The sequence below is a fragment of the Puma concolor genome, chromosome F2 (assembly GCF_028749965.1).
Source record: "Puma concolor isolate L17-30 chromosome F2, mPumCon1.1.hap2, whole genome shotgun sequence".
Classification (NCBI taxonomy): Eukaryota; Metazoa; Chordata; class Mammalia; order Carnivora; family Felidae; genus Puma; species Puma concolor.
The window spans coordinates 40849569-40992921 of record NC_141684.1 but is presented as its reverse complement, the minus strand read 5'-3'; the positions used below and the strand labels follow the sequence as shown (position 1 = coordinate 40992921).

Genomic DNA, 143353 nt, shown 5'->3' with positions numbered 1-143353 from the left:
CAGTATCCAACGTGCCAAGAATATCACTTTAGGAGTGTAACTCAATAATACCTGAAAGTATAATTTTAATGCTAAAGGTCTTTTCAATAGGCATTTTGGCTTCTCCTGGCATTCAAGGCCTGCTACGTTGAGCCTTAACTTTGTCTTCCATCACTCCTGAGCACACGCCTGGCAGTCGTGTTGACACATGGCTGGTTTCTTCTGATTCTTCTGAACCTGCCTGTGTTTTCTCGCCACCTACTTCCTGCTCACAGATGTGTCCCATCGGGAAGGCTGGCCTGACTGCCTTCTTAACTGTACTTCTCTACTTCTTAACTGTAACAGACATCTTTGATGGTGCCTGCCTCGACCACAGCTCCTGATGTGTCCTGCAGGGGAAAGGCTGTAGTGTATGTGGATATGAAGGATAAAGAAAAAACCTCCTTGGGTGATTTTATCAACTTTCCTGCCTTCCATGTTCTCTGACCACCTCCACACATACACACAACCTGTTTCTAGAGTAAGAAACATTGCTTGGAGTTTGTCTGACAGATGTAAGACATATATTCTCTTTTTTTTTTTTTTAATTTTTTTTTCAACGTTTTTATTTATTTTTGGGACAGAGAGAGACAGAGCATGAACGGGGGAGGGGCAGAGAGAGAGGGAGACACAGAATCGGAAACAGGCTCCAGGCTCCGAGCCATCCGCCCAGAGCCTGACGCGGAGCTCGAACTCAACGGACCGCGAGATCGTGACCTGGCTGAAGTCGGACGCCTAACCGACTGCGCCACCCAGGCGCCCCAAGACATATATTCTCTAAGGTCATATATCACAGAACTTTTCCTGAAGACCGACAGGGACAATATTTCCGTGAGACTCACTTTTGAGAAACTCCGAATTACCATGACAAGGAGAATCACAGAAACTCATATTTGAGAAAGGCCTAGGAGACCACCCAGCTTAACTGGCCCCAAACAGGTAGTGTAGAATAATGCTATGGGCTGCCCAGGCACAAATCCTGGCTCTGCCATTGTAGGTCTGCAGCCTTCGCCTGTCTCCTAACCTTTCCAGGTCTTTACTTTTCGCTATAACGTGGGATCAACATAGCCTCAAACTCACAGCTTTGCGGTACGATTAAGTGAATTAGTTTATGTAAAACACTTAGAATAGTGAGTGGTGCATAGAAATACTTTAGCTGTTAATAGTACTATTATTTGACAGATGAAAGAAATGAGGGTGAGTTGGACCCTGTCCAGGTCTCACAGTTGGTGACAGAGTGGGGACAAGAGCTGGGCTGAAAAACCTTGTCTTCCTGACCCCCATTCAACCAAGTAAGAGAAGGGCGGATGCCCCTTCATGAAGGTCATAGTGATTTTATTTAAGGATGATTAAATAGAGCAGGAAAAGGACTGACCAAAGAGCAGAGATTCCTACTAATGCCTTCTTCTAATCATTTATCTGCCATGCAGTATTAAAAAACAAATTGACAGCTTTACTGTTGTGACCTAATGCCAAATGGTCTAGATCGCAGTATTTTATAAACTGTGGGTTGTGACATCAGAGCAATAGATAATGATCAGCAGTTTTTTTAAGCAAAAGAAAGGAATGGAGCAGAACAGAACAGATCAGAATTCCTGTGCATAGTATAAATATTCTAATGGAAAAGTTTTATTTGAAGGGTGTGTGTGTGTATGTGTGTGGGAGTGTGTGTGTGGGGGGGCTATGTGTTGTGGGTTGCCCCCATAAAATTCTAAGGGATGCGGTTGACATAAAAAAAAAAAACCACTTCTGTCAAAAGATTCTCTAACACTTTTTAGCATTGCATATAGCTACAAAATAGGAAACCAATGAGGAAAAACCTCCCTAATTTTTTTGGAATACATGGCTCCGCCAGCAGAGGCCCTTTCTGTTAATTCCTTTGCCTGTGTGCTCACCTACTGTAATGATGTCAGTCATTCCAGGCAAAAGAACCTGGAGAAAAGAAGAGTAAAGGAACAGTGGGCTGCGGGAGGCGACCGCTCATCGCTCCCATTCTCTGGAAACCCATCCCGTGGGCCAGCCAGGCCCAGAGCCCTGACCATAGCCTTCCAGCTTTCACCAGGACACGTTGCACTGGCCACATAATTGATGCCTGAAAAAATATTAAAGGCATCAGCTCAAATGGAAGGAGGATTAAAAGCTGAAGTCCGTGTATCCAATGACAGAGCTCACCCAAGGAACTTGTTAAACAAGCTGATGCTCCCTTAGAAGTTGTCTGCAAAATGTGCAAAGTGACAAAATGTTTACAGAACCCCTAGTACCACCAGCTAGGTTTACCTTTAACAAATCGCTCTGATTACTCTATAATTACCACAGTCCTGTGGTTATCTTTCTCACACGGCTGGAGATTAAAAAAAAGAAAAAAATAGGCCAATTAATTCAAGCTGCCATTCTCTTCCACAAAGAGACCTTCGCAGCAACCGTTCAGTGTGGTTATTTCATTCAAGACTCTCTTTTATTAAACTCAAATACATAGAAGGCAGACTTAACCCAGTTATTCCTCACCCTCTTCCTCGCTCCCGTCAAATCACTGTGTCTGCAATTTTTTAATGTAGAAAAACTCCATCCATGCTATTTATTCTCATGGGATGCTAACATGCTTCAGAACCAGGTGGCTGAATACCTATAAGGAAATGAATTAAGAGCCTGTGGGAAAATCTTAGGAGAGAGTCTGAAAGGTGGTGTAATTCACAGGCCAGCCAGCTGCGTGCTGGTGCACCTTGCTGCCATGTGGGGGCATCCTTTCTTTAATAATTAACCTTAAAATATCCAGAATCTACGTCTTACATAGGAAAACCAGCATCTTTTCTGTTCCTGATATTTCTGGGGGTTCTTGGAGACGTGTGTTTCTCCCAGATCCCTCTTATTCCAATGCCTTATTTATATTGAATTCTCACTGTTTTCTGCCCTCCTAGGACTGTTTCTTCTTGCCGTCTTGCCTTGAAAGTTGTCCTTTTGACCTCTGCTTCCCCACAGCACACAAGGATGCCACATATGGCATGCTGGTACTGAAGGCGTGGAGAAGTTAGATTGTCACACAGCCCAGAAGACAACATAAAAGGCAATATCAGATGTCTTTGTTCTTTAACGATCCTCATGTGGGCTCACCTCTGAGACCTTCCCACTGGCCATCTCTACTCGCCATCCCCCTGGCTTCTGCCATGTTTCCTCATCCATCCCCCTCCGCCTTTCCCCACAGATTGTCCTGGGAATCTCAGAATCCTACTTTACTATATAAATCAAAACACCTCCTGTTTCTTTCCTTACTGGTGCTCAAACGACATGAGGCCCATTACAATGCTTTGCAAAAAGACCAAGTCAACCATGATGGTCAGCCTCCATTCATCACATAGAAGAGCCTGCCGACATTGGGGAAACTGATGTTTATTTTTTCTTTGAATCAGGCTAAATTCTTGGATGAGGCATCCTTACCTTGATCTGAAATGTGCTGCCCAGTCTTTAAAAGCAGAAACGATACAGATTTTACAAAACTCGGTTTCTAATAGCATTTTCCGTCTCCTCATTATTATGGATATTTAATAAATTTTCTTCACTCAGAAACTGATTGTTAAAACATGTGAGGGGCACCTGGGTGGCTCAGTCAGTTAAGCGTCCGACTCTTGACTTCGGCTCATATCATGATCTCATGGTTCGTGTGATCGAGCCCGGGGTTGGGCTTTGCACTGAGCTTGGGATTCTCTCTCTCCCTCTCTCTCTGCTCCTCCTTTGTTCTCTCTCTCTCTCTCTCTCTCTCTCTCTCTAAAAATGAAAAAAATATATATGTTTTTAAAAAGGAAAAAAAAACCAAACATGTGACACTTAGAGTTTGCACAAACCAACCACGTTGAAGGAATTCTCTGAGCAAGGAGACATGTGCTCAAACTTCCAGGCTTTTCCATGCAGCATTCTGTTGCTCCTGTTGGTAATCCATACCAGCCAGTGCATGCCAGCCCACGTGGGCAGGAAGAGCCTCCCAGAAATTTCTTCTCACTGTGGGCCCCATCCCGCACGTGAGCCTTGGCTGGTTAGTTCTAAGAGCTTTTAGAGCCCCAGTTGCGCCAGGCAATTCTGACCTTACCGTGGATCCTTTTGCACACGCCTACAATTGGAGTGTGCTCACTGCCTCACAACCCTACGTGATAATATGTGTGGAAAGAATGAGTGCACAATTAGGTATGAAATTATTGAAAGAGAAAGCCACCTTTAACCCTCAATAGGTTTGTTTCCTTTGTCGGGAATACTGTTTACAGTCTCTACCCATTGTACAACAATGACCTTCTACATGTAGTTATCTCCCACAAGACAGCACACAGCCCCAGGGCAAAGGGCCACACTGAAGTCATCTCCCAAGGAGGCATCTTCAGGACCCAGTGGTAAATAGCCAGTAATTAACTGAATGATAAATGAATAAACAGAGTCTGAATTATGATTTTTTTCTTTTTTTTTAAGTTTTTATTTTAATTCCAGTTAGTTAACATACAGTGTTATGTTAGTTTCAGGTGTACAATATAGTGATTCAACAATCCCCTGCATCACCCGGTGCTCATCATGACAAGTGCACTTCTTATAATTTACAAATTTTTAAAAATGTGTTTTTGTTATGTTCAAAACCATAACCACTACCAGTGTTTTGAGGTGAATACTCTGCTGAGACCAGCTTTCAAGGCCCCAGGAGACTCATTTGTAAGTTCAATCTATTTACACATAACAACAACGAAAAAGCCGTGGAATGGACCAAAAGCTTTGATCAGACACACATCCCCGAAATCTTCTTTGTGGTTTTCATTTGCTGACCAAGCGTTTTCTCCATAAGTCTACTCTGGCTCAGGCCAGATTCGCAAAAATGCCAAACTCCCAGTGAAGACCCGGCCGCATGTTGTCCTTTATGATGGGCCGGTTGTCAGGGGAGCTCTGGGAAGAATACTCGGTAAGGGGAGGCCTGACAGCAGCTGTGGCTCTACAGAGCGAGAAAGAGGATCCACTGCTTGGTTTTGAGATGAGTAACGTGCAGAACCTGGAAACACTTCTCACTGAAATTATTTAAAAGACTCCCTCTTATGCTGAACAACTTCAACTTATACAGTGCTGTATGTCAATTACATCTTAATAAAACTGAAAAACAGCCTTCCTCATCCTTCATAGAAGGTCCGATGCTTCTCATGCCCAGAATCACTATTTCTTGCCCCTAGGCCTGGAATTATCAGTCTCTTGGAAACCATTGAAACCAGCCTCATAGTTACTTATTTACATTGAGATTGGGCAGAAAGGAATCAAGGAGGTTCTGCCCTACTTTATTGTCGGTAACCTTAATTCACAGCAAAGGGCCAACTACTGGCTCTAAAATGGATCTAAAATATTGCAGTTTGTTTAACGGCCTCACACCTGTCTGGTTCTTACAGGGACAAGAATCCAGAAACTAAGCTAATGGCGCCCTCTGGTGTTCAGATGGCAACACAAGCCACTTTAATGCTGGGAGCTCGGGGCGGGAGCACCAGCAGGGGACGTAATTTAAAGCCTCCAGGAGAGCAACAGTCTTTGATATACCTTGATCGTTCTGTTCTTGCCTGGTGTGGGGAGAGTTCGCCACTGCTGCCCTGGAAACAGCGTGGTAGCCCAGTATCATCCTGGCGATTTGCCGGCTGTGAGGAGTTTGGTCAAATCCAGCCTCCTTTTGTTTAAAAATATAGACTGTCACCTTCCTCCTCCTATCTGGGAGAACAGTGCCCCGCTGTCCCACAGTCTGTGTGTCCCTCATATGCAGACTGAGAAGAGGCTGAAGAAAATGTGTCAGGTGTGCGCCACTCTGTTGGGTATAAGATGGTTGAGCGTGTGGACCCTGGGGCCAGGGCAGGGTGGGGCCGGGGAGAGCAGAATGCACAGTGGAGGGCCCAGCATTGTGTTCTGGCCTCCGTGAGCCTGTGCGACCTGACTTCCTTCCACCTAGAGGTGATTCTACCCATCGGATGGATCTAAAATATTCTGCTTTCACCTCAGTGTGGCCCAGCTAGCTACAAATGCAGCACAGGGCTTGGCCTGGAGGGAGTGGGTGTCACCAGGGGAATTGCCCACCTCAGCGAGGGCCCAGGCATATGGATAATGGGCATCTCGATGGCAACCACCGGGGAGCCCTCCCCAGAGAACGGATGCCATCCCCTCAATTTTTCTGAAAATTATGCCTCCTGGACTCTCATGGTACAAGAAATGAGAAAGGAGCCATGATAAGTAACTGACACTGAACTTCTCACTGACATCGGGGAATGGGACCCAGAACAGGTTTTCATTTAGAAAAGTAAGGAAATGAAAAGTTTCTTTCACCTTTTGGCATGGATCAATTCACATCTGTTTTATGTATTTATTGATATCCCTCTATCCCCCTTCATTCCACAAAGGTTTTGAAGTATATAAGAAAAAAACCCTTCCAAATAAAAATAAACTCTGGTGAATAGTTATTTTGCAGGGCAGCGGGGAGGGCTGTCTAATATCTGAAGCCCTTTCACATGTTTGAGGAATCCCCTCCTGTTTGAGTCTGGCAGGGAGGGAGGGCCATCTCTCATACAGATGCCTAGAAGGCCAGATTCCCCTGTTGCACTCTCCCCTGGCTGTGAGGGTCTGACCAGTCTTCTCCCAGCAGATGCTCCTATTCAGGACTACACCTGCAGTGACGGAGACCCGTGTCCACAGGCTGTGGCAGCAGTGTCCTCGCCAGGTTCTCCCCCTGTTATGATTAAGCTGTAGTTTTGATAGGCCAGCCTCATTGGTACCTACCCTTTTCTAAGCCACATTTTTTTTAATCTTCTCAGACATTAAGCATACTGAGGATGAATATAAAGCAAGAAGTAAAGACTGAGGAAAAAGAGAAGTGCAAATATGCAGGCCAATAAGTCTCACATAGCTACTATCTATAAAGGAGTTAAACATTTGGCCCTGAGCTTCCTAGCAGCTGACGTGAAAAGAGAAATACAGTCTGCTACTCAACTCTTGAAGATGAAATACATACTAGCTCCTCAAAGAAGTGAATATTTTGCTAAGGGTTGAAATTTGAAAGGAATTTCTTACAGTGGGGTTTCTCATAGTGGCTCCTAGGGCTGTAATGTACTGTCTTCCTGGTACTATTCCAATAACAAAGGATTCTTAAGGTAGTTTTTCATAGCATCCTTCAGTGAAAGCCCAGGGCAGAGCACAGAAATTTAACTCAGTTGAAGCCACCCTTTGAAAGGGGCAAGTTTATGGTTTTCCTGCTGATGTAGCATCCGGAATATTTAGAAAAATGACAGGGGTGCCTGGGTAGCTCAGTCAGTTAAGCATCTGACTTCAGCTCAGATCATGATCTTGAGGTTTATGAATTTGAGCCCTGCATCAGGCTCTGTGCTGACAGCTGAGAGCCTGGAAACTACTTCAGATTCTGTGTCTCCCTCCCTTTCTGCCCCTCTGCTCACACTCTGTCTGTCTCTCTCTCTCTCTCAAAAATATAAATAAACATTAAAGAAAATGAAAAGAAAATAAAAGTGACAGAACAGCATGCCTCTATAGATATTTTCACCAAAGATGGGTTTTCATAAGTAGTACATAAAGTTATTGTCCATGATAAAAGCCTAGAGAATTCTGATTTTCAGAAATAGATGGGCATATGCAGTGAGTATGTATTTGTGGAACTTAACCTTCTAATCAGGGGAGACAGATGATAACCACGTAAATAAACAAGGGTTAAACAATAGAATCAAGTCATGTGATACAAGTGCCAGGGGATGGCTGTTTTTGATCAGGTGGTGAGGAAAACAAAGCCCATTTGAGGAAAAGATGTTTGCTCTGAGGCCTAAATGATGAAAAGAAAGTAGTGACAGGAGTCTGGGGGGAGAGCCTTCTGGGCAGAGAGAACAGTGGGAGCAGAGTCCCCAGGGCGGGAACAAGCTTTGCCTAAGTAAGGGAAAGAAGGCTATTACTTCATGAACCCTGAAAAACACTCTTGACAAATTGATCTTCTCATCTTACAGATAAGGAAAAGCTTGCATGGCTAAGTGAGTAGGCCCAGATCCTGCAGCTCTAGACAGAGCTAGGATCCCCCACCCCCACCCGCCCAGGGCTTCCCCAGTTTCCCCAGAGGAGGCCAGCCCTCCTGTGGGTGGCCCTGCTGTTCAACATGGAAGAGGGTCAAGGGGATATCAGGGACAGGAGGGATGTCCTGATGCCCCCAGCTTTCCATTTGCCTGGTTTCTTCTCTCTTTTGCCAAATGATTACCTTCTCTCTCGCGGTTCTGGATCTCTGGCTCCTGTCTGCAAACCCAGGGCGGCTCCGGCTCCGGGACACTGAGAAGCAAGCCTACATTTATTTTGCAAAGCAGTTGTGATGAATGGCCTGAAAGACAGGTCTCTGTGTGAGGCAGCTATGGAAATCTGATGTGTCCTTTTTAGAAAAAGTTTTTAGGGTAAGAGGAGATCGCCTAGTCCATCCCTCTGCCTCCGAGCAGAAGTGCAGTTTATCAGCTGCAGGCAGATAAAGGGCTGGTCCAGTGCAAGGAGTAGGTGCTTCCTGTCTCTCCAGCGATGGAAGTGGTACAGGTGAATATCTATGCACGCAGAAAATGGTTAGCAAATAAACACGTCCGAAGTGAACTTCAACTAGAAATGCAACAGAGCAAGACTCATGTTCAAGTAGATTCACTGGAACAGGGAAAATGTCCTTCCCATCCACTCCTTTACTTTTCCCCCTGAGTTTTTCCCTGGGCTCCGGGGCATCTGTTACAATACTAACAGTCACAGTGAACCTAACTGAGGGTTTGTTATATTCCAGACACTACCCTAAATACTTCGTTCATAATAAATACTCACAATAAATCTTGAAGTAGGTGCAAGTATTATCACTTTACACATTTCAACCAATAAACGCTTATTTAGCACTTCCTGTGTACCTGATACCATGCCAGTGCTTTCCATTTAATCCTCAGAGCCGTCCTATGTGGTAGGCATTCTCATTAACCCCATTTTATGGATGTGAAAACTGAGGCCAAAGGAGACTGAGGTTAAGTCACTTGCCTGGGTCACAGGGCTAGTAACTAAGAAAAGCAGATTTGGGGCACCTGGGTGGCTCTGTGGTTAAGCATCCAACTCTTGGTTTTGGCTCAGGTCATGATCTCATGGTTCGTGGGTTTAAGCCCCACATCGGGCTCTGTGCTGACAGTGCAGAGCCTGCTTGGGATTCTCTCTCTCTCGCCCTCTCTCTCTGCCCCTCCACCCCGTGTTTCTCTCACTCTCAAGATAAATAAATAAAACTTTTAAAAAAGAGAGAGAGAGAAGCAGATTTAAGTCCAGGCCACTCCTCAAGCCCTCATTCTCCGTCTGCCTACAGCCACGATGAGAAGTTTCCCATTCAAGAGACTGCACGGGTAGGGGAGTGGGGGGCAGGGGCAGCAGGGTTGAGTGGGGAGGAGTCCTTTGCAATGAGTCTTGTCTGCCGCTCCTGTGGCCTGCAGCAGTCTGCCACAAACAGGTGTGGGCTGGTGGCCGGAGCCTCACTCCAACCCTCGCACCTGCCCCCAGCTCTGGCAGCAATAGTTTGGGCCCAGGGTTCTCCCAGCCTAGGGGGTTGTCGGCAGCCCTGCCTTGGGCTCCCTGGACCACTCCTATTCGTCTTACACTTTGCACACGAATATGAGCTTTTTTCACACTCATTATTTCGTTGGACCTTCCCACACCCCTGTTACCTGTCTCCCTTCCTCAGCCCAACCTTCATGACCCTGCCAGAAACCTTTTCCTGGTACAACCCTCCAACACTTTCACCGCCATGACTGGCTTCCCTGAGGCTCTCGACGGAGCCCACACCCCTCCGAGCACCCCTGGGGCCTGCCAAGGTCTGGCCCCCACTGGCCTCCGCAGGTTGGTTCCCCACGCTCCTCCCACATGTCCCAGGTCCCTGACCTCTGCTGTGCCCATTAGTCCCCAGGCACATCATTCTCTTTTTGTACTTCTGCCTTCCCTCCATCTATGCCTAGAATGCCGCCCCAGTCTCTTTTCCCGGAAATCCCCCGTCTTGATCATTTGTTCAATAAATAAAAGGTAAAAGCTGGCAACCATTCTGACCATTTCACCTGTATTATCTTACTTCTCATCTATGGGGTATATATGTTATCATCCCCACGTTTCAGATAATGTTCCAGTGTTACACAGCTAGTGAGGAGCAGAGCCTTGATTTGAGCTGGCTCTATGACTCCACAAAGCTCATGGCTCCAACCGCCCCGTGCACTGTCCCCAGTACCGGACATTCGGGGCATTCTGCAGCCCAGGTGAGCACAAAGCTCCCCTTCGGCAGGCTTCCCCAACACCCCCTGCAGAGTTCATACATTTCCTTGAGTCTCCTCTATGCCTGGTGCGTAGGGCTAGAAAAGCCTTGTGGCAGGGATTCACCTTCCTCAGTAAATGCTCTCTCCTTGCCCCCCTGGGCTTAGCTAGTACTGCGCTGGAACTTAGAAGGTATTCTTTAAGTGCTGGCTAAGCTAACTTTCTTTCTTTCTTTCTTGATCTATTTGTTGATTTATTTACTTTGAAAGAGAAAGAGAGAGAGAGAGGGAGGGGCAGAGAGAGGGAGAGAGACAGAGAGAGAGAGAATGCCAAGCAGGCCCAGTGCTGGCTGTATGGAGCTTCAACGGGACAGAGGAGGGGTGGTATGCAGGGCTGGAACCCACAAACTGTGAGATCATGACCTGAGCCAAAATCAAGATTGCTTAACCCGCTGAGCCACCTGGGGGCCCCAGAGCTAACTTTTCCAATGAAGATGCAAGGCCTGGGAAGCTCAGGCTGATTGCCTGGATCCCACACTGCTAGTGCCTGAGTGTGAGCCCAGACCCAGGTCTGCCCAGCTGATTCTATATAGTGTGCCTTTCCCTCCTCCCTACCCCACTGGCTCATCACACCTGGATGTCTGTGTATACTTGCACATGGGGAAGATCGTTCTTGTCTCAGGGGCCTAGGGAGTGCCTGTGTTAAGTTTTTAAATTCTCAAAAATCCTCAAAAATCTTTAATCATCTGTCACTGGTCTAATGACAGATACCTGAAATTGTATTTAAAAAAATTTTTTAACGTTTATTTATTATTGAGAGACAGAGAGAGACAGAACATGAGCGTGGGAGGGGCAGAGAGAAGAGGAGACACAGAATCCGAAGCAGGCCCCAGGTTCTGAGCTGTCAGCACAGAGCCCGATACAGGGCTCGAACTCACAAACCACGAGATGATGACCTGAGCTGAAGTTGGATGCTCAACCGACTGAGCCACCCAGGTATCCCCTGAAATTCTTTTTTAAAATCCCTTTCGCAGGGCGTCTGAGGGCTCCATCAGTTAAGCACCCGAATTCAGCTCAGGTCATGATCTTGTGGTTCGTGGATTCTAGCCGGTCTTCAGGTTCTGTGCTCACAGCTCAGAGCCTGGAGCCTGTTCGGATTCTGTGTCTCCCTCTCTCTCTGTCCCTCTCCTGCTTGCATGCTCTCTCTCTCTCTCGCTCAAAAATAAACATTAAAAAATCAACAAAAATAAAATTCCTTTCCCTATAGTATACTTCCCCCAACATACACACAAAATGCAAATATCCTAAAGAGGAACATACTAAGCTCTTTTAAGTTAGTCACACTGCAGTATAAGTTAGTTTATCCACTCTTTCCAACAGGAAACCTTGCTGACTTCTTGTACTTAACAGGCTGGGGGAGGGAGCAGAGAGTCTTGAACAAGGGCCCAGAGTGAACATGGCAGTCCCTGGTCATGGGCCCTGAGCAGGGCAAGGACAAGAGGAGCTCGTCAGAGGAAGGCACACTGGGAAGGAAGAGAGGCAGGCTTGACTCGGGAGGTAGTAACTAAAGGAAGGTTGGAGAGGACTCCAGAAGGGTCAAATGTCCATGGACAAGACCCCATAGTGGCCTAAAAGAGATTAGTGGGTTGATAAAATCACTAGCTTCAGCCACCTGAAGCATTCAGGGTTCCAAGAGGCAAAATAATTTACAATAGATACATAGACAATGATAATTGTCCACTTTACTCTGGTCCCTGCTTCCCTTACAAATGAAGGGGACTACTTATCAGAACTGCTCCAAGACGCTTCCTGTTTCTCTAGCTCCTCTAACCCCCATCCCCTGCCCTTCTGGTATCACAATACCTTTTTTGGACTCCACACCTTGATTCTTGCTCTAGAACCCTGGCCTGGATTTGCTGCCCCAGATTCAACTCCCCACTCCTTAAACACATGCTGAATCTCTTTTCCCCAAGCTTGACACATCACTTGGGGACATCTGCTCAAGCTTGTGAGGTCTGGTCAAGCCAGGCTGACCCTGCTCCAGTGTGTACCTCCAGGTACAGAGGGGATCATGTATTGACAAATAATGGCCATGAATCCTGAAGTGGACTTGACCAGCCCTCTTAAACAGAAGGCCATTAGCTAGGTGTGCAATATGGTGGCACCTGGTGGCTCAGAACAAACTCAAGGTTCTCTCAAGATCATGGTCATCTTCCTATTCAATATTCAGCTGATTTGTGTTGAATATAATTAAATACAGGGGAATGTAAAATTGATTGTAATGATCCCACTCTTCTATATACATCCATGCAAGCACACACACACATTTTGAGATTCTCATGACTATTCCAGGATAACATGCTTTTAAACATGTGCGGGCCTACATGCAGGTACACACTTTGCTTATGGGTTAGCTGACAGCTGGGTGCAGGGAGAGGCACCCACAGAGACTACAGGGCAGGTGGTCCCAAGTGGAGAGGTAGTCAGCTGCTACTTTCCTTTCCAGGTGTCCAGCAAGGTGAACTGAGCTCACATCCTCTCAACCTCATAACAGCAGGTAATTTGGGGGCCAGGGAATGAAACTTCTCTGCTGGCCTTCCTCTATGGGGGCACCAGAGCCTGATTTTGTCTTGACCATTGTCACAGAAGAGCAAGCTGTAAGAGGTGTCCCTAAACCGGTGGTTCTCAACCCAGGCTGTACATTAGAATTATCAGGAAGAGGTATTTAAAAATCCCATCACCCAGGCTGCACTCCAAACCATTTAAATCAGAATCTTTGGGAGTGAAATCCAGGTATTTTCTAAGCTACCCAGATGATTCCGATTTGTGACCTAGGTTGAGAACCACTAGTCTAAAGAAAGCTGTGGTTCAAGCGGTTACCGTCATTACTAACATCATCATCATCATCATCTCCACCCTCGTTGTTGAACTTATTGCCCAATCTTTTCCCAAAGCTACATATTTTGACACAATACAAAAATCACTTGGCTGGAAATAAGGCAACTAGGGATTTTTAAGATTCCATCACTAACTAGCTGTGTGATCTTACCGAATACCACAATTACTAATGTTACAGAGGATGATGGTGATAATGATGACGATGATGACGATGTAGCAGCTTATATTTATTGCACCCTTGCTTTGTGCCAGAAACTGAGCTTTATATACTTTATTTCCCTTAATGATCACAACCACCCAGTTAAGTAAAGCATTAGTTTACAGAAGAAGAGACGGAGATTCAGGGAGGTAAAGTCAGTTGTCCAAGATCATAGCATAAGTAGCAGAAACAAGATTTAAACTCAAGCCACCTGACCTAGAAGCCCATCTTCTTCTCTGCTCTTCAATACCACCTCTCTCAATAACTTGCCTTGATTGTAGTATTGGTGGAGGAGAGAGTACAAGATTCCCTTCCATGTCTGCCCAACATCAAAGCTCACCCTAGTAAGCTGTATTGCCCTTGTCATCGACATAGAAGTTAAGTTGGTGTCTCTCCTTCTGACCTAGTCACTTTCTGGAAAGAAATCTGGGTGAGCGTGAAAAAAATTTTCACGGCTAGAGGGACTTAAACAATTTAATCTCGTGAAAAGGGTCTCTGCGTTGAACTACAATTCAAGGGACAAGTCAGTGAGTCCTCTATTTAAATGTTCAGGGATTTCCATTTGTTAGAAGAAAAACACAATTCATAGGTAAGATTTAAGACCAGGAACTGCAGGTTTGCAGGCTGGTAAATTTTTCTCGCACTATATTCCATATGGCAATAGCAAATGGAGTCTCTCATTTCTTCCATTTCTTTAGAGACCATAAAAAAAGTATACATTTGCAAAATCAATGTGTTTCCTTTTCTGCCATTTCATGTGATAGACAAACACAAGCCCAGTCCCATAATAGAAATTACACTGTGCTTTGAGATTGCCCCAGAAATACGTACATAGCCAGACAGTTTAATTTCCAAATGCTCTGGTGTCCTGGGCTGGTCTCATGGGAATGTACATTCAGATGGTACCTGGGAAGCTTCGAGGACATCTAAGGCAATGCCTGAAATTGATTAGAGCAATATATTCCGGGAGAAATGTTCTGCTGCATGAGCGGGGGAGGAGACTGTCATCACACTCGGATGAGACCTGTGAGCCCACAGTAACTCAGACCTGACAGCAGGACCTGGTAGGCAGGAATGGGTGAGAGGCCCACAGTCATCTCAGCAGCATGGGACCAAGTGATACGACCAGGTGAAGAAAGCACCTTCAAAGGCTGTGTGCCTAGAAAATTGCATTAGACTTGCGCTAAGCAGGGCAGAGAGAGACAAGAGGTAGGAGGGGGTCCCTCTGGAGATTTACCTCCTCAGGGTCCTGGACCCTGTCAGCCATTAGGAATGTGAAAAGTGTGAAACAGAACAAGCGAGGGAAAGAGAGAGGGGTGGGGCAGGAACGCAGGAGAAAGAAAGAGATGCCTGTTATCTTCGGGCGCTTCACTACCACTATCAGGTAGAAAGGTAGCCTGAAGTAATGAAAAAGAAACGTTCAAGCTGTGCTCCGTTTAAGCCAAGACTCAAACTTGGGCTCTGTTATTTATTCATGTACTCATTTACACATTCAACAAATACGGAGTCTCTACTTTGGAGATACAGGAGTAAACAAAAGGCCTCTGTGAAGTTTACAATCTAATGAAGGAGAGAAACAATAAGCCAAATAACCAAATAGACATATAATGTCAGGCGGTGATAGGTATCACACATCACAACAAATGGAGAAGGAGACAGGGCTCCGAGTGTGGGCACCAGCAGGGCGTGCCTTCTGAGGACACGACTTCCCAGCAGAGCCCTGAACCAAACGGGGGTGAGACCTGCTCTGGCAGCCAGAGCTGTTGATGCAGAGGGAACTGTGATCGCAACAGCTTTGAGACAAGTATGTGCCTGGCTTGCTGAGGAACGCAAGAAACGTGGAAGCAAATCACTCCGGTCAGGAATTCACAGGACCAGCTCACAAAAGCTGTGTCACCTGAAGCTGATACCCGGGTTCCACTTACATAACTTCTTACTACCCCATCGGTACCATATTGCTATACTAACCACAGCTTACGTGAGGACTCTGTGTCACAAAAACATGATTGACTTGTAATCAGGAAGTGAGGAATCACCTGCCGATGTGCACAATCAGAATGTGGTTTTTCAACAGCATGTACTATCTATGTATTTGCTGTGTGTGTATATATGTATATATATATACACAGCACAAATATACATACAGTATATATAGTATATAACACTGTGTGTACATTAAAAAAGTACAAGGCTTGTTTTTTATTGGATGCAAATTTAAGGTGACTAAATAAAATGTTGAATTTTAAAGTTAAATTAAAAATTAACCTATTGGGGCGCCTGGGTGGCTCAGTCGGTTGAGCATCTGACTTCAGCTCAGGTCACGACCTCACAGTTTGTGGGTTCGAGCCCTGCATCAGGCTCTGTGCTGACAGCTCAGAGCCTGGACCCTGCTTTGGATTCTGTGTCTCCCTCTCTCTCTGGCCCTCCCCTGCTCTTGCTCTGTCTCTGTCTCTGTCTCTCTCTCAAAAATAAATAAACGTTGAAAAAAATTAAAAATCTATTAATATTTGACATACCTACTTGCTGAATGACTTTTAATGTCATTTACTTAACTAAATTGTAACATAAAAAATCACATATGTGAATCAGTGACTTATATAAATATATAATAATAGTAGCAATGTAATCAAATTTTTAAAAAATGTATTCAATTATTCAAGATTCAAGAAAATTATTTTCCAGCAAAAGTAAAACAATTGGGAAATTAAATTAATTTCTTAAAAATTATTTTCAGGAAGCTTAACTTTTCACTTTAATTCCATATGAGAAAATAATCTTTGCTTTAACGAGTTGCTGTATATCCAATTGATACTGTGGATATTTTTTCTCTTTCCAGCACTTGACATAATTATTGGTGGAATAACTTTGGTAGAGTTTAACAGTAAACACACTTTTATTCAATTAATTATTTATTAATTAACTATTTTTATTTAATTCTCAAAGACAAGGGCTCTGAGGAGCAAATACAAACAACATTCACAAGGCAGCTAATGCTGGCCAGAAGGCACACATAGGCCACTTCTGGAGACAGGACTTGAAGATTGCACAATCAGTTGAGAGAAAGACCTCTAATTGCACCTATTCACCATAGTTTGTGGCATTTTGTGTCTTTTCCATGAATTCAATGTCAGTGAAATGACAGATAATGACAAAATACAGTGTAAGATGGTGCGAGTAGGTGGCTAACAAGGCTACAGGAAAAGGTCACTAGAATTGATGAAGTCAAGGGAGTGAGGCCAGAGTGTTTGGTGAATCGCTGTATAGATGCTGAAACCCCCAAAGTGGTGACAGGAGTAAAGACTCACCACCTTCAGAGCTGATCTGAGCCATCTTTGTCTCCCCGAAGCCTGTTTATGCCTCAGGACTTTGTGATTCCTGTGATAGTCAGTCTTTATTACAGGAATCCCCATATCTGGAGCTGCACAGAGGAAGTTTCCATTCTTTGTACCCAGAAAGCCACAGAGTTCACCAGGAATTCCCCCTATTTTCTATTAAAAAGTCAAGTTTCGGGGGCGCCTGGGTGGCGCAGTCGGTTAAGCGTCCGACTTCAGCCAGGTCGCGATCTCGCGGTCCGTGAGTTCGAGCCCCGCGTCGGGCTCTGGGCTGATGTCTCAGAGCCTGGAGCCTGTTTCCGATTCCGTGTCTCCCTCTCTCTCTGCCCCTCCCCCGTTCATGCTCTGTCTCTCTTTGTCCCAAAAATAAATAAAAGTTGAAAAAAAATTAAAAAAAAAAAGTCAAGTTTCTATTTTATTTCCTCTGAATTTTGGCGAAAGAGGTTGGGAGCTAGAATGAGACTGGGTCCCGGGGTGGATAAAAGGAGGGAAGACTACGTACACGTCCGTTGGTTTATTTTTCACAGTACACTGGCCAGGTTGCTCTAAAATTGCCCTAGACTTTGCTGTTACAAGACATATGAAATCCCCTTCTTTGAACATTCTAGCCATGGTGGGTACAGAGCGTGCTCTACACATGCAGGCCAGCCACATTGTGCTTTGTGAATTTTGCTTTTAAACTTTGATTGCTGTCCCAGGTTCCTAAACACCATCTTTTTGCAGAGAAACCACAAAAACTTCCAGTCAGATCATGCATTTTACTGGAGTCTCTTAACTCTGAGACAAGATTTATGGTGAGTTAAAATTCAGTTGAATCACCTAGAAAGATTCATTTTCAAAAGAAAGAGAAAGAAAGAAAGAAAGAAAGAAAGAAAGAAAGAAAGAAGAAAGAAAGAGAGGAAGGAAGGAAGAGAGGAAGAAAGGAAGGGAGGGAGGAAGGAAGGAAGGAAGAAGTGGGGGAGGAGAAAGGAACAAATGAAAAAATGTACACAGTGACATCATTGGACAGATCCTGCTTTACTAAAACTCACTGGCGCATCATCGAAGGTGACTGAAATTTTCAACAACTCCTGAGTTTGGGCTGCCTTCAATCAAATATAACTCGCAGGGAGTTACAGCTGTAGCTGTCCTTCTAAAATGAAGAAAAATCATTCTCAGAAATGAGACCCTAAAATGTGTTTAATATGTGGCAGATGTGCCCCACAAGCTAGACCATCATCAGAATGCTGGTCTTTTCCTTGTCTCTGCAGGAAAACCATGTAACACAAATGGATTTATCAGGTGTATTGCCACTAATGTTCTCTAGATGCTTAAGTGTCCCTGTGGATTCGCCCAGATAACTTAAAAACAGCTGCTGCCTAACAATTGGGACACATGGAACAGATGAACGAGTATAGCACATCACAAGAAAGAAACAAAATCCTAACGGAATCCCCACCTGCCCCCACCCCATCATGATCATCAAAAGGCACTTGGCATATGGAATTCTTACTTCCCTGCCCAGTGACAGCAGCAACATTTGGGAGAGGGATGAGAACCTGAGGCTCCTGTGAATTTGTCTGCCTTTTTCTCACCAAGGAACCATAAGGGATTCTGGACACAAGCCAGAAAACTTGCCTATGGATTTCTATGTCCTCAGACTAGCCATGCCCTAACCTACAGCTCTGTGAGCCACAGCACCACCAGCTGTGGCCCAGTGCGAATCCGGGCATGAGGAAGTTTTGTTCGTTTGGTGGTTTGGTGAGTTATTTCCAGAATGTGTGTGCTTAATGCCTCACCACACGTGTGTGTGTGTGTGTGTGTGTGTGTGTGTGTGTGTGTGTGTAGTTAAGTTATATTAGGTCCTGAGACTTTCTATGGAGAAGGGAAGGAGAGCAAGAAAACTAGCCTCATTTCCTAGGTGAGAAACTAAGACAGATACAGATACAATACAGATACAGATACAATACAAATACAGATAGAAATTTCTATCTGTATTTATCGGAAGAAAGGTAGCACTTGGTGGAGAGTTCCTTAAAGATGCAAACTGTCTCTTACTCATCTTTGAATCTTTAGCGTTTGAAGATTAAGAAATAGTATATGACTTGAATGCAAATTTGCATGTTTGAGCAATGTTTGTTGGAATTAAACGTGTTATGCCCACAGTGCTCCAGGCACATATATTATCTCATGTGATCCTGGAAACTACTCTATCAGATAGATGTTATTACCCCCAATTCACAGATAGGAAAACGAACTTTGAGAGGTTCAGTAACTTTGTCACGGTCACACATAGTTCATAATACAGTGTGTAAAGTCAAGACTTGGCTTTCCAGCTTATGATAGATCATGCCATCTGGCCTCCTTTTCGATTGCAAATTAGTGGCCTCACCACCACCTTGCTTGAATTCAGAACCTGAATTTCATGAGGGCAGGGACCACTCTTAGGCCATACTGGTAAAGGAAAACACTCTACTCTGGAGCTGGTGTCTTGTTTGGTTTTTTTCTTATCCTTAGTGTCTGGCTCAAGGCTTGGCACATTGTAGGTAATAATGAAAGAAGAAAAACTGAGTAAATCAGTAAGTAAATTGATTGTCAGTCTAAACTAATCTACACAAAAACCAAACCCTTGCTCTGAATCATGTTCAGGAGCTTCACTTCCATTGTTTAATGACTCTGTGAGTCTTACTGTGAAAATTATTTCTCGGTGATTCATTCTTCCAGTCCTCCAACAATGTATTGTTATGTAGCCATGACTATAAGGAAGCATATTTTCTTTTGGGTCCTTGTCAACCTCTTCAGCCCCATCTCCCCAACTGCTTGCCACCTACTTTGCCATTTCAGGTGCCCCAAAGGACCTGTAGCGTTCCACCCCCTCACCCTACAACACCATTATCCTATCTCGTACCTCTTTACTTTTGCTCATATTTTCCCTGGATTCCTTCTCCCCACTCCTCCCTCTGCCTACCTGCCCTACAACTTCTACTTGTATCTTATGACTCAATTTAGATGCCACCTTTTTTTTGGAGGTCTTCTGGGATTTCCTCCCGGGCTGGCACATATATCTTTATTTGGAGATTCCATGTGTCTCCTGATCACCACATTTCCATCTCCCACTGGTCTGGAAGTTTCTTAAGGACAAAAATTGTGTTATTCATTTTTGTGTCAGCATTTCCATGGGAGCTTAGAAAAGAGGGAAAAAGGAGGTAGAGAGAGGTTTTCCATAGATGGTGAGTTTGGGATGGCGAAATGTAAGGAAAGAGGGTAGTGGTTCCCAAAATTGGGGGACAGCTTGAGGAAAGACTAAGTTGGATGAAACATTTAAAAATATTGGAGAAAAAGATATAATTATAACAGGGCCAACACAGTGGAGAAGCAGTGGAGAACATAATGAACTTCCTTGGTATTCGCTGCCCATAGCAAGGGAACAGGTAACAGCAGAAGCAACCTGATTCTCTAGGTATATAGGCATTGCTGGGGTTTCTAATCTCACTACGTAAGCGATCCTTACAGTACGTGCTGGACTTGTATAAGCTTATATGGCAGGGCCAACTTTGCATAGTGCACACATTCAGTGGAAATGGATTTATGCTGAGTTAGTTGGACAAATACACAACTTGTTGAAGTTTCTTTCCACAAAAGCTATCATACTGAAAGAAAAGTCGAATCCACATTATAATGGGACTTGCTGAATGTTCATCCCAGGCTGTGCCAATGTGGGACTAGTAGGAAAGTCATTCTGTGTCTATTAGGTGGTTAAAAAGCAGTTGCATAAAATCATCACCAAGTATCATTTTCATAGGGCCCCAATTCGCTCTCACCAAGTAATTCTAGAGTTAGGAACCTTTCCAAAGAATTCCTGCAGAGCTATACCGGGATAAAATCTGGCCCATTGTGAATATAAAATGGCAATTTTATTTAAACAGTTGTAGCTCCTTGGGTCTCTTCTGGCTGACTCGAATATTGCTCCTTGTCTATATACTTTGGACAAATTTTCACTTTCCTCTAAAAAGAGTTTTACTGCTTAATCATCTTCCTCATGCCACCTCTCCCTTTTAGTGAATTCTGTGTTGGAACAATGGAATGATTTTTGCTCGGCAGTCTGTTGATGAATTTCGTAGGAAAGTTATCGCTAATAATCCTCAATACGTGTCTCTAAATCTGGCACAGTGACCAAGCCACTTAACCTTGCCATGCCATCATCTTTCCAGCTGTAAAGCTCAGCTGAGACGTCCTAATGCCGCCAGGTTCTCAGCTGCAAAGGATTGCACGGTCTTCCTACCATTCCTTTGCCAGCGTGAGTAATGGCTTCCAATTAAAAAGGCTGACTTCAATTATTGTCCCACCTGTGTCACTTTCCCAGCACACAGGGGCTAGTAAAATGGATGTGACCTGGAAAAGCGTTAGTAGTGTTTTGCAAGGTATTTCTAGTTTAGGGCCATAAAATTGAATTGACGATGCATTGGCCAAGTAGTCTCATCATCAGACTTAGCCAGCAGGGTGCCTTTGAGTTTTACCCGATAACAGATTATGATTTAATGTTTGCTTAGAGGAAAACATAGATTGATCTATGCAGCCAAGAAGTAATTATTTGCTATGTATTATGTGCCAGGCGTGGTGAAGAATGGTGAGGGGGTTGGTTGGTTTTTTTCCCCAGTGGCGGAACGCCCTAACCAAAGGGTAAAAGTCAAATGCTTAGGGACTATGCTAAACCAGTTTGCATGGCAATAGGTGTTGACAAATTTCATCAGTGCTTGACAGGGTCTGAGCAAGGGTTCTGTCCTTGTTTCGCTCTTCTGGTACTACCTCAGCATGGCCATGACTTTATGCTTTTCCCTTATCCACCCCTTGGCCAGAGTAAAGGACCAAACCCGCCTCTGTGGGAGTGAATGACATCCTTGTAGGACACGTCATATCAGCTGCATCAGCCTAGATTTGCACCCTTCCGTAAAATCTATCCTAAAAATTCCCAAGTTATTATCCAGTTTTCCTTCCTTTTGCAACCAAATGTCTTGAAACAGAAACCTATCTTTGCTGCCTTATTTTTTTTTCAATGCCACTCACGTTAAAGATCCAATCACTTTACCGGTCAAACAGCTTTTTTGGCTCCCGTGTGTCTGTTGTATTAAGTTCATTTCTACCTTTAATAAGATGTTTTGCAATGAGAAAAATAGCTAACCTTTATTGGAACATATGTGCCAGACATTGTGCTAAATGCCTATTAACTCATTTTGTCCCCAAAAGAGTGTGAAATTGATGCGATCATAGCCCAGTTTACAGATGAGCAAATAAAGTCCAAAGAGGTTTAGCAATGGGCCCAAAGTAGTTTCTGAGGATGGAACAGGAAACCAGACCTAGATCCTCCTGATTAATCTTGAGCCATCAATACCTGAGGCTCCATTTTTCACAACTTTCCTGAGGTCCATTTAAGTGAGCCCTTCCTCCTCCCCAGGTCCCATCTGAACAGGATGGCCCGGTGCAAGAGGACATGTGGTCATCCCCTGAGACAATGATGTCCCTTCCTTATATTTCCTTATCCTTCTTGGTGTGGACTGAGGCCTCCTGACCAGCCTCCCAGCTGGAGGCCAAAACCACATGGGAACACAACTGCATCAGAGAAGAGTAAACCCTGTGTTTCTGAAAGACACCAACAGCTACACTCAGCCACACCCCTGTGACAAGACATGCCCTGTGTATATGTGTCATGTTGGCAAAGACCTCCTTTGGACAGAGGAGAGGAAGTGTGTCCTTGAATTAATTTCAGCAGATTCCTATATTTTTTACTCCACTATGTCCTTTCTCCATCTTCAACGTCACTGACTATGAGGTCCAATGACATTACTGTTCTAAGAGCTTTCCTGGCTCCCATGGGTCCGCTCAGTGTGGTGACCTCATGCCTTACGCTCACCGCACATCACCGATCTCTTCTTCGGTGGGGGTCCACTGCACCCTGTGCAGACTTTTTCAGGTCAAGTATTTTCCTGTCTACATGTTTTTATTTGAGTATAGTTGACACACAGTGTTACATTAGTTTCAGGTGTACAACATAGTGGTTCGACAAGCGCATGCTTTATGCTGTGCTCACCACAAGCCCAGCTACCATCTGTCCCCATCAAGTCAAGTATATTGCTTCCTAATCTCAGTAGACTGTAAACCCCTTAAGGACAAATACCTTGTCTTGTCTTTGCCCCCGGCATTTAGCAGAGCTAAGCCTGTGTTGAGTGGCTCAGCTCCATTTCCAGTTCCCTGAGAAGCCTTCCCTCACACCAACCCCCATGCAGTGTCTCGTTCCCAAGCAGGATTAACAGAATCTTCTGCATCCCAGGCCACCACATATGCACCAGCAGAGCACGTGTGTTACAGAGTGGCATGGCTCTCTGTTCCCTGCCACGTGACCCCTGGCTATCTCTCCTCTCCGCCCTCACTTCCCCTTGTTTGTCCTGCTCCATCCACACTGGCCCCTCACCCATTTCTCAACCACGCACATTCCCACATTCCCCCCTCAGAGCTTTGTACTTTCTGAGTACTGGAACTGAGTACTTTCTGAACTCTGGAACTCTCTCGCCCCAGAGACACATGGCTCGCTCCCTGGCTTCCTTCCGGTTTCTTTTCAAGCCTCCTCAGAGAGACTGTCCCCCAAACATGCTACCAAAATACCAACCCTACCGTCACTGTCTGCCCCACTTTCTTCAGACCTCCAACCCCAACCAGGCTGATATTATCTATTCTTCGTTTGTGTGATTACTGTCGCCTACAGTAAAATCTAAGCTCCTTGAAGACATGGACTTTGTCTATTCTCTCTTAGAGCAGAGCCTGGAACATAATAAGCCCTTCAGGACTGTCTGCTGAATGAATAACTAAATTCCCTAAGGGACTGTGAGACCCTCAGGAGCCAGGATTGTGTCATTCTTTTTTTTTTAATATTTATTTATTTTTGAGAGAGAGAGAGAGACAGAGTGCAAGCGGGGGGGGGGGGGGGGTGGTTGCTGGTTGAGAGAGACAGAGGGAGACACAGAATCTGAAACAGGCTTCAGGCTCTGAGCTGTCAGCACAGAGCCCGACGCAGGGCTCAAACTCGGGATCAGTGAGATCATGACCTGAGCCAAAATCAGATGCTTAACCGACTGAGCCACCCAGGCGCCCCCAGGATTGTGTCATTCTTCAACCTCCAGCATCTGGGCATGGTGGGCCTAGGACAAAACATGAGCTTGCTGCTTGATTTATGATGCAAATTAGACGTGTGTGCAGAAAAGCAGCTGCAGAGTGCCCCCCCCCCCGCCCCCTGCAGTGACAGGTCTCTGTGGGAGCAGGTATGTGCTGTGGTTCCTCTGCACAGCTTTGCGAGGTAGTTGCTATGACCCCACTTAAGAGGGGAGGAGACTCAGTGTCAGAGAGCTCAGGTGACCTGTCCCAAGTCATAGCTACTGAAGGTCAGATGGGGATTTGAATCTTGTTCTCACGCCAACGGCGATTTCTTCCCTCCTCCTCCTTGTTGCCTCTTCTGAGACCCCAGCTACATTTAAGCAAATGGGTATTTGGATCCAGTAAAGTCCTGTAATCAGTGAAGTAAATCAAAGTAGAAAATTTAGAAAAATCTTTTTTTTTCTAAGTAATCTAGTTTACTTTCTGTGATTTTAAAATTATTTTTCCCCTAGGCCAGTGCTATTTTCATCCTCCCTTTCAAGAGGAAATAGAATGGAAGTGGTTAATGGTAATACACACAACCGTCATTGAAACCGGGTGTGAATATAAAGTGTTTTAGAAAGCACAACAATTATGAGGCTAAAGTCTTTGCTGCCCCTTGCAAATCTTTGTCAGAAAAATGAATTAACTCATTCCTGCAGTTCTTTCAATTCAACCTAAAGAAATTCATAAATTTAGCATTTAAAAAAACCACGGGATTTGCACATTTACACATTTCCTGGGTCTCAGTGAAAGACTTCCTTTTCTTACAGGTGTGCTGTTTGAGATGTGCCCTCCTGGGGGAACACAGCACTTGACAGAGCTGTTTGCTCAAACTGTGTTCAGGGAGGACTGTGTGGAGAATGGGGGGTATTTTGCAAGAGAACTGAAGCTTGGACTGATTTTATAAAATTACCGATTTTCAAATATTTTGCATTTTCCTAAGTCTGAAGTGAGTACCTTTGCCAAATGACGCCGTTATCCCGGTGGTTGTGGTCCATGCGCTCAGAGTCAATTAAGGACACATCAAGAGCCAGCCGTGATGAGTTCAGACATCTAGAGGCAGCTGTTTGTGCTGATTCGGCTCAGGAACGGTTTTGCCGTGTGGCGGTCCTGTCAGTTACAACAAAATAACACAAAATGGAACGGACGCTTGCTCCCACTTTAAGAGCTAACATGCCTTGGCTTTGAATACAACCTGTGTGCGGTCAGTGCCCAGATTGACAGTGCCAGCCTAAACCCTCAGGCACACTCGGTGCCCATGCACCAGCCCCTAGTCAGTGCCTTCGCTTGTGTGTCTAATAGGCGTCTCGGAGGTAGCATGTGCCAAACTGAGCACTCAACTGGCCCTTCCTCTCACCCTCCAACACCAGGTCCTACAGCCAGGTGCCCCATCTCAGCAGCGGCAACTCTGCTCTTAGATCCTGCTGGCTTTACCTTAACGTATTCCGAATCTGACCCTTCTCACCACCTTCACTGGCCCACCTGGTCCTAGCCACCACCTTTGCTCACTTGGACTCCAGCAATTGTCTCCTAACTGACGCCCCTGCTTCTGCCCCTTGTGTCCCACACCCTAACATAGTCCCCAAGCAGATTTAAAAAAAAAAAAAAATTCAGATCATGTTGTTCCACGACTCAAAACCCTCCAATGGTCCCTGTATCACTCAGGATAAGTCACATTTCTCAGGGTGACCTCCCAGGCTTCAGTATGACCTTTCTTAGGCCTTGTGTAACAAATTACCACAATCTTAGTGGCTGAAAACAACGGAAGTGTATTCTCTCGCCATTCTGGAGGTCAGAAGTCTGAGGGTGTTGACAGGGCTGCTCTCCCTCCAAAGCTCTAGGAGAGAATGCCTTCCTTGATTCTTCCAGCTTCTGGTGCCTGTTGGCGCTCTTTGGCTTGTGGTACATCTCTCTGCTCTGTTTTCCCATTACTTCTCTGTGTGTCTATCTTATTTTTTTTTTTTTTAACATTTATTCATTTTTGAGAATGAGACAGAGCATGAGCGGGGGAGGGGCAGAGAAAGAGGGAGACACAGAATCCGAAGCAGGCTCCAGGCTCCGACCTGTCAGCACAGAGCCCGACACGGGGCTTGAACTCACGGACTGCGAGATCATGACCTGAGCCAAAGTCAGATGCTCAACCGACTGAGCCACCCAGGCGCCCCTCTGTGTGTCTATCTTATAAGGACACGTGTGATTGCATTTAGAAACCACCTGGAGAATCCTAGATAAGCTCCACCCCACCTCTCAAGATCCTTAACCATATTTTTGGCAGATAAAGTAATATTCATCACTTGCCATGTAAGAGAACATTCACAGGTCCCAGGGATTAGGGGATACAATTCAATCACTAAGGCCCCTACATGATCTGTCCCTGTCACCTCTCTGGCCTCGTCTCCTGCTCCTTTTACCCTTGTTCTCTTCATACTCACTGGCTTCCTTGCTGTACCTTATGTAAACCAAACTCATTCCTGCCACAGGGCCTTTGCATTTGCTATTTACTCTGCTAGAATTCCGGCTCCTTCACTTCCTTGAGGTCTTAACTCAAAAATTGCCTACTCAGTGAGGTTTTCCCTGGTCACCTTATCTAAAACTTCAATACCCCCTAGCATTTCATTTATTCCTTCCTTGCTTTACTTTTCTCCTTAGCACTTATATTATAGACTTTACCATTTCATCTTATAACAGATTTCATATAATTGCTTATTATCTGTCTTCCCCCACCAGAATAAAGCTACCAGAGGGCAGGGTTTTTTGTCTAATTCACTGATATGTCCCCAGCACCTAGAAAAATGCCTAGCACATAGTCTTTCAGTATTTGTTGAAGGCATAAAGGCACTGGAACACTTAACTCTTTGCTAGACACTGTGCTGAGGGTCTTACATGCATTGCTTCACTTTAATCCTTACAACAGTATGAGTGAAAACTGTTATTCCTGTTTTGCAGAGGGGTAAACTGAGGCTTCCAGGTTTATTAAATCACCCAAGATCACACAGCCAGGAAGAAGCCCAGCCAGGATTCAAACCCACATTGCCTGACCCGAAAGCTTGTACACACAATGATTACAAATACCCGTTGTATTCGTTAACTAGAGCTGTCCTAACAAAGCGCCACTGACTGGGGGCTTAAACAATAGAAATTTGTTTTTTCATGCTTCTGAAGGCTAGATGCCAGATGCGTTGGTTTCTTCTGGGGACTCTCTCCTTGTCTTGTGGATGGCTGTCTTCTTGCTCATCTTCACATGGTCTTCCTTATGTGCAGGCCTGTGTCCTAACCTTTGCCTATCATGACGCCAGTCGTGTTGAATTAGGGCCCACCCATATGACCTCATTTTACCTTACTTGCCTCTTTAAAGCCCATGTCTCCACACACTGTCACGTTCTGGGGTAGTAGGGATTAGGGCTTCAACACAGGGCGTCACACAAAAGAAGGAGAGGGCCCCTATTCTTAAATCTTTGGTTCATAGTTCATCTTTTTATCATTTTTTTTTTGAAAAATTTTTAATGTTTAGTTTTGAAAGAGAGAGACGGAGCGTGAGCAGGGGAGGGGCAGAGAGAGAGGGAGACACAGAATCCAAAGCAGGCTCCAGGCACTGAGTTGTCAGCACAGAGAGGGACGTGGCACTCGAACCCACGAATGGTGAGATCATGACCTGAGCCAAGGTTGGTAGCTCAACTGACTGAGCCACCCAGGTGCCCCTCATCTTTCCATCTTCAGTGGCTCCTCCTCTTCAGCCCACAAATACACATAAATATACCCAATTAAAAACAATTCATCTGTTTCCATCCCCTTCAGTGAGTATGCCCTCTCCTTCCCTTTGCTTCCAAACTCAACAGAGCTTCTTTTGGTCTTCTTTCATCGCTTGAAATCATCATTCTCCTCCCAGTGTCCATCAGTACCACTTTTCCAGAAGTCACAAAGCCCAGGCCTGTGGCTTCTTCCCAATCTTCATCATCTCTCCGCTCTCCATTGCACACCATCCCCCACGCCTTTGGGTTTCACTCCACACCATATGTTTATCTCTAACCTGTGATGCTCTTGGCTTGGCAAAGGGGAAAAGGAGGTCGGAGGGTAGTTTTTGGTGGTTGGTGTAAGAACAGAGATGTCTGTTTAGGGCTTAGTATTTAGGGTTGCCAGATAAAATACACATTACTGTGCACTAGTTGGGACATACTTATACTAAAAAGTCCTCATTGTTTATTTGAAATTCAAATTTAATTGAGAGTCTTCTACTTGCTAAATCTAGCAACCCTGCTGGTATTCAGTTCAGGGGAATGGATTCTCCTTGCCCTGAACCTTCAGTAAAGTCTGCTACTCCCAACCAGTCATAATTTGCGGAGTAAGGGAACCAAGGGAGTGTTCTAAAGAAGCAAGAGTTTGAGGAAGGAAGAACACTCACAAGAAACTAAATTCAGAGACAGAAGGACAGATATAAGCCCAGAGAGCCCCTCAGATCTAGAAAAGGTATATTGGGTACCCAGCTTATAGGAAAAAAAATGTTCAAGCCAATTGATTTCAACATTAAAGGAAACAATCATTCACATATTGTCTGTAATGTAATTTAGAATACTGCAGCATAGGAAGAGTGATATGTATGTAATCTACACCCTAGGAATATCCTATCAGAAATATAGTTACCATTGGAAGACCCCCATTAGGCATCCACACTCTAGAAACAGCTACTACAAGAGTTTTAATGTTATAATTGGTTCTGTAAACTAGCATTAAGAATGTTATAAAAATATCTTACAGTGGAAATGAGTGGTGCTGAAGATATGGGGATTGGCTAGAAACATTGTAGAGGCATTTTGCATGAAGAGGATATCAGATCTGGTGAATCCAAGACTTAATGCCTTTGGAGGGGATTATTTTAATCACCTCCTATTCACCCCATTGGTGAAGGAGGCATCCCTGTCCTAGGGTTATGGAGATGACCAAGTGTGTGATACTCGACACTGGACAACATTTTATAAGTCATGTACACTCATAGCCTGAGGAAGGAGGACACAGAATGTCCCACAGGGGTTGTATACCGGAACAGAGTAGACAACCAGGGACTGTAGGAGGCAGGCTTTGTAGTAACAAGAGGGGGAAGTGGCCCATGGCTCTTTTTTCTTTTTTTAATGTTTATTTATTCTTGAGAGAGAGAGAGAGACAGAGAGAGAGAGTGAGCAGGGGAGGAGCAGAGCGACAGAGGGACACAGAATCCGAAGCAGGCTCCAGGCTCTGAGCTGTCAGCACAGAGCCCTGCATGGGGCTCAAACTCACGAGCCATGAGAGCATGACCTGAGCCGAAGTCAGATGCTTAACCAACTGACCCATCCAGGCATCCCACCCTTGGCTCTTTTGACAGGATGTGCTTGGCTTGTTTGAATAATTCCACGGACTGGCAGGGAACAGAAGACTGCTACTGGGAGGCAGGAACAGTGCCTGGTCCTTGTGATAAGGTTTGTTTGGCCAGAGGACCTTATCTGCAGGAGTAGAGTGGGGAGTGGAATTTGTGGCTAGGCCATTTGTGGCCTTCCTGATTTTACAAGATGTCAAGGCAGCATAAACTATTGGGCCTTGATGTTAGTCCACATGGCCCTTGGCTTTCAAGCTCCACTTGGTCGTATGTGTCCTTACTTCAGGGAGGATTCATCCCATCAGCCTAGAAGAAAAGATGATCCCACCACTGTTCTCACATCTGCTGCAGAATCAGACCTATAAATACAGACAACAAACCGATGGTTGCCAGAGTGGGGGGCGAGGGTGGGAAATATACAAAATGGGTGAAGATCAATGGGCAGTACAGGCTTCTAGTTATGAAATGAATAAGTCATGGGAGTAAAAGGCACAGCATAAAGAATACAGTCAGTGATAATTGTAATAGCATTGCAGGTGACAGACAGTAGCTCCAATCACGATGTTGTATACCTGAAACTAATGCCATATTGTATGTCAACTATACTTAAATAAAAAAAATTTTTTTCTAAAAAGAGAACATTACATGCAAAGTATTGTTGGAGAGCTAGGACTTCACCAAACCTGAAAGAAAAGGTTGGGTGAATGTCTTTCGCTGCGACTGCTGATAAATGTGTGTGGTCTAATTCCTCCAAGACTTGCTTTTTCCATTGCAACATACCTCCTGATGGAGACATTTTGTAGGAGAGACCATATATTTCTCATGTATGTCTAAATCCTCAGATTTCTCTTCAAACCAGCCTGGCATTTGTGAAAGGCCAACAGGGGCCCTGGGGGTCTGGAAGGCTGGGGGACGCCTAGGGGATGACACAAATGTGTGTTCAGTACCTTCTCTTCTCACTCATACCCTCCAATGTATCCACTCCCAGGGCTTTAATTATAATCTCTGCAGGTTTTCCTGGGACGTTAGATCCTGGCCTCCTCTGGAACACCGGATCTACTTTCCCAACAGTATGGTGGACATCTCCACGGGCTGCCATCCATTCATTGGTTCATTGATTCATTTACAGACAGTTACTGGTAGTAAGTGTTGTAGATACAAACACACAGTAGGTCTTGCTGTCTTCCTGGGGTTTATGGTTGGGTAGAGGATGTCATGCAGACCCATAAACTCAACACATCCAAATTATTGTTACCATCTTCTATCCCTAAATCGACTCCTTTTTCAGTTAAAGACATGGCCACCTCACCACCTGCTAAAATTTACAACTCAAGTCATGCCTGTTTCCTGTCTCCCTCTCTCATCCCCACGATTCCCTGTTACCTTTCTGCCCGTGACCCCACTCACTTACCATTTGCTAGGCAAGCTCATAGCAATATAATCGCAATAAAGGTTTGTTGGGTCGAGCCTGAACCTTCACCTTCAAAGTCGCCACTTTAATATTTTACTAAGTTACCATCCTTCGGGTCCCCCTTAACACCAATTGTCACCTACAAAGGGTAGGGCTTTGTACTTTAACATCTGCCTCACATCTTTAACACATATTTTAAAATCAAGGTTCTCATTATTTTTAAGGTAAAATTTCTAAGACTTCAAGACGTCTGAAAACTCCATTGTCTGCAAGACCAAAACAAGCCAGTGGCCACGGTCTGGTTTTTTAAGGCCAGAGCTGAGGTAGGGAAAGCAACATCTTTGCTGTTTAGAAACATGCTGATGGTGCTATTCAAAAAAGGACCCCAAGGGTTCCAGTTTTAAACAGACTCTAATAACAGAACACTTTCAGCCAAAAGAGAAAGCTGATCTCCCGACACAAAAGGTGCCAGCAGTAGCTCCTTCCTCCCTCCACGAGGCTGCTGACGCGCGGTGACGCATCCTCTACCCCATTTGTGGGAGAGCCAATCAGTTGTCTTTGAATGAAATCTTTATTCCACTGTTTAAACACTCCTGGGGGAAGGAAGGGAGAGGACAAGGGAAGCATTTCAGAAACAAATGGAGACCCAAACGCCAAGTTTCTGTTCTTGTTACTGTTCGGGTTTTGGCCCCGTAAAGACGGTCTCAATTCCATGTTTTTCGTTAAGCTGGTTTGTTTGGCAAAATTCACTGATAAATACAGAACTCTGAGGTCAGTCTCACCTTACTCGGAAAGCTCGAGCTGGGGAGTTCAGCTTTCTGTGGTCGGGGAAACTTTGGAAGCCGCTGATCTGCTGTTTTGACAAGGGCAGGCAAAGATATGGGCCAGATAATTTTTTTCTTTACAAATGTATGAATCTGGGACTTTTCCCTCTCAAAGACCCAACATACAAGCAACCCTTTGTTGATAGTTCAGTGCTAGTTGCCGGGTCGGGGAGGAGGAGGCAGGGTGGATGTTCAGGTGGAGGGAACACGTGGAATTCACAGATAGGCCAGGGCCTGTGCCTCTTCCCCCATTTTCCTTGTCCTCAGCTACTCATAGGCAATCACACCCCAAAAAGGGCAAGACATTGAGGGTAGATGGGAGGGAGCAGGGGCCTGGGTATTGAGAGACCAGATGGTCAATCTTCAAGAAGCGATGCTGATTTCTAGGACCCAGATCTGCTTCCCTGGCATTTCCCTCCAGGTTATGTGTCCCCAGAGCAGCTTTCCTCCAGGTCAGTTAAATAAGCCCTTTTTAAATTCCTGCCCTGTCAGCTCCTCTCCCTTAAAAACAGAGTCTAAACCTGAATCTGTTCTAGTGCAGGAAATAGGAACACCAAGGTGAACGTTGAGTTTCGTTCAAACCTATGAAATCCTAATGGGCAACAGGTACTGAGTGCTTACTAAGTGCCAGGCACTGTTCTTCGTGCTTACCTACTTAATCAAGCAATCTTATGAGATGAGTAATATCATCATCCCGTTTTTTTACAGATGAGGAGACAGAGGCACAGAGAGACTAGGTAACTGGCCTAAGGTCCCACAGCTGGGATTTGAACCCAGGCAGTCTGACTTCAGAGCCCTTGCTCTTAACCTCTACCCCACCCCCACACAGACCTGACCTGTCCCCTAAGTAAGGGTATGTGACCAATGGCCAAGTGGGCAGACAACACTTCTCTCCTGCATTTATTTCCATGGGTAAAGGGCAGCAAATGAAGGCAGCTGGGAAGGGCAGAGAGAAGGAGAGGGCAGCTGCATTGGTGACTCCTTGGACCAGGTCCTGCTAAGAGTACAGATCTCATTGTGCTGAGCCTGGCATGGGGCTCCTATGTGCCAGCGTGCCAACCTACCAAGCAGAGAGTGTTGCAGGATTTTTTAACCTCAATACCTAGGATTCATGGTCTTGTTGCTTCAAAGAATGGACAGGTGGACACAAAATGAGCAGCAGGCATTAGTTAATTAGAGTAGAAGATTAGAAAGTAAGAGTAGTAGGAAAGATCTCTTTGCAGAGAGGGGGCGTTCGAAAGTGAATGTCTGAGGACTATAGGCAAGGGTCCTTGTTTTATAAAGTTCTGGTTGCCCGCCCCCACCCTTCCCCCTGGTTCCTTCTCAGGTTCTACCCTTATTGGTTGGATAACTCTAGGTGCTGGGTTGTCCATTCCTGACTGGTTCGTTTCCATCGTACGAGGGTCTGTGGCCACACCGTTCCTTGTGGGTCATAAGGTTTTATGGTCTACTACTAATTTTAGTCAGGCCTTTTGTGAAATTCCTGAGGGAAACCTGAGGGGGAGTAGGTGGGGTCTGTTACCAGAAGATTCTCATGAGGAATCTTATTCCTGAGGGGGTTTGCTGTGGTCAGACACTCCCAGTATTGTTCCAAAATACTTGTTTTTTTTCCGCACCCAGGGACCTCAGGTCCTAACCTTTCCCTCTCTGCCTATTTCATCCTATCTTTTCCTATTATAAGAGGACTAAGAGGTGCTTTCACGCTGCATTGTTGTTGGTGGGTGCCCACCCTGACGGGACAGAAAACAAAGCTAGCACACTGGCCTCAAATGTGGATGATATTGAAGGGCCAGTGCTGGGCATTTTATATGTACACACACACACACACACACACACACACACACACACGTATTATTATATTATATCTTATCTTATCTTATCTTATCTTATCTTATCTTATCTTATCTTATCTTATACTATATTGTATTAGTCATTCAGTGACCCACTGAAGACATGAAACTTGGGTTCAGTTTGTGGACCAGAAAATAAACACCTTGATGATCATAATACAACCAAAAGATCTCTTAGCTGTTACCTTAGTCACTTTGGGTGACTATCACAGAATACCATAACACAGACTCTGTGCCTTAAACAACAAACATGTATTTCCCTCAGTTCTAAAGGATGGGATGTCCAAGATCAAGGGGCCAGCAGGATGGTGTTTGATGAGGGATGACTTCCTGGTTTATGGGCAGTTGTTTTCTCATATCCTGAGCAGAGGAAGAGGAAGCAAGCTCTCTCCTGTATTTTCTTACAAGGTCCCAAACCCACCGTGATGGCTCCACCCTCATTACACAATTACCTTCCTAAAGCTCCATCTCCAAATACCATCACACTAGGGTTTCAACATATGAATTTGGAGGGACACAAATATTCAGTTTCTATAAGGCTTCACAGGCACCACAAAAAATTACACACACATACACACACACACACACACACACACACACACACACACTATGCAGGCCCAGACCAAGCTCAGAGATTCAATTACCCCATTGTTCCCAAATGGCTTACTTAATGTCACTGTGTCACTAAGGCAGACAGCTTATCTGTTTTGTTCACCATGTACACCCAAGTTCATGGCCTGGAACTCAGGAACTGAATCATTGAATTCAGTTACTCGGATTTTTCCATTCCTCCATGATATCATAGTCTGTCTTTCTGTACCTTTGTATCTTCTTCCCAAAGCCTTCAGTGCGTCCAAACCTCACACAGCATCTCTAGATTCTGACGAGACTAATCTACCTGTGTTGACTCACAGCAGAGACGGACACAGTTTGTAGTCATGGCCAATATTTTCATAATTAAAAGAAAGTAAAGGTTTTTAGAGTAAAGGTAATTCTGGGTCAAGATTAATTCAAAGATTTCCCAACCTATCAGAGAGAAACCTAAATGCGCTAGACATCTATTTTTGTTTAACACTGGCACAACCCCTATACTTAAAAAAATAATCTTGTTTGTCCAGTGACAGATTCTCTCAAACGTTCCAACAGCTGCCTTCATCCATCCCTACACTCTCAGACCCTTATCTTAAATCTCTGAACCAAAGTCCCCAGACCCTTTTCTCCCAGGAATGATGAAGTTGTGGAATTGAGGTTATAAATTCAGTCAAGCCCCAAGACCAAATTCCAAGTTGGAGTGTTAAGGTCTAATGTTGATATTTTGCTTTTTAAAGTCAAAGTCATAATTTGAAACAGTTGTTCATCAGCAAATCAGTTTTCTTACTTTTTCCTGATCTTCAGATAACAGTCTCAACAGTTAAAAGATTGTAATGTGGGTTAGTGAGCTAAGCTATGTTTTTAGTTCTCAATACTCAAGTTAGTTAACTTATAACATCTTATACCAAAATTTCAGTGTGGATTGGAAAGAAAAGCAATTTGGGGAGAAAAAAGAAAAATGAAGTACTGCCCAAAAATGTCTGTTCCTTCTCTCGCCTCACCCATTTGTGCTGTAAATATTTGAGGAAGGTAAAGATATCAGGCACTTTCTCTAATCCAAGGGACAAATTCCAGCAAATGGTTCAGCATGTTCTTTGCCTTCTCATTCAGTTTCCAGTAGGAAGCTCATCCCTGCAAAAAAAAAAAAAAAAAAAAAAGGCATGTGACTGTTGCTTTCATATAAAGTTTTGCTCACTGAGTTAAGTGAGCCTTGCAATTTTCCAATGAAGGACATTATGATTTGACCCTTGCTGTGGAAGGCAGTATAGGACTTATTCTTTCTGCCATCCACAAACTACTGCCAGACTTCCAAGGATGGGCTTGTAGTTGGATATTTAACATAATTTAAATGGTGGCAGGTGTGCCTGGGTGGCTCAGTCGGTTGAGCGTCCAACTCGGGCTCAGGTCATGATCTCATGACTTGTGAGTTCCAGCCCTGCGCTGGGCTCTGTGCTGACAGCTCAGATTTTGTGTCTCCTTCTCTCTCTGCCCCTCTGACACTCATGCTCTCTCTCTCTCTCAAGAATAAATAAACATTAAAATAAAAGTAAATAAATAAATGGTGGCAAAACAGCAGTGGCTTGCTATATTGGAGGACTCTGCCAGCAAGTTCAATCCACAACACTTTATATGTGATCACAGTGACACAAGACTTATTAAAGGGCAGGAGATTTCCAAGGTATAGGTTAGAATAGTGCTTTCTGGCAGATGCATGCTATTAAGAAGAGAAAGAGGGGTAAAGAAGTGACAAGAAGGAGGGTAAAGGACCAGCAGATATATCAGGAAGAAATGAAGAGAGGTAAGGCATTAGCGTCCAGGGAGGTTAGAGTTTGTTTTTCCATATGAGAAGTACATACATGTTTGGAATTAGTAATCCTTAACCAGGGGCACCCAGACGATTCTGATGTTTTTTGGTTGTTGTTGTTTTGTTTTGTTTTTTTTCTGCATACTGAATCAGGATCTCTGCGTGGGAGTACATTGTGGAAAAGGCCCCGCTCAGGTGGTTCTAACGTATACCGTGGCCAAGAAAATGTGTGCTGCAAATATATTTTTCCTTCTTTATTTTCTCCTAATATCACAGTTTAATTTTTCCAATGCTGTTATTTTTTAGTATTCAAATTATAAAAACAGTTCATTGAAAATCTGGAAAACATGAAAAAGTACATAGAAAAAGGCTAAAATCATCTCTAAACTGATTAGCCAGACATATCTTTTTTAGTCCAGGGTGTCTAAATCTGGAACTCTGGATGGATTTCAGAGAGCCCATGGCCTAAACTTCTGAAAATTTACAGAAAATTACTCTTTTCTTTTTCTTACCCAAGCATATATATGGCTTTTATAATATCAACATCACATGTTTTGTTTTGAAACTGTTTTTTTTTAGTTAACAAGACACATCCTTAATATCCCCATAGCCTTAAGTAGCCTTTCAGAATACGACTTTTAAAGGGTGAATAATATTCCAACTCCCAGCTCCCCCTTCTTGACAGTAATATCATCAGTGTGTGCCACAATAAACAATGCTGGAATAAACATCCATGGACATAAATCTCTGCATTAAAAAAATTAATGTTTACTTATTTTTGAGAGAGAGAGAGCATGAGCGGGGGAGGTGCAGAGAAAGAGGGAGAGAGAGAATCCCAAGCAGGGTCTGTCCTGTCAGCACAGAGCCTGATGTGGGGCTTGATCTCATGAATTGTGAGATTATGACCTGAGCTGAAATCAAGAGTCGGACCCTTAACTGAACCACCCAAGCACCTCTACATGTTATGTCCTTTTAAAGGCTCTTGGCATCTATTTCTTTTGAGAAAGATCTTATCAACTGCACACCCACTAGGAATGTATTAAAGCGAGGGACTCTAGTGTTTTATCTGTATGCTTTTAGAACATATTGTGTCTGATTTCTTTTCAGATCCCCTTTATTAGTATTAGTCCCTTTTCTTTGGGAAAGTGACGACCTGATAAAGGGCCAAGTGTCCTTAAATGAGCCACCTGAAGAAGGACATAAGAACTCACCGGAGTTACTCTAACATCCTTCTTCGGGCCAGCAGCCCACGCATCTCCCTCAGGAAGTCGCACCTGGTGATTGGTTCCTTCCTGGGGTATAGATGTGTTAGTGTGTCCACACCATAGCCACTAGCATCTGGACATGCTCCTGGCAGGCTGTGGGAAGGAACACTCTAGTATGAGTCCTGGAAGGCAAACCCAGGCCTCAGGTTACCAGAGCTTCAGGAGCAATACGCCTTCTCCCCACAGTCAGCATGGGGTGCCTGAGCCAGGCTCCACCACCTGGAATGTTCCACCTCACGATACTGTCTTGTGGGAGCAACACAGATGTGGAGATAGCTGAGAAATTATGCAGGCCAGCAGCCCAGAGGCCAGCAGCTGCAGTGGCCAGTACAGAGCTTCAGTCTGTCCTGGGACAGGAACTTGGCTGTGCTTGAGTCCATCCACTCTTTCTGGAGGTTTCTCTTTTGCCTTCTGTGGTAGGCTGAATAACGACCTCTATCCCCAAAGAGGTCCTTGCTTTAATCCTTGGCACCTGTGAGTACGTTACCTTATCTAGCAAAAGGGACTTTGCAGATGTGACTTAGTTAAGAATCTTGAGTTGGAGAGATTATCCTGGATCATCCAGGTGGGTCCAACGTACTCACAAGGGTTCTTACGAGAGAGAAGCAGGGAGGTCAAAGATAGCAGAAAGCCATGTGCTAATAGCATCATAAATTGAAGTGATGTGGCCATGAGCCAGGCAATGCTGGCAGCCTCTAGAAGCTGGAAGAGCAAAGGACAGATTCTCCCCCGGAGCCTCCAGAAGGTACCGGCCCTGAGGACACCTTGATTTTCGTTTCATGAGACTTATTATGGGCTTCTGACCTCCAGAACTGTCAGACAGTACATTTGTGTGGTTTTATGCTAAGTCTATGGTGATTTGTTACAGCAGCAATAGGACATTAAAACAACTTCCACTGATTCCATGATATTCTCCCAATACAAATGTCTGCTTAATTTAACCACAATCTATCCCATTGCTTATTACCAACCAAATGTCACCCACCTGCAGCTCCCCCAGGGTTGGGTGGGTCCTATCCTCCATGACCCCTCTCCATCCCCTGCTTTCCCCAGAGAAGCCCTACTCACCCAAAGTTGTGACTGTTCCTGTACCGGGCTACGTCCCCTCCAGACCTCAGACACAATGAGGACAAGGATTCAGTGTGGTTCATCTTTGGACCCCAGCAGCCAGCACGATGTAAGGAGTAAATATTAGTTAAAGGAACACATTAAAACTTATTTGTACACAGACGTGTACACAAAAGGTGGAAATGCCCTAAGTAATAAAAAAAAAATTGTTTTTTGAATGGATGGAGAAACACTCACCTTAGGCACCTTTTCTTTAGACAATGGGAAATCTAAAAACTAGTATGCTTATCTACCAAAAAGGAAAATTCTGTCCTGATTTACGACAGGATTTCAAAAAGCTGACTTTTATGTGAACATAAAATACTAAACATACAATATGTTAGCTAAATCACTTGGATAGAACTGAAAGCAGAGCAAATGTAATCAATTTATGATATTATTAAAACCTAAGGGGAAATGAAATGTCCGTTTCAGTAACGCTGGGTGTGTCCTTGTTTCTCACACTTCGGTGTTATTGTAGGACACTCCAGCGGCTAGTTGCAAAATCTTGATGGTCTGCTAAACCTGGCTATATCCTGGCTGGTGTGGAACACGCATTTGAGACACTTGGGCTTAAAAGATCTCTCTTGCTTGCATGACAGGGAGTTTTAAAGGATTTTCTCCCCTCCTCACCAAACATGTCCCCTGTCTAAATTTTTTAAGCCTTTGGACCCTATCCTATAAAAATGCAAAAAGGCACAAGTGCAGAAGGATATTCACTGAGGCTCTATTTGTAATAGCATTCCATTGGAAGCAACCCAAATGTCAATCAATGAGAAAGTGGTTGAATAAATTATTGGACACCCATAACCTGGAGAGCTCTGCTTTCCTTAAAAAGAATGAGGTTGTTTTATACATACCACTTGCTTTAAAATCATAGTTCACTGCTCTGCTTAAAAACCCCCAGGGCCTCCAGTTGCATTTACACAAAATTCGAACTCTTTCCCCTGGTCTAAAATGTCCTCCACCGGATGGCTGTGGCTGCCTCTCTGACTTCAGGTTTGCACTCTCTACTCCTCTGCTCAGATTCAGCACAATGGCCTCCATCAGCTTCCCCTCAGCTGCCCCCAGCTAGCTACCACCACAGGTCCTTTGTACTTGCTGTTTTCGCTGCTGGGAATGTTCTTTGCTAAACCAGTGTTTCTCAGCCATAGTGACTTATTAAAACCACCTGCATTACAGGCTGCATCCAAATCCGGTCAATCAGAATCTCCAAGGTGGTTCCCAGGCATCGGGTAGTTTTGGTTTGGGTTACATGTTTGCTTTTAAACTTCCCTGGTGATTCTCTGCACAGTTCAACTTGAGAATCAGGGTGGCTTCACAGGGTGGTTCCTCTCTGATATTTAGGGTGTAGTTCAAATGTCACCTCCCCAGAGAAGGCGTGATTACACTACTTTTAAAACTAAAGTTCTATCATTCGGCTGATAGAATTAAAAAAGAAAAATATAGGCAAAGGATGAGTATGAAATGGAATTGAATTTGTAAATGTAAAGATGATAAATATGAGATGGCATATATGAAAAAGACAGCATGGCAATTTCAAGGCAGACAGAATTTAAATTTCAGTTTGCTCACTTGTGATCTTGTACAGTTACCTAACATCTCGGAGTACATATGAAAAGTTTAAAGAGTTTTTTAAGGAGGGGCACCTGGGTGGCTCCGTAGGTGAAGCGGCCAACTTCTCGGATTCTCTGTCTCCCTCTCTTTCTCTCTCTCAAAAGTAAACAAACATTAAAAAAAGAGTTTTTTAAGGAATAACAAGACTGCTAATAGCACATAGTGAACACTAGGTAAATGGTTTTCGCTAATTTTATTTTTAAAATATTTTTTCATGTTTATTTATTTTGAGAGAGAGAGAGAGAGAATGAGTAAGGGAGGGGGAGAGAGAGAGGGAGAGAGAGAATCTTAAGCAGGCTCCGCACTGTCAGTGCAGAACCCGAAGTGGGGCTCAAACCCATGAACCCTGAGATCAGGACCTGAGCCAAAACCAAGAGTCAGACACTTAACAGATTGAGCCCCCCAGGCGCCCCAAATTTTAAATAACGAATGATTGGTTGAAGCAGTCAGTGCTTCAGAAATTCCAAGAAAATAGAAATGTCAGGTGTTTTGGGATCTGGGAGGGCTACTTTGAGTAGGTAGAATTTAATTTTTGTCTGAAAGTAAAGCTAGAACTTGGGCAGAGGGGATGGTGAGGTTTGTGAGTGGCATCCCAGGAGACAGGGAGCAGGGGAGACAAAGACTAGAGATAGAATTTTGCAGTGTGTTTGGGGAAGAGGGAGTTAAACAAGAAGAAAGAGCTTGCCCAGAAAGACAGTGCAGCAGTATGTCAGGATGGGTGAACCTTCTGTTTTCTGTCATACAGCATCTTTTTAGCACTGGCATTTCCCTGAATTAAATTGTGTAGAAGAGTAAGTCTCTGATTGGAAGCAGATCCATCAGGCATAGAGGCAGAGAGGTGAGAGTAGTAGGAGACAGGCTTTGGAAGGTCATTCCCTTCGACAGGAACTTGTGTGGTCTCTTAGAGGCTGACACTGGGCCACGAGTTGGCCAACCTCAAAGAAGCAAGCTTGTAAACTTTTCCGGGGATGGACCACAACCCAGTTCCAGTGGTGGCCCTTGGTGCTCCCACAGGAAAACCCAACCATTCTTGAGAGGAGCCCAGCTCTGAGTCAGGGTCCTCGGTTCCCAGTCAAATTCCTGCAACCAAGGACTATTCGGTGAAGAGACTACTAACAAAGGGCAGGCAGGGTTAAGGGGAACCAACAAAGGACAGGAGTGGGGAGGCAGAGAGCTGTAGGAATCCTGAGAGGGACTGACAAACCTAGCCCAGCAGGTCGTGGGCCAGGTAAGTAAACCCCAGTGTCTCTTATCTGCCCTCTCCTGCAGGTGACTTTCCATTGGCCAACCTTAAGCCAGAGGGCAAGGGTGTCTATTGATGCAGTCCATATAGGTCAGCCTCCCAAGTGCAAAACAAGATGGAGAAGTACAGAGAGTGGATCTGGAATATCCAGCACAGCAAACAGTCTTACAGAATGACAAGCTCACAGAATGGGCTGATTACCAGCCTGCATTCCCCCTAGAGCATTCCCTTTAGTGGATCCCCTCCCTCTCTACCTCCTACCTTCACCTTCTGCACATGTAATTGATCATCCAGTCTTGCCAGTTGGACCTCTTAGTATCTCTCAAAAATATGCTCTGCTCATACCATATACCTAAATTCCTTAGAGATTAAAGATTTATGGTTGTACTTCTTACAGCTAAAAGCACTGGATGAAAACCTCACTAGATATTTATATAACCTTGGAGTAAAGGGAGGACTTCTCAAAGTATGACCTCAAAGGCAAAACCACAGAGGAGAAGACTGATAGATTGTACTACATAAAAATTGGAAACTTCCATTTGACAAAAACCACCATGAACAAAGTTGAAACGGCATCAAAAATAACCCAAACAAAATTCAAACAATGAAATAAGAAAACATCATCTCAACAAACTTAAGTAAAAGGGGTACTGTATAAATACATAAAGGTCTCACACAAATAGATAAGAACTGACCCAAATTGGGGGGTGGGGGTGGGAACAAAGAAGAAAACTAAACAAATAAGGAAAAAGCTATAAAAATAAAAATAGAGGCATAGGCAAAGGACATGAACAAGATTGATTAAGGAGGAAAAACAACTTGATAACAGCATATGGAAAAATGTTTAACTACTCAATCCAAGAAATGCAAATTTAAACAAGAAACTCTCCAACCAAGTTCACAAAGATTGTTCTTAAGGGGAGCATTCAGTGCAAGCAGGGGTGCTAATGGATTGCTTAGAGAAGTATAAATCATTACAAAGTTTCAAAAAGCAAATTGGCAGTTCAATATTGAGAAACTTTAAAATTCATCCCTCTTGACCCAACTTGAAAATTCTGGGAATTTTCACTTCTCAGAATTTTTTCAAATACTTTCCTGCTCACAAAGTCCAAGCATGTCGATAGGGAATTACCTTCCAAGTTTCATCTCACCTCTTCCAGCTGACATTTGCCACTTCATTAATGCAAAACTGCCTGTTCTTCCCTAGACATACACCTTGCACTTCAGTGTCTCTGAGCATGTCCTTTTTATTTCCCTCTGCTTGGAAAGTCTCCACCACCTTCTTGGCCTGCCTGGCTGTGCTTACTCTTCTGGAACCAGCTAAGCTGTCAGAGGGTCTTCCCTGATTACCCTCCTGGTTGAGTAAGTTTCCCCTCTTCCATGTTTCCATAATACCTGATACATATATTTTTGCTGATAATTTACACATTTACATATATATTTGCATATTTATATATCTATTTACATATCGGTCTCCACCATTTTGGTTTCTCTCTTTGTATCCCTATACTGATGGTTTTCAACTGGGGACACTTCTGTCTCCCAGGGGATATTTGGCAAGTTCTGGAGACATTTTTGGTAGCCACACTGGGGGGATGGGGGAACAGGGATGCTACTAAACGTCCTAAAATGTATAGGAAAGCCCACACAGCAAGGAACTATTAAACCCCAAATGTCAATAGTACTAATTTTGAGAAATCCTGTCCTATCCCTAGCTCCCACCTAGTATAAAACACGTAAAAAGCACACACTAAAAAAAATTTTTTTAGGGTCACCTGGGTGGCTCAGTAGGTTGGGCATCTGACTTCAGCTCAGGTCATGATCTCGCAGTTCGTGGGTTCAAGCCCCATGTCGGGCTCTGTGCTGACAGCTCAGAGCCTGGAGTCTGCTTCAGATTCTGTGTCTCCTTCTCTCTCTGCCCTTCCCCTGCTCGTGCTCTCTCTCTCAAAAATGAATAAACATTTAAAAAAAATGTTAACTGTATAATGAACAATAGTAAAATGACTTTTCAAGCCCAATTTCTTTATCTATACGGTAGATGTAATAATATCTATGTCAAAGGGTTGCAGAGAGGATGCAAAGAGACAAATATGAACAATGCCTGGTACAAAGCTGATGCTCCATCAAGAGTACTTTTTCTTAACTATAACGTGCATAAGTTAAATCACAGACCCAGATTGTTTTGGTGCTGAAATGTCTTAAAGCCTTTGCAGTTAAGCCCCTTCATTTTATAGCTGGGAAACCCCAATCTATATAGGCTAATGAGTTGCCTAAATTGTTGGCATCAGATCTGAGTTTCCAGTTTAGTGGCAAACCACATTTTAAATGCATGCATAAGAAAGGAATTATAAACTGACTCTTCTGTAAACCAAAGAAATTACCTTTCTTGGTGGGGGGATGGCTTGTAAATATAATTTTCATATGTATGTATAAAATTTTCTTTAAAATAGTTAGAATATTAACAGAGCAATGACTCAATTGAATAGTGTTACCAGAATTTTCACAGGGATTTATTTTGAAATTAGATTTTTGGCATTTATGCAAAAATAGTCAAATGTATTAAAATACAAAGTAAAACAAATAATACATTCTTTTGACTGTAGGAGAGATATAGTCAGATTCCAGAATAACAATTTAAATAGTTTGTCATAATACATAAGCCCCTCAAATATTAACAGACTTTCTGGAATCTATGCTAAAAATTAACTGCCTGGTAACGATTCCATTCTTCTTCCCTGCTCAGTTGCTAATACATACAATGACATTTCTTAGCAAAATATAATTCGGAGGCACCATCCAATCTGAGATCTCAGATTCTAACATGTTATGACTTTTAATATGAACAGTATAACCAGAATTTAAACAAATTATGGCAAATAAATTAAAACATTCATATTTTAACATCTATAGACTTTATTAGGTGTTCCTTATACAGTCATCTGGTATGTTTAAAGAGTGAGCAATCATATAAAAGGAAATATGGTCATAACTGATTGAAGTAATAAAATCCTGAAACTAAATAACATCTCATAATTCATTGCACAGCATATATTAGATTTCATTACATCAGTATATAGCTTAGTTGTAAATTCTCCTGATGGTCATAAACCTCTAAGGTGTTGTCATCCTGAAAAATGAAGGGGAGGGAGTTGGGGCACAGAATGGATAAATCTTCAATTACACTGGTGTAGTGGACCTTGAAGTTGTAAAGTTGTAGTGTATCGCCACCTAGTGGCAGAATTTAGTACCTATTCCAACAAGGGACCCTTTCCCTGTATTTTCTAGAGTTCTGTGTTTCATTCACCCTTCAACTGTGTTCATCTCTGATACCGGTAGTTCCTAAAATTCATGTCACTCATTCAGTGTAAACTCAATTCCCTTCATCCATCAGGTTGTCACAGCTTTGCTTAGTACAGTTTTTATGTTCACCTAAGTTAAAAATTCCAAGTACTTTGGGTATTTTCAACACTACACACAGGATGTCTATATTAACAAAACCCCAGCATGTTTGTGAATATAGAAGGATTATTATGGCTATAGGAACTTTGGGCTTTGGCCCAGTTTTTATTTTTATTAATGAATCTTTTAGAAAGTCAGAATTAGTGCAGAATTAATGCCTTAAAAGGGAGCCCCTAAAGTAAATAAGAAATCATTATCAAAATCTACACTTGGGACTTTATTAAGATTCTAGAGTTTTAAAATATGCAATGGTGCTGCCTGTGAACATTCCTTCACTAACATGTTGGTTCTGGAACGCCTGGGTGGCTCAGTTGGTTAAGTGTGGGACTCTTGATTTCGGCCTAGGTCATGATCTCATGGTTCTTGAGATGGAGCCCCATCTCAGGCTCTGCCCTGACAGTGCAGAGCCTGCTTGGGATTCTCTCTCCTTCTCTCTCTGCCTCTCCTCTTCCCTGTGCGTGTGCCCCCTTCTCTCTCCCAAAATAAATAAATAAACATAAAAAAAATACAACAAGAAAAAAAAAACATGTTGGTACCATTCATAGAGCATCACATAGATGTTCAAGCCATGAGAACACCATTTGGGAACGTTACCAAACATTGCTGTGCAGTTTGGGATTCGAATCAGAGTCAGTATTTGGGGACCTGAGGCCCCACCATTCCTTACTCTGCTTCCTACACCTCAGCAACATGAAGGTTGACTGATGTACTACAACAGTGAACATAAGCCAGGTGTTGGATGGAATTGCAAAGAACAGAAAGATAAAGTAAACCACTTCAGAGTAAGGAATCTTTCTTCAAGGTCTAGGGAATTATACATTCAAAACTTAAATCAACCTCAAACTTTGAACGATAAAAAATCCAAACATTTTACGCTGTACAACATAAACTAGCAGGATGTGAAATTTTGAAAGTTTAAAAAAAACAAACTCAACTCAAAAGGCAAAACAAGGAGACAGCAAAGTCTTAGCTGGGCTCCATCCCAGTGAAGCTGTCATACAGGACCAATTCCATCTGTCCTCATCTTGGCTAATGGGTACCTTCATTCAAGGTCAGACAGCCAAAGGAGGCAGATGGACCAGAAATGAGAGTGCCACAGGGGAGATTGAGGAGACGTGCCCAGGACCTGGACCTCAAGTCAGCTAACCAGACTTGATGGCTGAGTGCATCTCCCCAGAATATTTATTCTTTCTATTCACCTAAAGGAGCACAGAAGCTAAGCCTCGTAGTGCTAGCCATGTGCCAGGAACTAGTCTAAGTGCTTGACATGTAAGGAAGTCAGGTAATTTTCACAATATCCTTGTAAAGTAGGTTCCATCATTAGCCTCATTGTAGAGTTGAGGAAACTGAGGCACAAGGAGGTTAAATATTTCTGAAGTTACACAATGAGTCATGGACTCATCTCTGGGCAGTCTAACCCACAATCATTTCTGAATCACTCTATTCTGTCTATAGGATGATAAGCCTCTGTATTTCAGATACGCCCATGCTGATTTTTCAAACACTACAGCTTTTGGTAGCAAAAAGGCCCTCTCTTCAAATGAAAGGATTTCATTGACCAATTAACAAAATTCTCACCCCTTCAACTATTCTTTCAATGGCCAAATACTCCTTCTACTGTCTTATTCCTCGTAACAAGCAGAACAACACTAATAATTATAATTAACAGTAAAAACTTTGATATAGCGTTCATGGTTTTCTAAGAACTTTTGCATACCTTTTCTATTTAGAAGAATCAGGTAATTGACATAGAAAAGCCTTACAGTTTGGCTATAGAAAGAGCTCTGACAAAGTCACAGATCACCCTACTGTCATGCCTCATTTTCTACCTTGAGCAGGTGGATGACCCAGCTGTTTGTTACACCTTAACCTTGGCCAATTGTTTGCCCCCATCTTTCAGGGGAGCCTTTAGGCTTGCTTTAAATATCAACAGCATTTACAAACATAGTTCCTAAGCTTAGTACCTCAGCCTCCCTCCACTCCATCCTTCTCCCCACATACCATTGTAGGGGTCCAGTTTGAGATGCTTCAGCTCTGGTCTCCTTGCAAAGGTACACATTGGCTGCCTAGTTGAATAATTATATATAGACTCCTGCAAAAGTGATCTTTAACTTAAAGGAGCCTCTGGAGAGTCCTAGTCAAGGAAAACCCAAATGGTTTTAAAAACAGGGGTTCAGGACAGTCTGTTTTCTTAGTCTTTTTCTGTGAAGCAGGACTATGTTGAAACCTCCTCCAAGCGTGGCCTGATCTTTAAAAGCCCCCAGGGAATCTTGATCTTGCCTGAGTGGTTTTCAATCCTCGCTTGTACTAGGAATTCACCGGTGACAAAGGAACACAAGGGCACAACCTGCCTGCTGTTCTTCAGTCCAGTCTTCCCTATTCAGCCTGAACATGTTTTAGAAAAATTGTTCAGTCTTATTGTTAGCTACCATTTAACCCATAAGAGCCCCTGGGGCAGGGGGCTCAAGCAAGTCAAGAGATCCTATGACCTACAGCTTTTGTGCCAAGAACACAAATATCTGCGATTTCCTTTTCTACTGTAAAAGTGACTGCTGTTCAGTTATAAAAAATTGACTATTAGAGAAAAGGAAAAATATAAATACTACCTTTATTCAGTAAAAGATAACCACTCTTGCCATCTCAGTGTTTCCCCAGTCTTTGTTAACCAAGAGTCGGGGATTTTGTTTCACCTGGTTACATCTTTCTTCATTTAATATCATAAGAAGTTTCCAATATTTTATTTTATTTTTTTAATGTTTATTTTGGAGAGAGAGAGAGACAGAACACGAGTGTGGGAGGGGCACAGACAGGGAGACACAGAATCTGAAGCAGGCTCTAGGCTCTAGGCTGTCAGCACAGAGCCTGACACGGGGCTTGAACCAAGGAACTGTGAGATCATGACCTGAGCTGAAGTCAGACCCTTAACCGACTGCGCCACCCAGGTACCCCGAAGTTTCTAAATTTTAAAACTCTCTTAATATACTTTTTCCACTTAGCACAGCTTAGTCATGTCCTATTACTGAAAACTTTCATTGCTCAGTTTTTCACTCTGATAAGCAGTGCTGCAAAAACATCCTTTTCATAAAGTATCATTCCATCACGGTTTTGGAGTCCTACACTATTTCTGTGGATGCATGACCTTGGACAAGTTGCTTGATCTCTGTAAGCCTTTCTCAATTTGTAAAGGAGTAATAATCCTATCTCACTGCATTGCGGTAAGATCAATGATCACAAAGTGCACAGTGTCTAATGTAAAATAATCACAATCACTCAATATAATGGTGGCCACTACTGGAATTATTTAGAAAAAGTTTGCGGTTCTTGATACATATTGCCAAAATGTTATCCAAATGGGTTATATCCATAGAACACCCATCAGCAACGTATGAGATTCAAATTAATTTGCAAAGGTGTGAGAGAGGAATGAAACCGAATCACTGAAAACAATGGTCCTTGGTTGTGAGAATTTGTCTTAGTTGCTTCATTGGGCCTGATAGGGAAGCACCTTGACACAAAAATCTTTACTAATCTCATATAGTCCTTCACTAAACCACGTCCCAATACTAGCATCTGTCAACATCCTCAACCATTTCTCTGTGATCTGTGATACTGTACCAATAACAGAACTCAAATGGATTGCAAAATCAAATCATAAATCTTACAAAATATTAAGTATGTTAAAGGAGAACTGCTTTGCCATGACCAAATCCATGATCAGAGGAGGATCTAGGCAAATTGCTCTATACCATCCCTGCGAGTTAGGCCCTGAGGGGGCTTCTAAGTATACTGCTAATCTACAAAGGCAATACAAAGGTGACTATTCTACTTGGAAGAATGTTATATCCTTCAGTACATTAAGAAGTTATCCACTCAGTGAGGAAAACTGATTAAAGTAGCTTTTTTAAGCTCCAGGAAGGAGTAAAATGCTAACTAAAAAGTATCTTAGAATTGTAACAGGGAAGTAAATTCAGTAGTTGCTCAGAATAGGGTTTAGAATTCAAACATCCCAACAATAATTACAATAGACATTTATTTAAAGTTAATACATTTGCAGCTCAAATAGTTCCAAATTGTATATTTTGGGTTTACCCAATCTCTTAAAAATATCTGAGGGCAGCTGCAACCACAGATTTCAACTCCATGATTATTTCTTTGCCCATTCTTCTCTTTCTTTTCTTTCCCGAATAACTTCTTTCAGATATGGTTCAAGGTAGAATTTATCCTAAAGAATGAATAAAAGAAAAATATTATATGCCAGTATCACACACTGATATATCCCTAACACTCAACAGGTCTTCGACAAAAGAAATCCATCAAGATTAATTTTTATTTCTAACTTAAAAAATATATATATTGAAGCAGGCTAAAAACGGTCTGCTTTTCTAACATGTAAAAGCCCACAAAGATACTGTAATAAGTTGCTTTGATAGGTTATGAGGGGAAAGTCTGCCAGAGAAGAAGAGATGAGAGTACAAGCCTTTGCCTAGTTTCAATGCAGTTCAAGAGGAGGGTTTACTTCGGAGTCCTTCCTGGGAGCTAGAGGGCCACTCCATGGGCTGATCACATGCATATCACCAATTTTTTCATCTGAGCAGAAAGCAGAGTGCAGAGGGAGAACAATGGGCTGGAAGAGACACGATCTGGATTCCAGCCCTGGATCTCTACATTAGAGACTTGCTTAGTGATTCTGGAACAGTCACATCACCTCTAAGTCTCAAAGTGTTTATCTCTAAAATGGAGCTAACATTTGGCCTACTAACCTCACTGGACTGCCATGAGGATATTTCTTTGACATAACCTTAAGAACCCTAACTGTACAAATGAATGTGTTTCTCTGTTTCTAATGCTCAATCCTTGGAGGCCAACATTGTCAGATACAGAAAAGCTGTGCTACCTCCTCATATTTTGTCCACTGCTCTTTCGGCAAGATCTGGTGCCTCATGGTCAGGTCCAGTGCTCTCTTAATGCGAAACATCCTGTCATTATAAAGGTTCTCAGGAAGCCTTCTTATGGCCTCTTTCACATCATCATTCTCATATATTGTATCATCTCGCATTAGTCCTATGATAAAAAACAAGAGAGTCAGATTGAACACACATCTCAAAAATCAGACATTAAAAAAAAACAACGGGTAAATATGTTTATGACTTATAACTTAAGACTCAGGTGAAATATGTATGTATTTCATACATAATAATGGGTTATTTCTTAAACATACTATAGAAACAAAATAAGAGCCTTTTAAAATACACTGCCACAAAACTCACATTTCCTCTGAAACAATTTTAAAAATATTTAAAATATCTACTTTATTTTTAAACACACATCAATAAACCACATGTCTATTTTCTTATACTTTACATCTGAGATCAAGGTATTAAAGAATCTTAAGATGACAGTGTACTAAAGAACCAGTAACATTTTATTTTTTTATTTTTTAACGTTTATTTATTTTTGAGACAGAGAGAGACAGAACATGAACAGGGGAGGGGCAGAGAGAGGGAGACACAGAATCTGAAACAGGCTCCAGGCTCTGAGCGGTCAGCACAGAGCCCGACGCGGGGCTCGAACTCACGGACCGTGAGATCATGACCTGAGCTGAAGTCGGACGCTTAACCGACCGAGCCACCCAGGCGCCCCAAGAACCAGTAACATTTAATGACACTTCCATCAAGTTTCAATTAATAAAAAGATGAAGTTCATGGCAAATTATAAAATTTTTAAAAAGTTCAGGTATCAGATGATTGTAAAAATGCCAGACAATTTTAACATTTGAAAAATCTCTTACTTTCGAAGTTCCTATAACTTAAATTTTCAAATGCTAAGTGGAGGAGTTGGGAGAGGGAGTGTATAAGGAAAATGTACTGTTACCATATTTCAAGAACATAATTTATTTCCATCTCAAACATCTGAGATGATTCTATTACTCTCTTCTCAAAATAATAAAAAGGATAGACTTAACAATAAAATGTGGCCTAATTTTAAAATTCTCTAATGTACACAGGTACAGTTAAACTGTTTTTGGGAATCTTAACTCTTGCAAAAGCACTACTCTCAGATAAAGCAAAACAAGAAAACCGAAGAAGAAAACTCAGATACTCACCCAGTTTATTGAACCCTGCAGCATTGTAATACCATTTTCGAATACCCTCCAGCCACCGACTTGATGCTGCAACTGATATTGTCACACTGTTAGTTGCTATGATTCACTTATTATACTGTATGAACATGTAGACAGGCAAGCAACCAGTACTTTTATTACCTTGTTAGAGAATGCAAACATTGGGAGGAATTTCCTTTTAAAATCGCATATCCTATATAGATAAAAACTGCTTATTGTATCTATGAGCAAAAGTGATCACAGGTTAAAAAAAGGTGGGCAGCAAGTCATGGGAAAAAGGGTAAACTCAAGTATCTGATGTACAAAAGATCTATATAGAGGTACTTATTACCACTCCAGCCTCTCCATGTCAAGTGTCCCATCCTTTCATGTACCTGTTACCATCAGAACTGAAGGGGTAGGATGTGGGAATGGTACTTGGAACTCCTCCACCTTTTGTAATTTCAGAAATTACAGGAAGGAAGTGTAAACTTTTCAAAGGAGTTGGAGTTATATGAAAAGAAGATAAGACTTCAGGATAGGCTGGCAGGTCTCAATGACCCTCTTCCTCCAAAATTTTTATTCCACATTACCTTTACTTCACTTGGCTACCCTCTCTCTCTCTATCTATATATCTATATCTCCCGAATATATATATATATATATATATTCTGGGAGGATTTTGATACCATTAGCCTGTCATTTAATATAGATTATGGTAGAAGCAGCCCACTTTCCTCCTCCCAAGTAGCTAATTTTCCAACAAGGAAATGGATGAGAAGAAATAGGTAGTGTTAAAGCCTAGCAGGACTGAGCCTGATGGGATAACCCAGTAGAGGCTAAGGGCAACATGATAGTGCCTGACGTATTCGTAGGAGAGAGGTGGTAAGAAGAGGAGGAAGAGCATGTTTAAATTTTCTTTTAAAGTTTTGTCTGGGGCTAGCCCCTCACTAAGGGACGAAAGCAAACTTCCCTTTTATTTCAATCCCTCCTTATTATATCCCTCCTTAGTATATCACAGATTACACAACTTTGGTTAAGTCTCCTTGAAAATTAAGCACCATGTATAAAATTGCTTCTAGAAAAACAAGTGCCAAAGAGTCAACAATCTACAAACATACTTGTAGAGGACAAATTATCTGTAAACATATTTACCATTGATGGTGGTAATGATTAATATCCATTGAACACCTGCATGCTAGGCACTATCCTATCTGCTTTACCCACATTAGCTCCGTTTATTTACAACACACCTGTAGGTCTATCTAGTTCTCAAACACAGGATAGAGTGGAGTGCTTTCTACGTTTGTCAAACTATGAAACAATGAGTTCTTAAATGTCTCCCCGCCACCAAAAAGTTCAGTGTCATTTAAATTAATGGATTTTTCGGGCAACCTGATGTTTCCTAACAGCTTCGACCACTGCTGGGGGCGAGGAGAAAGGGATCAATAGTTTTTAAAAGCTACTCCAATGTATACCTCCAGAGGGCAGAGACTGGCAAAAAATAGTGCTGGGGAGGGAAAATCCTACTTGGTCCTCACAATCTGTTTTAAATACTCTGGTAATTTCTGTATTCTATTCCATTAGGTATGTTTGCACCAGTGCCTACAGTAAATACAAATTTATCCAAACCTACAGATCGAGCTGCCGTCCCAAATAAGCCAAGGTTAATCTGAAGTTTGGCTGTAACCTTAGCTCAGCTGCCCCTAATTTCCGTTTGAGAAGCGTGAGGTTGGGAACCGAGTTTGCAGACCTATTTCCTCCGGCCACCCTGCCTTGGTTACCTGATCTGCAGAAAAGGGAAACTAGTACTAATCTCTCACGTCTCACTGGCAGGAGAATTTATCACACATGATAGGGCTTGACTCACGGCAAGCACTCGGTTCATTCTGGTTGAAAATCCTGCACTAATTATCTCTTTGTGCCCTTGAACTTTTTTAAGGTCGAGCGGAAGGACTGCCGAGCACGGGCAGCTGGAATGGCAGGGCTGTGGAGCCACCGCGGGCACCTTCACCACCAGCAGATCCACCTCCCGACCCTCCAGGTGAGCCCGGGGACAGCAAGGGGATGAGGGAAAAGGTGTCCTTTAGGCGAGAGCGGAGCCGCCACCTTCTCATCGCCGCACACCTGGCCCCTTAGAGCAGAGGAAGTGGAGCAAATTGCTGCAAGAATAAAAGGTTGAGTGTGGCGATGCCTGGCAGGGTGGTCGCCAATAACTTACCCGCAGGCCGGCTCGCCATTTTGACCCGATACTGGAGCGTTGCCTGCTGGGTAAGTCCTGAAGGACGCGCTGGACACAATGCGCAGGCGCCACCTGTCGCGTCACCGGGCGAGGAAGGACGCCCGCGCAGGCGCAGTTTTGGCGCCGACTTAGGGCGCTTGCTGGCGGCGCTCTTCCCCTTGGGTTAGGCCGCTGTAGTAAGCCTGGCGTTTTGCGCACCCTGTTCCATTAAACATTTCATGTGACCTGGTGGGAAGAACATTAGGCAAGGAATAAGGACACTGGGGCTTTAGCCTGGATTCTATAATGGACAAGCTGTGAGAATTTACGGAGTATTAATTGAGCCCTTTGTACATAGTAATGCGCTAAGCCTTTTACCTGCATATTCTCATTTTCTTTCATTTAGTTGTAAATCTAAGGTAGGTACTGTCATTATCCCCATTGTAGAGAGGAAACTGAGGTTCAGAAAAGTTGGATAAATTGTCCAAGACCACAGAGCTAGAAAGAATCCAGATCATCTTCTGGTATCAGAGTATCTAGGTAAAACTTTGGGATTCCTTAACTCTAGGACCATGTACTTAACTACACTACTAATCCAGGCACCCTAACCTTCTCTGGACTTCCGTTTCTCCAGTTTAAGATCTACACCAAGCCATTTTAGTGGAAGGGAAGGTTAGATAAGAACAATAACAACAACAACAAAAAATTGATGCTAAAACTAAGAGATATAGCAGAGTTTGTGTACAATTTTAAGATAGAAATATACTCTTAAGATCTCAGCCCCAACATGTTAAGTCTAAGGGATTAAAATCTTGGGACAGAAAGCAATTAGAATTAGTGTGACTGATTCAGTTACTAGTGAACCTCTAGCAGCATTACTGTCATGGTCAGCTTGAACTGCTGTAACAAAACACCAGAGACTGGATAGCTTAAAAAACAAAAGTATTTCTCACAGTTCTGAAGGCTAGAAGCCCAAGATTAAGGTGGCAGCACAGTTTCAGTTGAATGGTCTTCCTGTGGGTGGTGCAGGACTGCAGTCCCACTGTGTCCTCACATGGCAGAGAGAAAGCAAGCTCTTTTGTGCCTATATTATAAGGGCATTAAATCCCATTATGAAGGCCCCACTCATATTACTTCATCTAAACTTAATTATCTTCCGAAAGCTCTATCTCCAAATGCCATCACCTTGGGAGTTAGGATTTCAACATATGAATTCTGGAGAGACAATTCAATCCATAGCAAGTACCCACAAATACCTACTTTTGTTTTCTTCAGGCTTAAGCTGAGAACTGGAACCATATAGAAAGCCATCTCATTGTAAATTCAAAAGGTTAGATTTAATGGTCTTGGTCACATTCCAGTCCTAAAATTTTACTGCCTTCCCCTTTTTTCTTTTGTGCCACCAGATTCTCAACACTACTCAGTCCTTATGCAGCACTAAAAACTGACTGAGGGCTGCTCCCGGACTACACTAGCCAAAGTGAAGTCTGAAAGATGTGAAGAAATGCAATACATTTTACACTGGCACATTGCTTTACCAGTGCTCTACTAAACTCTTTTTCCTTCCTCATTACCCTGAAGTTTCAGCTTGCTGGTTATAGGGTGAAGGCAGTAAGAGAAGGAAGACCTTGTCAAGAGGTCAGATATCCAAGACTGTTGCAAAATCCAGCTCCTAAAGGTATTGAGCCTAGAGATCCTGGATGTTTGCTGGCAGTCATTAGTATTGATTCAAAAAATATGTTTGATTTCCTCCAGGCACACGGGTAGAATTGCACTTCTCTACTCCCTTAAAGGTAGGCATGGCCATGTGACACTTTGGCCAAGAAAAATGTGAGAAGTTTTTAAGAACAATTCACATTCCGGGGCGCCTGGGTGGCGCAGTCGGTTAAGCGTCCGACTTCAGCCAGGTCACGATCTCGCGGTCCGTGAGTTCGAGCCCCGCGTCAGGCTCTGGGCTGATGGCTCGGAGCCTGGAGCCTGTTTACGATTCTGTGTCTCCCTCTCTCTCTGCCCCTCCCCCGTTCATGCTCTGTCTCTCTCTGTCCCAAAAATAAAAAATAAAAAACGTTGAAAAAAAAAAAATTAAAAAAAAAAAAAAAAAAAAGAACAATTCACATTCCTTTCCCCTTTCATGGATTGGGCTATAGTTAAGACACAGTGGAGGTTCCATCAACTTCTATTGCTAAAGATGATATGGAGCACAGCTCTTTTGGTCCCTAGTTGGACATGTAGGAGACAAATTTTTCTGTGGTTCTAAACCATTTAAGGCTTTAGGGACTATTCATGAGAGCTTATTCTGACTGATATGAGTGGTTTTTTAATAAGGGCAAAATGAGGTTCTGAGCCATAGACCAGTTGTTGTTTAGCTGAACCTTCTTGTTTTCTTTGTATTGATCTCATTCATTAGAGAATTCCATGAAGGCATAGATCTATGCCACACTCACCACTGCATTTTATGAACTCAAAAATCTGTTGGGCAAATGAATAAAATACCTAACAGGAAGGCTACTATACTTAACCCTGATCAATTACAAATCTAGTTGCTCATGAGGTTGCGGGACATACATACAGCACATCACAGAACCCTGGAGCACAACAAACTACCCCCAAAGTTAGTGGTTTAAAACACTTTATTATTTCTTCAAATTTTGAATTCAGCTGGGTAGTTCTGCTCCATGTGGTATCTGCTGAGGTGAAATATCGGAGATAGCTTCATCCCTCAAACATGTGGTGCTCTGTTGGCATGGCTGGAACAGCTGAGGTTTGGCCAGGCACGTCTTTCTCTCCACCTCCTTTCTCTAATAGGGTCACCCGACCTCCTTCCATAGTGGCTCAGGGTTCCAAGAGGACAAGCCCCAATGTGCAAATACTTGTCTAGCTTCTGCTTGAGAATGCCTCAGGGACCAAATCTCATTGGCCCAGGGTCAGTGTGGAAGGGGACAAGGAGTGCAAATACCAGGGTGGTTCACTGGGAACCACCAGTGTTACCTAGCCTGTGATCCCAAAGCAGATAGCTAAAGTCACAACACCTTGTTTTTTACAAATAAGAACTAGACCCAGAGGTTAAATTATTGGCCCAGGATTACATGTCTAAATGACAAATGGGGGAAAAAAGTATCCGCTCATGCTGTAAATCTTTGCATACTGGCAAGAAGTCAAAGGTTTGTTATAGCCTTTTACTATGTCTCATTGCCCTCCACTTCCCTTCAAACTACTTTCCGCTCCTTTTTCCTTTCCTGATTCTCAGTAGCCAATTGTGGGCAACTTTGAATATCTATGCTCAGGAAGATAACAGTGCAGATAATCCAAAATAGAATGTGTCTTGTAGCATTATCTAAATGAATAATAGATATTAGGTGAATAATAATATAGCATGCTCCAGAAACTCATTATATTTCAAAGAAAATAAAGATGTCTTGTGACAAAACCACTTTAAAAGACCCGTAAACATCAGAGGAAAACCTCTGTTCTCATCTTCACCAGAATGACAATGTGCCAGCCTATAGTAAAGTGACTCTCTCTCTCGAAGCTTGCTGTATTTTAAGTTCTGTCCTCCCTGAGAAGGAAGGAAATGGTTGAGTTAAAGAAAAATTATGTCACTAGGAACTTGTAAGAAAGATGTACTGTAAGTGTAACCAAATTCACAATATCAAGAAATTGCGCCAGTATCAATTGAGGACTGGGCATTTATTTAAAACTAAATATATATCATCCATTCATATACACGTTCATTTTACATTATTACATCTTAACATTCATCACACACTAGAGAGTTTTTAAGAATTTTTCAAAGTCCTGTACTGAGGCTTTGGCAATCTCTTCACAAAATATTTCATCAGGCACAGACACTAATTTGTCCAAAGAAATATAGTTAAGTTTTGTTGGATCATACTGTGCTCTTCCTAAATAGGTAAGAAACAAATGTCTTTCCTTGATTTTAAACAACCTTGTATTAAATACCTAGAAAAGAAAAAAAAAAAGGTTAAAAAAAACATTGTGCACTGAAAGATGAACTATTAAAAATGTCTATTTCACTAAAAATTAAAAAAATTTTAATGCTTATTTTATTTTTAAGAGAGAGGCAGAGCGTGAACAGGGGAGAGGCAGAGAGAGGAGACACAGAATCAGAAGCAGGCCCCAGGCTCTGAGCTGTCAGCACAGAGCCCGACATGGGGCTCGAACCCACAAACCATGAGATCATGACCTGAGCTGAAGTCGGATGCTTAACCGACTGAGCCACCCAGGCGCCCCTTCACTAAAAACTTTAATTAGGCTAACAACTATAAAGTACTGACTACATACTCAATAACTATGATAAATGCCACAGGGTTTAAACCATATAGCTTCTGCTAAGAAATTATGATTAAAAAGGGACTCAAAACTAATAAGCAGAACAACTATAAAGTAATTAAGGCTATATTGTAGGCACAGAACATTGACTAATCCAGATAGAGGACATGTTGTTAAAACAGCAAATCCTCAGGCCTTGCCCTAAAAGTACTTAATCAGAAACTTTGAATGGGGTTCACAGGTTCTCCAGGTGAGTCTGATGACTGCCAAGTTTGAGAACCGAGGTTAGAAATCAAGGTCAATGGTACCAAAAAATTTGTAAGATTTCACAATCTGTGAAGCTTCCTTATTATTCTTGTAAAATTCCTGCTTGCTCCCTCTCTCTGATTAGCATCAGAATGAAATGAACCTGGCCTCTAGGAGAGCAACTTGGGAAAGCATGTCTTACCCATCTTGGGTTAAAACTCCTAAGAAGTAGCATAAGTGGCAGCAACTTTAAAAGGGAATCAGAAATAGACCAACCAGAACTGTTTTTTTCCAGAGAAAATTTGCTTCACACCACTGGTTTTAAAGCACCAGCCAAGGGGCGCCTGGGTGGCGCAGTCGGTTAAGCGTCCGACTTCAGCCAGGTCACGATCTCGCGGTCCGTGAGTTCGAGCCCCGCGTCGGGCTCTGGGCTGATGGCTCAGAGCCTGGAGCCTGCTTCCCATTCTATGTCTCCCTCTCTCTCGGCCCCTTCCCCGTTCATGCTCTGTCTCTCTCTGTCCCCAAAATAAATAAAAAACGTTGAAAAAAAAAAATTTAAATAAAGCACCAGCCAAAACTTTAAGGTCTGTATCAGTTCCCTCACAGCCCTGTCAGTTAATGTATTTTTCCATTATTATTATTTTTTTTAAAACAATATTAGCCAGACCCCTAGGACTCTGAGAATCCCAAGAAGGAAGTCACAGTTTTATAACTGGGCTTCCCAGAAGTTAGGGGTCAGCATGCCTAAAAGTCTGTGTTTTTAAATAAGTGATTCTGATGCATCTGGTCAAGTTTATAGTTTCCTCAGAAAGCTTCTGTCCATCTTTGAGACCCCACTCATTCTACTGACAGTGTCAGTTCTTAGAGTGATAGCATATCCTAGTTAAGAGGATGGGTTTTTAAACTCGACTGCCAGAGTTGTAATCTTGGCTCTGTCCCTTGTTACCTAGGTAGCCTTTGGACAATTCTTTTATGCTTACTTTCTCCACTTGTAAAATGGGGATAAGAGTACCCATCTCATATGGTTGCTGTGAGGGCTAAATGAATCAATACAAGTAAAACAGTAAAGACAGAGCTGGCACACAGTGAGCACTTAGTAGCTATCATTATTTCTATGATTTTCCTACTTCTTCTAAATTAAATTAATAGCTCTACAAGGTATCTGGTTAAGACTCTAACATTATGTAAATTAATTACATTTTAGAAGCTTGTCTTCCACACTAGATTACAAATTCCACAAGACTACAGACCGTGTCTGATTGATTTTTGTATCCCCAAATCAGATTATTTTATCATGCTCTATCACTGAATTATTTAACCACTCAGGGGAAAACTAATTGTCATTGCTTTTTAGTTGAAGATCACTTACTTTATAATTGTTCCAATGAGCCAAATTTGTAACACCACTGCAGGCTTCTGACACTTTTAATAATGAATAGATACGCATTTGATGAAACAGAAAAATTCTCTATTAAAGGCCCATTCATAGTGAAGTATGATAGGTAAATAAACATTGCTATTTGTGAAGGAATTGTACCAAATGCAATCTAGTTCTGAACTGTATTAAAGTCATGTTTCTTTTGCCAATCTTTGTATCAAGAACATATATAGCAAATAGGGTACGGGGATCACTTTAATGAAATTCAATCATTCATTTGTTCAGCAAATATTTATCTAGTGCCTACTAAATGTCCTGGTTTAGTTCCAGGCACTGGGAATCCAGTAGTATATAAATTAGACAGGATCTCTACTTTCAAAAAGTTAACATTCTTGTGAACAAGCAGATAATGTCACTTACTAAAGACCAGGAAGTCTGATTAGATTAGAAAATAGAAATACGGCTTTGGCACAATGGCAAACTAGAACTGTTTTATGCTTTGGGAGGTGATCATTACAATATGGCTTAGCTAGTGGATTTAGATAGATTGTGAAATAAAAGTATACATAGGGGCGCCTGGGTGGCGCAGTCGGTTAAGCGTCCGACTTCAGCCAGGTCACGATCTCGCGGTCCATGAGTTCGAGCCCCACGTCAGGCTCTGGGCTGATGGCTCAGAGCCTGGAGCCTGGTTCCGATTCTGTGTCTCCCTCTCTCTCTGCCCCTCCCCCGTTCATGCTCTGTCTCTCTCTGTCCCAAAAATAAATGAACGTTGAAAAAAAAAAAAATTAAAAAAAAAAAAAAGTATACATAGAATATAAAGGACCTTTAAGGGAAGAAATCTATTTCAGATTTAAATGGAGAAAAACACAATAGGGAATACCTTAGATTCCAACAGGCAGAATGACCAATATACAAAAACTATAGGGAAATAGATTCATCATTTGTGTCTCCTCTGGAGATGTCCATGTGTGTTCCAGAAGTTGTAAACATTTTTTTTTTAACATTCATTTATTTTGGGGGGGGGGGAGGGGCAGAGAGAGGGAGACACAGAATCCGAAGCAAGCTCCACACTATGAGTGCAGAGCCTGATGAGAGGCTCAAACCCATGAACCATGAGATCATGACCTGAGCTGAAATCAGGAGTTGGCCACTTAATCGACTGAGCCACCCAGGTGTCCCAGACATTGTTAACTTTTCACAAGTGATCCCTCAACTTTGTTTGCTAGGTGTGTTCTTGATTAAAAAAATGGACAAAAGAAATATGATCTTACTACAATGGTCAGTCTCAGAAGCAGACTATATTTGGTCCGATTCCTTTCCAAATAGCAAGTCATTTTTGCAGTGGAACAGCACTATGCACACAGACAGCAGTTCTGGATGAAGGGCAAGGACAGCTCTTCGAGTTGTGCGCTTGTTACCTGTGGGAACCTGACAATGAGGTGGTGGGGAATGCTCATCACATTGTGCACATAGTCGAAAATCTCTGTAAGTTTCCTTTTATTTGCAGTTAACATCTTTGGGACTTGGGTGATCATATGTTGAATTTCATTATGTTTAAAACCTAGTTCAAGACGATAAACCTAAAAGAAAGTAGAGTTGCTATGAATCATGAATGGAAATAGTTGTTTTGGTAATAGGCCAGAGGATACCCGGATTCCTTCAAAATTTGAAATGAGGACCTTAGAATCTGGAGATGGCTATGCCAATGCCCTCAAGGGTTCATAACTTCCTGCTTCTGGGGTCACCTGAATTTCAAGCCCCTCTCCTGAGGATGAACTGCTCATGCAATGGTGATCATCATGAAGATCATAACTATGGTATAACTGTCATAGCTATGAAATAGAATACTGGTTGGATATGGAAGGCCTGGTCAGGCTATCTGGATGGGCCCTATATCACAGACCAGCTGTTAAGATTTTCAAAGTGTTTTTTGAGCCTCTGCTCCCAAACACACTCATATACATGTTATCTGGAAAACCTACATCTCAAAATTCCAGACAGAGATGATAAAACTAAATACCCAAATGTAGGTTATTGTACGCACTTATAGTATCCTATGCTCCCCCACCAATTGACTGCTCTTATTACTCTGTTTGCTATGCCCCCACTAGACTATAAGCTCCATGTGAGCAGGGACTATCTCCCCTAGCACAGTGCACAGGCAGGTGCTCAATAAAAGTTTCCTCAACAACTGGACATGAAACACTTTTAGCACCTCAGAAAAATAGGCCTTATATCATAATTTCAAATACTACTATAGCTTTGCTTACTTGTCAGCTGCCTTTGGCTTTATACTATCCTCTTGAAGGAAGGACAGTAAAGAGTGTCTGGTATGTTCTGTGATAGAACTGGCAATTGGCACAGTTCTAAGAAGAGCAATGTGCTGGCTACTAGTTTCTTCACAGAAGTCTTTTGGATCCAGCCTCCAAAACTCATCCCCCACCGAGATGACATAAACCTGGGCAACAGATGCCCTCAAGTCTCACACTGGGCAACAGATGCAGTTTCCAGGCATCAGCCAGGTACCTAATTCATTACTCCAGGGTTACGTTTCAATGTCTACAAGGGGATTCACTCCCATAACACCTGGTAAACATGTGAACATGTTATTAACTAAAATAAACTGCTTGCTAGATACTTATTGTATCATTTCCTATATCCATCTTTTTAGAAATAACTTCTTTCACAATCTAGTTTTCTTTTAAAATGACAGTACAAAATCTATCCTCTTCTTAAGCAACAAAGCTGATTTCTGAAAAGCTTAAAGTCATCCTACCTTCATGTTTTCTTTCACAGGTTCCAGACTTCCAGTTAGTAGCCTTGGGAGACGAACTATCAGATCTCTAGTCTATAGTTGTAAAACAATCTATTATTACTATGTATGCATATTTAACTAGTTTGGAAAAACAAGGCATTACTAGGAACTAGGAAGGAACACAAAACTAATTTTAAAATATGACCCATTAAGAAAAATGCTAGGAAGCCTGATAACACATAAACTTAATACTGTTTGAGGAGAAAACAAACACTGAAACCAAACTTAAGGCACCACCTTGATGGAATATTATAAAATGATATGGCTATATATTTAACATAGCAGGGTAATTCATTCTGGTACAAAAATACCTGGCATTTATAGAATTCATATGAGCTAGGTATCTGTTAGAAACGTGAGAGATTTAAGTTACTAAATGAAGCTGACACGGAAGTATACAAATTCTCCCCTTACCTTCTTCACGCTAAGTTCAAGTTCTTTCTGAAAAAATCCCAATCTGTTATCCAATCTTTCCACTGAAAAACTCAGCAAAAATGGTGCATTTCTGACCATCTGTGCAATATGTGCCTTACTGAAATTTTTTGACTGTAGATAAGCCACTCTAGAGAAACAAACAAAAAACAGACGTACACATGATCAACATTTACTAATGTCATGCTACTTCCCAAAGTAACAAACCAAAAAAGGAATAAGTAAAAACATTCTATAGTAATGGCCCAAATATGGTTAAAGCAAAACAAGCATCCATCCAACTCTAGAATGGTTCCCATTTATACTTAGAAACCAAATAATTCTGAAATCTACTAACAGACTGATTCTCTTTTCAGTTAATCTGACTTATTTTATTACTTGATAGAAGAAAATCAAATAGTTTCTGTTTAAGAACAGAAAATCCATAAATTAAGAAACTAAGAGATTCCAAACTCTTTTTGTAAAGACCCTCAAGCATGGCTAAAATCGGGAGTTGTTTCAGTTAGTCAATTTCCTGAGTATTTATTTTCATAAATAATTTTTACCATGGTTTCCATTGTGCATTTTGTTAACAACTGAGAAATTCCTGTTCAGTTTCTGGGAACAAAAGTAAGGTAGTAAAATATAGAAAATATGACTATGAAATAACATTATTGATTTTAAAAACTTATAAGCACAGTAAGAAGCAGTTTTATTAAATGCCTAAAATATAGGAGGGCATGTTTAATTCTCACCAGAAAAAACAAAAAACAAAAAACATATGAACCAGGTAAGTTTTCCACATTGCATTTGAAGAAACACAGATTCAGAGAAGTTAAATACCTTCTTTAGACCACAAACTGATTAATGACCAAGCTGAGATTTGAACCTGGGCATGCCTACATTGAATGCCACCATATGGCATGGTATATTCTCTACCGTATGCCACCAGAGCTTATATTTTAAAGTGACTACTACTCCTTTAAAGGACTCCTTAGAGTTCATGAGAAAAAAGACCAATAAATTTAAGTATATAAATATTTTAAATGCAAGGCAAAAAACAACAACAACAAAACCACCATCGACAAAGTCAAATGACAAATATTTACAATATGTCATAGAGAAACAACTACTTTTATTAAAATATAGAAGAATGCTTACAAAAGACAGAAAAAGTCCTAATTTTAAAATGGCAAAGGACGTATGTGATTTATGAAAAAGGAAATGTAAATGGAAATTTAGCATACGAAAAGATACTCCAAACATTTCTGGAACAACACTGAGGCAGTTTTTATGTACAAAATGAACTGAAACCATAAAGTTAGATGTCACAGTATTAGTGAGGGTACTAGAGAAACTGGCGCTTCCATAAGATGTTGGTGGAAGTGTAAACTGGAAAACAACCTGACAAAGGACCACCTGTCAATACCTATTAAAATTATAAATGCACATACCCTAGCAATTCCCTTCTAGAAATCTGTCGTACAGTTATATACCACTATGTGTGAAATGATACATATGATAACGAGAGTCACTGCAGCCTTGTGATTACTAGTAGAGATTGGAAACAACTGCCATGTTTATCATAAGACTAGATGATCCTCAGTATGAACTATACTAGCATTAAAAAGATAGGAAGTGCCAATACAAAACTATCTCTAACATATAGTTAAGGTAAGAAAGTGGGGTGCAGAATAGTATGCATAAAAATGCTGTCAATTGTATGTATGGAGATTCATGTATATTTGTACACACAGATCTACACATATGCTTGCGTACGATAAAACATTCTTAACATGTTGAACACAAAATTGGTAATAGTAGCTGCCTCCACAGATAGGTCTCAGAAGGTTGATGAGGGATAGGAAATAAGTGGGTGGAAAGCAGAGTTACTTCCATGCCCCCCCCATTTTTTTTTGGTCATAGCAAAAATCAGTATCTGACTAAAACATCAAAACCTTTGTCTACATGGTGATAATTTTTCTAATAAAAAATTAAGATATAAGGCCCAGCGAAAAATTTTTTTTAAATGATTTAAATGCAGATTATTCACTTGAAAATTCTTATGAAGAATCAAATAACTTTTTTATACATTTGAAATTTTCCACATTCAAAAGACAGAAAGTATATGAAACCAATGCTATTACAGAAATCCTAGAAAATAAGACTGCTGTACATACCAGAGACAAAAGCTAGTAAGTTCAATTAAATAAAGATTATCTTACTCTCGACTCTTACAGCAGAAGCTTATTTGTTGTCGTATGTGGATAAACTACCTATTAAAAAATTCCAAGTAATTAAAACAAATGCTCCAGAGTTTTGAGTCAGCTAGGTTTAGGGATCATTAGACCATGCTGTCTCCGGGAGAATATCCCTTAGTTGTTAGGAGCATGCATGATCTACAGCAAGTAACATCCGCTTCTTTTAAACTTAGGTTTCCTTCACAGAATTAGGAGTGGGGAGACAACATGGTGCAGTAGCCAGGACTCTGCAGTTAGACTAAGTGGGCCTGAATCCCAGCTCTGCCACTTATACTACCTGTGTAATCTTGGGCAAATCATTAAACCTCTCTGTGCCTCCTCTGTAAAATGGGGTTATTAGTAATATGGTGCAATAGTTAATGGTACTGAAATAGTGTTGTATGGTGATGGATGGTAGCTACACTTGAGGGGAGCACAGCATAACAGACAGCCTTATACAGACTTGTTGAGTTACTCTGTTGTACACCTGGAACTAACGTAGCATTGTGCATCAACTATACTTCAATTAAAAAAAATAATATCAGTGCAGTAGGCAGCATCTGAAATGGCTCCCAATCCCCACCTCCTAGTATACACACTTCTTTTGAATACATCTTGAGCAATAGGGCAAACTGGTGTTGGAATGGGGAGAGATCAGTATTCCAGAATCAGAAGCAGAGCTGGATACATCAGACTGCGTTTCCTTCGTTCTCTCCCCTGTATTCTAATAGCCTATTTATATTATACCAGACTGTAAGTCCCATAAAGAGAGAATGTGCATGTCTATCTTTTGTGGTTCAAGTCTAGCTAGGTGCCTTACATATCTAACCGTTCAAATTGTTCAATGTAAGGAATCCAGTTTTTTGTTTAGATTTTTCCTATTCCAGAGACAAGACACTGGACTCTGAAGCTTCAAGGAAGTGCACAGTTCTCTGAAATGCATCAGTGTAAGAATAATCTGGAGGTGAAGACTAGAGGCGGACCAGTTAGGAGACTACTGCAGTAATCTTCATGTGAAATGATGGGGACCCGAGGTAACCTTCACAGTGAAGATTAAGAGAAATGTGTTGACTGATTTGAGAGAGATAAAAATGGAATTCATAGGTGATTTATTAGATGTGGATACTAAAAGAAGAAAAGTCAAAGTCAATACCAATATTTCTAATTTGGGCAACAAGGTGAGCAGTGCTTTATCTGGGAATACAGGGAAGAACTGACTCTTGGGTGAGAAGTGGGGATGAGGATAAATTCAAAACATGAATTTAGGGACAGGGCCTCTGTCTTGTTCTCTGTGGTGTTCCCAATGCCTAGCAGGATTCTTATCTCACAGATCAATACTGTCTCATTTCACTGTATTGATTCTCACAGATTTTTCTTTGAATGTTGAATGAAGTACAAAGATGTTTATAGAAGTGCTTTTTAAAGAAGGAAAAAAAGAACAACCAAAATAGCCAATTTACGGAAATGATTAAGCGAATTATACAATAATGTGCCAAGAGGATGCCAAATGTCTACCATCAAAAATTGGCCAGAAAAATAAAAAAAAAACACAAAAAAGTTCAGGCTTTCATAATTTAAGTGCACTCTCAGAAAATTCAGCCATCTGCTAATGGATTAAAAATTTTTTTATTCTGGTCTCCAAAGAGATACAGTTAAGTATTGACTCAGCAATAAGCTGAACACATAAAAGTATGAAGTTGAATAGTAAACTGTCTTACTTAATCTTGATCAAAGAAAATCTATAACAACAACAAAATAACATTCATGTTCATTATCAGTCAATCCTTATGCAGCTGAGACTTAAAAATAACTTACATATACATTTCCTTCATAACCATAACCACTTCTTGGGTTATGTGAAAATCATTGTAACAGCCCTACCTGGTCTTAAGATTTTCAAGGTCTTCAGAGAAAATAGCATAGTTTTTAGTCAGGTATGTTCCCAGTTGGTTATCCTCTATACCCAAATCTTTAAGAAACACGAGTATTTCCTTAATGTCTTTTTCAAAATCCAGTCTCAGAAGGAGGTTGGCTGCATCTGGATGTTTTTCTATCTTTGAGAGATCCACTCCTATAATAAATTGCAAATACTGTTTGAGGAAAACAGTTTAGGTAGGTCATTAAACTTCATACACAAAAACACAAAAAATTACTGATGAAGACCAACAACCTGTCCAAAGGAGAACTGAGATAGGCCAATAGCAATTTCTAAATATATTTAAACTAATCTGGTTGCAGAAATAAAAATAAATTAAAATGAAATATAGTACTTATTTCAAAGTCATCTATAGAGGAAAACAGTGCATTTGGGGCTAAATTTCTACCCAAAACAAATTTACCAAGTCATACTGACCTAGCTAGGATCATCACCTTTATCTATGCTTTCTTGAATATTGTTTGAAGGATGCTTATCAATCCCTGGTGATCTCCACAGTAACTGCTTAACTGGTAATTCTGCAGTGTAACAAACCCTATAAATGATTGTTACTTTCTTCGAAGTTTGTCATTTTCTTAGTTATAATCATTATTTTAAAAATATACTTATGATGGGGCATTTGGGTGGCTCAGCTGGTTAAGTGTCCAAATCTTTAATTTTTTTGTAACATTCATTTATTTTTGAGAGACACAGACAGAGAACAAGCAGGGGAGGGACAGAGAGAGAGGGAGACACAGAATTTGAGGCAGGTTCCAGGCTCTGAGCTGTCAGCACAGAGCCTGATGCGAGGCTTGAGCCCACGAGCCATGAGATGTTGACCTAAGTCAAAGTCAGACACCTAACCTACTGAGCCACCCAGGTGTCCCTAGTGTCCAACTCTTGATTTTGGCCTGGGTCATGATCTCTAGGTTCATGAGTTCACACCCCGCATCAGGTTTTACACTGGCAGCATGGTGCCTGCTTAGGATCCTGTCTCTCCCTCTCTCTCTCTCAAAATAAATAAATAAACTTAAAAATATATATATACTTATGATCCCCTCCAGAGGGGAAATAAAAATAACCTGATGTCTTACTCATTGTAATCTCCAGGTCTTCAGCATAAAGACAAGTACCTTGAAGGAGCTCAAGAAATATCTGTGTGAGAACAGGTGAGTGTATACAGCCCTCAAATATGCAACACTGCAGGAAGTATACAACCCGTAACCCTCACATATCCTTATAATCTTAGGTAGTCTAAGAAAATGAGACAAGGGACAGGAGAAAGGAAGAAGGAGAAAGCAAGTTGTTATTTTAAAGTATTCTCTGGTTATGGATATAATTAGATGTCAACATTAATTAGGCAGGAAATCAAAGTAACCTGTAATTCAAAATTCTCATTAAAACTGAGTGTTTTATTCTCTCATTTTTTCCTTTTATCTGGTTAAAAAAAAAACATGAATAGGAAAGGCCTATTTCTTACCTTTAGAATAAACCTTTGAAGATAATGTAAAATTTCAAGGTTAGACTTAAATTTTATATTCTTAAAAATATTTCTTCAGGTTAAAAATACTCTAAAAACTGATTTCCAGAAGCAACTGTATAATCTTAAATATAAAAGCAAAGAAATAAAAACATTCTTTCTTTAATGGTATACACAACCAGAAAAATAAATTATTATATCCAAACATATTTGTAAACCCATATTTATTGATATTAAACAGGCATTGATATAAGATGATCATGAACAGAAAAACAGATTACACAAATACGCACACAGAACGAAAACCAGAAACAGATCCAGGATGAGCTAAATAAATAAAAAATTAGCAAAAATAATGACATTTCAAATTAATGATGAAAAGATGGACAATTCATTAAAATATAATAGGATCACTAGCTATACATTTGAAAAGTAATTGTTTTCGTAACTACACTTATCATGGTGAACATGATATAATGTACAGAACTGTTAAATCACTATGTTGTATATCTGAACTACATAACGTATGTCAATTATACTTAAATTTAAAAAGTTCCTTCTACATCTGATATAAAATTTCAGAAAGATTAAGAATCTAAATGTGTACTAACTCTACAACTACTAGAAGAACACAGAGTTTAAAAATATTAAGCTTGACTACATAAAAATATAAAACCCTTGTACGGTTTTCTGTAATAAATTGCAGAGAAAAAGGTGGGGAAAGCTATTAACAAATTGGTGATAGGGTTACCTTTGGAAAGTGGAAATGGATATGCAGAGAAGGCGAGAGTTCTTTCTCTTATGATACTTGCATTATTAACAACTAGATGTGATTATTTTATAATTTAAAAATAACATTAGTAGAAAAATAAATTAAAATTGTTAGATGAAAAGATAAGACAGAAACTAGTTCTAAAAATCTGTGATAAATGTGGGAAGAGGTGCTTTAAAAACAACATAAAGGGTTCAGACTTCAAATTTAATTTAATATTACAGCTGACATGTGCTGAAGTGCCTTGCTCAGCGTGAGCCGTCACACCCTGACTGTGCTGAAACAGAAATCCTGAAAAGCTGCTTTTTAACAGCAATAGGACAGCAGAATCTCATCGGGAGAGCACGCTGCTGTCAGCACAAATCACTTGGGCTTACTCAAGATTTCATTAACTTGAAAAAATAATCACTGAATGCGTACTATGGACCAGGCACTCCTGTTAGGCTCTGGGGATATAAAAAAATGAATAATACACGACGCTAACATCTAAGTGACCACAGTCTAAGTTGGTTTTATCTGTTCAGTAACTAAAAATATTACCACTGTATTCAGTTATGGTTATACATATTTAGTGTATCCACCAAGGTCTGGCAGGATTGCCCTAGAAAGTGCAAACAAAAAGAACTTTAATGAAGAGACTGTACAGTGTGGTGTCACAGAGTTGAGGGAACCGACAAGGGCACCCCTAGTGCTAACGAGACAGGCAACAAAAAGTATTACCCAAACCCACAGGGAGCTGCAAGCTATTGAGAAAGGGCTGCTCAGTTGGAGCTGTTGTCATGGAGCGAGGCAGTTATAGGACCCAAAGCTGGGAGGGAACAGGGAAGACAGTACTCCCACCTGCCCTCCCTCTCCTCCTGCAAGTGCCTCCCACTGGCTGAAGCTGCCCAGAAGCCAGCTGGCAAAGGAGCTCTAGTGCACAGAGGTTAGCCTCCTAGGATACAGACAGAATGGACAGAGAAAGGCAGAAAATAGATCTGAGAAGCAGAGAGGCACCAGGACACTAGGGTCCTTAAAAATACTGCTTGACCATGTAATCATGGGTCCTCTGTTCTGTCATTTAAATTACTTCCAAGATGTGCTGTCCACAAATCAACATACAGATGAACAGCTGAAACATATTCTAAAACTGTTAAGTATGCTGTAAATTATTTAAAGGCAGGGCCACGTCTTCTGTTTATCTTGTGTTACCCATAGTACTTCTCATAAGGTTGGAGGAAGCTGTTCCAAAAGGAAGGGGGCTGACTCTTCTGTTTGCAGTAGATGTCATCTTTCTCTCCCCTTTGACCCCACAAAACACTTTATTCATATGTCTTCTGTGGCACTTACCACTTTACCTTTCATCCTTGTAGGCTGGTTATTCTTATAGATGTATATTTAGATGCTTCTAAAGACTTGAAGCTTAGTGAGAACAAAGGCCATTCCCTGTACATTTGGGTCACTTGCATAGGAACAGGTAAGTAAGCAACTGTAATACTGTTATTAGCACAAGAAAGGCAGTAAGCTGCGGGTGATAGGAATGCCCGCGAGCGGAGGGTCACTGAAGACATTTTAGAAGTTACTTGAACTTGAATTAAGTTTTCCAGTTGTCAGAGCTGGCCAACCAAAAGGATGGAAGGGGCAAGCAGTGAGCAGGGGCCAGACCGACAGAGCTCTGATATCTTGGGAAGGCTTTGAAGGACTTCAAGTAGCTCACTGATGTAGTCAGATCTGCATTTTAGAAAGAGAACTGATATTAGGGATCATCAGGGTAATGGTGCTGATAAGACGAATATCAAGTTAGAAAACTCCTCATTTTCCAGTGAAAAATAAGGATCTAAACTATAGAAGCGACTGGAGAATGAGAGTAGCACATGGATTTGACAGAGAATCCCTCACCTACCCTGCTCCTCTCAATCCCCTAGGAGAAAGGTTTGTCATATGGGAAAACGAAGCCTGAGAAGTGCCAGACCCAGAGATAATGAGAAAAGCAGAAGGCTGAAATAAGATGCTGGACTGAAAATGAGAGGACCAAGTAAACAAGCCTGTGGTGGGGTCCCTTGGCTGCCTTCAACTCTCCAGGCCCAAGTATGTCCTCCCAACCAACAAGCTGAAATACTCTGGAGTAGGCCTAGAGACAAACCATCGAAATTAGGGGGGCAGTGGGCTTCAGGAGGAAGGCTGTTGGGGGTGGGTGGGTAATGGAAGTAATTCCTCACCTGATAGGGTTTACTGTAGGAAAAACTGTCCTGAGAGGCTATTGGAAGGTATGGGAAAATCTGGCTCTAGAAATAAAGAAAACGAATCAAAGGAAAAACAAGAATTATCATTAACTATGGAAAAATGAAAAGTTGTACCGGAAGGAAAACAATCCCAGGACAGCAAGCAATATTGATAGTCATAATGTTAATTGATGACTGATGATTCATCTAAAATTTGTTACCATAAACATACTGGGCAAACTGAGTAGGGGAAAGGTATGTGTGTATATACAAGAGATCAACTAACGTCTAAAGCTGATGAACCAAGAAATAACAGTATAAACAATTATATAAACAAAGGTTAACTGTAAACAGAGCCGTAAAAGTTGAGTGGATACCTCTGGGGAAAGGCATGAAGGTCAGGAAGGATGAAGCAGAGAATATGGGTTTTCACTAGAGGGCTTTTCACACTATTTGACTTTTGTTCATCTTGATAAAGATTAAGAATGCTGATTTGAACAAAGTAAGGCAAAATAACACAAATGAAGACTACACCAAGAAGTACTTGTAGGTTATTCAGACTTACCTAGAAGCACTAATTTCTGCAGAGTCTCAGAATGATCCACATAGTCTCGAAGTGTGAATGTATCTGGGGGCAATGGAGGGTCTGCAATAATCTGAATGGCCTCCTCCTCGGAAACTGGCTGCAACGGAGACAATGGAGGCAAATCGTCCAGTGCTTTGAAGCCAGCCATGTAGAAAGAAAGAAGCAGTTAGCTATCCAGTCTGTACAGCTAAAGCTAAACCCCTTCTTTTTAAATCTTGGAACCATTTCAGAATTAAAGATCTGAGTTCAAATATTTTCCACCTTCAGAGAGGTAAGGTTAAGACTATTTATAGAGAAATCAACTGCTGTTCCTCCAAGATAAGAAATCTGTTGGTAAGTTTCTATTCATAAAGAGGTCCTATACAAAATTCCTTTCCTTTGTTTTACTTTTAATCAACAGGTAAGAATGCTAAAGATCAACTGACCTTCAAGTATATTTTGAGATAGATTCTACCATAGCTTGTTAAACTGGACCAAAATACAACATATTCTACCAGCCTGATTTGTATGAGTTAAAATCATTATCTCCTGAAATATCTTTTTTTTTAATGTTTATTTATTTATTTTGAGAGCAAGGGGGGAAAGAAAGAAAGAGAGAGAGAGGGGGAAAGAAAGAAAGAGAGAGGGGGAGAGAAAGAAAGAGAGAGAGAGAGAGAGAGAGAGAGAGCGAATCCCAAGCAGACTCTACACTGTCAGTGCAGAACCCAACACGGGGCTCGATCTCATGAACCGTGAGATCATAACCTGAGCCGAAATCAAGAGTCAGATGCCTAACCAACTGAGCCACCCAGGTGCCCCCTGAAATGTCTTTTGATGCAATCCCCTTTCCTCCAAGTTATTCTCAAGTATGTTGGTTAAGCGTCTGACTTCAGCTTAGGTCATGACCTCACGGCTCGTGAATTCGAGTCCTGTGTTGGGCTCTGTGCCGACAGACAGCTCAGAGCCTGGAGCCTGCTTCGGATTCTGTGTCTCCTCTCTCTGCCTTTCCCCTGCTCATGCTCTGTCTCTCAAAAATAAATAAACATTAAAAAAAAAATTCAAAGGACTTCTGTGACTCTGTTTCTATCACCTGTAGTCCTTCCCTAAGGACATGACCCTCTCTGGTATAGTCTTGATTCTGATATTTTCTTTAAACCAAACAAGGTATGGAAGACACTGGGAACTGTCACCAACCTTAAGCTAAAGAATCAAGACTATGATTTTTTTGTTCCATTTTTTGCTTCATAACACTACCCTTTCTTATTTCGTATAGCCAGTCTTTCCTCCCTGCCCTCCTCAACCCAGCTATCTTTCTTTCATATTCTGCTTAACCTAATATTACCTCATTGTGGTGAAATATTCCTTTTACAGAAATATTCCTAAAATAGAAAACATAGAAGGGAGAGGACTGACTAAAAAATGACACAACGGTGCTTTCAGGGGTGTCCCATTTGTGCTCTTTTTGGTTTGTTGATTATGGGAGCTGTTATATAACTAAATGTGTATGTCAAAATTCGTAAAACTGTATATTCAAAAGCAATGAATTTTAATTGGATAAAATTATATCCTAATCAGGCATATAAAATTAGGATAAATTATTCCCTAATAAACCTAATTACCACCTGAAAATTTTTTTATAAAGATTCTAAATAATAAAGTTTTTAGAAAGCAACTGTTATACATATAGCTAGCTATAATGATATATATACATATATATGTGTATATATACACAAATTTATGAACTTGTTTTTTTAGTCAAAGATATAATAGAAATAAATGAACAGAACCAGCATTGTTCTTTTCCTTGTGTGGTACAAAGTTATAACTTGAAATGGGCTAACAGACTATAAACAGTTAACTTGTTCAAACTAACAAAGTGGGGCAAAGGGGACTTTTCTGGAAGTTCAAAATTACCTTCTAGAGACAGCTCAGAATCAAAGCTGGGTATCTTTTGTGTCTTCTGTGTCTGCTCATTGACGGAAGGAAGCAGAGCACTCTGGGCAGAACTAATCTCTTGCCTACTTGAGTTCGTAGACTGGGAACTATTCCACAAGGAGGAAGTCCTATAAGTCTTAAATCCCCACGAGAGAAAGCAATTGTCAGAGGACACCTGTGGCTGAGCAGAAAAGCCATGCGACAATGTTTTTCCTCGTCTCTGAAACTGTTTTCCGAGTTGTGTAGCTGTAATGAAGCTACTCAACTTAACTGAATTGAACCATCTGGGTATCTGTTGGGCTGACAAAGCCATCTTTCTTAAAGTAGGCTACAAAGGAAATATGTAACAGTCAAAAGAGAGAAACTTACTTTACTTAAATGTTTAAAACAGTATTCAAACAACAAAATGATAAACTGGAGAATCTTTTTTCTAACTGAAAGATGTTTAATAAATCTAGATGATTAGTCAGATGTTTCCTAAGCACCAGAAAAGCCATAAGCAAAGCAGTCCCAGGTATAAACCAAAAGACAGGAACTTCTGAACTGGAAAAATAAAGATTGCTTTACAATTAAAAAAAAAAAAAATCATTGGTATAAGAAAAACACTTAAAACAAAAATCTGTAAATGTTTAAATTACAGCTGAACCCAATAATCTGTTTATGTAATATTTAGAGGAAATAAGGTGATATTAAGTGTTCTTGAAATTTGGTTTGAAAGACACTTAAGAAGCAGATTGTTGGGGCGCCTGGGTGGCGCAGTCGGTTAAGCGTCCGACTTCAGCCAGGTCACGATCTCGCGGTCCGTGAGTTCGAGCCCCGCGTCAGGCTCTGGGCTGATGGCTCAGAGCCTGGAGCCTGTTTCCGGTTCTGTGTCTCCCTCTCTCTCTGCCCCTCCCCCGTTCATGCTCTGTCTCTCTCTGTCCCAAAAATAAATAAACTTTGAAAAAAAAAAAAAAACAATTTAAGAAGCAGATTGTTAATCAAAACACTGACTTATTCAAATGCATTTTATGTATGTACATTAGTCACAAAATAAAAAACAATAAAAAAATCTACCTTGTCCTAAATGAATTATCAAAATATTATCACTGTTATCTAGAAGATTGTTTCTCGCTTTATTCTCAGGGCTGAACATTGTTAAGATAAAGCTGTTCCTCAAAAGAGAATTGAACAAAACCAGTTTTGTCAAATTTTGTTTTTGGTTATAGAAAAAGAAAAAGAAAAGCCTTGAAAAACAAAAGGTCAAAACTAGCAAGCAAAATGAAGTGACAGAAATACATATGCAACCAGCAATGAATACATGAATATTTTTACTGAAAAAACAGTGGTTTTTAAAAAAGATTTTTATAAGAAAATTATGAAGAAATCTTGTCTACATCCAGCTTCATTAGAAGAGTAGACTTGCTGCATATAATTTTATGTTAAATAAGATAATCCACATAAAACACAGCCTGGAGTCCAGCATATGGAAAATGCTCAACAAATGTTAGCCATTATCACTGTTATTGATTACACATCCAAACAGAAATGAATTCTGAATTAATTGCAGCATACAATTTCTTGTTTTTCTACATATTGGAATTCAGCTTGTTTTATGATCTGAATTAGAGCAGATATTGAAGGTCTAACCTCCTTCTGGAGATTTGTAGTTTAGGGAAATTTCCTGAAAGAGATTTACAAATGTCAAAGTCTGTCATTCTGAAAGGATTTTAGAAAGGAAATAAGTATGCACAAGAACCTTGCGGGATTGGTGCTTTTTGTTAAATTCTGGTAGGAAATGATCCTCCAAATCTGTCAAGTTTCCACTAAAACCTACAACATTGATTCTCTGCACAAAGTCATAAGGGAACTAAACTGGAAGCCAGAAGGCCTCGGTTGTGCTAGTTGACAAGACTATTTCTTGTGGTGCTGGGCAAATTGGCCCATGAAGGAGGTTCAATAACTATTCTTTAACATTTTTTTTAAAGGTTATAGGTACAGTAAGATGATTCTTAAAGTCCCTAGCAGCTCTAAAATGTTTTTTGACTTCTAAGTTTGTCGAAGCATTTCATACTACTTTGATTTCAAAGCAAACTCCTTAAATCCCACATTCACTGTAAAGACTTTCCAGCCTCACATATCGCGCAGATGAGCTTTTGAATTCCATCCACATTCATTACAAGACCTTTTGAGTACAATTAATGTTTATCCCATTTGTATTTACAAGTGCACTAACCTCTCTTCCTCAACATTTCATTGCTGTAGATACCTTTTAACAATTGATGAATTATTCGGTCATGGGAGCTGGGATGGGTCCCCTCTCTCGACCCACCCTCCCATTAGCCCAGAGCCTTGCACTGCTCCAATGTGTGTTGGATGGAAGTGAGTCAGTTCCAACTACGGCTAACTTATTTGTCTAGCTCGGTATTCAAAAGAGGGTAAGGCGCTTGCAGACGTGCATAAAATCCAGCGTACTGGTAACAGGAAATATAACACAACTTCAGTAAGATCAAAGAAAAAAGCCTTAAAGAATTCTGTAAAGTCCATTAAAATATCACACACTACTTCTTGCTCTAGTTCCTCGCTAGGAATAGTAATTGGGACTGAAGTACTGTTTTTCCAGGGTTCAAGATTTCTACCTCTGTAAGGCTAATTAGCGAAATCAGGAGGTGGAAAAGGGGTGAATGGGAGAAAGGCTTCGTTATAAGGGGCCTCTCCTAACAAGCCTCCATAGCGAACTTCCGCAGGAAGCCAGCTGACGAGCTAGGCTTCCTTCCGCAAAACACGCTAATAGACAAGCATGGTTGAGATTTCGCGTCGTCGACCAGGGAAAAAAACAAAACAAAACAAGACTAATTGCCCCCGATAGGGTCGCGGAGACCCGAGAGCCCTGAGGCCCCGGGTGCGGCTCGGACGTGGGCAGATCCGGACCCGAACCCCACCAGGAGCGCGCCCCTCGCGCTCCGGCGGCTCCCGCTTTACCTGTGGCGAGGCCCAAGCTCGCGGTTTATTTTGGGGTGGCCTCCAGGCTGGCCCGGCGGACCGTCCCGCAGTACCCCACGCCAACCCGTCAGCCAGCCCCGCCACCCCTGCCGGCCACCGCCGCCGCGCACCCTCGCCCACGTGGACTGCGGCCGGAGTGGGCGAGACTATCTGCGAGGCTGCGCGGGGGGAGAGCGGGCGGCAAGCGGTGGGAAAAGAGCCGGCCAGGGGCCACAGCTTCTCTTCTCTCGCACGCCACTTCCCTTAGGCCTTGGCCACTGGGCATCTGAAATACCATGAGTCCGTAGAGATGCTTCTGCTGGAACGCCAGCGCGGGCACGGCCGGCGCCGCCCCCCGCCCGAGTCCGCGTTGGCGGCGCCTCGACCCCGCCCTCCCGCGCCTGTCCTTCCCTGGGCTCCCAGCTTGTGCTCCGCGCCAGACTCGGCCCCGCCGTCCGGCTGCCCGCTCGCTGCGGCTCGTCACCTCCCGGGTCCCAGCCTTCACGGGCCGGGGCCGCCACCGCCGCCGCAGGACGGGGAGGCGGGCCATGGCGTCCTGCGTGGGGAGCCGGACCCTGAGCAAAGATGATGTGAACTACAAGATGCATTTCCGGATGATCAACGAGCAGCAAGTGGAGGACATCACCATCGACTTCTTCTACCGGCCTCACACCATCACCCTGCTCAGCTTCACCATCGTCAGCCTCATGTACTTCGCCTTCACCCGGTGAGGCGGGCCGAACCGCGCGGAGGGAGCGCCCTTGGGCGAAGGGAAGGGGCCGGCGGGAGGCGGTGGTGAGGAGCATGGGCCAGTGTAGCTCTGCGTGAGGAATCCGGCTGGCTGTTCCACGTACACCCTCGCAGACCCTCCACCCGTCAGTTCCTCCACCGGCCCGGTGTCTCACTGCACACGCAGCTAGTTCTGCCCTACAGCTCCTCTGGACTGGCGTTGGCCCTACCCTCCAACCCCCACCCTCACCCTCCACCCTATACGACCCCCTCCTGTACAGCGCTTTGGGCCATATCAGGCGTACTCGCGAGTCACCTAGAGCGATCCCCATCTCTCCTATCGCACCGAGCATCCTCCCCGCACACATCACGACACGGCCCCTTCCTCTCCAGCCCCCGTCCCTACCCAGCACACCGCATGAATCATCTCCTATGCACCACTTTCAGCACATACCGCTACATGGCTGAAAGCACACCGGTCCACAGCGTCTCCACGTACCATACACGGGCCCAGGGCACAACCTGGATCCCTTCCCTTGGATCGCCTCCAGTTTTCAGCACTACGGGCCATGCACAAAATGCACATGTGAGTTGCACTACACAGCCTTTCCCATGCAGCACCTCCTGTAAGTGTGGCACACAGACCATCTAGCATAACCCTTCCCCCAGCCTGAAACAGGACTATCTATATACCACAACACAAATGATGTAGACACCTATCAAAGCTGACCTTTCCCCTTCCAGCGCAGCCAGTACCTGTCACCTGTTGTGCACATTGCTATACAAACACCAGCCCACTGCGTATCACACAGTGCACACTCTGCCTGGTTCATCATCTAACACATATGCTGAAATGAGATATCGTCAAGCAATTGTAGCAGTGTCTGGTGCATAGTAAATACTGTGGAAGTGATACATAAAACACATAAACCTCAATATAGCACAACTCTCCTTTCTCCCTAAACACACACACACATCCCCATACGGTCAAAGCTCTTCTAATATATACTTGTGCATAAGAACTACCCAGCCCAACTCTTGATACCTACATCATATAACTGTCCCTCAACTGAACATATGGCCCCTCACCCCCAAGCAAGGGAACCATTCTATCCCTTGTTCATAATGACATGCGCACGGTGGGTCCTACTTACAAGGACTTGTATTTTCTGAATGAACCTCTTTAAAGAAAGGAAAGGCATGCCTATCACGCTGCTATGTTTTAAAAGATCAACCCAGGGAAGTGTAGTTTTGGAGCCAGATTGTTGGCTTCAGAAGTGTCTGTGTGTCCTTAGTTGAGTTACTTAACCTTTCTCTGATCCACATTTGTAAAATGGGGATAAAATATGTACTTACCTCATACAGGTTTATGGGTATTAAGTGAATATGTGTGAATGCACTTAAGAGTATCTCCTACACGATGCACAATTAATGTCAATTACTTCTCTTAGTATTTTTGTCTGACAATCAATGGTTCTCAGTCCAAGTCAGCAGACAATGTGCAGAGGTATATTGAGTGGTCACAAGCATTGGAACTTCTGGTGTTTTGTGGGTGGGGATTAAGGATGCTAGATGTGTTATGACGCATGGGACAGCAGTGTACAGCAAAGAATGAATTGTCCCCTATATAAATGCATGTGTGTGCATGTACACATACAAGATAAACACACATGCACACATGTTAAGTGCCAGTGGTGCCTCCATTAAGAATCACTGAAATTTTTCACATTTTCATAAAACTAATAATATTCTTCCACATCACACGTGTTTCTTACTTCCAGAATCCAGTTGACTCTTCATTCCTATTTTGTGTTCATCTATTTGCATAAATCTACCTATAAGGAATACATAACAATAATTACTCTTAATGATTACTCTTAATGATTGAGGGATACAGTTGCTATTATTGTAAAGTCTTCTGCTAATGCTATGCAGTGTGTTAAGACCAGGTATTTCCATAGTATCCAACCAAGAACTTATTTCTAGCCTTGGAGAATACTCATTCTTGTCCCTAATTATGGTTCCCTTCAAATACTTCATTCGTCATGTCATCTGATTTACCACTTAATAGTAATGTGGCCACTTAGTTTTGCTAAGCCATAGTTTACTTATTTATATGTAAAATGAAAATATCTAATAGTACTCCATAGGATTGTCTAGCATGAGGGTTTAATTCATTTTTTTAGGTAATCTGTGTTTAGCTCAGTTCATGACAAATAGTTAAGTGCTTAGTAAACATTATCTATTACTATTACATCATTTCATTGTATGCTAATGCCTTCTAGATTATATTTCTCATTGAATGAGGATGAAGTATGCTCTATTATTGACAAAAGGGATGAAGGCATTGGAATAGTGGACGTTGCTTTGCTTGGATAACATACATGCCTGTTTAGTATTAGCTTTGGTTTAACTCATCTCCTGTGTGGATTGGCAATGATGTAATTAGTGCGGGAGTTTCTTTGGAAATAAGAAAAGTAGTTACGGTATTTTATTCTAAATGAGAAGCAAGAATGAGCAGTTTGTTTCCACCTTTTATCTTTAATGTTACTCTAGGCCCCCTAAGAATAGATCTTTCTTCCTTTTTTCTAATACAGAAAGTCGCAGTCTTCTGTAACTTCCCCTTTACAGCATATTCTGCCAAAGCCGTCGATAAATTGCAGCAGAGAATATGAATTTCGACAGCTTGTCAAAAGTAATGGAAAAGGTATAATCTAAACCTCAGGCTATATGGTCTTTTCCAAAAATCCTCATCATTTTATTTCTTTGAATAGTTTCATAAAGAGAAGTCGTATATTGAAGAACTCATTAATAACCAGTTTCACCTTATATAAAATTATAAGCACCATTAATGTAGTTGGTACTTATTATCTCTTATTCATTTTTTGTATGATTTGTGATCCTTTAAAGTGGGACCTTACAGTGATCGCTCTTTCTCCATAAAGATTGAAAGTAATGACTTAAATGAAAATTATTCATTCTGTGCTCTTTTGTAATGATTGTCTCCAGTACCTTGTACTTATTTTACAACAGGATTTTAGTTGGATGACTGTTCACTGCAATTCTTTCAGTAAAACTTTCAAAATATGCCTTAACGTTTGTTTTTCAAAGACTAGTGATCTAGAATACTTTCAGGGTGCCATAGCAGCAGTCGGCGAGAAACAGTACTGGGTCACGTCACATGCTGTAGAGACACAGCAAGAATTTAGGGTCGTGAAGAATTAGATACCATGCACAGAAGTCGGAGACAGGGTTGGATTTGTCAAGTAGTTCTTTTGTTAAATAGCAACTAGGTCAACTCACTCTTAAATCGTAGCGTTTAAATCTCCTGTCTCTTTCACTGTCATTAAAAACGAAGCCGGGTACCATTGAATCATTCTCCCTAACCTCATTTTGCCACATTTTAGGATAAGTATTTTTATAAGATAAATGCTTTGGCACGTATTTTGGAAGTTTGTTCAGCCACAATGGGGTCAGGAGAACCTTTGCCTTGAGCTCAGAGTATAATTGCTAAGGTGCCTCATATTTGCTCTGCTTTCAGAGATTGGCGAACTTGGAAATAGTGAATGGCTTTAGGTTCAAAAACTCAAACGTTAGATTTGAAAACACCCAAGTCTACTAACACGTTCATAGCAGCCCACCCCCTCCTTAAGAGGCACTTGGCAATGAAACAGTGGCATCCACCTGTCCAGGAGCTCTCGTCCGACAACCATGCCGGTCGTCCCTTACGCAGAGGAGATTGCCCTCCTACAGCTTGCTGTACCTAAGCGCTTCGCTGTCCATCTGTGCTAGCTTTCTCCTTGATAGGAGGCTGAGGATGCAGGTGAGGGCAGGGAAGTGGACAGACGTTTGATTTATTTATTCTTATTTGCTTGTTAATAATGGTTTTTACCTTATTTCCCTTCGGTGGATTTGGAAGAACTATAGTTCTGCCTTCTTTGTCAGTTTCCCTCATGGATATCTGCCAGCCTTCCCTGTTCTTTCCCTTTTAGACCATATAAATCCCATTAGAAAACATCTCCTGATACTGCTGACTCAGTTGTCTTAGTTCTGTTTCCTTTATGTACATCATGTTCTTTCTCTCTCATTAACGGAAGGCCTCGATGTCCTTGTTCCCTGACACCAGTTCTATGAAGTGATGGTCCACAGGGCTGTGTGCTGGGGTTCAACCAACCCTGAGGTCACCAACCACTGTTGGGTGGTGCCCTCTGAAGAGGTTCACTTAACAGTGATCTTAATATTTCTCTTTTCCACTTCCTATTTGGATTTTATTTTGTGCTGGATTTAAGTAAGCATCTTCTATATCCTTTCTTATATTTATGTCTAGTGTTTTAGGTCCCCAATAAGATTACAAGGTCCTTGGAGGGGAAGATGTATCCTATATTTCTTTGGGGTCTTCTGTAGGAAATAGGTTCCTGGGTGACTTCAGATGTTCATTTGGTTTTGATGCTGCCTTACCTCAGAGAGATTCCATGCCTAGGGATTGCTACGTGGTATTTAGCATTTGAGCTGTAATTCTGTTACCAAGTATAATACAGTTAGTCTTGTGATATAATCCCTGTAGCCTCAGATTTCTCTAGTGAAGTTAGCAGGTTTTCAGCCTCCCTGAATTCAGAAACCAGACATTGTCCAGTCAGCCAGGACTGCTTCCTGAGCCTTTGGCCCTGGCATCCTGTTTAATTCAGTTCAATAATTCAGTAGTCCAGGTCTCCGCTCACCTGGAGTACACCTAGTTTATCTTCACCAGGTCTCACAGGGCCTTCACCCCTTTCAGAGCTGTGTTCCCTCCTAGGCCCAGGCCGTGGCTCGGCAATCCTCTTATCCTTCGGGATAGTATGCTCCCAGACCTTTACTCCATCTCCCTCCCACTCAGCCTCCACACTGCTGCCTTCATGACCTTCTAAGACAAAGGGGAGACCCGATCTGTCCCCTGCTTACTGTCTGTCACTACGTCCCCCTCACCTGTAGGAAATGCTGGCTGGACTCAGGCCTTCCATCACGAAGTATCCCTGCCTCTCCAGCCTTGCCTTCCCTACAACACCTGCACACAGGGCACACGGCAGGCCCGGATGGCTCACCGGCCCCACAGCCAGTGCCAGGCTGGCAGCTCTTTCCCAGGGGAGAGCGCCTCCCGGCACCTCCTGCCTGCCCATGGTGTCCTGAGCTCCTTCCTGAGCACCTTTCTTGATTGTTTCAGGAAGCACAGGGAAGACATGTTTATATACTTCCAAATACCTTTTATTATTGTGTGTTTCTTATTGGTGTTGTAATAGTTGTTACTGCATCAGTTTCTTGAGCCCAAATATCTTAATCACCCCAAGATGCACACCCGGAAAATGCTAAATGAATAAAAATGCAAGAAGTCATTTATCCAATAAGATCTTAAAAATCACTCTTCTCCTTTAGTTATCTAAGTTATAATTCTTGACAAGGACTGTAACTTACTGTAAAATGAAATGAATATAGTCTTTAAAGGTAATACCAAAGCTAGTTAACCTCGATCTACCATGTAACCGAGGACTAAGTTCTCCATTGGGAGAGAGGATCCTTAACAGTGACCAACCTTATAAACATGACCCTACCTGTGTGTCTCAATTTCAAGGACTCCTATTAGAGGGAAGGGAAGGAGAAGATGTGGGGAGGGAGGACAACCCACTTAGCAGCCTTAGGAGTCGTGATAAAGGGTTCCTGTCTGCCCGGCCCCGGGGAGGAAGCCTTGTCTAGATGGTCTGTGAGTACGTGGAGTTTGTTTCGCTTTCCTGAAGTCTTCCTCGCCCACTGCCTATGGTCAGACATTAAACTGACACAATCTGAGTCCAAAACTTTTCTGAGTGCAAACTTTTTTTAAGTTCAGAGCTTGTCTTAAACCTTTCCTGCTTTTAGGACATTCTCTCCTCTCTGGGTAGAAACAGCATTCTGCAGAAGGAGTTGAGGTGTTTGAATATTTGGCCCTTCAGCACTGGGACAGTAAAGTCACTGTTAGTGGACTCTATGGCCTCAGGCTGTGCTTCACTCCTTCGTGACTTGAGTCGCTGGCCCCACTCAGCCATAGCGTCTCTTTCATTCTGGCACCCACCATATTGAGAATGCCTGCCGTGTGCTAAAGCATTGTGCTGGGCATGGGAGGTACCTCAGAGGAATGAGATGGGACCTGTGCCCACTGGCGCTTAAATTACAATTTTATTATAATCTGCCCATTCAGTAGTTTTACTGTATGTGGTTGGGGCTACCCCCCTCCCCACACTTCTGGAGCACCTCCTAAATTTGGCAGAGAGAAAAGGACTTTGTCCCCCCTCCCCAGCTTGTCTGTTTGTATCATTTTGGTAAATGTAGCAATCTTGACCTAGAGCCAGCATTCCAGAAGCCCTGGCTCCTACTTCCACTCTGCCTCCTATTTGTGTGTAACTGTGGGCAAGATAAAGAGCTTTATCTTCTTCATCCTTCGAGTAAAGATAATACTTCCCCGCAAAACTGTGAAGCAGTTAAAAGAAAATGCCAGCTGAGGAAGTTCTTTGGAAAGTTCAGAGCACCAGAGATTGAGACATTTGTCATTGATGGCTGCAGTAGACCTTGGGAAGAAGTCAGGGCTGTGGTCAAGGTTGTCAGGGCAGGGAGAGTTGATGGGGCAGGGGTTGGGGGTGCTGGGCAATGCTTCATTCATGCATTCAGTTCTTTCTGTGCACCCACCTCTTGTAAGGGGCTGTTCTAGGTGCGGTGGGAACACCCTTTCCACTCTCCAGAAGCTGCTTGTGAGGCTGAGCTCAGATGGGGCTCACATTCCTTCTGAAGATCACCTGCTTACGCTCCAATCATTGGTCACAGAAGTCTGATCTTCCTATACTGTACATTTTCAGTTTATCTAACAACCCTGCTGTCTATCTTTGCTATGCTTTTTTCCCCCTCATTAGATATAAGGCTGCCAACTTTCAGACCCCACTGCTACTTTTTTTCAGATTTAAGCAGCCTTTTTTTTTCCCTCCTGAAACAACTAAGCCATCCTTTTGATCCTTTCTAATATAGCTGCTCAAAATTTACAAAATTGCAGTTTCATTTTATAAGTGTTTATTTATTTACTTTGAGAGAGACTGAGAGAGAGAGAGAGAGAGAGCCAGCGCGGGAGGAGCAGAGAAAGAGAATCCCAAGCAGGCTCTGTACTGTCAGCGCAGAGCCTGGTGCTGGGCTTGAACTCACCAACCATGAGATCATGACCTGAGCTGAAACCAAGTCAGACTCTTAACCTACTGAGCCAGGTGGGCACCCTGGTTTTATATCCTTAGTTATTACTGATCTTAAGTTTTTATGAATTTCATGTTGATGTATATTTTCAAGCATTCTGACTAGCAAGTAATTTCAAGTAGAGACTGATTTTCTGGTTTGCTGTAGCCATTTGTTTAGGTAAAATTTTAATTACCTTTTTTTTGGTAAAGAATAATGGATATTGGGGTGCCTGGGTGGCTCAGTCGGTTGAGCGTCAGACTTTGGCTCAGGTCACGATCTCGCGGTATGTGAGTTCGAGCCCCGCTTCGGGCTCTGTGCTGACAGCTCAGAGCCTGGAGCCTGTTTCAGATTCTGTGTCTCCCTCTCTCTCTGACCCTCCCCCGTTCATGCTCTGTCTCTCTCTGTCTCAAAAATAAATAAACGTTAAAAAAAATTAAAAAAAAAAAGAATAATGGATACACATTGCTTGAAATCCATTAACCAGAGTATGTGGAGAAAAGTCTCCCTCCCTCCTTTTTCTTCTTGGAGGAAACAGTGTTGCCATTTCTTGGGTAGATTTGTGAGACCTGCAGCTATCTGTACAAGTTGCAAGTTACATGCACATACACGTGCCCCCTTTTTTGAACAGAGAATATTTGCTTCCTAAACTCACTGTTCTACAACTTGCTTTATTTATCTCATGATGTCTCTTATTCTGTAGTAGTTAACTTACAGGAAGCTTCTTCAGTCTTTTTTTGGTTGCCCAGTATTTCATTATGAGATGGGATTCCCTGATTCCACTGATTTTATCAGTGGACACTTATTTAGCTTGTTTCCACTCTTTTGCTAATGCAAATAATGCCACAGTGAACAACCTTGTACATATGTCATTTTTGCATAAATGAAGGTATAGCTGTGGGATAAATTCTCATTCATGGAGTTGCTGAGTCACAGGGTATGTGCATTTATAAAGTTAATATGTTGCCAAATTGCCCTACTTTAAAGTGGTTTCAATCTATACTACTACTGGCAATGTGAGAGAGACTTCCTGTTTATCCTCTCCAACTCAGTCATTCAATTTTTACCTTTGTTCATAGGTTCATAGAGAATGGTCTCTCGCGGTTGTTTTAGTTTGTCCACCTCTTAACCATGAGTGAGACTCAGCATCTTTTCACTTGCCTGAGAGCCACTGGATTTCTCACTCTGAACTGTCTCTTCATATCCTTTGCCCATTTTTCTATTTGTTTTTCTTTGTCCATTTGTTGTTCTTTCTGTTAATTGATTTGGGGAGGAGTGCTTTGTGTATTAGGGAAGTTAACTCTTTGCCTTGATAGAAGTCCTAAGTTTATCATTTTTCCTTTGTTGATTCTTTGTTGTGCAGATTGACCGGTTTTTTTCCTTTATGATTTCTGGGTTGTGTCATATTTTAGAAGGGTCTTCCCTGCTCTGAGATGGTTGTGTTTTGGTTTTGTTTTTTTAATTTGCCCATTGTTTCTTCCAGAACTTTTTTCCATTCTTGTTTGTTTTTAGTTTTTTTATTCTATGAATGTCCAGAGTATATTTTGATATACAGTATGAGTTACAATTCACCTTTTCCCAAGCAACAGTTATTTATTTCAGCCTTGCTTTTATTTTATCTGGAACTTACAAACGTTATGTCCTGTCAAACTCTCTTCTACCATCCCGGTACATCTAACATGAATCAGATTGATTTAGGATGACAGATAATTTTTTTAGGAGGCAATTTGGCATTGTCTTCAGAGTCTAAAAGACCTGGTTTCAAATGCAAACTCTGTATCTTCTTATCTGTGTAGCCTTGGGCAAATTAAAATTACATAACCTTTCTGAGCCTTTGTTACGTCATTTGTAAAATATGGTTGATAGTACTCCATTTTGCAGAGGGGGGGGTGACAATTAGCAATAATGTTTAGAAACTGCCTGTTCAGTGCCTGGCACACAGTAAATACTTGATAAACAGGAGCTGTTATTATGGTCGTTATTGTTGCCAATATCAGTAGTGTGATGTTGGTCTGAATGAAAACATTGTGTCCCCCCAATCCCTGTATGTATTCATTCTTCAGGACAAGCTGGTGTTCCTGGAAATTGGATATGGCGCTTCCCTGCCTAGGCCAAAAGGCATTGCAAATACCCTAGTAATAATTGGGCTAGCATTTTTTAAGGCCATACTCATAACTTCTAGGCAGATGTTAAATTGTTAGGGTGTACTTTAAAATAAGATTGCACCTTGCTGCAAGAGAAAATCTGTCTGATTGTGTAGTTTGGTTTTATAAGCAGATCTGTGAAGTTAACAGTTAAGCATTGTTTGTCCAACATTAACATGAGTGCTGTTTGGCCAGATGATGGTTTAAGAAATGGTATCTGTATGATCTCTTACCTCAGAGCCTTATGTTCAGTCCTCTCATGAATCTGGAAATCACTTAATTGGGTGCCTGAACAGAAGTTCATAGTAATTCATTATTGTTTTATTTTATACTTCTCATGTATCCCGATGCTCTCGATTTTTTTTTGTATGTTAACTTGATTTTCTTATAAAGTTTTTATCTTCTTTTTTCAGTAATGTTTAATCTTTGTCTTTTGAAAGCTCTTTCACTGCAGTCCTTCCACTGATAAACTCAGCCTTCAAAAATCAGTTTTAAATTTATTGCTCGTAGTCTTATTATGTCTAAGTATCTCCTTCTGTTCTGTTTTCTTATTTTCTGTCTACTCATCCTGCATCTTTTTAAACTGAAATCCTGGACTTTCCTCTCTCAAGCTTCTTAATAATGATCAACAATTCACAAAATCTTTCTGTCTTATACTTCTGTTTTCCCTCTTTTGTTGGTTTCTCTTGAACCCCAAATATGTTACTAGACTCTCCTTTTTTTTTTTAAATGCAAACAGTGAGAACCTTAATTTTTTTCTGCCATCAGATTTCCCAAAGGGAATTTTACTTGGTTTCATACGATAGATTTTCTTCCTAATAAATAATCAGTCCACAAATATCAAAGGTTTACCATGTGCCAGCCTTTGAGGATACAATGAGAGAATAATCCCCGAGTTTACTTTCTATATTGAAGACAGACAACATATCAACCAACAAGTGGAATCATTTCAAGTTACTAGGGTTATGGAGGAGATAAACACAGCAATAGATTAGAAATGACCAAGCGCAGAGGGAAGAAACTCATTCCCTTTCTTCATAATTCTTTTGCTTCTGGTCTGACTTTAAGTCTTATATTCTGTTTTTAATGATTTTTCTTTTAATAAGTATCATTTTCTGGTGTTTTCTTATTGCCCAACATTTTCGCCCTTTTTGTTCATCCCTTAGGTAGTCAACTGCCTGTTTTTAAGAATTGATACATAATCTCATTGCATTATGTTTTCTTCTTTATAATGTTATGCTTTCTTTCTGACTTCTAAAAGATTTCTTGGCACAGTCTATATCATAAAGGTCATCTTTAGTGATTCTTGAAATCAAAAAGCATTTACCTTTTGACATCCTGGGCATTAAAAAAAAAAAAAAAAAGAACAGTGATTCTCAAATGTTTGTCCGAAGAGAATGTATGTTGGTGTGCAAGGTTGCCAATGGCATTTTTTGTAAGAACTGGACTTTATTATAAGATGGTATTATTTTAGGAATTGATAGTGAATGATAAGTAGTATTTGTAATGACTTTGCTCAGCAAAATGAAGTTAACAATCCCAATCATGTCGTCTGTTTAGATCCGAAAATGAATACTCAGTGTTTTCTTTTCTGCTTTCAGGGATGACTCTGTCCCAGAAGACAACATCTGGAGGGGTATCCTTTCTGTTGTTTTCTTCTTTCTTATCATCAGTGTGTTAGCTTTTCCCAATGGTAAGTGACGTATTTCTCCTGTGCATGGTATCCTTTTGGTGTTTTTGAGATGCATGCCACCTAAAAGGTGAAACTGGAAAGTGGAGTAAAAACTTAATCTGTGGTGGTTAGGGCACAGGCCCTGGAGGCAAACTGCCCCTTCTGCCAGTTGCTAGAAGTGGTCCTGGGGAAGTCCCCTAGCATTTTCACCGTGCTTGAGTTTCTCTTTTGTACGTTGGAAATAACAGGTAGGTACTGTTGAAAGGGTTAAATAAATAAACTAATACATGTTATATTCTCTGAGTAGTGACTGACCAATCGTAAGCTCTTAATAAGTGTCCGCTGTTGTTCTTGTTGCTATTTTTGCTGTATCAGCTGAGTCATAAAAATACACAATTATTATTTAGTCCTTTTTGCTAATGACAGGGTCAGTGCTGTGATGAGTATTACTTAAATAACGTGTTGTTCCAGATGATCTTTTTATCACAGTAAACTTTGCTGATCATGCATTTGAGATACTAATTTTCATCATCGGATTAAAAAAAAAGACCATTATTACAGTGAATTTTATCTCCCATCATGATTATAGAGTGAGGCAAAGTCTGTTAAAAAAAAAAAATCTGCCATACTCAGGATTCATCCCTTTCCTCTGAATTGTCCCTTGCTTTACTTTTTCTTATTTCTCTTTTGTACCTTCTCCCTGGAATATGCTTACTTATTTTCTGTAACCATTTATAAATGCTTCCTTTTTGTAGCCTATTTCTTTTACACTTTAGATATTTTGAAATTGTTCAGTCTTACCTATGAATTATGCTCCATGGGCCGTACTCAAACATCATACTTTAGGGTGTGTTTCTTCTCTATCCTCCTGTCTCTTCAGTAGATGTAATGTATAATATAAGAAGCTCATTGTGAATGTTACTCATTGCTGCTTGGAAATGTACCATGGTAATTACGTTCTAATGCCAATTCCAAAATATGTGTGTTGGGGGATAGTAGCAGGCCTGGGGCGGGGGGAGGTGTTCCCCCATCAGTAAGCAATTTTCAGACACCAGCTGGTTGCCCTACAGTTCAACTCAGTTCTGACACTGTCTACCCAGAGTTAGCATCAGTTCCCACAGGTTAAGGGCTCAAGCTTAAGACTGTCCCCATGTCAGATGCCAATTGCAAGTCCAGAGTGTCACCTGTGCTTCTGACCGAATGGTTATAAATCAGAGGTTCCCATGACCCCTCCTTGGGTTCAGTTAATTTGCTAGAGTGGCTCACAGGATTCAAGAAATAAGTTTACTCGCTAGATTACAGTACCAGTTTATTACAAAGGGTATTTATCAACAGCCAAATAAAGAGATGCATAGGATAAGACATGGGGGAAGGGGCAAGGAGCTTCCATGCCCTCTCTCCGTGTACCACTTTTCTGGCATCAGAAAAGTGTTCACCAACCCAGAAGCTTCCCAGACCCCACCTTTTGGATTTTTATGGAGGCCTAATTTACATAGGCATAATTGATCCAATCATTGGCCATTGGGGATCCAACTCAATCTCTAGCCTCTCACCCTTCCCTGGAGGTCTGGGGGTGGGACTGAAAGTTCCAACCCTCTAATCACATGGTTGGCTCTACTGGCAACCAGCCCCATCTTTAGGTGCCTTTGAGTTCTCATTAACACAGCAAAAAACATGCATTACCCTCATCACTTAGAAGATATCAATGGTTTTAGGAGATCTGTGCCAGAAAAGGACACAAAGACCAAATATATATTTCTTATAAATCACAGTATCACACATGGCAAGGCCTTCAGTCTTTTCAAGATCGTGGCAATAGTGTTTCGTTCTGTATGTTTGCTTAATCTTACATAACACTACGTGGTTTTTGCTGATAACATAATCCAACCAGTAAAACCATGACTGAATTCTTAAGAGAATGAGTTGTTTTAGATAACTAAGTTATTTGACAGCTGAGTTTAACTCTCCAACCACTCACGCTTCTAGATTAAATTTTATTTTTAGTGGAAACCTTTCAAGATGTGAAAGCCTGCTGTCTCAGTCAGTGCAGGCTGCTATAACAGAATGCCCTAGACTGGATGGCTTAAACAACACAAGATTCATCTTGTGGCAGAATTCCCCTCCAGCTGTAAACCTGTGAAACCAAGCACATGCTTACAAAATATAGCAGTGGGACAAGCTCTTTTCTTCCAAAAGGGAGAAATAGGAAGGAAGGAAGGGTGACAAGTCCCAAGCAAGTTCAAAATCAGGAAGGCAAACTCTGTGAGATTTTAAAGCTCAAGAATCATCAATCCTGGGAGCACCTGACTGGTTCAGGTTGGTGGAGCGTGTGACTCTTGATCTTGGTGTTGCGAGTTCTAGTCCCATGTTGGGAGTAGAGTTTTCTTAAAAAAAAAAAAAAAAAAAGAAGAAGAAGAAGAAGAAGAATCAATCCTTTTTGGATCAGTGCTCTGCCTTCCAGACCTACTGGGGTAATAATAGTCTGCTTCCATAGCTCTGCCCAGCAAGGAGTCTAGCCTGCCCCCATGGGTCTGCTGGGTGTTTATCTTGCCTTTAGAAACCAAGGTGGAGCTTCCCTTCCCCCCGTCCCTGCCCCCCCCCCCACCCAGTGGCCCATGCACTCTGAGGACTGTGGTGGAAGTGACAGCCCAGATAATCTCCCAATTACCTTTGAGGTCTTCTTCCTGTGTCTTAAAAAATAGCAAATGTTCACAGCCAAGTAGCTTTATGGTCTGGTCCTGTAGGGTCCAAGAGTCCCAAAAGTACAAGAGTCCAACAGAAATCTTCACTTTAGGGGTTAGGATTATAACATAATGCATTTTGCCGAGAGTCTGTAACACCTGCACACCCTATGCAGATATGACAGACATAGTTTGGCCTTTCCATGATGATTGAGAGTTCTGGTAATGCACAATTATTGGAGTACGACAATAAGATGTCCATGACATTGGCTGGGAAAAGTCCCCTTTGTCAAACAGCGTTTTGGCTATTTGCCAACTTTCTTTTCCCTTCCTCTTCAAACACACAAAACCTCAGAATTTTTGGTTTAGAGGAGAGCTTGGACATTATGCAACCCATCCCCTCTTTCACGGGTCCTATGTTGTAGGATAGCTAAGTGATCACTTGCAACATGAAGCATTTTACATACATGAACCACCTAAGTCTGTGGTTGGTCTCCTTGAGCTCTGAAACCTGGCCTTTTCGTGCAAAGGTGACATGAGAACACAGCCCAAAGCAGGGAGATGGTGAGCCCCAAAGGAGGGTATATAGGTGACAGTTCAGGTGGGGTGACTGCCATTCCTCCCCTTAGCCATTCTACCTCTCCTGTCCCGTGAGGGCCCACTGCTTACTTCTACGTCATTAGTCAGTGCCATGACCATTATTGCTGTGTACCCTTTGTTCTTATTTCTTTCTTATCTAGTCTTTCCCTGTCCTACTTTTTAAATATCAGTCAAGGCATGATAGGTGCTCAGAGAACTGATCAAAGGTGTCAGGTCTGTTCTTCAAGTCTTCAGCTTTTCTTGGCTGGGTGCTAATTGTTGCTTAGTTCTCAACAGTAACTTCTTCATGGCTTTGACGGTTTCTTTTCGGCCTTTTTTTTTTTTTTTCTTTTACACTTACTTTTTCTGAGTCCAGTGTCATTTTAGAAGTCTGAGGATTCTCAAAGATTAGTCTCTCAATAACCATGATTTTATAGCCATCCCTTCAGTGAGGCTTCAGCAAGAGCTGAATTTGGGGCTTCATTAGCAGATGGTTTTCTTCAGGTACCAAAGGCCCTGAGGACTGGGGGATTAAGTCTATTGCAAGGAACATTTTATATGATTTCTGCTCTTTTTTTCTTCTGTTCCTAATGAAGTCCTCTAATCTTCAGAGTCCACCTACTCAGTCTCATTGTGGGACTGTGCTATTGTTTTCATTCTGGGAAGATAAAAGTGAAGTTTGTTTTATGCTTTTCTTATCCTGGCTTGTGGACTTTGTGGGGAGGACCCATAAGGCTCATCTCATTCAGCCTGCTCAGTTTACAGCTGTGAAAGCTGAAACGTGTTCATCCATGAAAGGTCACCCAGCCATTTGATGTCAGCTTGCTGGTAGGGCCTTGGCTCCTGTGTTTTCCTTTAGTCTCTGTTGTCCTTGTCATTTCTCCCTATTAGATCCACTGGCATGTGTTTTTGTCTCTGTCTTCCTATGTGGTTTTGTCTTCTTTTTCTTCTGTTCCTCTCTGTTAGTGTCTAGCTTTTCTTTTGCCCAGGTAAAAGGGTCTTATGGTATTAATTGGTCTGTACTTAGTTGGTCTTAGGTTCTTAGTTGGTCTGTACGCAGTGGCTTTCGATCCTGCGGAAGTTGGTTGGTGGTGGTGCCCACGTTCCTGTGGTGCCCAGATGTCATCTGTGACCAGCCGGAGTTAGCAGATCAATTGGAACCTTCCTTCTTTTTCTTTTTCTCATCACTTCCTGCCTTATCCTTCCCCTTCCATGTCTGTGTGTGCCTGCAGAACACGTAGGCAGAGCATGCCAAAAGAGAAGGTTTTAGATGGATACAGAAAGGGGCAATGGCAGTTTAATCTTCTATGTAAGAAGGATTAGGACGCTAGTGTAGCATGTTTTTAGAGGGATTCTCTTGAAGCCCTGTGTGCATAGCAAACACGTGTCTGCCTTGTTTTCTAAAGATCCACTTATCCACACTTCCCAAAAGATTAGTGAAACTAGAAGTTTTCCACATTGAAGAATGTTGTTGTTGAACAACAACAACAAGTGCGGGCTGGCTTTAGGGGGTGCTGGTGTTGATGGTGGGGGAACTACAAGGCCATTGGGAAAGGGTGGTCTGGGCTATGTGGTCACTTAGACCTCAGGCCTTCCTGGGAGCCTCGATTCCGGGTGACCGCTTCCTGAGCTGAGTGCACACGCCCCCTCTTGCTCCAGTCCTGTCACCTTATTTTCCGTTCTCCTCCCCCTTGGCACGAATTGTTAGATTAAGTAATGAAAATGAATGGGAGAAACAGAGCCCAACGTTAGCCTTCTCCTTGAAAGGCAGTTTTGGGGCAGTGCCTGCAGTGGATGGCATTCCCAGAATGACTCTGTTTTGGCAACTTCAGATGCATTTATCCTTGACCTAGCAGAGGCTGCCCTGCATGTTTGACTGCAGGCCTGAGTTTGATGCTATCCATATGTCTCATTTGTGTGAGTCCATCTGTACTACCTGTGTGGTAGCATCAGGCAGCTCCTTCAGGAAGGGGGGCCCCGTGATTCTTTTTGTAGAGTCTCAATAAGAAAGAAAGCCCTTGACTTTCTCCATAGTGTTCTACAACAGGATGCTTTGGGCCACCAAGTAATAGGAAGCCCATTTCAAAATAGCTTGAAGAATAAAGAGAATGTTTACTGGAAGTTGTGAGATAGAGTGGTTCCAGGGTTGACTAATTCAGCTGCTCGGCGGCATGTGAAGACCCAGGCTCTCTGCCTTCTTCTGCTCCCCTGTCGTCATGTTGGTGCTGCTCTCTGCTGTGCTAATGATCCTGAGAGAGCTGTTGAGTGCTGAACATATGGTCACGGTCAACATCCAAAGGAAGAGGAGGGCACCTCTTCTGTAGATTTTTTTTTTTTTAATTTTTTTTAATGTTTATTTATTTTTGAGACAGAGACAGAGCATGAACGGGGGAGGGTCAGAGAGAGAGGGAGACACAGAATCTGAAGCAGGGTCCAGGCTCTGAGCTGTCAGCACAGAGCCCGACGCGGGGCTCGAACTCATAGACCGTGAGATCATGACCTGAGCTGAAGTCGGACGCTTAACTGACTGAGCCACCCAGGCGCCCCACCTGTAGATCTTTTTAAGAGTAAAGAAACCTTTTCTAGAAACTCTCCAGCACACTAGTCCTCACTTCTCTTTGACTAGAATTGAGCCCTGTGCCTCTTCCCCAAGCAGACCTCAGGACAGGAATTCGTATTGTCCAAAGGAGTAGGCACTGATAGATCTTCAGTGACCAAAGGAATAAAAGGGAAACAGGATTACTTCCATCGGCTTAGACTTTACCACTGAGTTATCTGGGAGAGGCGTGGACACTCAAAACAGAATTTCACTTGGCGTCAACAGGGTGAGTGGCTGGGGTGGGTTCTCGAGTTCCTTCCTTCAGGCCTGGGAAAGGATGTGTAGGGAAAGACCCTGAGGCGAGGCCAGGGAAGGAGGATCTGATATTGACTTCATGCTGCTGCTTTCCTGCCATCTTCTCTCTTGTTCTCTTTCAGTTCCCTTAAAAAAAAAAAGTTTCTTAAATGCTGCTTTCATCTCATTATAGCAACTGACACTCAGGTAGAAGTGAGCTTTTAACTCCACCCCTGTATCATTAGAGCGTGATTATAACTGTATCACTCTGTCAGTGCAGTGAAATCTAGAAACCTGTTTGGCTGTGAGGTTTCTTTCGACAGGTGACCTTCAGGGGTACTTTTCCAGTGTCTGAGGGCTTCCTTGAACTGTTTCTCCCCTTTGCACCCCCACCGCCACCCTACCCAAACTGTGCAAGCGTTATCCTCACCCACAGCTCCTGGCCCACAGGGGCCTCTCAGTAGGTAATTGTGGGATTAAGTCATGAGTCTGCTGGGAAGAAAGCTCACAGAATCAGCCCTGTCTTCCCCATTCCTTGTCTGCAAGAGGAATGCCATTCAGCACTTCTTTAAGGTATTTTGAGAAGAGTGAAATACTAGTATGTCTTGATTTTCCTGAGTTTATCCTTTTGTCTGTCCTTTGGCCTCATTCGACTTCTCTGAGCTAAGATGGTGTTAACCACATCTCCTTGAGGTTTGAAGGGGATCCAGAAGGCTCCCTGTCCCCTAAATTTAAAACAAAAGCCTAGTCTTCTCCCCCCCTCCTCCCACCATTCTGTTCCCTGCTCCACTACTCCTGCTTTAAAAAATGCTTAGGTTTGAAATTTGCTTAAAGATAATTTTATTCACCTTTTCTAGGTTTTTCTTAGAGGAATTTAAACTTTTCAAGTAATACTCCTTGTCAGTTATACCTCATTAAAGCTGAAAAACAGTGGTAATGAAGAGAAGATGTGGTTGAAGAGGCCCAAGGACACAGATGTACAGATTTTGGAGAGGCAGCTCCTGAATTTGATTAAAGGAATTATTCTTCCCTGAGGTTCGGTCCCTTAAACCTAGTTTTTCCCTGGGACTAACAGGCTGCTGGCAAGTCAAACTGTGATCTTCTTTTCTTTTTTTTTTGTGTGTGTGATTTTCTGATTTCTAATTTTCTAATTTCTTTTTTTTTTAATTTTTTTATTAGTTTTCTTTATTTTTGAGAGGCAGAGAGAGACAGAGCACGTGTCTGAAGGGCAGAGAGAGAGTGAGACACAGAATCGGAAGCAGGCTCCAGGCTCTGAGCTGTCAGCACGGAACCCGATGCGGGGCCCGAACTCACGAACCGTGAGATCATGACCTGAGCCGAATTCGGACGCTCAACCTACTGAGCCACCCAGGCGGCCCTCTAATTTTCTAATTTCTGAGGTCGGATCTTTTCAATGCTAGGTCTTCTCATGACAAAGACGTTTGATTTCTGTTTCTTTTGAAATCAAACTCACTCCTAATATCTGATTGAAAATTCACATGTTCTAGATGGAGGGATTGATAAAAGAGAAGAAACCATGCCATGTTTAAATGCACCCCGTAAGAACACAGTCCAAAACAAAACAGCACTTCTTTTTCCCTCGCGACCTGGCCAGGCCTTCCCCGTTTCTCCCACATAATCAAGAAGAGTACCTCTTGCAGGCAGCTTTTGTCAAATCAGAAATGAAGTATAGATAGATACACACACCAGGATATGGAGCGCCCCTAACTTCTTGACCATGCGGAGGAACACGGGGGACCCTGCCTGTACATGCCCACTGAGAAAACAGTCTGTCGGGAAAGAAGATAGAGATAAAGTGAACGTTGCAGGAAGGCTGTAGGCAGTGCTAACATGTCTGGGCAGATGAACACTGTGAGAAGCATGGCTTTAAAGGTGACCTGACTGGATTAGCCAAATGTGAGTAATCTGGTGAGCATAAGTGTCAGGGTTTATAATAAAATATAGAAAGACACCAGCCTCATCCTCCATTTTTAAAAAAGCAAAATAATGTTTTCAGCAATATTAACATCCTTGATGATAAAGTTGGTAATCTTAGTAATGCTCCTAGTGTACTTCTTAAAATATGACATCAAAATATTGAAAGTGTCTTCTCCGAAAGAAGTGGGCAGATTTGATCATTGAAATAAAGCCTGGATTTGGTTTTGCAGTTAGCTGCTGAAGGTGTCACCTTACTTTCCAGGGCCACATCTCACCTTTTAGAGGCAAAAGATACCACTACTCCCCACCTGCTTGGTTCAGGGCAGAGCAACATCTTTTCTGAAATCTACCACACCAGATTTCTTAAGCCTTTCTCAGATCCCTTCAGTGCATTTCGATTTGCAAAACTGAAAGGGCATTTTAAAAATTAGCATTTTTTTCCGGAAATATTGTGATGTGATATTACAATGTGTAAGTGGGAAATCTGGAGAAAATGGGGAAAGATTCAATAGCGAGGAGTCAAGACAAGACTTAAAAAAAACAAAACAAAACAACAACACCAACCAACTGCAGTAAGATGAAAATTCTCATCCTGATTCTGGAACAACATGTGCCTGTCACAGGAATCACAGACTGGCAGAGAGAAATACCCTGGAGCCGGAGCAGGTCCCGGTTGGGTTAAGGAGAGCTGCAAAGCCCCGTCAACCCCAAATTCCTCCACCACCCCCTCCTCTTATTTACCCTGGACACACTGCATAGGGTGAGGTAAGAGAGGGCCAAGTTCTGTTTTCAGAAGACTACTCTTCAAGTGATCATGGGCTGAAGATGACCTTGGATGGACTTATGAGGGAACTTACATCAGTTCCCCATCCTGTCCCTTGTCCTTCCTGACCTTGTGTTTCCTGACCTTGCTTATCAGTTCCACGTAGCAGCACCTCCAAACACCACTCACTAGCTTGCTTCTCTCCCCTCACTCTCCTGGCCTTGTGACAGTCCTGCTTCAAACCTTCAATGCCCCCCACTCACCACCCCCACTCTGTCCTCTTCAGCTGGCCCAGCCTGACAGAGCTGATCAGAAAGCACAGAAGTGCTCTCAGGCCAAAAGTGGAGTCCTGTGAGCGGTGTGACTTTGGGAAAGTGCCTATGCCTCAGTGTCCTCATCTGTAAAGTGGGAGTGACCATACACTCTCATCAGCCAGTTGTCAACTGAGGGGACAACTGAGAGACAATGGTGGGGTGGGGTGGGGGGTCTCTTACCCTCCAAACTGCTCCCCATTATGTGCTCAGCAAAGTACTATTATGAATGCTCTTGAGAGTAACCCTTCTTTTATGATTTTGAGTGTTGATTGGGCATGGAATTCTGTTTGCAAGCCAAATAATAATATCATTTTTGACTTTCACCTTGCAAGAGGAAACTGTAGAGAAAGCTGGGATCCCATGTTATGTCTAAAAGGTTAATTCAGTGGTTTGGATGAAGTAATACTTGCAAAGCAGACAGCCACCATAATACAAAAGTCATTCATGGTGACAAGTTGAGCTGTCACCTAACAGCAGTGAAGAAGAGAATTTGGAAGAGAAAATTACTTAAATGATGACCATTTTAGCCATCAGTTTTCCAGTGACTTGAAGAAGGGTAGCCATGTTAAGTTACTTGGAAACGGATCCTGGTTTCTGTGCCTCACTGTGCCTTTCTGAGAAGAAAGTGGCCAGTTAAAAAGAATGCAGGTGTTCCTTGCTGTCTGAGCCTTTGCTATAAGAACTCAGAAATGGATCAGATTTTGAGACATCTTATTTAAATCCCTCACTCTGAGCCCTCACTACTTGCCATCTGAAACTCAGACATCATATTTCTGGATAAAGAAGGGTCCTGCACGAACCTAACTCACCTTCTGAGCTGCCACTGTGTAAGCTCCAGAACTGACTAGATTTGGATGGTAGGGGATCCTTGTAACTCACTGCTTTTCCTAATATGAACTTGATCCATCAAAAGAAAGCAGTTACAGTATGTTTCAAAGCCATCTTTTAAAAATGAGGTGGATAATTCAGGATGAGTTCCAGAATAAAAATTACAATGTCATGTTTCCTTCAGACAGGATTCCAGGTTGCCAGCAACAGAAGCTGACTGCTGATTAAAAAGACTTCTAGGATGTTGGCTGGAGGATTCCTGGGAGGGCTAGGAGGCTGGGTCCCAGGCTAAGCTCCTAGAAACTGGCACATCACCCAGAGCTGGTCTCATGAGGAAACCCCAGTGTGCACTCTGCAGTGATTTGCCACCATCATGAGTGTCCATGCCAGCCCCGGCAGAGGGACAGGTTGGGGAGAGAGCTCAGCATACTTAACATCTGTATCACCAGCTCCTGAGATCAAGTCTGGCTCAGGGGCAACTGAAAAACTAAGCCCCAGTTATGAAGAGGGCAGGGCAGCGAGTTCTGGCATCTCCCTGGGAGATGTGGGATTCATAACATTGGAAGTGCGCCCAGAGTCTGTTGGAAGGCCGTTCCAACGGGGTGGGCAGCCCCAAGTAGGTCAGGTGCCCATGAGAGCAGTGTTTTCAGCATTTGCGAACTATGTAACCTTTCAGTGGATGGTAACTCAGTTTAGTGGATCAAGGCCCAACTTGCTTGCTTCTCCTTTTCTTTTTCTTTTCTTTTCTTTTCTTTTCTTTTCTTTTCTTTTCTTTTCTTTTCTTTTCTTTTCTTTTCTTTTCTTTTCTTTTCTTTATTGAAGGAATAAAGTAGAAGAGAAAGTATTGGTGTGTCCCTTATAGTAAGAGTAAGTTTCATCCTGTAAAACTTGTTTTCGTGGTGCCAGAGTTGCATCTGTGTGTCTGAACTGGGTTGCCGTGTCCAAAGTATTTTGTTACCATGGCTCATGATCAGAAGCCACTGCACTAGTGTGTTCCAGTGCTCCAAGGGTTTGTTTTCCATTTCAAACCCCACCTCACTTGTTTTCAAAGTAGTGTTTCTCCTGTTTAATTTTCAGAACCTACCCCCTGCCCTGTGTCAGGCTACACACACGGGCACGCAGGAGATTTTCCTTGTGAAACTGTAGTATTTTCCAAACCCTTACAGGGCATCCTGGTAACCTGCTCACTGTGGTAACGTTGTTTCCGTGGGAAATTACGGTCTGAGTTCTAAAGACAAAGCTTTAAAAACAGAAACCTCTGTTGTGGAGACTGGTACCTGTTAACAGTTGTAGTGACAGTTGCTACAATGCGAATAAAAACATTTCAACCTAGACTTCAACCTAAAAGTATTTATGTGGAAAAAAAAATTAACAGTAGAGAGCCTTTTTTTTTTTTTTTTTAAATCTCTGTAGAGACCACTTTGCTTTTAGTTTTTGTTTAAAACCAGTTCGCTCTAACCCAATGTTTTTCCATCTACAGGTCCATTTACTCGACCTCATCCAGCCTTGTGGCGAATGGTTTTCGGTGAGTTACCCATTGGTAGATTTAGAGATATATCTTACTTAAAATCCTTTTTCTGTGTATCATTATAGCAGTTTTACTTACTGCTGTACAGTAGAACTTTATGACCTTTTACTTTTTGGTGTTCTTAATATAAATTTTTATGAAAATTCCTTGCCATAAAGCAGACGTATCGGTGGTAATTTCAGATTCTCATACGTGTGAACTGTCTCAGATCTCCTCGCCCCCCCGCGCATGCTGTCGTGTCTTACTGTGCACAGGTCTGACGTAAGGGGATGCGGCTTGTTTTTCTTTATGCACCTTTACATTGCTCTTGGCTGGTACAAGCTCCGGTGTGTGCTGTGAGCCCATTTGTCCTGTCAGCAGCCAGGAGGTACTGAAAACAGGAAAGATCCTAGAGAGGGAGAAGTTCTAGGCAGAGAGTCCTGATTTGAAATGAGGATTAGTGATAAACATCTGTAAATATTGGGTGTCTTATTTTTACTTGATTTCTAGTCCACAAATAGATCCCCTAAATGGACTTAAAACACGTCTTTTCAAATGTTAGCTGTTGGCTTCGTCCTGCCTAAATAAGATATCAAATAAATTATTTTAGGTTCAGAAAATGTAGTGTTACAAAAAGGACCCTAAAAATGGATATTTTGCTCAAGGTCACCTATTTTTCTTTGAACTTTCAGACATCATAAGTAACTCTGTGTGTGGAGCGGGGCGTTATTCATAACCACAGTAGGTGTTTATTCTGTGTGGCAGGGATTCTGTGGTCCTGAGGCTGAAGGGGAGGGCCACACAGACAGGGGACTCCCCTCAGGAGCGGCCCTTCCTGTCACAAGGAGGGAGGACAGCTGTCACAAACTATTAAACAAATCAACAACCAAAAAATATCAGATGCCACTAAGTGTTAGGAAGTTAATTAAAACCATGTGAGGTGACGATGACTCAGTGGCTGGTTTCACTTGAATGTGCAAGGAGGCCTTGAAGGAAGGATGCTTAGTGGAAACCTGAATGCCAAGAAGGATCTAGCATGCAAGGATTGAGGTCAGGGGAAGCCCGGCCAAGGGAAAGGCTACTGAAATGGTCCCCAGCCAGAAAAAGTATGGTGTGTTCCAGGGCATTGTGGCCGGAGCAGAGCAGACCCTAGGGCTGCAGTAAGAGGCCAGACCTGGGCATGGATGGAATCCTGCAGGGCTCGTGGGCCAGTAAACAGTGCAGATAGGAAGGGCAGTGGGAAGTTCTAGGAGGATTTTTTGCAGAAAAGTGACCATTTACATTAAAAAATGTTTATTTATTTTTGAGAGAGAGAGAGAGAGACAGACAGACAGACAGAATGCAAGCAGGGGAGGGGCAGAGAGAGAGGGAGACAGAATCCAAAACAGGCTCCAGGCTCTAAGCTGTCAGCACAGCCTGATGCGGGGCTCGAACCCACGAACTGTGAGATCATGGCCTGAGCCCAAGTCAGACGCTTAACCGACTGAGCCACCTAGGTGCCCCCATTTACATTTTTAAATAGATTATTCTGGTTGCATCATATTTACATCTCATGAGCTTAATATTGCTGTTTGAAATTATAAGTTTTCAGCTGGCTGGTTACATTTGAATTTTTTCTACTTCAAATGATCCATTATAGGTAATTAGCAGTATAATTCTTACCTGAGATCTTTTTGGGATCATGGAGCCCTTTGATAATCTGATGAAGACTATAGACCCTTTCCCAGCGTGTGTGTGTGCGCGCGCGCGCGCACACACACACACACACACACACACACATATTACATCTGGGGCTTCATGGACCTTGAAGCTCAACCATGAATTCCAGTTTAAGAAGCCCTGCTCTACCCAGATGGTTTTTTTCTGTCTTAGAATAATTGTTTTGAAAGGATTATTACAAAAGGGTATAGTGGGGGGCATTTGAGGTGAACAATTTTAAAAACAGCTGGTGATAAACCTGAGGAGATCCTCATACTAACATGCATAACGGGTGTGCCCCTGGGGCCCTGGGATGTGCAACCAGGTCAGCCATGCTCTGCTCAAGTCCCCTGAACTCCCTGAGGGTTGAGAGAGGCCCTGTCGGAGGACCTGGTGAGTAGATGTTCCAGGGTACTTCATTCCAGCCCTGGACACTGTCTCCTCTGGAACAGCTCATTGGAGATTAGCGCTGAGCCAAGTTCACATGATCCAAGGTCGTTTGTATCACCGTGTCTGGGTGTCCTACACAAATGTTTCAGTTCCAACAGGTTCAGGAGAAAGAAGTGATAAAGCCACTGGTGGGGTTTTTCAGATCTCTCTAAAAGGCTCTTGCTGTTTTAAAAGTAGGTTATTGTAATATGGGGCGGTTATTAGGGTACCAGTTATGATATGATGTGACGGGAACCCCAGAAGGGCCCACATGGGGTCTAAACTGTGGATGTGTGGCCACGGGCCACCTCTTGGCACATCCCACTTGTCTCTACTGATGTTGCCCCTTGGCTGGGCTGTCCACACCCAGCCTTGCCCACCTCCACGCACTCTGCACACAGCAGCCAGAGGCCACCTTGTAAAACGTTTTACCCAGATCAACTTCTTGCCCCCATGTAAAACCTGTCATGTGTTCCTAGTTTCACTGAAGGTAGAATCTGAAATCCTTGCCGCGGCCCCCAAGCCTCCTCACTTCAGTGCCACCTTGCTCTCTCGTGTTTGCCAGCACCCCAGCCACAGGCTGGCCCCTGAATGGTTCTCCTTCCGTGGGCCTGCCTGGATGCCTTTTCTCTGCCTGAATATTGCCGGTCCTTGGTCCTTCAAGACTCAACCTGAGCATCATTTTCTGAGAATATTACCGAGCCTCTCAGCCTGAATTAAGACTGTGTATCAGACTCACTCATCAAAGGAAATACTGGATTGTAGTGAGGATCTCCAGACGCTACGTCACAATTTCACTGTCTGCTTTGGCCATAAGTGACTTGAGTCTAATGTGTGTCATGCATCTGACCCCCAGATCTTTCCTAAACATAAGAATATTTTTGTTTCCCTTAGGACTCAGTGTGCTCTACTTCCTGTTCCTGGTATTCCTCCTCTTCCTGAACTTTGATCAGGTTAAATCCCTAATGTACTGGCTAGATCCAAATCTCCGGTACGCCACGAGGGAAGCAGATGTCATGGTAGGTACTTGTCAGTCCTCTCTTACAGAAATTGGTAGACTGTTGGGTATAGGAGATAGTTAACTTCACGTTCTAAGTTGTTCCTTCTCCATATCTCCTGTGTAGATATCTAAAAGCCAGGCCTCCGGGAAGGTGAAGCATGTGGTTTCCACGAGTGATAACAGTCCAGGGAAATGGTATCTTCTCTTGGAGCAAAGGGGGATGGTAGGAAGAGTGTGACTGTTATCTTCAGACAGCCTTGGGTGTGAATTCTGCCCCTGTCACTTGTTAGCTGTAGGATTTTGCGCAATGTACTTGCTAGCCTGATCATTTCTTTGTGAAGTGAAATCATAGTACTTATTTGGGGATTTTATTGTGAACTCAACAAAGTAGCACTATCTATGAGGCCCAGCATGGTGCCTTGCACACACCAGGTCCTCAGTGATGGTGGTGGTGGCTGCTCTTATCAGTGTCACCCTCAGCAACTCTGCTCCCCGCTCTGGCCCTGACGCCATGAACTTCCCACCTGCTCACCATGAAGGGGCCAATTGTAATGATCTAGGCCATTTCGGTCATTATTTTTTTTAAACCCACAAAAATAATTTTATTCTTGGCAAAAGCTACTCTGTATTTTGGCTTTTAGTGAAGAGACCATTTTATGCTCCAAGGCCATTCCTTTTTTGAAAATTTTTATTAATTTATTTTTAAATAATACATAACATTTTGTAGACTGAAGGAAAAACCTAGTGATGCTCAGAAAAGGAGAGCAGGCATTTGGGCTATAGGCGGGTCCTTGTTTAAGAAACAAGACAAATGGACTTAATATAACGGTCCAAGAAGTGATCATTCTATTGGAGTTAAGATAGGTCAGACCCTTCTCGAATGGTGTATTAGGATTTTCTCTTTAATTCTTATAAAGGACATGCTAAAGGCAGAAGTAAGCATGCCAAAAATTATTTAAAAGTCTCAGGAAGAAAAGTATGTTTGGGGGGTTTCTTAGTTTATGGAAGAGAATGGCATGGGTGACTTCAAGCTTCTGCTGATGGAGAGGGTGGTGGCAGTTACCAACTGTGGGCTACCTATTCTGCCAGACATTTCACATATAATCTAGGTAAGCCTCCCACATGCATGCTAGGCATTAATATCCCCATTTTATCAAGGAGGAAATGGAAACTTAAACAGGATAAATATCTCATTCAGAGCAGAAGCTGGTAAGATCTCTCTGCCTTCAGAACCTATACTTTTCCTTTGCTCTATGCCTTAAGTATGTAGTTATAATAATGACAGTGCTTTGACACTCACTGGAGCCTCATGAAACAGAGATTGGGAGGAACGTATTCCAGATACGATATTTTCCCCTGAGAATTTTCTTGGGTTTTTGAGCAAGATTGGTTATATCACAAAGTAAACTGACCTGCAAAATGGATAAGACTTGGTATTTGGTGAAGCGTTAGGCAGTCGGGGGAGAGGATGGAGCCACCAAGATCAGCCCTGTGAGCAGTTGGGAGGTGGGCACAGTCTATCTTTACCTACCATTTACTCGTGTGCACACACCTTCCCTTTCTGGACTCCCTGGCTCCGGGATATCCTCATTTAATGCCTCTTCCCCCTGCTTCCCAGGGTTGTGCTGCATCTGGCTCCCTGGCAGCCCTTAAGCATCATGTCCTGCATCCCTCCCACAACCAGGACCTCGAGATCTTCCTGATGTGATCATTGGCAAATCTGCTCATTAATAATTACAATGCTAGGGGCGCCTGGCTGGCTCAGTCGGTGGAGCGTGGGACTCTTGGTCTTGGGGTTGTGAGTTCAAGCCCCACATTGCGTGTAGAGATTACTTACAAATAAAAAAATCTTAAGAAACAAACCAGTAACTATAATGCTAATAGTTACATTTGGCTCTTTATGATTTTCAAAGTGACTTTCCATCTGTTGAAGCACAAAAATAGCCTCACGGAGAGTAAAAAGGCCTCCAAAGTCATCTTTAACCCATGATCACTTGAAGAGTAGCCTTCTGGAAACAGAACTTGGCCCTCTCTTACCTCACCCTATGCAGTGTGTCCAGGGTAAATAAGAGGAGGGGGTGGTGGAGGAATTTGGGGTTGACGGGGCTTTGCAGCTCTCCTTAACCCAACCGGGACCTGCTCCGGCTCCAGGGTATTTCTCTCCGCCAGTCTGTGATTCCTGTGACAGGCACATGTTCCAAAATCAGGATGAGAATTTTCATCTTATTGCAGTTGGTTGGTGTTGTTGTTTTTTAAGTCTTGTTTTGACTTCTCCCTATTGAATCTTTCCCTGTTTTCTCCAGATTTCCCACTTATACATTGTAATATCACATCACAATTGTTTCTGGAAAAATGCAATGTTTTAAAATGTTTACTTATTTATTTTGGGGGGAGAGGGGTAGAGAGAGGATTCGAAGCAGGCTCTGCACTGACAGCAGAGAGCCCAAGTTGGGGCTCAAACTCCTGAAACCATGAGATCATGACCTGAGCTGAAACCAAGAGTCAGACACTTAACCGACGGAGCCACCCAGGTGCCCCAAAATGCAGTTTTTTTTAAAAAAAATCAGCTTTGCAGGGGCGCCTGGGTGGCTCCGTCAGTTAAGCAGTTGACTTCGGCTCAGGTCATGATCTCGTGGTTTGTGAGTTCGAGCCCCGCCTGGGGCTCTGTGCTGACAGCTCAGAGCCTGGAGCCTGTTTCGGATTCTGTGTCTCCCTCTCTCTCTGCCCCTCCCCCGTTCATGCTCTGTCTCTCTCTGTCTCAAAAATAAATAAACATTTAAAAAAATTAAAATAAATAAATAAATAAATAAAAAATAAAAATCAGCTTTGCAAATTGAAATGCACTGAATAGATCTGAGAAAGGCTTGAGAAATCTGATGTGGTGGGTTTTGGAAGAGATAGAGGAGAATCAAATTGCTCTTTTGCTCCCTTAGGAGGCATCATTTCTAGAATTTGAAAATATTAGTACCTTGTTCCAGGAATTTCTTCAGCTGGCTGTTAATAGGTGGCTATTTTCTGAATCTTATTTCATCCTATCAGATTACTTTTGGGAAGGAAGAATTCAAATGTAGAAATTCCTGAGAAATCTTATATTGTCATATGATAACTACTTTACTAATATATACAGAAACAGAAGGATGTTGACTTAAAATATCTTTAAAATGTGCCAGTTAGGGGCACCTGGGTGGCTCAGTCGGTTAAGTGCCCAGCTTCAGCTCAGGTCATGATCTCACTGTTAGGGAGTTTGAGCCCTATGTTGGGCTCTGTGCTGACAGCTCGGACCCTGGAGCTGGGCTGTTAACTTTGGGATGTTAACTTTGGTTCCGTTTCCTTCTAATTTCTGAAATTGGATGCTTCAGCTTTTCCTCTCTGCTAACAAATTTTTCAGGCTTTGGATCTTCTGTAAATTCTACTTACCTTCATCCCATCGTTCTGACACATAGTGTTTTCATTACCATTAATACTGAATATAGTTTACATTTCTGTTGTGATTCCTTTTTTACACCATGATATTTAGATGTGTTTTCAAATTTTCAAACCTATTGGGATTCTACTTATTTTTTTGTTAATTGAGATTCTGTTTATGTTTTTATCGCTGTCTTTAACATAGTTGTCCTGTGGTCAGGTGACCTGAGCTGTGTGATTCCACTTCTTTAAGACATGCTCAACTTGTGTAAAATTATCTTGCTTCCCATTAAAAAAAATTTTTTTTAATGTTTATATTTGAGAGAGAGAGAGAGAGAGACAGAGCACGGGTGGGGGAGGGGCAGAGAGAGAGAGAGGGAGACACAGAGTCTGAAGCAGGCTCCAGGCTCCTAGCTGTCAGCACAGAGCCCGATGTGGGGCTGGATCGAACTCACAAACTGTGAGATCATGACCTGAGCCAAAGTGGGATGCTTAACCAACTGAGCCACCCAGGCATCCTGCTTCCTATTTTAATCAAACTTTTGCAATTCAGAGCAAAGTAATTCTGAGTCACCAACTTTAATATTTGTCTGTTTTTCCTAAAGGATCTTCAGTTATTAAAACTTTCGGGGGCAGGCGGGCAGGACAGGTGTCAGTTGTCATATCAAGGTCGTATCAGTTCTTTTCATTTGTTGTCAGCATCCTAGAAGTAGGTTGATTTTGAGAATATCCATTAATTACTTCCTTGTTTACTTTGAATAGGAGTATGCTGTGAACTGCCATGTTATCACCTGGGAGAGGATTATCAGCCATTTTGATATATTTGCATTTGGACATTTCTGGGGCTGGGCTATGAAGGCCTTGTTGATCCGTAGTTATGGCCTCTGCTGGACAATCAGTATTACCTGGGAGCTAACTGAGGTAAGAAGGGGTAGTGATCAGATAGTTTACATGTAGGAGGAAGGTTGTCTGTCCATTAATAGTCAGTTAATCCATTCTCCAGCCCCTGTGGTACAAACTATGTTTAAACCATCCCCTAGAAATATTTGATGCCTTTGTGGCAGTTGGGGGTGGGGTGTGATTCCTTATTAACTTAAAATGTGTCTCTTGTCTCACAAGTCTTAAAGAGAAACCAATGAAATGAAGCAAAAAAGAATGATAATAAAATCCTCAGTGAGACTGAGACAGGTACATAGTAATGAGGACATCTGCTTAGGGGTAAATAGGTGGGTTACACACTAGTTAGTTTCTGGTTTGGGACAAACAGAATTGTGTTTATGAATTACAAGGGCACCCAGGATATTTTGTAGGTGAAAAATGGATTTCTGATATAGCTCTGTTGTCTCAGGAGTCAAATTTGTCTCATTTCATGAATGAAAGAGATATAGTCTTTTAAAACTATTCGGAAAATGATTTTGGGGGAACTTATTTATTGTTCAGTTATGATATCATTCTTCCTCAGTCCCAGGGAACAAAATTTGGCCATGTGTGCAGTATATTTCTTGATGCCAACTATTGTCTTGACCCCAACTTAGGGAACCACGCCAGCCAGATCTAGCTTCTGTTAATGTGCCTCTCACAGCCCAGGAGGCCAGAAGTCTGAGTTCAAGATGTTGATTGGTGCCCTTTGAGGGCTGCGAGGGAGAATCTGGTGTAGGCGTCTCTTAGCTTCTTAGGGTTGCTGGCCATCATTGGTGTTTCTTGGCTTGTAGATGCATCACCCCAATTTCTGCCTTCGTCTTCGAGCCGGGTTCTCCTTGTGTGCATTCATGTGGTGTTCTTTTTATAAGGACACCAGTCACACTGGATTAGAGGCCCACCCTATTCCAGGATGACCTCACCTTTACTAATTACATCTGCAACAACTCTCTTTCCAAATAAGTTCATGTCATGAGGAACTGGATGTTAGGGGTTCGGCAGGAGGATTTTGAGGGGACACGATTCAACCCACAGCGGTACCCAACACTGTACATGTATTGTCTCCTAAATCCTCACCATAAACATATTCCCAGTGGACAGATGAAGGGACCAGAGCCTAGAGTCTTGCCTCCTGAGGTGAGCCAGTAGGATTCCACATGTGCTGGACTCCAGGTGCACAGCCCACGTACCTGCTCTCATGCCACGTTCCTCCGAGTTCCAGGCATCTTCCTGACCGTACTGCCGTGTGACCCTGTGCAAGGCCCTGGGCTTTTCTCAGCCTGCCTGCTTCTCTCCCCTCATACTACAGATGGCCTCTGGGCCTTCCTTCTCTGTTCCTCTGTGTCCTTTAGACTCTTGCAGGCACCTCTGCTCCGTCTAAGTCTTTCACGACCCTGCTCTGCTGGCATCTACCCTCCTGTCCTCTCTTGTGTGAACTACTCGCTTCCTCCCTTCGCTGTCTTTTGCCAAAGTGATCTTTTTCACACCTCGATCCAGTTGCGTCCTTCCCCAGCTTAAAACTATAGTTTTGTCCATTGCTTTTAAGACAAAATCCAAACTTCTGGACCAGCCTTTGAAGCGTGATGTTAACTGGCCCCAGCCCACCTGCTTGCGACCCTCTCCACCCTGCCATCTTGCTCCAGCCATCTTTGCTTTCTTCTTGTCAAAGAGTCCGTGTCTTTTCTTTTCTTTTTTTTTTTTTAATTTTTTTTTTTTCAACGTTTATTTATTTTTGGGACAGAGAGAGACAGAGCATGAACGGGGGAGGGGCAGAGAGAGAGGGAGACACAGAATCGGAAACAGGCTCCAGGCCCTGAGCCATCAGCCCAGAGCCTGACGCGGGGCTCGAACTCACGGACCGCGAGATCGTGACCTGGTTGAAGTCGGACGCTTAACCGACTGCGCCACCCAGGCGCCCCATAGTCCGTGTCTTTTCTATCCCAGAGCCCACCGGCAGGCTGGTCCCTCTTCTTCCTGCTCCCGCTGTGCTCCATGTTTGTACACCTGGAAAGAGAGTACCTAGGCCTTCTCCTTTGAAATGCCCATCATATTATAGGTACTTATAGTGTCTCTTTTCTGCTAAGTGTTCAGCCTCAAGAGGGCAGGGCCCATATCTGCATAGTCCCAGATACTCTGCCCCACAAGTGGTAGGTTCTCCCCAAATTACTCATGAGTGAATGAGTCCAGCCCTCTCCAGTTCCTCATGCTCAGTTCTGCACAGATGAGGGAACCGGAGCCCAGCACCTTGCTTCGTTAGGTGAGCCAGGATTGGGTTCCAGATGTGCTCCTGCTAAGATGTGCAGCCCATGTTCTTGCTGCCCTACCACGTTCCCCTCTGTGAGTTCCAGGCATTCATCTGGACGGCCCATCTCACCCCCAGAATCTGGTCCTTTCCAGGAAAGCTCTTCAGGCTGAAGCATGTCCTCCACACCCCACCTCCCTGCATAGTCTTGTTCAGCAAATATGTGTTATCAACTTCTGTTGAAGTTTCTCTCTTCCCCTTGGGCACACCACAGTTAATGCCGCATCTCACGGCTGGGGACCAGAGAATACACTTCGGGGGTCGGGTCGCGCCTGGCTCACCTGAGGGAGGAACGCAACTGCAAGCCTTCACATGCAGTAGCTGTGCTGGGTCTTCTTGGCAGCAGGCACATTAAGAAGGCAAACTCCATATATGTGCCTTGTCTTACAGTCTACAAAATGCTTTTGTGAACAGTTTTATTTTGTAGTATTTATTGTGTTACTTCAGAGGTTTGTGATTATGGGGTTGCCTCTTTCCAGAGGATTTCCAGGTACCGTCTTTGTCATTTCAGACCTTCTAGAAATGGGCCTTCACACAGCAACATGTGCTGCTCTGGACACAGCTGATAGGCTGTTTGTTTTGGACGAAAGGATTTCCATTAGAGATTTTTACTCCACCCTTGATCCTGCTGTTTCTGGAATGCCCTCAGTCTTCATCTCCGTCTTGAAACTAGTCATCCCTGTCCTTAACGACCTCTGTCCCAATAGGTCTTGCCCCAGTTGCCGTCTGTCACAATGAATCTCTCTTTTGTCCTCACCGTGCTCCGTTTATGTCACCATGGTAACATTTGCCACAGCCTACCTTATTTTGTGGTTCTGCATAAACATCTGACTCCGTCCTGCCCTTGGGATCGAGAACCGTGACTTTATTTTGCCTCACCCCTAGCACATCATAAGCACTTAATAAGATGACGATTGTGAACCAGTTGTCATAGGGTTTCCTGTTAAGCTATCCGTTTCCCACCTCATGTCATCAAAACCTAACCTTTCTCCTTTTGCAGCTTCCTTGCTGTTTTACCTAGATATCTATGGGATAGTTCTAAAACACACAGCTTGAACTCTCAAGCTGCTAATTTTGAGGACTATGCCAGTGATCTGTTGGCAGGTATGAAGGCTTTTCTCCCTTTCCTTTCTTAGATCCTTGTCTCGCTGTCGTTAGCCAAGGTAATTCATCAGTAGTATTTTTCAGGAGGGGTTACCTTGTCTTTAAAGCCGTATGTCAAGAAAAGAGCTGTTTGGATTCATAAAATGTGTAAACTTACCCACAGCATAAAAAACAAACCCGATTACAGGCCTTGTTTTGATTTATGTGTTTCATACATTGGGAAAACCTGTAACGTCAACGACTTCTCCTAAAAGAATGTATTAAAAGGAAGTATATCTTTCTGCAGTTTTGTTTTTAAAACCGTGGTCTCGTGTGTCTCAGCTCTTCTTCATGCACCTTCTGCCCAATTTCGCTGAGTGCTGGTGGGACCAAGTCATCCTGGACATCCTGCTGTGCAACGGCGGTGGCATCTGGTTGGGCATGGTCGTTTGCCGGTTTTTAGAGATGAGGACCTACCACTGGGCCAGCTTCAAGTGAGTCGCCTCCCCTCTGGACATTAGTCACAGTCTCGCACAACGAGGACTGAGCTGCTTTAGTAGCAAGCACCTTCAGTATGGTCTTTGACGATAAGAAGTAAATGACACATTAGTAGTTGAAACGCATGAATGATTATAGACCGTGTTGCAGGCATTCACCCAGATGATGTTAAACCATTTATGATTTCATTTCTCTCATATCCATTTTGTTTTCATTCTCCTGCCTCAGCCTGCATTCATACTGCCCTCACTGGATTAGTTCGTCCCCTGTTCCCTGGTTACCCTCTGCAAACCATCTCACCCCACTGCTTGAGGGATCTTTTTAAGCATGTCAGATTCATCATGTCATTCCCCTGTGATGGCTCCTCCTGGTCTTTGGGACAAAGTGCACATTGTGGGCTGGGCAGGTCCAGTCATTCCCTCCATGCCCCCTGGGGCTCCCAAGGTTCTGAGCACATGCTCCTCTATACCTGGGTTTGACCCATGTCCCCGTGTGCCAGGCTGAGAGGTCCTCTCCTTTCCTACCTCAACTACCTTGACACCTCTTCAGGTAGCTGTCTCTGACTTTCTGATGCAAGTTGCGCGTCCCTCCTCTGTGCCTCCAGGGGGGACAGCACCCACTTCTATCATTCCTTGTCCTGCCTCCCAGAGCTCTCTCCTCAATTTGACTGAAACAGGAACTGTGCCATTGAAAAGGAGGAAAAGAACAGCAGTGGGATTATGAAAGTAGTTGTCTTTATTGTGTTTACACCTTCATTTATTTATCAAACAAAATATGAACATTTTCCCACATCATTAAATATTCTAAAACATGATTTCAGAGGGCTTCTTTATATCCCAACATATGGATAAATCATGAGGTATTTAACCAGCTCCCTTTTGTGGTCATTTAGATGTGTTTCAGAGTTTTCAGTTTTATGAAGGAAGCTAGAGTGAACATTCTTGAACATGTATCTTTGTAGATCTTTTTTTTCTCTATAAATAACTTTTTTTTTGTTAAATGAGGGGCACTTGGGTGGCTCAGTTGGTTAAGCATCTAACTTAAGCTCAGGTCATGATCTCAACAGTTGGTGAGTTAGAGCCCCATGTTGGGCTCTGTGCTGACAGCTCAGAGCCTGGAGCCTGCTTTGGATTCTGTGTCTCCCTCTCTCTCTGCCCACCCCGTCTCATGCTCTCCCTCCTTCTCTCTCTCTCTCTCTCTCTCTCTCTCTCAAAAATAAGTAAACAAAGGGGCGCCTGGGTGGCGCAGTCGGTTGAGCGTCCGACTTCAGCCAGGTCACGATCTCACTGTCCGTGAGTTCGAGCCCCGCGTCAGGCTCTGGGCTGATGGCTCAGAGCCTGGAGCCTGTTTCCGATTCTGTGTCTCCCTCTCTCTCTGCCCCTCCCCCGTTCATGCTCTGTCTCTCTCTGTCCCAAAAATAAACGTTGAAAAAAAAAATTAAAAAAAAAAATAAGTAAACATTAAAAAATTAAAAAAAAATAAATAAGGGAAAATGAGTATAAGTCACAAAGAAAATGTCTCAGCGCAGAGCTGAGGCTCAATCTCACAAACCATCAGATCATGACCTGAGACCGGAGCTGAAATCAAGAGTTGGATGTTTAACCCACTGAACCACCAGGGTGCCCCTATAAATAAATTCCTAAAAGTGTAGTACTCTAATTTATATTCTCACCCTCATTCACTAATGTATATATGTGTCTATTTCACTATTTCTTTGAATTTTACTTTTAAGCCTTTTTTAATGTTATCACATATAATTATGTGATACTGAATTTCTAGTCCGTTTCTATTATATTTTCCCTCTTCTTATTAGTGCTTTTTATATAGGTTAAGGACATTAACGCTTCGTCATAAATGTGACTTTATTTTCTGTTTTGTCATCCACTTGTAATTTTCTTTATGGTAGGTACTCCATTTAAACTTTAAAAGGTTTTCATCTTTTTGTTTAGGTAAATGTTAACCTGTATTTTCTTCCGGTTCTTTAATGGTTTGGTCTTTTATTATGAGTAACTTATTTAGTCTCTCTCACATTTAATGTGCTAGATGGTATGAGGGAGAGATTTCAAAATGTTTTTTGCAATTGATTAAGCCGTGTTCCCTATTCGTCTTTAAATCATCCTTTCTCTGGGTGCTGACTTGAAAGCACACTTTTAATATATTTAAGACAGTAGATAATGGAACAAAAACTGGAGCTGTGCTAGATGTTGCTGTAAGTCCGCTTTATAAGCAGTATCTCATTTGAGCCTTACATCAGTCCTCGGGGTTGACACTCCTTTTCTCTTCATTCTAGGGATGGTGACAGTAAGAACTAGGTTCAGTACTTTGCCTAAGGACACACAGCTAGCAAGCTGCTGAGTGTGAATTTATCTCAGGTTGTCTGGCTCTTTACACACTGCCATAATGCTTCCCTGTTTTCATACATTTATGCTTTAGACTCAACTTGAGAGTTGTTTTGTCAGGTTCCCAAAACACAAGCCCAACTAAAAAGCAGAAATCCCATTGGTGCTTTTTTCTTTTAAGTGACGTCAAATATACAAATGAATATAAAGCTGAATTAACCTGTTGGCTGTACAGACAATTCTGACTTACAGTGGTTTGACTTAATGATTTTTTGACTTTACAGTGGTATGAAAATGGTACACATTCATCAGAAATCATACTTTGGATCTTGAATTTGGATCTTTTCTCAGGCTGGTGACGTGTGTAGGGTAGGATCCTCTCTTGCGGTGCTGGGCAGGGGACAGCCGCGGCTCCCAGTCAGCCGGGCGATGGTGAGGGTCAACCACTGATGCACTCACAGCCATTCTGCACCCAGACACCCACTGTTTTTCACTTTCAGTACTGTATTCCACAAATTACATGAGGTAGTCAACACTCTATTATAAAATAGGCTGTGTGTTAGAGGATTTTGCCCACCAGTAGACAAAGGTAAGTGTTCAGAACAAGCATAAGGTGGGCTAGACTAAGCTATGGTGTTTGGTAGGTTAGGTGTATTAAATACATTTTCATCTTATGATATTTCCAATTTATGATGGGCTTGTCCGGGCGAAACCCATCATAAGGTAACGGAGATCTGTAGTAAGTATTCCAATACTTGATCACGCTCTGTCCTCCTATTTATTCCCATATTCCTCTACCTCTTACCATATAGTTTGCTATTGTTTTCTTTTAAATACAGGTCCTTCATAGTTCTTGTTTATTTTTGGAGAATCTCTATTTTTTGTTGCTCTTGTGCCTCATATCTTTTTGCTGCAAGATTTTCTCAGTACGTGCCTGTTGATGGGTAGGCGAGTGGATCCTCCTCTGCCGCAAAAATAAAAGACCTGACTTGTTCTCTCTTGTGCCTTCAGCACTTAGCACAATGTCCAAGACATAAAGGCACTTGATAAAAATCTTTGTCGAAATAAAGAATCTTTACCAGTTACTAAATGCTATTTACCTTGGATTTCGGCTCCTGGTCTAGCAGGAGAAGCTAGAACACACAGCCACCTGTGGTGCTCATGACGGGAGCTTTCCTCTGGCAGGTGCCCTGAGCCTGACTGTTCTCACGTGTAACACGTAGGAATCTGTGTTCCTGTCATGGGAGTGTGAAGTTTTTAACTGAGTGATTTTGTAGGATTAAAATGAAGGAGGCTTAGAAATTGCTGTTTGTCATCCCAAACTGTTCATTTATCTTAGGAAGAAATAGGACAAAGAAATGGTGTGGGTGACCTCTCTGTTTAACTAAAATGCCCTGGCTTGGGAGGGTCCCTGGGTGGCTCAGTCTGTAAAGCATCCGACTTCAGCTCACGGTTCATGGGTTCAAGCTCTGTGTTGATCTCTGTGCTGATAGCTCAGAGCCTGGAGCCTCCCTCTGTGTCTCCCTCCCCTTCTGCTCCTCTCCTGTTTGTGCTCTGTCTCTCTCTCTCTCTCTCTCTCTCTCTCTCTCTCTCTCAAAAAATAAATAAACGTTAAAAAAACAAAAAAAATGCCCTGCCTTGGGAAATATAGAGTGGGTGGGATCATGTCCTTGTGGGCGTCCTCATTCTCACTGGCCTGGTTCCAGGGGGCTGTTACTATGCCTCAGCTTCTTTTGTCACCTGTTCACAAGTTAAGGCCTCTCCTGGCTCTTTAGTGACCTGACCCCTGCCCTGTGCCTGTCATCACTGAAATTTCCTATCGAGGATACATCTCTCCGCACTCCATATAAATAGAGAGATCATTGTTGGGGAGATGGTTCACCCAGAAAGGAATCTTTTTGTCTGGAGCATTTCTTGTAAGATTGTCAGTGCAGTTTTTTTGGTTTGTTTCTCTTCTTCCCCTTCCTTATCTCTTTGGATTTTCACTGGAGCCATTCTCTTCTTACAGAGACATCCACACCACCACTGGTAAAATCAAAAGAGCCGTGCTCCAGTTTACTCCTGCTAGTTGGACCTACGTTCGATGGTTTGACCCCAAATCTTCATTTCAGAGAGTGGCTGGAATATACCTTTTCATGATCATCTGGCAGGTATTTTTTCAGATGCCCAGCAATGGGGGGGGGGGGGGGGGGGGGCGGGGGGCAGGGAACAAAAGAAAAGCAAAAGCAAAATAAAAACCATTCAGGAATTGAGAGTTAACATTAGTTGACGCTGCTTACCAGCTGGGTGGTTTGGAAGATAGAAAATCCTGCAGCTTACATACAAAAAATAATTAAACAGAGCAGTGTTATTATGCCCAAGGCCTTGCTTCATCATAAAGACATTTTCAAATATCTTTCTTGGAGTTGGAAGTTAGAAAATGTTTACAGTTCCCCGAAAGAAGCTTTTGGTCACAGCATCTGTCACCCAAGTTGTTAGGCATCGGATAGATTTTCAGAGGGATCATTTTCAGGACCAAAGGAACTAATGCAAAGGGTTTTTCTTATATTCTAAGTTTAACGTTTACTTTTTAAAATTGGGCCGCAGCTGTTACCACCTCAGGTAATTTGTAGAGAGCTTAGTAAAGAAGGCTCTACTATGTGTGGGGCCCTGGGTCCTCCAAGAAGGTGTTGTCAGTGGAGAGAAGGTCTCCTTCCAAGCAGCCCACTACGTGATTCAGGCAGCCAAGGGTCTTGGAAAAGGATTACTAAACATCTCTGTTTTCTAGAGATAGCCTTTTGTGTTGATCCTCCTGTGCCCAAGTTAATCATTTTACAACTTTGGGAGACCAGCTTTTGCTTGACGAGTGTTTCGGAATCATGAGAAATTATATTTTGAACACAGACACGAAATGCTCCCAACATAAAAAATGAGCATGAGTCACCTTTAAGACAATTATCCTTGTCCACATGTGGAGAATAATATTGCTCATCTCAGCAGGTGGAGTTCACGGATTCAGAAGTGGATGTGAATAAGTAGTCACCATGGTTTGGGGAAGTCAGTCTGATGAAAATGGGGGTTTAAATGGGCAGGGACTAAGTTTTTCCTTATCAGAGCGATGTGTGGGAAGGTGTAGGTGTTCCATTAGTATGCGAACTGAGGAGGAGGTTGGATGGGTCCAGGAGAGACCGGGTGTGCTCCTAGAATGGCAGCATTACACGGAGCACACTTCTCACATTCACTGAGCTGGGGCCAGCTTTCCATGTGTGGCGTTAATTAGTGGACCATTTTTTAAATTTTATATCCTTGAAATCAATGCTGTGGGAAAAGACACATGTCTCACGTCACTGAAATGAACCTGCTGGTCCGTGTGTTCTCCTTTCCTAATCTCTGCTCCTTGCTGAATCTGGAGGGGAAATGCAGGAGATGGACTCAGCACAGACCACATCCTGGCTGGTCTCTCCTGTGCTGCCACGGGTTCTTCGTGTGATGAGCTGCACCAGGATGCTAACCTCAGGGAAAGTACCACTGGCCATAGGTGAAACTTGAACTGACCCTTCGCACCCACTTTTAAGAGCTGCCTTTGGTCAAGGCGTGTGCTAGATACGGTTCCCAGTCATTTCTCGTTGACGTATCTCAAGCTTCTTTTGGTTATCAAAGAGCTCACTTTCCTACAGTGAGACTTCTTTTAGATCTGGCCTGATTTCTGTAAGGCTGCAGAGGTGTTCCATGGTGTATATTTGTTTTCATGATTTCTGCTGTTCTCAGAACATCTGTCTCCCAACTATCCCAGCAGATCACACGGGTGACCCAAATGAGAGCCACGTACCAGGAAACCTGACAAATAGCTGATTCCACCATATACCCCTTCCCTACGCCAGCACCCGTGATCCCCCAGCTGGTTGGTGCCCATATTGTACTGGCTGTTACTTAATTTAAATACAGCCGTTCCAGTAGCAACTTGGAGGACCCCATAAATTTTCTGAAAATGCTTTAAACATACTAATAATTTTTTAGAATGTCCATAACAAGGAATTTGTTGTTATGACTTAGCATGCAGTATCAGGTTGACTAATGCATCCTTCTTTTTCAGCTAACTGAGTTGAATACCTTCTTCTTGAAACATATCTTTGTGTTCCAAGCCAGTCATCCATTAAGTTGGTGTAGAATTCTCTTTATTGGTGGCATCACGGCTCCCACAGTGAGGTAATTCTATACAAGCCTGACTGTCATTTGAGCACATTAACTTGCTGTGCATTCTCCTGTTCAGCATAAGGAAAGTCACATATGTTAGATTTCCCATGAAAATATTAAAGAATTATACATCTGAATATGAAGAAAATGTTTTGCTCTCAGACCTCAGTAACATGAAATGAGAACACCACACACACCATTATCTTCAAACCTTTTTAATAATCTTTCACTGCTGTTCTTTTTCCCCCCTTTAACATCCTTTAAAAAAAAATGAGTAGCAGTGGTGCTGACTTTTTTTTGTTTTTAATGAGGTGATCGAAAAATACAAAAGTTTTAATGTTGGATCTGAAGTCATAAATGATGCTATTTTAGAGCCAGTTACTTTCCTTTTATCAGCATCCTTCCTGTCATCTTCCAGAACAAGTGAGATAAGCTTAGATATTCATGCCGTTATGCTTCTGACCTGGGTAGGGCCCCAGAGGTGAGGTGTGATTTGGTGACTGTCGCTCATGCAGACTGATCCCAGTGCACATCAGAGACCAACAGTCATTTGTTTCATTCCTCCTGTCTAGAACTAACAGCATTGGGGTTTGACAATTCATGTGAAGCACCGCCATTGATTCACTAACAACACCAGAGGTATCTGCAAAGTTACAAAGATACAAATAGATAGTAAGCAGCTACAAGAGTTAGCTTCAGAAGCTGTAGCTGTAGAATAACTTAAGTCATCAGTTTCAATGTTGATGCAAACCACAAAAGCAGAGGGCCTCACTTGCCAAGAAGAGTCTGTATTCTCCTTGGTCAAACCTCTTCTGTCTTCATTAATTATTACAAAGAGGAAACAGATAGATATAGATAACCATCTGTATCTATATATATCTCCTCCCCTTGCCTCCCTCCTCCTGTGGCACAGATCCCGGATTGAACAAACCAAATAAGATAGAGCTGAGTCCTGGGAAGTTAAGACCTAAAATTCCACCTCTTGTTTTCTTTAAGGACCAAACAGGAAACCCACTAGTTGGTAGGCAGGCAGAGTTTTGACACGTTATAGACCAATGGTCTGTTGAAGTGGTTTTCTCATAAATGCTATTTTCCCTTGGTGGATTGGAGCCTCCCTTTCTCATTTAAAATTTAATCTAATTTGAGGCTCACAGTTATTTTCAAGAAAGATTAGCAGCAGCTTTTTCATTAATTTAGGAGTGATCAACAAAGTCAGTAAGTGGGGAAAGAAATCACTTATATATAAAACAGAATCACAAATCACATCTGATTTATCATGAAATTTCAATATTGCTAAACATTTCAAAACAAAAACCAGAGGCTACATGTCCAGTGTTTTATTTTATTTTATTATATATATTTTTTTTTTATAAATTTTTTTTTTTAACGTTTATATTTTTGAGACAGAGAGAGACAGAGCATGAACGGGGGAGGGTCAGAGAGAGAGGGAGACAGAATCTGAAACAGGCTCCGGGCTCCGAGCTGTCAGCACAGAGCCCAATGCGGGGCTCGAACTCATGGACTGCGAGATCGTGACCTGAGCTGAAGTCGGCTGTTTAACCGACTGAGCCACCCAGGCGCCCCTCAGTGTTTTAAGTTTTTGAGAGCTCCTTAAAATTTCTGCCCAACACTGTGGATTTCTACATGATTTCTTTTTTGTTTAAAAGTCAGCCCCTTTTCTGTGCTCTCATACCAACTTGAGGCATTTCCTATGTAAGAAGATGCTTTGGCAAGCTACTTGGGAAGATGGAAGTGTTCTAATGGGTTCTAACCCGGCCACCCCAGGTAGCAAATGGCAGTCCCTAAACGGAGAGAAAGCTTACAGGCTTTCGGATAAATAAATCATACGGACCACATCTCCATTTCCTTCCCTTTTGATTCGACTCTCCTGCTTTGCGAAGAAGTTTGACTGAACCTTCTCTTACTCTGATAATATCAAGTACAGTGTAAAGGGATGGCTACAGTTGGAGGGGAGAGAAGCTGAAGTGGTAAAAACATACTAGGCCATGAAAATGTGAGAGGTAGACCTGAATTCTTCATGACTAGAATTCTTCACTCAGGCCTTTGGAGTGAAGAGATGATAGTTTGTGGATGACCTTCAGGTATCCATGAGTCCCCTGCAACTTAATGCAACATTTTGTGTGTTCGTGCCCCTTATTATAGGTTTCATTAAATCCTCAAAAAAGTCTGTGACCTCCAAAAAGATGATGAGCTCCTGCTTCAGATGCTACTTCTGAAGGGACGAATTGGGTTTTGGGGGTGGTCATGAGGGTCTAAACGTGCACTGTCCTAACAGCAGCCACTTACCCTACCATATGTGGCGGCTGAGCACAGGAAGTGTGGCCAGTCTGTGTTGAAATGTTGTACATGTTAAATACACACCGGATTTTGTGCAAAAAACTTAGTGCAGAAACCTTGTAAAATACTTCATTATAGTTGTTTTCAATACACTGGGTTAAATAACATGTTACTAAAACATCTATTATCTTGTTTCTTTTTGCTTTAACATGGCGGCCGGAAGATTTGAAACTGCATTTGTGGCTTGTATTATATTTACGTAGGACAGTGCTGCTCTAAGCTTTTCAACTCCATGTCATTGCCTCATTTTTCTGAGCTCGTCAGTAACATTCAAAGTCATTGGTATTGAGTGAACAGTGACCTGCATGCGGGATCCCATTCCAGTTTCTGAGAGCCAAAAGTGTGTGTCTGCCCTGCCCGGTTACAATCGGCAACCTTTGTCCTGGAGAGTGCCAGAGGAGACAATTCATGACAGTGTAGGTGACCCTCTGGAATCACTTCCCTGCAGAGAGACTGAAGCACCCATTCTGTCCCTGAATCAAAACTGCCTTTGTGAATACTCAGCTCTTTAAGCCATGCTCTCTCCACTCCAACCCAGCCCAAACTCTTCACCTTTTATAGGAATGTTCCAGCAGCCACTGGCTTCTCATTCCCTTGACTAGAAGTAGACCACTTAGCCGGAGTATGTAGAACAAGTCAGAACATCTTTTATATTTATCCTGTCAAAGTGATTTAATTTTATGCTGACCCATTGATCTTCCAGAAGCTTTCATTGAATTCCATCTTTGTTCTTTCAGGCAGTACTATGCTTACCTCACTGACACACAGTGCAAACGCGTAGGAACACAGTGCTGGGTGTTTGGGTGAGTAATCTATTATTGTGGAGGCTTAAAAATCACGTAAGCCTCTAAATTTCCTTGGTTATTTCTTGACCCTGTATTAAGTGCCTTTCAGTACAATCTTCCTATGAAGGCTTGCTATTGTTTTGTTATATGTCTTTTCATTTTTAACATTCTCTTTTCTGATTTAAGTTTAGAATATTGTAGTTAATTGGCAAATTATAGAAAGAGGACATACAGACTTTTTTTTTTTTTTTACAAAAAAAAGGAAATCAAAAGATATTTGCTGCATGGAACTCAGAGACCTTATTTTATGAAATAAATTAGATAGACAACGGATTGTTCAAATTCCCTCTAAATTTGGTGACAAGTTTGGGACATCATTTCATGATAGGCTTAGTGATGCTTTATGTTACTTTTACATCAAAAAGCCTGCTCAAAACAGCTGCTTGCTGCCTACCAAGGTATGATTTTATTGTTCCAAGGAGAACTAACATACAGCCACACAGTCACAATTTATTGTCTTGTTACAGATACAAATGCTATCTTAAAGTATTATTATTTAAATGATTTGAAAGAGACCATAGGCTAACTAGTCTAACCCTGCAGTGTTAAATGTGAGGCCATCTTCAGTGTCTCAGGTAAGTGGTTCTTTTGCTTAAATTCGGCCAACAATTTACCATTCCATTTAGCAGCCGAGGTTCTGTAGTTGTGTAGCACATCTGTGTGAAGTTAAGTCCCTGAGGTAGCTTAGTCTCAAGACCTAATTTAGGTTCTAAATTGAGTGTGACAACATAAAAATGAATACCCATAGTAGGCAAGAAGTTACTACTTTCAGCAGATTTTTAAGCAGAGTAACTTTTTTTTTTTCTTTTCCCCCAGTGAGAAGGTAATTCATATGTTTAGATTAGAAAAAGTGGCAAAAGAAGAAACTAAAGATCATCCAAAGAAGTTAGCCCATCAGGGATCACTGTCCTTAACCTTTCTATGTTACTCTTTCTAAACATTTTCCTGTGTGGGTGTGTGTCAGCTCTCATTTCAGATTCTGAGGGCTTGCTCAAGTTAAAGATGTAGGCAGGCTTCCCCCTCCCACCTAAAACACACAGGGCCATTGTCCTTAATTCTCATACATTCTGTGATGTAAGCTGATTTTCATCCCCAGAGTAGCTTATGGGGTGATAACGTGGGTTGGCTTTCCATTGTTTAGTAATCTAGCAGGAGAGAGAATTTACACGTTTACCAGATTTCTGAAATACAGAGCAAAGGCCATGCGACCGCACTGTTGTAGTCACAAAAAGGAGGTAGACGGGCTCTCCTTACTGTCCCATCCAAGGAGGAAAGGAAGCGTTGTTCTCACACCTCGTCCACAGAGCGTCTGAGCCCTCCTCCACTGCCTATGCCTTCTTTCCACACTTAGTTTCCTCTTCAGACTCAGAAGTCCTTGCCAAAGCCTTATTCTGCTGTGAGTGCACGTATGCTCCACATGACTTGTCTCTGTTTTACCTGTTGAGGAAAAGGAGATGCTGATCAGAGAAAGTGGCAGTGTGGCAGCAAAGTTGGTTTCTAATTGGGCAGCCGAAAAATACAATCCCTAGCGGTGGGAGAAATGGCAAAGATAAATGGGGCTGGAGCGGCACAAAACGCTGCTGCAGAAAGTCACACATTGTTGAAAAGGGCTCAAGTAAAGTAAAATGCAAAGGAGACATCATTTGGCTTATTGAGTATGCTCTCCGAGAATCGCGAGCTCCCAGAATGGTGGTATCAGGACACGCACCTTGAGAACTAGCGGGCCATGCCGGAAAGAACATTCCTGTCCATAAACCTCACACAGCCATCCGCCTGGGGGTGTGAGCACACGCAAGAGCCACCTCTCGTCAGCCAGCGACAGGGAAACACGGGGCCCGAGCTGTCTTCTCTCTGCAGGTTTGCCCCTTGGAGGCCACCACCTCCCCTCTTCTGCCCCGTCCCTGTTGCCCTCGTTTTGTCTTTTTCCCGTCTCCTAGTAGCTGTTTTATAGCTCCTTTTCACTAGTTTTGGAGCAATTTCAGGCTTCATTTAGCAAGGTGTGGGGGGGGGGAATAGGAGCGCCCCACATAGCCACAGTCAAATTTTTGCCTTTGCGGAGGTGGGCGGGGGAGGGGAAAGGGCAAATAGGACCCCCTGAGGTGTCTGACCCACCATTCCATCTTTTTTCTCCTGAAGAGAGCACTTTTCTCTTCTGTAAATGTTATACCCTGAAAGGGTTTGTATTAATTACTCGTGATGTAACTAAATACGGACTTACAATGTGGTCTCCCACAGTTGTACCATAAAACTGAGCTTTTAAGCTTTTTATACCCAAACCTGCCGTGCCCAGCGGAGAGATGGGACTCCATCCAGCTAGGGAATGGGAACCCCACCAAGGAGAAAGCAGTAGTGTGTAAAAGCTGGCCTCTTCTGTCTTTAGAAAGTCCCATTACACTACTCCAGCTCTGTGGGGGTGTTAGGCCCAGACCGATATGAACAGATTCCCCAGGGGAGCACTTTATACCATGTTTATCTTCGTCTTTCTCCCCACTCTGCCCTCATCATAACTGTTTCTGAACAAGAGGGAAGTAGCCTGATTTATAAAGAAAGGATTTTGATTGCATGGCCCTGAAGGAAGGTGTCCACGCTTTGGCCATAGCAGGAGTGAGTAATCACTTTTCCTTCCCCTGAAAGTACTTGGGTGGAGCCTTCAGGGGCTGGGTTGGGTAAGAGTCCACTGTTCCCCAGGGGCTCCAGGACCACGTCCGCCTCACTCTCAGAACTGTCCTTTGCTCCATGTTGTCCTAACCCAACTGGTGCCCCTTTGATGATAAGCCTCACGTCTCCGGTGCTCTGCTGCACTGTTCTCGCCAAGGTCAGTCCCAAGTCAGCAGGCCCTTCCTCCACCCGCATTTCCCCTGTCTTCCCCGCGGCATCTGCCATCTTGAAACTGTTCCTTCTCGGTTTCCTCTGCGGGCTGTCCATTCCACGTCACTCCTTTCCACAGTTTCTTGCAATGGTACTTGTTCTTTCAGGCTTTTCCCCCTGTGTTCCCCTACCCCCGGAAGGATAGACAACAGCTGTGAGGCATAGAGTCCTTCCAGGAGGAGGGTGCATGCGAGGGGAATAGACTTCTGTGGGAGGTGTCATCCCACTCTGACCTTTTCCCAGCACAGCCCTCACCTTCCTGCTGTTGACCTTTGTTCACAGCCTCCTGCCCTCCTCACCTTCTCTCCCCATCTGCCCACCTGTGTCGTGCCCTCCGTGCTCACACTGCTGGGGTAGCATTCTAGTTTCCCTTTTCTCGTGTCTTCCCCTTCATCCTGTCCTCCTCACGATCGATAGTCCGTCCTTCCTTTATCCCGCCACCCATGCTTCCTTCCTCAAAAACCCCTCCAGTCTTAGCCCCAAGCCTCGGTGGTAGGCACAGAAGTTTTTTTTAGCAGTTGAATCCCTTTCCCCAAATGACATCTTGCCCCAAATCCTAATAGAGAGCAAAACAATTGACTAAGCCTGGGTGGCTTAGTCAGTTGAGTGTCTGACTGTTGATTTCGGCTCAGGTCGTGATCTCATGGTTCGTGGGTTTGAGTCCCACCTCAGGCTCTCTGCACTGATGGTGCAGAGCCTGCTTGGGATTCTCTCTCCGTCCCTCTCCCTTGCTCACGTTCTCACTCTCTGTCCCCTCCCTCCCCTCAAAATAAATAAATAAACTTTAAAAGAAAGAAACAATTGAGCAGAACTGTCAAGGTGAGGACCCTTTTGTCCCTGTCCCCAACCACCCCACCCTGCCCCTGGGGTTCTTGGGAAGTCAGAAAGTTCCATGGAACACGGTTGAACCTTTTTTTTTCTAGCTGGTAAAGCCTAGCCCATCTATGACTGTCTCTACAAAGGTGTGTCTGCTTCCCCTAATCTGAACCGGAGCCTGACTCCTGAACCGCAGGAGCAGTTCCTGGCTGCCTGTGTGACTGTGCGGTAGGTGTGTCACAGATTTGCACGTCTCGTTTCCACTGCTGGAGGGTCAGCTCCTGGCTGGCCAGACAGAGCGGCTCACCCACCCCCTGAGCCATCCCAGCAGTGTATTCTGGCACAGCCACGGGGCAGTATATGCAGTATATGTGAGGTGCATGGAGGCTGTGGCATCCTCAGAATCCAAAAGCAGGTCTTGTTGGCGAACTGAAAACTTTTTCCACTTGTCAGGGTTGGCTCGGCCACCCAGTTTATACATGTGGAGCCTAGTGCTTTTGTGCCCCAAGTTTCTGCAGTGACTCTGCTTACATTCTTATCCCATTCACTGAAGAGCTCCTTACCCTGGACCCCACGTTCCTGTCATCTTTATTTCTACCATGTCTGGAAAGAGCAGGCTCCGCAGGTCTGGGAAGCTGAGAAGGTCCCAGTCAGCTGACCAGCCTCATCCCCAGGCAGGAGCGCCTCACCTTGCTAATTAAGGTTAAGGATGGGCTGAGGCATCTAAGAAAGTAGCAGCCCCGACTGAATTCCACCAAACCACAGTTTGGCCACCTAGTTCAGTCTGGTAAAGATCAGATACATTTAAATTTGCTCCCCCCACCCCCTTGGTGAGGAGGTTGTGCTTTCGCAGGTGACAGGCTCAATAATATGGGCTCCCAGTGCTCCTGAGCCTTTGGACTCAACCCTAAAGGGGCAGCCATTGGGTCTTATACAAAAGTGATGTTAGCCTTCCTTAAGGACTTTATTTATTGGGATTCCCTCCAGGGGCCAGGGATAACGGCGGAGGGGCAATGACTGGTGGTGAAAGGGTCCATGTGATTGCTGGGTTTAATGTATCCCAGTTCCCACTGCTTCTCACAACTCTGCAGCTACTCCCTGGGTCCCCTCCCTAGATTAGAAGGCTCCCTGTTCCTGCTGCCAGAATGAGCAAATTAAAATGTAAATTGAATCATGTGAAAAAACTTTTTGCTCAAAACCCTCCCTCAGACTAAAAGCCAAGCCCTAGTGTGGCCCTCACGACCCGCGTTGCCATGTGACTCAACTATGCCCCTTCCCCTCACTTCCCCCCACCCTGCTTTGCTCAGTGGTCACGTTCTCACTGAGAAGTCCACGCACATGGACAGCAGCTTACGTAAGATTTCCTCAGCACAGATGAGCAAATCCTAACCCTAAAGTTGCTGACTGAAATGCTCTGTGGTCTTTAACTTCAGGTCATTGTGAAGTCAGTTGAGTGGGTCCTGCCAACATTTTCTTAACGTGAAATAGAATACAAAAAAATGTCAAAGTAAAGGAACAGATTGTTATGCAAAACTTTTGTTTCAGGTGTGTGTGTGTGTGTGTGTGTGTGTGTGTGTGTGTGTCTACTAGCTCACAAAAAATGTGTTTCTTGCTGTGGGTCTCAGATCATAAAAGTTTGAGAATCATGGCCCTAGTTACTGTGTTTTTGAAAGGTGAGTTGATCAAGTTGAATACCCCAAATTCTCACAGGAAACTCTGTGACATTTCAGTCTGGCTTAAGAGCAGATAAGCACACTGACTTTCTGGGCTGAGCATTTGCTGTTCTTCAAGAAGTCCCAGCCAAAAGTTAAACTAAATGTTCTTTCTGAGTCTCCTCCACAGGCACCACTTTGCACTGTGCTGCCATCTAGTGTGGGCTCACAGCCCGGACTTGAGGATTCTAGCGACACTCAGCCCTACACTTAAAAGCCTGTCGTGTATTGCAGCTAGAATGATGCTTTCTCACACATGTACTTTGTTGGGGGGGGGGGGGGCGGTGCGTGGGTTGGGGAAGGTCTTTAAAGATTCAGGCCAGCCACTCCTAAACATTGTTTGGTTGGGGCTAGGGGAAAAGAGTCCCAAACTCTCGAAAGATAAATTAAGGAGATTTTCTGCTTTGGTTCAGATTTGGGGTGTTCAGTTGTTTAGAGTCATCTGTACATTTGATGCTGGGAGTGATCTTTGGGTCTTCCCATGGGTAGGGGGACCAAGGACCTTCTGGGCCCCTTCTTGCCTTTTGAGAGAATATCTGTGCGACTACACCAACCCTGATTGACCAGATTCCATCTGGAGTAAGGAACCCCTGAAGTGGAGTTGTCTGAAATCAATATTCTTGGATCATCTTTGGGATCACGTGGCCAGCTCATGCTCACCTCATCCGTTCTTAACTACGAGCTTGGAACCTTAATAAAGGCCTGATCTTTTTAAACCTTTTAAAAATTTTATTTAAATCCAAGTTAGTTAACATATAATGTAATAATGGTTTCAGGAGTAGAATTTAGTGACTCATCACTTACATATAACACTCAGTGCTCATCCCAACAAGTGACCTCCTTAATGTCCATCCCCCATTTAGCAACCCCCCCCCCACCTACCCTCCAGCAACTTGCCCTCAGTTTGTTCTCTGTATTTAAGAGTCTCTCATGGTTTGCCTCCCTCTCTGTTTTTATCTTATTTTTCCTCCCCTTCTCCTATGTTCACCTGTTTTGTTTCTTAAATTCTACATATGAGTGAAATCATATTTGTCTTTCTCTGACTGACTTACTTTGCTTAGCATAATATATTCTAGTTCCATCCGTGTTGTTGCAAATGACAAGATTTCATTCTTTTTGATTACCAAGTAGTATTCCATTGTGTGTATATATATCGTATCTATCCATTCATCAATCCATGGACATTTGGGCTCTTTCCATAATTTGGCTATTGTTGATAGTGCTGCTGTAAACATTGGGGTGCACATGCCTCTTTGAACCAGCATTTTTGTATCCTTTGGATAAATACCTAGTAGTACAATTTCTGGGTCATAGGGTAGCTCTGTTTTTAATTAAAAAAAATTTTTTTTAACATTTATTTATTATTGAGAGACAGAGAGAGATAGAGCATGAGTGGGGGTGGGGGGCAGAGAGAGAGGGAGACACAGAATCCGAAGCAGGCTCCAGGCTCTGAGCTGTCAGCACAGAGCCCTACGCGGGGCTCAAACTCACAAACCGTGAGATCATGTCCTGAGCTGAAGTCGGACACTTAACTGACGGAGCCACCCAGGCGCCCCTGTTTTTAATTTTTTGAGGAACCTCCATACCGTTCTCCAGAGTAGCTGTGCCAGTTTGCATTCCCACCAGCAGTGCAAAAGTGTTCCTCTTTCTCCACGTTCTCACCAACATCTGTTGTTTTCTGAGTTTTTAATTTTAAGGTTTGATTTTAATATTCATAAATGAAGGTTCAGAACATAAAAGTGGTGTTTTTCTTTGCTCTTTTAATTAAAAAGTAAAACAAAGTTGTTGTTGTAGTTTTTTAACATTTTTATATTTAGAGGATAAAGGCTTACTTTATTGTCATCCAGAATGGGGAATATTGAACCTGGAGATGCTTGGAAGTCTGGGAGGGAATGTGATTGCTGCCTTCAAATTACTGAAAAACTTGGCTTGGAAGGCTCAGACTCACCCTGTAGGACAGGAGGGCAGAGTTAGGACCCACGGGCAGGCGGAGGCAGATACCAGCCTGAGACAAGGAGAACTTCCCCACAGCTAAAGAGATTGAGTGGCGGAATAAGCCCACCTGCCAAGGTAGTAGGTTCTCTGTCACTTGAGAGGGTGCCAACAGAGGTGGTGACAGTTCATCTCGAACGTGATAGGCACTCATCTGGATGCTTGCAGCTATTAAAATGTATGAGTGGAGGTTCTGTTCTGGGAGGAGGGAAGAAGTGAGTAACAGTAAAAGAAGCTAAGTACTAAATATAAATATATATGTTATTTCTGAAGAAATTGCAATGGAAGAGAACAAGTGTCATTTTTGTGGGGAACCCGCTATCAGTGTGTCATGATGGCATAAGGCATATTTATGTAGAATGTATATGCTCTGATAAGACGAATTAATATTTAACCTCTTGTTCTAACTAGGGTCATTGGTTTCCTGGAAGCTATCGTGTGCATAAAATTTGGACAAGATCTGTTCTCTAAGACCCAAATACTATATGTTGTGCTTTGGCTTCTTTGTGTGGTAAGTTTATTATTTTTTTAAAAAGATCACTTTTTTACCCAAAAGTGTTAGTGAAACTCCTCATGGTGTCTCTTTAAAATAACCAACAACAACAGCAAAAATTCTTGTGCACCTAGTTTTTTTAGAAATTCATAGACCGGACCTTCTGCTTGTAATCACCCAAAATTGGCCACTAGTCTGAAGGTCAAGATTAAATACATGGGACCACCCAGCATCCAAAGCGGGTCACCTTGGTAAGTTCTGGTCAAATGCCCTCAGCAGGTACACCATACATGCATAAATTTCACTTGTGAGAATTCACCTACATGCAGGCCTCCATGAAGGAGCAAGGGTGTTACAGTGTTACATATTGCTGTACAAGTGTTTATGGACAAAATGATGGACTGTGGTTTATAGGTCTTGAGAGATGTTCTTGAAGGTAATCAGACCATGCAGTTTCTGCCCCACAGGCTGACTTAAGGGGCCAAACCCTATGAGCTGACCTTCCTGTCTGAAGGGAAGAGCCCTTGGGGGCCTCTAGCTCCACTGTCCTGGGACTTTTCCGTCATCTATCTTTCTTTCTTTCTTTCTTTCTTTCTTTCTTTCTTTCTTTCTTTCTTTCTTTCTTTCTTTTTTTTATTAAAAAAAAATTTTTTTTAACGTTTGTTTATTTTTGAGACAGAGAGAGACAGAGCATGAACAGGGGAAGGTCAGAGAGAGAGGGAGACACAGAATCAGAAACAGGCTCCAGCCTCTGAGCTGTCAGCACAGAGCCCGACATGGGGCTCGAACTCATGGACTGCGATCATGACCTGAGCTGAAGTCAGACGCTTAACTGACTGAGCCACCCAGGAGCCCCATCTTTCTTTATTTTTTTCATGTCTATTTATTTTTTTTGAGAGAGAGAGAGAGAATGAGCAGGGGAGGGGCAGAGAGAGAGGGAGACAGAGAATCCCAATTAGGCTGTGCACCAATGTAGGGCTCAATCATGGCTCAGTTGGTTGGGCGTCTGACTCGTGTTTTCGGCTCAGGTCATGATCTCGCGGTTCATGAGACAGAGCCCTGAGTCAGGCTCTGCACTGAGTGCAGAACCTGCTTGGGATATTCTCTCTCTCTTTCTCTCTCTCTCTCTCTCTCTCTCTCTCTCTCTCTCTCCCCCTTTCTCTCTCTAAAATAAATAATCTTAAAAAAAATAAAATTAAGTAAGATCTTAACCTACCTTAAGCATTCTGTGTCTGCCCTTCTTAATTTTTTTTATTATTTTGGACAGAAGTCTTATGTTAAGCTTAAGATTCTTCACTTTTACTTGGTTGGTCCAGAAAATTAGTTTGGGTTTTCTTGGTAATCATAGAAAATTTCAAACATATGGGGAAGTAGAGTAGATGACCCCTCATGTACCCATCTATCTTCCAGTTTCTTTTTTTTTTTTTAATGTTTATTTATTATTGAGAGACAGAGCATGAGCAGGGGAGGGGCAGAGATAGGGGGAGACACAGAATCCAAAGCAGGCTCCAGGCTCTGAGCTGTCAGCACAGAGCCCAGCTTGGGGCTTGAACTCACAAACCGCGAGATCATGACCTGAGCCAAAGTCGGACACTAAACTGACTGAGCCACCCAGGCGCCCCTCCATCCTCCAGTTTCAACAATGCTCACCTCGTGCACAGTCTTGTTTCCTTGTATTCCCTACTCTCTATCCCCATGCTGAATTATTTTGGAACAGATCCACCTTTAATATTTCAGGATGTATCTCTAAAAGAAGGTAAGAATGCTTTCTTGTTTAATGCAACCACCATACCGTTATCACATCTGAAAAAGAATAATTTCATAATACTATTAAATATCTAATCAGTGTTCAGACTTTTAATATTTTTAAAAATTATATATTTTTTGAATAGTCTATTTGAATCAACATCCACTTGTTGCAATTGGTTGGCGTGCCCTTTAAGTCTCTTAATGTATAGTTTTCCCTCTGTCTCTGGCTCTCTCTCCTTCACGATTTATTTGTTGAAGGATCCAGCTCTTTGTCCCATAGATTTTCCCACAGTCTGGATTTTACTGATTTTGTAGTGTACTGTAATTTAACAGATTTCTTTGTCCTTTGTATTTTCTGCAAATTAGTAGCTGAATCTAGAAGCTTAATCAGATTCAGGTCTACTTTTTTTTTTTTTGGCAAGACTTTGTGTTTTTAAGGTGTTTTTTATTGCCTTTCACGGCGTCTATTTTTAGGGTTACTTGTTAGAAATCTTAACTGCACCAGAGAACCTTGAGCCTGTTCTGTCCCATTTTGTCTTGAACAGCAAAAGGGAATAATGATTTCCTTTGTACCTACAGTCCAGAATTAACGTTCGAGTGGTTTTTTTCCAGCCCAGTGAAACTAGATGTAAGAATTGGTTAGGGGAGTGTGTTTACATGTGCCCGGAGATTTTAACTGTGTGCTCTCCCATTTTTCTCTGGCACATGCGCCTCAGGTGTATGAATAGTACTGTGACCGAGTGTGGAGGGCAGGCAGAGGTGGGTGTGGCCCTCTCCTGGTGCCGGAGCCATGGGGACCACAGAGAGGCTGAGGCAGGTGGGACTCCTGGGACATGGGCAGCAGCTGTTCTCACAACACCCGCATACAACCCCACCCTGGGGTGTCCGTGGCCAGAAGGGTCTTCTCAAGGCCATGTCCAAGAAGCCCTGTTTGGTCACCTGCCCTGCAGGGGCTCTTCTAGTCTCTCAGTTCTCGAGACTTTTCTCCATTTTACTTATTTGACACTCAGCATATGCTCCCTTATGTTGGTGACTTTTGGTTTGCCTTGGTGCCTGTGTAATTGTCACTTCATTGAGGACACGAATCACTTCTTGTCTCCTTATTGGTCTCTCCTTCCCCTGGCATGGTCCCTGTAAGTCTGTCATTTGTTCACAGAACGTTTACTGAGTGTTCATCAAAACTGCACCCAATGCTGGTCCCACGAAGATAGATGATGGTCAAGATAAGATTTATTAATGGTCACTACATGCCAGGCTCTCTTCTAAGCACTTCTCATGAATTACATGTTTGATTGTTGCTTTGAGGGGAGATACTTTATTAGCCCTCTTTTATAGATGAAATAAAGGCAAAGAGAGGTTCACTAACTGGCTTCAAGGTCACACAGGTAGTAGGTGGCAGAGCCAGGGCCTACATCCAGATGGTCTGACAAGAGAGTTTGTGTTCCCCCACCCACCCCCCTGCAAAAGGTGTCCCCTTCCAAGGCTGTCCAAGTCCAGACGGGAATTGTCCACGCAATCTCATCATGTTCATGTGTGATAACCATTGTGAAGGGTGTGAACGTAGTGCTAAACGGGCACTAGAGAGCACCAGACGAGCCGGGGAGCTGCTGAGGGCTCCCTGGATGTAACATGTGAGCAGGATTTTGAAGGGTTGCCACGGATGCTCTCCCAGCTGAAAACCCTTACAGGCTGCTTCCTCTCCTCTGTCACTCTTGAAATCAGCAGGTCGCCAGGTTCTGTCCATCCCAACCAGCTATGTAGCCCATCTCCGTCCCCTCCTCTCCATTCCCACTGTCTGGACATACGTGTTCCTCCCCATTCTGCCCTTCAGACCCACTCTCTACGCTGCTGCCAGGCTGTCTTCTAGAACTCATATCTGAATCTCTTTCCCTGCTCAGAACCATTCCCTGCCGTCGGGGGTGTAGAGGAGTCAATAATACAACACTTTTCAGTTCAGAATAGTTAAAAGATAGGGTGAAAGAAGGATGTAGAGATCAGAATAGCATCTTTATCACTGACGATACACATTTTTCAATCTCAGCTTTAGATGCATGGCAACAAGGGGTTTGTGAACAGTGAATCCTCGAATGAGACACTCTCCCACCCCAGGAAGCAGGCCTCACTGTGTTGTGTAAGTGGCCTTGCACCCAAGGAAGACAGGAAATGTCCAGCTTCCTTATCTCAGATTCGCCAGTTGGTTAAGAGAGAACTCGTTCTCCCTGGGGTGGAAAGGAGCAGGGGTATTATACCAGCAAAACTCTGTCTGTGTAGAAAGAAACATCAAGAAGGAAGAAGGATCCCTACCACACATCCTGCCAGCTGAAATATGTTGCTTGTGTGTTTAGGATGGTCATTATCTGGAGCATTCATCATACCCACCCTCTTGTACTTTCTTCTTGGGCCACCCCAAACTGGATGTAGCCACCTCAACAAATCATCCTTCCAGACTTCTCTTGTCCTCATCCAGGGCATCTTCTTTGCCTGGGCTAAGTGCTTTTCCCTTCTTTTTCTACCTAGTGACTCTTATGCCAAGATCAAACTAAATTCACACCCTCCATGAAGTGCACCCTGATCTGCCAGGTGGCCTGGATAACTCCCCTGGGGGACCAGTCACACTTGGTACATATTTCATTGAGTTCTAACCTCAGTGTAATGTAACTTGCAGTGTTTACATCTGTCTCCCCAGCATTGTACTTCTTGCTCACGAAGACTAAGTTTTTGTTGTCTTTTTGTCCCCACTGATTCTAGTGCGGTCCCTGATGCATAGGACTCACTCGGCAAATGCATGGAGAATAAAGGAATGAGTTCAAGAGGCAGAGACCAGGAGACAGACGTACAGGCAGGCTGAGAGACAGGCATGTATGAAAACATGCAGCTGTGCCCATGCCCAGCTTCTCAGGAAGACGGCAAGCTGTTTGGGGAACGAGAGTGAGGAGAGTGAGGGGGGGAGGGGACATGGGACATCTGCTCAGGAAAGACCCTATGTGTCTGTAGTTGGAGATCCAGAGGCAATAATTCAGTGGGAAGACACCTGTTCGCAGAGAAAGGCTGCATGGATGGGAGAGTCCCGAGGGAGGAGAGGTGCTGTCTGAGGGGGTTGAGGATCCCAGAAAGAAATAACTGAGGCTTACCCAAGGGTGGTGGCGTGGAAGATGCAGAGAGAGGGCTGGATTTGAGAGCTGTTCAAGAGGGTCAGCTCAACAGGACGCCAACCCCTTGTGAGAGTGTGAGTGACTCCACGGTTTCTAGTTTGTGCCACTGGGTGGCAGTGTTGGTGGTAGTAACAGATTGGGGGATATCACAGAAGCCGGTTGAGTGAAAGGAGATGAATTGGGTTAGAGTGCTGGGATTTGAGGGACCCTTAGAACTAATAGCTGAAGGTGTCCCGTATCGTGGGAAATGCCAGTCTGTCCAGTAACACTGGAAAGACTTGGTCAGCAATAGAGGTGAAATAGTTGAGGGCCACTGGTGCACAGGGCATGGTGGGAGCCGCTGGATTCGGGTAGGGGAACACCGCGTAGGCAGGAGAAGCTGGCCGAGGATGGTCTGTGGAGCAGCCACATTTAAGAGGCCAGGCCTGAGAAACAGACTCAGGAGAGCAGGCCTTTGAAGAAGCAGAATCCCCTCGTGAGCATTATCGGTGCCATGGAGGGGGACCTGGCCCAAAAAGAGACCATTGGCCGGGATAATTAGATGTCTCCACTGCCCATATTGATGGCCTTTACTAAACATCAAGGTTGGAGTGAGGTGAACATTATTCAGTAGGAGAGTTAGGTTTGACCATGCCTCCCTTACTCCTCAGAGAAACAAAGCCCCTAATTATTTCCCTTGCTTGGTAAGAGAATATCTCCAGACCTCGAGATTAATGCAGAAGCAGAGATTCCCGCATGCCGGTTAGTTAAGTTTCTCCTCAGCGGTTGTGTGATCAGTCATCGGCAATTTGCATGCTCATTACTCTGACTGGAAGCCAGGGGAGATCTTCCGCCATCATTGCCACCACACATGATGCTGTCGTGTGCTGCCTTGGCTCTCATCCCACATATTTTTCTTCTTTCTCTTTTTTTTTTTTCCTTCTCTTTCTTTAAACAAAATCTGTACAATTGCTATTTTAAATCCAGGCCCTGACATTTTAAGTGGATGCGTGCCTAGGTTTTCACAGGTGTGCTTGTGAACCCATAAATTACAAGCTTTTGTCTCCTGGGACAAGTGTGACTTGGGCCTCTAAGTACCCAGGTGAAGTGGTAAATTTGGCAACCACAGCGGCCCCTTTGTGTGGCGATTGTGATGATAAGCACCTGTCGCTCCTGACCTGCCAGTGTTTGCCTGCCTGCAAGCTGCAAAGCCCATTCTGTCCTCGCAGGGACAGGGCTGGAGAAGGCAGAGCACCGCACTCCTGCCCTCCAGTGGGCAGAATCCGCAATGACGGGCAGCCCTGCGCTCACCGCCCCTTCGTCCTGTGGAGTAGCAGCTGCCTGCCAGCCTCCCCACCTCCATCACACCGCGATGACTGGTCTCGATGACTGGTCTGGGGACGTGGGACCTGCCTCCCACGCTCCACTCCCTCAAACCTAGGACAGTCTGTTTTGCCCTTCGTAAAGGAGCAAACACGTACATAAGCTTACACACTGAAAATGCTCTAGTCTTCCCCACTCTTTCCATGCCGTGAAGATGGTACATTTAATGGTGGTGTATATTAGAAATCTGAGCAAGTACTACAATATGTTAAAGGGTAGAAGTTACTTTCACTTTATAATCTTAATGCATTCATTCATTGCCTAATTAAAAAAAAATTTTTTTAAGTGTTTATTTCCTTTTAGGAGAGAGAGAGAGCACAAGCAGGGGAGGGGCAGAGAGAGAGGGAGGCACAGAATCCGAAGCAGGCTCCAGGCTCTGAGCTGTCGGCACAGAGGTCGATGTGGGGCTCAAACCCATGAACTGTGAGATCATGACCTGAGACAAAGTCAGACACTCAACCGACTGAGCCACCCAGGTGCCCCCGCTGCCTAATTTTTTTTTCAATATATGAAATCTATTGTCAAATTGGTTTCCATACAACACCCAGTGCTCACCCCAAAAGGTGCCCTCCTCAATACCCATCACCCACCCTCCCCTCCCTCCCATCCCCCATCAACCCTCAGTTTGGTCTCAGTTTTTAAGAGTCTCTTATGCTTTACCACTGCCTAATTTTTTGATGGGGGAGGATATGAGCTTCCTTTTCTTTAAATCCCTCATCTGCATATGTATGTCCACTTGCATATGGATTTAAAATAAAATGAAGCAGTGGGCCTTATATTTCATGTTCTGTCTCCACCATGCCGGCATTCCCACTTCACTGACCTAGAAGGAGAAGGCCCGCCAGAGCACTCATAGTCCTGTCTTTCTGCACTTAAGATGACACTGCACACCCAACAGACGCTTAACAAATGTTGACTGACAGGAACGGGGCCAGAGCTAGACTGCACACTGCAGTGATGAGAGTTCACAGCCCTGCCTTGCCTGCAGTCTCGGCTCCACCCTTGCATCTGGGGGCTGTGCACAGGGATGCTGCTGGTCCTGGCTATTCCCGGCATGCTTTTCTTTCTCCGGAGGTGGGTGAGTGGATGGATGGATGGATGGATGGAAAGAGATATAAAGATGTGTAGACATAAAACCAGTATTTGTTTATCTCTACAGCCATCCCTAAACCTTGGATCCAGGAAAATCAAGAGACCTGTGTTCAGGCTCCAGTTTTGCCACATACTAAATGTGTGCCTTTGAATAGACACCTCTCCAAACATTCATTCCCCTTCTGTGAAATGAGAGGAGTTGAAATGAATGATATCTTTTGGATCTGGAATTAGTTTTGGGGTGCCTGAGTGGCTCAGTCAGTTAAGTATCTGACTCTTGATTTTGGCTCAGGTCATGATCTCATGGTTGTGGATTGAGCCCCACATCAGGTTCTGTGCTGAGCATGGAACCTGCTTGGGGTATTCTGTCTCTCTCTCTCTCTCTCTCTCTCTCTCTCAAAATTAATACAAACTTTTAAAAATTAAAAAGTTACGATTCTCGGAGAGAATTAAAATTATTCCAGAAGAGAAGGTTCTACCATGATTTCACGACTGTTCACATAGTTGGTTCAAGGTGACAGCCTTAACAGGAAATGCAGGAGAAGAACCAGAGACCAGATAGGGAGAGTGCTTTGGTGTCAGTGAGTTCCTAAGGCAAGGAATTCTAAAGACAGGAGGGACAGTCATTTTGTTTTGTTTTGGTGATTCATTTACGGTTGGGAAAGTCAGGCCTGGCCGGAGGGCCTGGCGGAGGTTCATCTGTCCTTAACAATGCTGAGGCACACCCTCCCTCTCTCCTTTAGTGCTCTGGCAAGGCACCCAGAAACTTCTCCCGGATTTTCAGTGTTTTGGCACATGTTAAAACTTCGGACTCTTGTAGATGCTATTCTTTGCTTAAATTGGAGTATAATTTAGGGTGTGGTGCAAGGTGGGTGGGGAGTCTCGGGGAAGTAGAGGTTATCCCTGCCTCTGGGTACCCACAGGCCATGCCCCTCTCATTTCACTCAGGGGTTTACAGAGCCGTTTTGTTTTCTCTGACTTCCTATGTACTTACAGAAGAAAAACAAAAGCAACCAGAACTGGGGTTGGGGTGGGGCCACAGAGACAAAACAGCAGTGAGAGAGCAGTGCAGAGCCACCCACTCAGACACAGTGGGCCTCGGTCCTAAATGCCCTCCAGCGCCACTGTGCTCCCAGACTGAATGAAGCTCCTTTTTCATTCAGAACTCGTCTTCCCCACGGAAGCTCACAAACTGAGAGTCCTTGTAACTTTCCAGTGATGGGGGCAGAGGATGGGCCGTGAGAACCAGAAATAAAGCATATATAATCCTATGTATCCTCTGTAGGAAGACCTGCAAAACTGTGCAGAAAATACATCCCACCTTATCCTACATCTAAAAATGATCTTGCATTCTGATTATTAGCGTCGTGAGTAGTAACTACGGTCTGGTCATAACTCTTGTCAAAAGCTGTGGGGGGAACGCTCTCCCCAACCCTACTAGCTCTGCCATTTTGTAACCAGTGTCCTCAGAGAGACAGTAGAACCACATCAAGCCGTCCTCTGTACATTACTGTTGAGACCCTGAAAGTCTGGGAAATGGGATTTCTTTTTTTTTTTTTTTTTTTTTTTTTGGTGCAACATTGTTTTATGAAATATGCTTGGTTTTCTCTGCCAGGCCTTCACCACCTTCCTGTGTCTGTACGGCATGGTTTGGTACGCAGAGCACTATGGTCACCGAGAAAAGGTATGGAAGGAAGGGCAGAGATGGTCTCTGTAAAATAATCACATCCTGCTTGGAGCTTTAGCAGGGAAGCACATTCCTGTGAGAATGTGGTGTAGCCAACTGTGTGAGCACGCAGGTTCAGTCCTGCCGCTGTAGAAACGTAACCGGTTCAGGACCCGTTCCCTATCGGTTGCCGTCCTTGCTTGTGAGCGCCCTGTTCAGTAGGTCAGTGTTTTTATCCTCCCTTTTATAAAGGGGCTTAAAACCTAATTATGTGTCTGCTTAAAAATAAAATTGTGGGGAGAGCCCCGGACTGGGTTTTGAAAGGCTGGATTTTATTCCCGGCTCTTGTACTTTGCGCAGGCCTCTTTGTGACCCAGCCTGGGGCTCTCCCCCATGTAAATGGCCCGCCCTGCCCACCGTGTAGTGGACACAAGGATTAAAGCAGAAAATGGATGTGAGTGAGCTTAAAATGCTACAGCAGTCTTGCAAAGTATAATATCTTTTTAAGGAAAATAATAGCTTTCATACTCGATTCATACTTAATTCATATTAAGTCTGAGGAACTAAAGGTTCTTTCTAGACAATTGATTCTGTGTCACCTGGAAGACAGTCCTGGCTTTATAGCCAAGGAACCTACGAATGGGGAGGTTCTGTCACTTGCTGGTGGTATAGGGGCAGAGTGACCTCCCTTGCTTGTCCTGCAGCCCCAGGGAGTCCTTGAAACTCCATCACTAAGTCTGCTTCTCTCTCTAGACGTACTCCGAGTGTGAAGATGGCACCTACAGTCCAGATATCTCCTGGTCTCATGGGAAAGGTACAAAAGGTATTTCTTCCTCACTGCTTAAAACTTGACTGGGTTCCTGGGCGCCTGGGTGGCTCAGTCAGTTGAGTGTCTGACTTCGGCTCAGGTCATGTACTTGCGGTTCATGAATTCGAGCCCCACATCAGGCTCTGTGCTGACAGCTCAGAGCCTGGAGCCTGCTTCAGTCTCTCTGCCCCTCCCCCACTCTCTCTTCTCTCTCTCTCTCTCTGTCTCTCTCTCTCTCTCACTCACTCAAAAACAAACAAACACTAAACAAACAACTTTCCTGGGTTTTCTTCCTCCCAAGGCCCAGTGAGCAGATTTGGAATCAAGATTTATCCTCAGAATGGTGATAAGTGTATGTATGCCCTGAAGGGTCTCATGTCTACTTATCCCATGTCGTCTGTTACTTATTAATGAAAACTGCAAAGTGCTGTCAGGATCTGCCCAAGAAACTTGCTTCTAAAGAAGAGGCACCATGTGGTTCTGCCTCTTCTGACACAGGAAAACATAACGAGGCAAGGCCCGTACTGTCCCAAGCACCCTATTGGGAATGTTCTTCCTCTTGGCTTTCATCCTGAGTGAAAAGGGTTAGGAAGAATTGTGCACTGGGAGGAGGAGCTTTCAGAAGAGGTGGGTTGATTTCATCGTATTTATTCAGGAGGCAGGCCAGAATAAAATTCTGGTAGTATAGCCGGGGATCTCCCGTTGGCCTCTCCAAGGAGCCTTTTGGAAAGATTTGGGGCTACCTGGGTATTTTAAAGAATTAAGGCTTGTGGAATGATACCAAGGAGGCTCCACTGGCCAGTAATCTCTGGGCAATGCTCGTGAGCCCATTGGAAGGCTGCCTGAGGGGAGAGAGTTATGAACACTGGAGATGGTGAAATTTAGCCCACAGAATTGCCCAGAGAAACCGTGGGCCCAGGGAGAGGAAAGCACTACTGTTGCGGTTGCTTTCCTGAGTTCTTTTGGCATCGAGCTTTTTAGAGCTCTTTCTGGGGAAAATGCTAGCATGTTCTCTGCTGAGTTGCCAGTCACCCTTTTTGAGACTCTTGAATCAAGGAGTCGATAGGCGCCCTATGTTGGAACGCTGATAGAAGTGGACGGAGGGGTTCCCTGGGGTTCCGCCCTTCAGAACCATCCCCTCACAGATCCGTTCTTGGTACTTGCAGGCCCTTCTCCATTGAAAAGACTACACGAAGCAAGCAGTGGTAGAGATATAAATGAAAGGTAGACAAAGAGTAAACTAAAAAAGAGAATCTTCAGAGCAGTAAAAGAATCTCTTGGACAAAGCCAAATGGCCTTTGCAATGAAGACCAAATTCTGAGAAGTTTTTTCTTTGTCTTGTTTGTTTGTTTGTTTGAATGGCCGTCTTGGGTGGAGATTTCCTCTGGGGCTGGATCTGAGCCCTGAAGCAGAGAACTCTCTGGCTTGACTGCTGGGCCAGAGGTTGGCCACACGCTCAGTCTTTAGGCACAGCCAGTCCAATGCCAGGAAGTTTTGCTCACCTTCCAGGCCTTCCTTACACACGGTTACCCGGAAGGCCCACCCTCTCCCTGCTCCCCCACTTCTACCCTCCACCTTGCCTGATGCCTGCTGGTGGCTCAGCGTCCGGTTGACACGGAAGTTTTTCTCTGAGGTCGCAAACAAATAATGGTGTGACAAATACTGCCAACTGTGAGAGTCTTGAGGGTGTGTGCCATCTTCTGTGGGAGGCTCCAGAGCCGTCATGAGCAGAAGCGACCTAGGTTTTAAAGGTGTCCTCTGGATCAAATGAGAGAGGTCGTAATGTCTTTACTTTCATAAAGTCAGGAATTCTTTCTCATTTAGGGATGTAGAAACTCCGGTGTATAACAGGTCAAGGTGTGGAAACCTAGGGGATGCATCCTTTGGTTGTGAGGGTAGACCCAACACCCATGTGGTTTAATTGTTCCTCCTTGTTCTTTGGTTTCATTTTTACGGTCACTTCTTGACCCCATTGCCATGAACACAATCCGCCTTACACAGTGAGAGTGTAAACACTTTTCGGGATGCCCTTGCTCCCCACGCCCCCAGCTCTGTGGGGCCATCCCCTTGCATACACAGGCTTGGCTGCTGCACTAGCTCCGGGCTGGGGTTTCAGGGCCTTGCCTTCATGGATCCATGAAGCCACTAGGTGGAGCACATGTATCAGAAGAGGGCGGCCTGAGTGGGACGAGCTGCCCATCTGAGGAGCGAGCCCGCAAACCCCACGCTCAGGGTGACAGCGTGTTCTCATTCCTTTGGCCAGGTTCTGAAGACAGCCCACCCAAGCATCCGGGCAACAACGAAAGCCACTCTTCCAGAAGAAGGAATCGACATTCCAAGTCAAAAGTCACCAACGGAGTTGGAAAGAAATGAAGGAGCCCGGTTAATCGCAGACGTCCCAGAGAGTGCCTAGAACCGAGAGGGAGACAGAAAGGCTTGGACCTCCCTGTCGGGAGGGCAAACATGCGGTGCCATTGGGACGAGGAGAGGGGACTTGGGGGTCATTATTTGAGAGCGCGTGAGTCTTGTTTCCCACAGACCCAGCCACGTGAGGCAGGTCAGTGCTCGGGATCCTTCGCCAGCTCGGGGTCTCCTCCAACTTCAGCACTTGGCGTGCGGTCACTGGTAGCCATACGGAGCATCTGCAGGAAGGGTGGCCTCTCACTCACAGCTGCCCGGAGCAGCACCGCTTGCGTGTATTGTGGTTGCAGTTAGTTGAAACACCTTCATTCAGACAGGGCATTAACGGTACGTTAACACTGGTGACCAGTTTTTATTTTTATAAATCTGCCTTTCCCATTTGACTGATTGGTTTAAGTTCAGGCCACTCTTCTGTCTTTTATTGTTGGTATCTTATTTGTTGTTAAGTTAGGATGCTTAAAAGCCTTCAGAAGCCACTGCTGAAATTGAGTTGGGGGAAAGCTCTTCTCTCTCCTGAAGAAGAAAATGGGGAGAGCATTTGTGTTACTGTCTGGCAAACTCATCCCCCTTTTAGGACCTGAAACCACACAGTGGTGTAAACCAGTCTGAGGAAAGACTGGCTACCTACATAGGATCCTGGGCTTCAGATCAGAACCTTTTTTGTTTGTTCTGAATGTCATTTGTCCAGAGTTATCCACAGTGCACAGAAGTGAGCCTGCTTGAGAGGCGATGCACATCGCAGCTTCTCTCCCAGCCAGGTGCCTTTTACATTTTATTTGTTTTCCTTCCATGGTGTGTTGCTGACCTTGTCTTTTAGTCCCATGTGAGGTGCTGGTGAGTATTACCTTTCATCTGTGTGCCATGCTCTAGAACATTTACCCTGGTAGTTCACCACCTCTGATGGATCCCTGTTTTAAATAAAATAATACACGTTAAAGCCCATCAAAGATTAGTCTCTAAAAAATGCTCGTTTCTTTGCATCGTATTGGTATTTTTCACCACTTGTAAGCAATTGCTGTGTTTTTCAAGTGACTTTAAGGATAATATGAATGTGTATGTGTGTTTATATAGTGAAAAGAGAAAAGAAGAAAAATATGTATTGTAGAGGACTTACAGATACATGTTACATTTCCTGAGCTCCCAAAGTAATCAATGGGAAATGAACAAGATAGTCATTGTGTTTTCACATGGTAATGGTTACATCAACCAAGTTGGATTTTTCTCCCTACCAAGTGATCGGCGCTCAGCCGATTGGCTTATAGATCTAAACTTGCCCAAGGAAATCCTTCTGTTCCTCATTTACAGAGCAGAGTTTTTCATGTCTTCTCCCCCTTTAAGGAAATCTTTCACCACAGAAGTGTCATGTTTTTCTTTTTCTGCAAAGGAATTCTGGGGTGAAGGGGTTAAATGAATCATGCAAAGCCGGGGTCACATCCTGTGCTCTGAGCCTCTGGTGATCACTTGGTTGAGAGCCTCACACAGACTTGCCGTGGCAGCCAGGCGTCTTGCCAGCGGAGGAGTGCCTGTATTCGTTCAGCTGGCACGGTGGCCGGGGTGGGGGGCTGGCCGTGAGGGGCCGCGGCTGTGCGCCTTCACGTGCAGTCCAAACTGCAGCCCCGTCCTTCCCAGCAAGGACCGAGAGAGCCGAGGTCCCCTTTCATAAACCCACTCTCGCTTCCGTAGCCCATCTAAGGGCCTTTTTAAAACATCGGTACACCATAAACTCTCTTTGCAAGTAGGCGGGTTCATCTTGTTTCCTCATGCATTCTGCTTTCCTGAGCACTGAGCTCCTGAGTACACCATAATATCATATACATGGTCCGCCTCAACTCTCCTTCCTGTACCTGGCCCACGTCACTGAGCGTTTCCAAGTTTGTTATCTGGGAGAGCCTGGTCTGGCACTTGAACGCTCCTCTAACTCCTTGTTGGGTCAGACTGATGCAACGTGTTTCCTTTCTCTGAGGCCGGCACAGAGGGAGGTACCTGTTTAGCACCCAGTGGCTGACTTTCCTGTGGGATATTTGAAAAGCAAAGTGCACACGAGACCATTTTTCCTCCACGGCTTTGTGTGAAATCCCAACAAAGCCCTCCGATGCTGTCTGTGCCTGTTCTTTGAGTTTACACTTTCTCTTTTCCCTTTCAGTAAAAGTTCTGGGCACAGTAGGTACAAAACCAATGCTTTCTGTGACCGGCCAGAACCTCGGCTGCCATTCCTCCTGGACACCATACTGCTGGGTTTGGCCTACTTTTTCACTCGTGTCTATGGAAATGGACCTCACGTTGATGGAAATAGATCAGAGGCATCATTTAATATCAGAAATGATTCTCTTGCAAATCATCTCACGTTGACGATTTGCAAACTGCCCTCTTAAAAGCCACCATTGTTTTTGGACATAATGCTCAAAGAATGTCTTATGTGTTTTTCTCCATAAGTAGCATTGTACTGAGTATTAGCTACTTTTCCCTTTTTGTCATTCTTGGGCTTTCCATGGCCCTTCCCCACTTTTCTTGTGTCTGTTTTAACCATTTGTAAAAGACTTGGCCAAACTGCTCCCACAGCAATGCTAGGACCCGTTAAACATTTTGATGATAAAAGACATCCCATAAATGCCAGCCTTATTTTCACTAGAACTTCTATAGTGAACTTGTGTATAAAGTACTCACCCAGGAGAAATAAAATAAAATTCTTTACCAGACACATCAGGTTCAGCCCTGTTGGTCTTCCCCATGAAGCTGCATCTCTAAGTGACATCTCTTTTTGTCAGAGCTCTCCCTTTGGATACTGGATTGTTTCATTCGTCTATAAGCATGCACTTGGTCAGGCCCTTACAGGGGGGGAGGCTAAATGCAGGGTGGAATAGAACTACCTGTTACCCACTGAAAACCAGACTGAAGTGAGCACTTTAAACACAGGGGATTTGACTTACATGCTCTTTGAATTATGCTCAGCGACTCCTGCAGAATTCCTGGGCCCGCCACAGTGTTCACCAGGTTTCTTGTTGTTAGAGAAACTAGAAATCCCACAGGCAAGCTATTGTGATCCT

The 143353-nt window shown here is 43.1% G+C and overlaps 3 protein-coding genes and 2 long non-coding RNA genes across 9 annotated transcripts; 2 read left to right on the top strand and 3 right to left on the bottom strand.

Annotated features, from left to right (window-relative positions):
* Positions 1 to 48409: 48409 nt before the first annotated feature.
* Positions 48410 to 52860, bottom strand: UQCRB (ubiquinol-cytochrome c reductase binding protein). The gene is made up of 4 exons (XM_025922785.2): positions 52719 to 52860; positions 50501 to 50572; positions 49292 to 49458; positions 48410 to 48619 (listed from the first exon to the last, which is right to left on the bottom strand). The coding sequence occupies exons 1-4, from the start codon at positions 52735 to 52737 to the stop codon at positions 48542 to 48544; spliced, it is 336 nt and encodes a 111-aa protein (XP_025778570.1). The 5' UTR covers positions 52738 to 52860; the 3' UTR covers positions 48410 to 48541.
* Positions 52861 to 56386: 3526 nt separating this feature from the next.
* Positions 56387 to 76085, bottom strand: MTERF3 (mitochondrial transcription termination factor 3). 2 transcript variants are annotated; one of them, XM_025922664.2, is made up of 8 exons: positions 75928 to 76085; positions 72946 to 73294; positions 71032 to 71184; positions 65980 to 66169; positions 61862 to 62009; positions 61409 to 61480; positions 60051 to 60212; positions 56387 to 56678 (listed from the first exon to the last, which is right to left on the bottom strand). In XM_025922664.2, exons 2-8 carry the CDS (start codon positions 73277 to 73279, stop codon positions 56484 to 56486), a joined length of 1254 nt encoding a protein of 417 aa, XP_025778449.2. In that variant the 5' UTR covers positions 73280 to 73294; positions 75928 to 76085; the 3' UTR covers positions 56387 to 56483. The 2 variants fall into 2 exon arrangements, with proteins under 2 accessions (XP_025778449.2, XP_086551398.1); XM_086695272.1 differs by lacking the exon at positions 75928 to 76085 and adding an exon at positions 74023 to 75862.
* LOC147571980 (uncharacterized) lies at positions 64071 to 71618 on the top strand. Of its 3 annotated transcripts, XR_015246682.1 has the most exons (5): positions 65142 to 65276; positions 67124 to 67182; positions 69618 to 69721; positions 70170 to 70332; positions 71453 to 71618. It is a non-coding gene; the product is annotated as an uncharacterized LOC147571980 (long non-coding RNA). The 3 variants fall into 3 exon arrangements; XR_015246683.1 differs by lacking the exons at positions 65142 to 65276; positions 71453 to 71618 and adding an exon at positions 64071 to 65132 and having other exon boundaries at positions 70170 to 70418; XR_015246681.1 differs by lacking the exon at positions 71453 to 71618 and having other exon boundaries at positions 70170 to 70418.
* A 261-nt stretch (positions 76086 to 76346) lies between the features above and the next one.
* On the top strand, positions 76347 to 141256 carry PTDSS1 (phosphatidylserine synthase 1). 2 transcript variants are annotated; one of them, XM_086695270.1, is made up of 13 exons: positions 76348 to 76654; positions 87617 to 87708; positions 99104 to 99148; positions 102152 to 102276; positions 106425 to 106583; positions 110308 to 110459; positions 114811 to 114952; positions 116875 to 116987; positions 120071 to 120136; positions 127978 to 128077; positions 137030 to 137098; positions 137834 to 137903; positions 140152 to 141256. In XM_086695270.1, the coding sequence occupies exons 1-13, from the start codon at positions 76476 to 76478 to the stop codon at positions 140259 to 140261; spliced, it is 1422 nt and encodes a 473-aa protein (XP_086551396.1). In that variant the 5' UTR covers positions 76348 to 76475; the 3' UTR covers positions 140262 to 141256. The 2 variants fall into 2 exon arrangements, with proteins under 2 accessions (XP_086551397.1, XP_086551396.1); XM_086695271.1 differs by lacking the exons at positions 137030 to 137098; positions 137834 to 137903; positions 140152 to 141256 and adding an exon at positions 132557 to 132715 and having other exon boundaries at positions 76347 to 76654.
* Positions 93691 to 98090, bottom strand: LOC147571979 (uncharacterized). The gene is made up of 2 exons (XR_015246684.1): positions 97605 to 98090; positions 93691 to 93927 (listed from the first exon to the last, which is right to left on the bottom strand). It is a non-coding gene; the product is annotated as an uncharacterized LOC147571979 (long non-coding RNA).
* Positions 141257 to 143353: the final 2097 nt, after the last annotated feature.

Excerpts from the sequence above, each read along its gene's own strand:
- MTERF3 (XM_025922664.2), bottom strand. The coding sequence starts at position 73,279 with ATGGCTTTGTCAGCCCAACAGATACCCAGATGGTTCAATTCAGTTAAG. Across the intron at positions 66,170-71,031 it reads GCAGAAATTAGTGCTTCTAG|GAGTGGATCTCTCAAAGATA; the intron begins GTAAGTCTGAAT and ends AATTTATTATAG. Across the intron at positions 61,481-61,861 it reads TTGAACTTAGCGTGAAGAAG|ACTAGAGATCTGATAGTTCG; the intron begins GTAAGGGGAGAA and ends TTACAACTATAG.
- PTDSS1 (XM_086695270.1), top strand. The coding sequence starts at position 76,476 with ATGGCGTCCTGCGTGGGGAGCCGGACCCTGAGCAAAGATGATGTGAAC. Across the intron at positions 128,078-137,029 it reads TGCTTTGGCTTCTTTGTGTG|GCCTTCACCACCTTCCTGTG; the intron begins GTAAGTTTATTA and ends TTTCTCTGCCAG. Across the intron at positions 137,904-140,151 it reads TCATGGGAAAGGTACAAAAG|GTTCTGAAGACAGCCCACCC; the intron begins GTATTTCTTCCT and ends TCCTTTGGCCAG.
- UQCRB (XM_025922785.2), bottom strand. Across the intron at positions 49,459-50,500 it reads TGCAGGGTTCAATAAACTGG|GACTAATGCGAGATGATACA; the intron begins GTGAGTATCTGA and ends TTTTTATCATAG. Across the intron at positions 48,620-49,291 it reads AGTGGACAAAATATGAGGAG|GATAAATTCTACCTTGAACC; the intron begins GTAGCACAGCTT and ends TTCATTCTTTAG.